Raw genomic sequence first — 144,179 nt, 5'->3', positions numbered from 1 at the left:
ATTTCAACCCACATTCTTCTCTCCCTTCTCTGAAGTTCTTTGGTAATTACAATCCGTACCTCACAATGTACCATCTGATTATATACTGTCTTGCTGACAGTGATGATGGTTTCACACATGCTAGCCGTATCTCCCTAACTGAACTGTAGGATTCCAGAAGAAGAGATCATGTCTTATAGTTTCCTTGTATTGTATTTTCTGCAGTACATTGGATTACTTACTCTAAATTAGAATTTAATGTGAGAAGAAATAGAATTCAAGGTAAAAACCTGTATTTGAATCCTTTAATATATAATACTTTCTTTTAATAAAGGCATGTTCATTTATCTTTTTTAGAGACAAAACATATCCAAGTTAAAAAAGACACATTTCAACCAAGCCTGGCTAAGCAAGAGTTCAGTTAAACTTTAACTAAAAATTCCTTCAAGTGTTCATTCTTTTAGTATGCATCCGGCAACTCTGCATGTTGAGCATATTTTGTAAGTCAAACTATAAATAGCTATAATAAATGTCATATGTAAATTGACCTATTTTCAAGGTTTCTGAGTACAACAGAGGATTTGAATAATTTTTTGAATGGCTGACAAATACTTTTTCTGCTTCTGCATTTGGATAGCTCCCAAACAACTGAGCAAATTTTCCTAAAACTTCATCTACAATTCTCTGTAAGATTAAAAATGGACACGAGAAAATTTACTTCTTAAAAAGGCAATTAATGAATAAGATCCATAGCAATGAGAATTAATGGCTTGAGCTGGATATGGGGTCCCTACATTCACATAGCTTTATTCCAGTAACACAGTAAAGAATGCATGATGGTAACATAAAAGAATAACCAGTCGAAAATGTATATAGGCCCACAATTCATAATGGTACCTCACTGCTGATGTTTTTCAGCATAAAAATTCATTGTTAGGACACAAGTTGAAGGTATCCTAAAGCAATAATCTATACTTTTTCATAACCTGTAAAGTAGCTTAATGAAAGAAGGTCAAATCTTAAAAAGGTTTCTACACCATTAAAACAACTGGACTTCTTCATAACATTGCTTTATTCCCCGTATCATGTAACGATTAAGTACTGAACAGGGATAAGAAGATACTGGCCAAGAAGGAAACTGGCCTGAAGAAATTAATGGATCAAAAGATACAAACCAGTGAACTCAGAGAGAGAAAAATGCAGAGAGATTTCCTCTCAGGCTCTGTCTACCACCAAAACACACACACATACACACACACACAGGCAAAAAAAAGCAAAGTCCAAGATGGGAAATGACAAAGCAGCAGTTGTCTCAGCTGACTAGGACATCGGTTTAGGTTCCTTTTGCCTCAGGAGAAAAAAAAACAAAAACAGCTAGAAACATGAGGTCAAGTCCCATGTGTCCTGTGCTAATCTTCATAGTTAATTCTCTTTTCTTAAAACACCCATTTTTGTGGGAGGAACAGTTGAATTGGGTAAAAGGTTTGACCTGCCATGTTATATTGAATCTATGAATTGTCTCGGCCAGAATCTAAAATAAAATCCTAAATTCTAAATGAAATTATACTAACACGAAGTCAACTACTCCAAGATCTTCAGCTATCCATGCACTCAGCTCTTGGACAAGCCTAACTCACCCGTCCAGGCCGAGGTAAACACACAAAGCAAGCAGGACATGGGAAATCAACTTGCTCCCTGCTCTGGGTTTACCTATGACAGGTTGTGCTTACAGCCTCCCATTGAGGAAGGCTTTTTAGCCGTGAAAATTGCCAACTGAAGTCTGCCTACCAAGGGCTCCCTCACCAAACCTCTCCTTGGGGATCTCTGGGACTTAATTCCATCAAAGAGCTCAGTCTTCTCCATCTACTCACCATTTTATTTGTTAAATGCCCAGACTTCTAACTCAAGAGAGGAAGTCTAATTAGTAGAGAGAGCAGAGGGACCTTGTACAAGTCAGTCTGCGGGCTGGGGACCTCAAAGCGCATGATGGGGAGAAGAGCTTCAGTCCCACTTGTGCCCTTCACAGGAAAAGGACAATTAAGTGCTCTGGGTCCAAGGGGAAAAGAGGCCTAATGTACACATTCTCTTTTGAAAGCATTCTCCTTTGAAAACCGAATCCCGGAAGTGTCATCCCAGAAGCCAGCAGAAATTACGTCTCCTGGTTCTTTCAAGTCATAGAGACACTGAGGGCATTTGCTTAGCACTACTGTAGAGGCATTTAGAGGGACAGGAGCAGAGTTTCTTACCCTAAGAAACCTAAATAGCCCAACAGATGCAAACTGTTTTTTAAGCTTAACACTTCTCAGTGAATCCAAGACCCTCAAAGGCACTCGAGGAAAAATTCATCTTCTACAATAAATCATCCCTGGATCAAATCTTATTTTTCTTATCTTATAATTTTTAAAAATTAATCAAATATTGGGAGTTCCCTGGTGACATAGTGGTTAGGATTCGGCGCTTTCACTGCCTTGACCCGGGTTCAATCCCTGGTCGGGGAACTAAGATCCTGCAAGCTGCACGGCACAGCCGAAAAAAAAAAAAAATCAAATGTTGCATTCATGGTATTACAATCCAGATCAGACCCCAGACAGAAGATTTCCCTTCTGACTTTCTGACTACTAGTACAGCACTCCACTTTCATCACTTTGAGATGGGGTGGGCTGGGACGGAGAGTCTTCCCACCTAAAAATCAGTCATTGTTCAGCACATCACCAATAGATTATTCTCAGATTTGATGGATTAAAGTGTGCCTGCTAGGGACTTCCCTGGTGGTCCAGTGGCTAAGACTCCGCACTCCCAAGTGCAGGGGTCCCGGGTTCAATCCCTGGTCAGGGAACTAGATCCCACATGCCACAACTAAGACCCCGTGCAGCCAAATAAATAAATAAAAATTTTTTTTAAAAAAAGTGTTCCCACTAAATAAATAAAAATAAAAGATAAACAAAACCTGAGAATTGGAAAGAACCTTAAAAGTCACTAGTCCAACTCTCTTATTGAGGCCCAGAGAGGGGCCCAGCATCTCATGGTTAGGGCGAGAGCCACCAATACCAGAAATTCAGATTCAGGTCATTGGCAGACCAGAATCTTTTCCATGCACCTACTCCTTACCCCTGTAGGGCTAAAGAATCTCACGACGTGTGATGTACCAATTGGGGGATTCAAATGTTATTCTGTTTTGGCCAATACTGTTTACATATAATTTATGTTCATACTGTCTCTTTCAGCTCTCCTCCATGGGTCACCACTATGCCCAAACCCAGTGCAAAGCCATTGCCCCAGGTCATGGGGAAAGTAATGTCTTTTGTGTCCACCGCTCCATCCCAGGTCTAAGTTTTTTTTTTTTTTAATTTATTTATTTATTTTATTTTATGGCTGTGTTGGGTCTTCGTTTCTGTGCGAGGGCTTCCTCTAGTTGTGGCAAGCGGGGGCCACTCTTCATCGCGGTGCGCAGGCCTCTCACTATCGTGGCCTCTCTTGTTGCAGAGCACAGGCTCCAGATGCGCAGGCTCAGTAGTTGTGGCTCATGGGCCTAGCTGCTCTGCAGCATGTGGGATCTTCCCAGACCAGGGCTCGAACCCGTGTCCCCTGCATTGGCAGGCAGATTCTCAACCACTGCGCCACCAGGGAAGCCCTAAGTTTTTTTTTTAAAGCCACCTAACTGAGTGACTTCCAAGATTCCAACCAAAAATCTGTTTGATCTGATTTAAATCTGCCATTTTTCAATGAGAAAACATGGTTTGGGTCAACCTCCTTTAGCTGCCTGCGCTGGAAAATCTTCCTGCTACTTTCTACACCCACCGCTTCTCTATCACTACACTGTCCAATTCAGCAGCACTAGCCACATGCACTATGTAAATTTAAATTACTCAAAATTAAATAAAATTTAATATTCAGTCACATTAGCTGCATGTCAAGTGTTCACTGCCCACGTGTGAATCATGACTACAATTTTGGACAGCGCAGATACATAACATTTTCAGCATCAAGGAAAAATCTATTGGACAACGCTGCCTTAGAAGATGCAGATATCTTCCCATCTAGACTGTGAATTCCTTAGTCCTCTCAAACACTGAGACTCTGAAAGCCATTGCTTTTTGATTTTTTAAAAAAAAGCCATGCTTTTTGATTTTTAAGCCCCTGCCAAAGGGGGATTCCACTAAACCTGCATTTTATTTGTAGTAGAGGTGTTTACAACCTAGCCCAGACCTTTTTTTTTTCTTTTTTGAAAAACTTTTTGTCTTGGGAACATTTTAGATTCAAATGCAATTCTAAGAAATGATACAGAGGCTTCCCTGGCGGTCCAGTGGTTAAGACGCTGCGTTCGCAATGTAGGGGGGCACAGGTTCAATCCCTGGTCGGGGAACTAAGATCCCGCATGCCACACAGCGTGGCCAAAGGGAAAAAAAAAAGTTGTATTTAAAATAAATAAATATAAGAAATGATACAGAGAGAGCCCGTATCCCACTTTCATTCAGTTTCCCCCAATGGTTGCATATTCTACAACTATAGTACAATATCACAACCAGGAAACTGACATTGATAGAATCCGCTGACTTTATTCAGATTTCACCAGTACTACATGTACTCACTTGTGTTTATGTCTGTGTGCGTGTATTTAGTTACAGGCAATTTTAGATTCAGATTCAATCACAGTCAAGATTCAGAACAATTCCATCACGTGACTTAGTTGCACAATGGTAGCATGTCTGACTCCAGAACAATTTCATCACAAGAATCTCTTATTGCTCCCACTTTACAGTCACCAACTACCTCACTCTCTCCTCTCTCCCTAACTGCTGGCAACAAGTAATCTGTTTTCCATTTGCATAGTTTTGTCATTCAAGAATATAAATAGAATCACACAGTATTTAACATTTTGAGATTGGTTGTTTTTTTGTTTTTTTTAATTTATTTTTGGCTGTGTTGGGTCTTCATTGCTGTGTGTGGGCTTTCTCTAGCTGTGGCACGGGGGCTCGGTAGTTGTGGCGCACGGGCTTAGTTGCTCCGCGGCATGTGGGATCTTCCTGGACCAGGGCTCGAACCCGTGTCTCCTGCATTGGCAGGCAGATTCTTATCCACTGCGCCACCAGGGAAGTCCGAGATTGGTTTTTTTCACTCAGTGTAATTCCCCTGAAGATTCGTTTAAGTTACTGAGTGTATCAATAGTTCATTCCTTTTCGTTGCTGAGTAGTGTTCCATGAGATGGATCTGCCATAGTTTGTTTAGCCATTCACCCAGTTAAGGACATTTGACTTGTTTCCAGGTTTTGGTTATTACAAATAAAGCTGCTATGAATATTTGTGTATAGGTTTGTGTGTGAACGTAAGTTTTCCTTTCTCTGGGATAAGCGCTCAAGAGTGTAGCTGCTGGGTCGTATGGTAAGTGCGCGTGTTAGTTTTGTAAGAAACTGCATTATGCTTTTCCTGAGCAGCTGTCCATTGTCCTTCCCCATCTGCAATGTATGAGTAACACAGTCTCTCTGCCTCCTCACCTGCCCTGGCTGTGGTCACTCCCTTTCATTTTGCCCTTCTAATAGGTGCACAGTAATATCTCTTTGTGGATTTCATTTGCATTTCCTAACGGCTGACAACGCTAAGCACATTCCTCACGTGCTTATCTGCCGTGTATATAGGCTCTTCAGCGACATGTCTGTTCATGTCTCTTGCCCATTTCTATTGGGCTGTGTGTTTTTTTACTGTTGACTTTTGAGGGTCTTTATACACCCTAGATACTATACTAGTCTTCTGTGAGATACGTGATTTGCAGATATTTTCTCGCAGCCTGTAGCTTTTCATCCTCATCATGGGGTCTTTCACAAAGTCTTTAATTCTTATGAGGTCAGTTTATCAATTTTTCCTTTTATGGATCATGCTTTTGGTGTCAAATCTATGAAATCCTCACCCAGTCTTAGATCCCAAAGAGTTTCTTCTATGTTTTTTTAACTGAAAGTTTTATAATTTAACATTTTACATGTAAGCCCATGATCCATTTTGAGTTAATATTTGTATAAAGTGTGAGGTTGAGTTCAGTTTTTTTTGTCTATGAATGTCCAACTGCTCCACTATCATTTGTTGAAAAAGCTAACTTTCCTCTATTGAATTGCTTTTGCACTTTTGTCAAAAATTAGTTGGGCAGGAAAAGTTCTGAAGATCTGTTGCACAACGTGAATATACTTAATACTACTGAACTGTATGCTTAAAAATGGTTAAGATGGTAAATCTTATTTTATATGCTTTTTACCACAATTAAAAATTAGTTGGGCATGTTTGTGTGGGTCTAATTCTGGATTCTCTATTCTATTGCATTGATCTATGTGTCTATCTTTTTTTTTTTTGGCTGCCCCATGAGGCATGCAGGATCTTAGTTCCCCGACTGGGGAATGAACCCACGCCCCCTGCATTGGGAGCGCAGATTCTTAACCACTGGACCACCAGGGAAGTCCCTATGTGTCTATCTTTTTGCCAACATCGCACTGCCTTGATTACAGTAGATATTTAATATGTGTTAAAATCAGGTAGAGTGATTCCTCCCACTTTATTCTTTTTTAGATTTGTTTAGCTATCCAAGGTCCTATGTAGACATTTTTTATTATCATTTTATCTTTCACAAAAAAATATAAAAGAACATATTTCACACAAGGAAAAACTGAGACACTGATCTCTATTTAGTCATCAAAAATTTACTCATCAAATACACTATCATTTATTGAGCATCTTCTCTATGTTGGCACATTCCAGACAGGATCTCATTTAATCTTCACAAAAACCTATGCAATATGTACTATCCCCATTTCTTTATACAAAGTAACTGAAGATCAGATAGGTTAAGTAATTTTCCCAAGGACACACAGATGATAAGTGGTAGAGGGACTTCCCTGGTGGTGTAGTGGTTAAGAATCTGCCTGTCAATGCAGGGGACAGGGGTTCGAGCCCTGGTCCAGGAAGATCCCACATGCCGCAGAGCAACTAAGCCCGTGCACCACAACTACTGAGCCTGAGTGCCACAACTACTGAAGCCTGTGCGCCTATAGCCCGTGCTCTGCAACAGGAGAAGCCACCGCAATGAGAAGCCCGCGCACCGCAGCGAAGGGTCGCCCCCGCTCGCCGCAACTAGAGAAACCCCGCCTGCAGCAACGAAGACCCAACGCAGCCAAAAGTAAAATAAATGAATAAATAAATTTAAAATAAAATAAGTGGTAGAACCAAGATCTGAACACAGATCTGCTTGATCCCAAAGCCCATGATCCACTGTGCCATTTCATACATCTCTCACAGTGTCTACCATCTGCTTGATAACCTCTGCTTAATCTCAGGGATACAAAGGTGAGCAAAGCATGGCCCTGGTTTTGAGAATCTCTTAGATTATTTCCAGCAGTTTCAGCACTCAGGGTAACAGGCTAAGCACTGGTTCAATCGAGCTACAATGCCTTTTTCCATCTTCCTTTACTGAAATTGCTTTTCTCACTTCAGTCTCTCATTTTCTAACAATGACCAGCCACTTAATCCACCCAAATTTCTCAATCTGAATGATCATAACCATTCTCCCCTACTAAGCCTACCATTAACTCTCAGGTAGTGATAGTCCTATATTACTCTACTCAGCTGGTAGAGGAGAGAGGAGATGGACACAGCTACTCCAGATCAAAGACTTAGGGTAAATGGCTTTGGTCGTCAATAGAAGTCCTCTTTACTGTTTGGCACAGGCCAGCTGATAGCTGGAATACTGCTTGTAGTAACGTCCATTTAGTGTCTGCACAGAGGCTACTTTGCAGGCACTATAGCTCCTTATGAGTTCCAACTGTCAACACACAGGCAATGATCCAGCACGCTAATGCAACACTATTTAAAACAATATTTGCATCTTATTAGTATCTGCTTTTAAGGTATCAATCAGGAGAGGGAAGGGCAATACGGAATTGATTATCTTTCCCACTGCAAACACACGACTTCATTAGCACTACCGTAGGGTTCTTGTGTGAGCAGTGGAATTTCTTAGTTTCCTAGAAGGTGAAGAAGTTCAAAATGGTTTTCACTGTCTATCAAAAAATAACTATTGGTTTTTACAATGGGGTCTCATGCATATGATAATCTCTTAGCAGAAATTAATCCTTAGGGGCAGGTCACATTAAAGAACTCTATAGGGCCTATGTTCAAATATCATGCAAGACAACAGGCTCACAGAGATGAAAAGGGACTGACCTCTGACCTTAAGGATCTCACAACAGCAGTTAACTATAACACATTCTAAACTTAAACACTTAACACAGAGCTCCACTGGAGCCTGAAGGAATAAAAATTTTGCTCAATCAAAAGAGGTCAGGAAAAGCTTTACAGAAAATTTGAGATTCAAGTTAGTTTTAAAAGGTTTAAAACCATAGACACAAGTCAAGAAAAGGACCATCTTGGAAATTTTTTTTTAAAGCATTTTCTTCAATGAGAAGTTTGACTTCAGAATTCTTCTCCAATATGAATGACTGTCAGGTCCTTATCTGTAAAGCGGGGCTGACATCGTCTCCCTTCAAATAGACACTGTGAAAAATTACTGTGACACTCCTGATAGAATGGAAATCATTTCCAAAGCAGGAGTGCAACATATGTGTCCACGCTCCCCGCATCACACCCACTCCTGGAGGCTTAACTTCCAGCCCAGTATCAGAACACAGATTTGCAGCAGACAACTACCCTCCTCTGACAACTGCCATGTCATCAAGGGGACCCACCAACCAAACAGCTCGATCCCCTGAAAAGGAAACATTTCAAGTGGTGAGCCTGCGTGACAGCCAGACCCCAACAGATGCATCACAAAGACAGAGATATACAACATTCAACTAAATGCAAATGCCAGCTCATCAGCATGTTAGTGGAGGGGAGAGAGACCACAGGTGAAAGTGAGAGTTGTCAAAAAAATTAAAGGACTCTCTGCTGTCCAGACAATGTGGTCCTGTTTCACCGTTGACCAAGTCACTCATTTTTCACCCAAAAACCTGAAGCAGTACTAGAGAGTTTAAGCCCTTATCACATCAGGATATGCATATTTAAATGATATGGCGTCCAGGAGAATTAAAGCGTACTCCCAGCAAACTCCAGGCTGGCTCAATTCTCATCAAAAGTTCACGTGAGGAAAACCCTATTTGTGGAAGACGGCCCCAAAGACAAGCTGCCCTCAGCTTGCTCAGTCAATGAGGCTGTCAAAGAGCTGCCTAGGCAACACTGAAGGAGGCTAAAAGAAACAGTCCTATGAAGTCCTTCTTACCTGTACGGCAGGTATGTCATGGAGCATGTTAATCAGCCAACATATAAAACTCACCTTTTCTGTGGAAACTCCAGAGAAATTTTTCTTCGATCTTGGTACTACACAGGTTCTGTATCTCCTGGAAAGAAGGTAAATTTTTATTTTATGGGCACTGTGACTATCATTACTCATCTTATTTATATTTTTGCTTTGGCTACCAGGAAGCACACATACAATTAAAATGCACACATACAACTGACATGCCCCTGTAGTCATTACATAGGCCCTAAGGCAAGTATCTGGTGTTATATTTTTTCCCTCATGTTTCCTTCACCCTGATTTTATTGTTTATTTTTTACCTTCTTATTTCTGTAGGATATAAAAAATAAAATCCCAGACAGGAAAATAAATGTTGATATATATCTGTCTATAATTTATGCAGGTTTGTAAATGGCATCACCATCGGCTGTGGAGCAGGAAAACAAGTGCCCTGCAGGAGAGAGTCTACAATGGTACCAACGAGTCTAGTGCCAGGATCCACATCCTCTGGTCACTCACTGAATGTGAGTTTTGTCAAATGTCTTAAAGATGTTTCCTCAGAATGGTCTTAAAGACGAGGCATGGAGGGAAGAATTGATGGATATAGTTTTAAGGCTGTTCCACTTCTTTAAAAGGAGAATTGTTAAAGGTATAATTAAATTTGATCCAATGTTTATAGGTCTCTAATCTTATTTCAGAAATAAATGCAGAATCATAAAATGATGATTCTTTTTATTAACCCATATTTTTGTGAAATATAGCAAACATAGCTATAACTTAGTCACTATCTTAACATGGATTCCCCTGAAAGCGGAGCTTGGAAGAAAGACTCATGTGAGTCCTTTACTGAGATTCAGGATTCCAAGGAAAAGGTATGAGTGACAGTGTCCGCAAAGCAGGCCAGGAAGAAGAGTCATTACAAACATACATCAACGAGCTGGTCTCCACTATTGACAATTGGCTTTTCGGTCCTACAGGACTGTCTGACATGTCATATGAAATATGTTTTAGAACTGTGAGTAGAGAGAAAAAATATTTATCTACCAGCTCCCAATGCCCATTGATCAAAGTTCACCCCATCAGTGTTAATACCCAACATTTCCAAATTGCACATGTGCAGATGCTCAGTGGGTTTCCATGGCACCCCCTGCTGCAACATCAACAGAGAATCCCCAGGGTGGGACACTAGAGATGGTAGTAATAGGCCAGAGGCATCTGCAGGAAGCAGGTCAGATCCCTTGTAGAACTGATCAATGCACACAGTGTCATATTCCTAGGAACTTATTCAAAACAAACAAACAAACTATACATTCCTTTTCCCCCCTGATCTGTCTATAATCTGTTTAAAGATCGAGAGACAAAAAGAAAAAAAGCAGTCTGTGCACAAAGCATTAGTCAGATTAAAAATCAAAGACTAAAGCTGACATTAGCACTAGACAACAGCTGGACCAGAAGGATCCCATTGTGTGATGTGAGTATTAAATTAAATTAAGGAATAACATCACTGCAGGTATGACAAGGAATCAGGTGCCCAAGAATCTTCTATCTGAAAGAGCCCATTGTGAGGGACCCAGCCCACTGCCAATTTAAACACTGTGACCTCAATACTCTCTATCTTTCAAAAGAATGCCAAGTTAAAGGAAGCAGACAGCAGCTGTTTGAATGGAAAACTCAGGCTCAGACATCCAAAAAGTATTCAGAAACTTTGGCAGTCTAAGATTATCAGAACATAAGATTAGAATCTTTTGCTATTGCCATTAGAATTTGCAGCAAAGACATGTAACTCCAGCAACAAAAGGGAGTTGCAAGAATAAGGCAGGAGCTGTGACTAAGGCTCAGGGTCTTTTTACACCTTGAATAAGTGAGTGACAGTTAAACATTTCTTCTTAGAGGGAAATATAATTTTAAATACATTATAAAAAGACAAAATACAAAATTAAAGTAGTGAAAATAAATAGTCTTAATGTAATGAGAAATTATCACAATATTTCTATAAAGGCTCTATTCCTTTAAATGTAAATTTTATATGAATCATTTATAATTATTTATTAAATTTTTATAGGGAAAACATAAGTGAGTAAGCTTTATGAGGTTCTAGCTCTGTCTTACATTAGGGAATCATCTTAGCAACATTTCTCGAAGTGGATTGCATGGATATTAAAAGGGCTTCTGTGAAAAGAGAGTTTCCTGGTAAGATGTGCTTGAGAAACTCTGGGTTAAACAAGGTAAACCAGTCCCTTTTCTGTAGACATTTCACTTTCCCGAATCAAGATGGTGACATAGGTCCTTCCCTACTTCAGTCTCCATCACCAGAAGACCAACTTGCAATTCTCCATAGACAAGACGCCATTATGAAAATCCCATAACCTGGGGGTGAGGCTGGAGCACAGAGACCAAGAAGGATCTCGCTACTAGGGGAAGAGGAGTGCCTTCCCTTTGAACGCATCGACCATCCCCCAGGCCAGCACAGGGCCCCACTGAGAGGGCCCCCCTGGGCCTACAGCCTCTCCAGTGGAAAAAGAGACCCCAAGGTGGACACCCAGGGCCCCTGCATTGCAGGATGCTTCCCAGAAGGTCCACTCGGGTCTCACCTCGTGGGGCTCACTGGGGGAATGTGCAGAGCTTGACCACTGGGGATCAGGTAGAGATGGAGAAGGGGGTGGGGCTTACAGCAACCAGCCTCCAGGTCGTGGGGGACTAAGATCTTCCCTGCAGGAGACCCCAAGCAGAGATACCAGCCAGTGGTCTGCCTCTCTGCTGAGCCGAGCGAGTGGCCCTATCTGGCCAGGAAGCTTGGTTGTCAGCTCGGCCTGATTTGGATATCCAGCCAACAGGCCGTACTGGTGTGGACCCCATTCTACGGCCCTGCTTGGGCAGGGAAGAAAATTCACAGCCCTCCCGCAACTGCTAAGCATAGCCCCCAATCCCACCCCTCCAAGAAGCATGGCCACTGATGCCTGGAAGCCACGGAGAACAACTTACAACCCGTCCAGGCAGAGAGCCAAGCAGGCAGCCCTGCACAACTACTGAGCACATAGCTCAGGCCCCCCATAACCAGGGAGGCTGAACAGTGGTCCTGAGCAGCCTCAGAGCCCGGCCCACAAGCTCACGCCGGCGGAGCTGAGCCTACAGCCCTGCCCAACTGTTGAACACCGTCCTGGTCCTGCCCAGGCAGGGAGCCACGCCAGTGACTGTGCCCAATCATGCAGCGTAACCTGCAGCCCCAGCTGACCAGGGAGCTCTGAACAGTGACCCCACCCAACTGCGAAGCACAGTCTCCAGCCCTACCCAGCTGCAGGATAGAGCTGGAAGCACCACCCCACTAGGGAGGCCAGCCAGCAACTTCACCTAAGAGCACAGCACAGCCAACGGCCTACCCAATTGCAAAGCCCAGCCAGTGGCCCAGCCCGACTTCCGGGTATAGGCTGTGACCCCACGTGAAGGCAGACTCCCTGAGGCCCCCCCCCCGACCAGGAGAAATGGTGGAGCACAGCCCACAGTCTGCCCCAGTGTGCAGTCCAGTCAGTGGCACTGCCCTGATAGTGAACACAGCCTGCGATTCTGCCTGATCAGAGGTGACTGCAGAGCCCAGGTAATGGCCCCACCTGAATGCAAAACAGCCAGCAGCCCCACCCAACCAGGGAGCCCACCCAAGGGCCCCCGCTTGGCCAGGCAGCTTAGCCAGAGCTGAGCCCAGCCAGCAGCACCCTCCTCACTAAACCTCAGAGCGTGGGCAGTGGCCTCGCCCAACTAAAGAGCCTGATAGCAAGCCCACCTGCCAACAGGTGCTACCAGCCGGCCTATCAAGTACCCCAAGCTGAGCTCAATGAAAATGGAAATACAGCATACCAAAACTTATGAGATGCAGTAAAAGCCGTTCTAAGAGGAACGTTTATAGCTATAAACACATAGATCAAGGAAAAAGAACAATCCAAATAAACAACCTAACACTACACCTCAAGGAACCAGAAAAAGAAGAACAGACTAAGCCCAAAGTTAGCATAAGAAATTACATAACAAAGATCAGAACAGAAATAAATAAAAAAGAGAATAAGAAAGATTAACAAAACTAAGAGTTGGTTCTTTGAAGAATAATCAAATTGACAAAGCTTTAGCTGGACTAAGCAAGAAAAAAATGAAAGGACACAAATAAATACAAATACAAATGAAAAAGGAGGTATTGCAACAGATACTACAGAAATAAAAAGAATTATAAGAGACTACTATGAACAATTACACACCAACAAACTGGACAGCCTAGAGGAAATGGGCATATTCCATTTGTTCACGTACGGTATGCATCCATGTAGAAACACATAATCTGTGAAGACTGAGTCATGAAGAAACAGAACATCTAAACAGACCAATAACAAGTAAGGAGACTGAATCAGTAATCAAAGCCTCTCAACAAAGAAAAGCATGTCTATTATAGGTGCTGGGGGTACAGCAGCGAACAATTTGGTGAAGTTCAATACACTTAGCAGCTTAAAACAACACACATCTATTTTTCTGTGGGTCAGGAATCCAAGCATAGCTTCCTGGGTCCTCTGCTAAGTTTGGGGTTAATTTGTAATGCAGAAATAAATAATAGTCACGTGGTGTGAAAATCGGAGTTGGAGCTGACCAGTGGTTCTGCGGCACCAAAAGATGAGCTCTTTACTGGAATGCCATAGTTTTCTGTCCTTGTCCCTATCTGTCCAAAGGGAAGATGAAAGAAGAGGGACAGAGATAAAGGCAACTTATACTCATCAAGGGCTTACTATCTGCCAGGTACTGTAATAAGTACATAAATTATCTTGTTTATTCTCCAAAACTCTTTGAGACGAGAATTTTCATTCTTCTTTTATAGAAGAGAAAGTTATGATCATATATGGTTCTTAGGAGGATTAAATAACAAAGTGTGTATCAAGCACCTGGCATAGTACCTGACAAAGAGTAGGGGGTAAATAAGTGTTTTTCAGCATCCCTTCTTTCCCCTTACAGAGAAACATAATCAGGCTGAGAAACAAAGACATCAGAGGCTTGCATACTACATCTGCAATTATTACAGTACTACTAGAAAAAAGAGCTGAAAGGATAAGTGAGTCAAGATTCGAAATTAATCCTGACAGTCAAGAGTACTGGGCCAAAACTACCAATATGAAATGAAACAGGGTTAATGTAAAGACCTACATTTAGGTTTGAAAATTTAATCTTCTTGATTAATTTAAGTGTAGGAGAAAACTTGACTAGACAGCAACTCATATAAAACAGAGCTAGGGTTAACCACAAGCTTAATATGAGCCAAAAGTGCTGCATGGATCCTAGAAAAATAATTACCTTGCTCTTGGTCTTCATTAATTCAAGAACAGTATATCAGTAGTGATGAAAGAAGAGAGGAATCCTAGTGCACTCTGCACTGGCCAAAGCACAGCTGGAGAATCAGGCTGAGGTCTAGCTCCATGTTTTAAGAGGAAATTGACAAACTAGAGTTCATCCAGATCTGAGTGACCAGGATGGGGAGGCATCTGCACTATGCCACCCAAGACATGACTGAAGGAATGGAGGTATCTTCTAAACACTGATTCAGCCCATCCCCACTTCTCACTCTACAACCAATGTCTACTCCACTAGCGAACTCATGGTGTTGTCCTGCGGCCCATCACACCCAATGATGCAGCAGAGTGGGCTCTGAGTATCAGAGAACTGAGGTGCTAATATCAGCTCCCCCACTAACTATGGTACAACCTTGAACAAGCTCCTTAACCTTCTCTGGGCCTCAGTTCCTTGACCTATAAAATGAGGAGGTTGGGACTAAGATCTCTACAGATTATTTGGGCTGAAAACTGAAATGATTCTGTGCCCAATCATGGCCCAGTCCCACAGATTAGATTACTGATAGCATAGTCACATGGTTAGCCTCTGAATCCTTATTACAACACAGCCTGCAACTTCTATATCAGCTAAATCAGTGTTACCAAAGGATTTAACATGGGGCATTAATTTTGTGATATGCTCACTTAATAATGGGTCCTGAAATCAAAGTTGGGGAATGCTGCCTATTCTACTCTCCTTTTAGAGACTCACAATACCACTATATTTAGGACCCCGAAAAGTCCCACAACCAAGAAACTAGTATAACTTTGCTCAGATTAACATCTTGAAGTTTACCCTAAACGCTTGTGCTAAGTATCTGTCAACAGCTCCACTTTGTCGAGCAGTGACTTGGATTAATGATAATTAGTTATTTTACACCCCACTGAGCCTTCCTTTCTTCTTTATGAACCTCAAAGCATCATCAGAAAAGAATAGTAGCCATCAGATGGCCATATACTTGCATTATGCATGTTTGCAAAGAAAGTAAGATGTTCCAAATCATCTCATCCATCACCCACCATTCTGAAGACAGAGGGGCACCTAACCACTTATAATTTCAACCACGTGCACACACTAGAGTCAGGCCTCAGAATTCAGTGCTATCTGACATACAGATATTCTCAAGTTATGGGTTATTCTCAGGTTATAGGTCTCTAAAATCAGTCATTTAACATCTGTATCATGAGAGGAGAAACAACAGATTTTTTGAAATACTATTTCCGAAAGTAATTCCTTACTTTAAAAAAATTAACCAACGGGACTTCCCTGGCAGTCCAGTGGTTAGGACTCTGCGCTTCCACTGCAGGGGGCACAGGTTCAATCCCTGGTTGGGGAACTAAGATCCCGCACGGTGCGCAGCGCAGCCAAAAAAAAAAAAAAAAAAAAAAAAAAAAAACTAGCCAAAACCTCAGTTATCAATGTAAGTAGTAGTATTTAAAACGAAAAACAGGTCTTCTGCCCATTTTTGGATTGGGTTGTTTGTTTTTTTGATATGGAGCTACATGAGCTGCTTGTAAATTTTGGAGATTAATCCTCTGTCAGTTGCTTCACTTGCAAATATTTTCTCCCATTCTGAGGGTTGTCTTTTCATCTTGTTTATGTTTTCCTCTGCTGTGCAAAAGCTTTTAAGTTTCATTATGTCCCATTTGTTTACTTTTGCTTTTATTTCCATTTCTCTAGGAGGTGGGTCAAAAAGGACCTTGCTGTGATTTATGTCATAGAGTGTTCTGCCTACGTTTTCCTCTAAGAGTTTGATAGTGTCTGGCCTTACATTTAGGTCTTTAATCCATTTTGAGTGTATTTTTGTGTATGGTGTTAGGGAGTGTTCTAATTTCATTCTTTTACATGTAGCTGTCCAGTTTTCCCAGCACCACTTATTGAAGAGGCTGTCTTTTCCCCATTGTATATTCTCACCTAGAGACTGTCATACAGAGTGAAGTAAGTCAGAAGGAGAAAAACAAATACCGTATGCTAACACATATATATGGAATCTAAAAAAAAAAAAAAAAAGGTTCTGAAGAACCTAGGGGCAGGACAGGAATAAAGACGCAGACATAGAGAATGGATTTGAGGACACGGGGAGGGGGAAGGGTAAACTGAGACGAAGTGAGAGAGTGGCATGGACATATATACACTACCAAACGTAAAATAGATAGCTAGTGGGAAGCAGCCACATAGCACAGGGAGATCAGCTCGGTGCTTTGTGACCACCTAGAGGGGTGGGATAGGGAGGGTGGGAGGGAGACACAAGAGGGAGAAGATATGGGGATATATGGATAGCTGATTCACTTTGTTATAAAGCAGAACCTAACACACCATTGTAAAGCAATTATACTCCAATAAAGATGTAAAAAAATAAATAAATAAATAAAACCAAAAACAGGGCTTCCCTGGTGGCACAGTGGTTAAGAATCCACCTGCCAATGCAGGGAACACGGGTTCAAGCCCTGGTCCGCGAACATCCCACATGCTGCGGAGCAACTAAGCCCGTGCGCCACAACTACTGAGCCTGCGCTCTAGAGCCTGCAAGCCACAACTACTGAGCCCGAGTGTCACAACTACTGAGCCCGCACGCCTAGAGCCCGTGCTCTGCAACAAGAGAAGCCACCGCAATGAGAAGCCCACGCACCACAACGAAGAGTAGCCCCCGCTCGGCACAACCAGAGAAAGCCTGAGCGCAGCAACGAAGACCCAACACAGCCAAAAATAAATAAATTTATTCTTTTAAAAAGCCAAAAACAAAAATGATAGATACAAATGAAATAAGGTACAAAAAAAGTCTTTTAAATCAGCAATTCATATTAGCACTGCTCTGTTGTCCATTTTAGCAAGAAATTCATTGTAAGGGCAAACTCTATTATATCCTACAGCAATAATCTACACTGTCTTTATAACCTTTAAAACAGCTTAATGAAGGCAAAGTTAAGTCTTAAAGGTTTCATTACAGTTAAAGGAGTGGCCCATTCACCAGGCTCTTTCATAATGTTAATGTCGTCTCCCTAGCACATAAAATTTAATTACTGAGAGACATAATAGATTGCCTGGGGATCCACCTTGGATGGAAAATTGATTGGACCTCCATGTCTTTTCTCCTGTTGTCCCCACTCCATCCATCTAAATCCTGTTTATCTTTCAATTCAAGCTCTAGCTCTAAATCTCTCTCTTGCTTGAAATATTCCTCAGTCTTTCAATGATTGTTTTATGTTTGAAATCCTAGTGCTCCAGAGTGAGCCCAGAAGCATAAATCAAACCAGTATGAATGAGGGGACATAGGGAAGCCAGCACAAAGGGAGACTTGTATGTTACAGACTGTGGAGGAAAGTTGGATAGACGGGTAAAGTTGGGAGGGTAGAATTAATGAGCTCTACAACAAGCCAAGTAATTTGGCTTAGTATATCTGATGCAGTAGTTCCCTTATACCAAATATTCACTTATTCAGTCATTATTACTTAAATCACTAGGTTCAACTCTTCACTTCTTACCAGACCTATTACCTTGGGCAAGTCACAGAATCTTTCTGAGCCTCTATAGTTAGGATTAGGTTTGATGGGAGACTTCAGGGGGAATAAAATAAATAGCAGTACCCAAACAGGATAGAAGTTTATTTCTCTCTAGGGTAGGAGTTCTGAGATCCACAGTCCGAGGCTGGTATGAAGGTCTGGCTGAGCAAAGTCCTCAGGGACCTAACTCCTTCCGTTCCAGAGTGTGGCCTCATCATCATGGCCCTAAGCAGTACCCACATTCTAGGCAGCAGGATGGAAGAAGGGAGAATAGAAGGAGTAAATGATGTTCACCACCTGTCTCTTAGGGGAGTTTTCCATAAGCTGCCACCTCACCTGCCACTCTAAATCCCACTGGACAGAATTTAGTGATATGGCCACACTTAACTGCAAGGAGAGGGGTTAATGTCATCTTTAAAGTGAGCATTCATATACTCAGTCAAAAATATCTGTTATCAAAGAACAGGGAAAAAATATGAGGAGACAACTAGCTGTTTCAACCACACTATAGTTTACCTTAAATACACGGAATGTATTTGGGAGGAGGGTCAGAATTAAATGAGAACATATAGACAAAGCACTTTACACAATGCTCATGAATGAGAGTCCCAATCCTCCTTCTCCTCTATATGCACAAAAATCAGCTTATCCACATGTATCTGCTGACCACCTTGCATCTTCAGACCAGATACAATCATTAACCTTTCCAAGTAGAAAAATTAATATGCTGCAATTTCTCCCTATGTTGAGATCAGCAACCTAACACAAAAATATTGCCAACTACATTTCACAACCTTGCACAACTGTTTACACTGCACATTGTGAAGGTGCCCGTTAGAACAATGGGACAGTAGCAGTGAGGTCCTAGGCTTACACTCTCCTCTAGGATGTAAGCACTACAAGGGTGGTGACCTTGTCTTACACAGCCACACTGAAGCCCTGGAAAAGTGGCCGGTACATGGTTGAGATCAATCAGTTTTTGTTGAAGGAATTGATATTGGAATTGTCAAATATACACTACAAAATATATAATATTTAAAAGAGAGCAGGAGGGAGTGAGCAGGATACATTATTATTGCAAAACACATTGCAATGGATAGACAAATAAATCGGGATATACTCACAGAACGAAACACTACAAAGCAGCAAAAATAAAGAACTGTTTATATATGGATAAATCTCTCAAACATTTTTCAGTATGGATAAATCTCTCAAATAAAAAAGCAAGTCACAGGAGAATATGTACAGTATGATTCCATTTATATAAAGCTTAAAAACAAGCAAAATATATATATAAATAACATATTGTTTAAGAAGTAATAATAATAAGTCAGTTATTATATAGTGCTTACTCTGTGCCAGGCATTAATCTGAGCATTTTACATTACCTCATATAATCCTTATAACTCTGTGAGGTAGGTACTCTCATTATTCTCAATTCACAGATGAGGGAACTGAAGCACAGAGGTTAAGTGACTTTCCCACAGTCACACAGTTAATGTAATATGTGTAATAAAACTAGAGGTGCTTCAAGGGTTCTGAAAACATTCTCTTTATGTGTATGACAGGTACATATGTGTTTATTTCATTACTATTCTTTAAACTAAACAAATGTGTTATATATTCTCTTTTATGTATGATATATTTCATAATAAAAATTATTAACAAAGGGACTTCCCTGGCGGTCCAGTGGTTCAGACTCCGAGCTTCAAATGCAGGGGGTACGGGTTCGATCCCTGGTGGGGCAACTAAGATCCCGCAAGCCACGTGGCATGGCCAAAATCAATAAATAAAGACTTCCATTTTAAAAAAATTAATAACAAAGAAACACATTGGTATGAGTAAAGAGTAAGAAGTGAAAGGGAGCTCACCTCATCAAAAGGGAGTTTATCAGAAAGACAGAAATTTTTTTTAAAAAAGGTGGGGTAAGCCCTAACAAAAAGGAAAGAAATTCTTTGAATTTACAGAAATATTGCTATATATATTAAAGAAGAATCCCATTTTGACTGTCCAGTTCAATCTCGTACTAAAGCCTTATCATTGTAAAAGGACCAGCAATAGAAGTCTATAATTAAATGAGAAAGAGAAAACTGGAAAGAGATACACCAAAATGTTTGCTCATGCTGAGAAGGCAGGGCTGTGCATGATTTCCCCCCTTACTTTTGAAGATCATAGACAGACTCTGGAGTTGGACAGACATGAGCTTGATCGGGGTATCTGTAATGCACTGGGTGTGAGATGTTAGAAGAGTTATTTAAATCTCTCTGAACCTTCATTTCCTCCCATGTAAAATGAGGATAATAATACCTTGGAAGTGTATTGTGAGATTTTAATGAAATGTGTGAGTGTGTGTGTGTGTGTGTGCGTAAAAAGTAGCATGGCACTTAGCTTGTAATAAGCGAAGAAAAGCTGGTATTGTTATTTGTAGGGACCTTTGCCTCCCTTTATCTGCCTGCCCCCCACTTCTGAGCATAACTCACAGAAGAAGAGCCACGTGAGGACGCAGCCAGAAGACAGCCATCTGCAAGCCCGGAAGAGAGCCCTCACCAGAAACCAACCCTGCCAGCACCTGGATCTTGGACTTCCAGCCTCCAGAGCCGTGAGAGAATACATGTCCATGGTTGAAGCCACCCAGTCTACGGCATTTTGTTATGGCAGCCAGAGAAGACTAGTACAGGTAGGTTGGAAACAACAGAGAGTGTGTTAATGGCTATCCTAATTGCAGTGTCCCACATCTGAGATGAGAGGTTGGCATCTTTTTCCTGAGTGCTTCCAATTCTCCCAAACTTCGAAAATGTAGGAACAGTGACCAACTCAAGTCATGCTGGGAGACTCTGGGTGAAAACTGGGAGAACTGGCTAATAAAAGCAGGCAAAATGTCTTCCACTGGCAATTGGTGGAAAAGCAAAGTTAATTTATTGGCTATTCCCAGGGTGGAATTTTTCCCAGGTTTTCCGTGTGTAAATCTGGAGACAAACCCTCTTTGTCAGCAAGTTTAGATGGGGGTCCAAATTTGAGGTTTAACTGTTTGTCTGTATTTCTTTTAGTCTATTACACATCGGGGTCCCTAACTGAATTAAAGTTCAGCTACTTTAGGTAATTAGAGTACCTGTTTTTCTCTTAGCCAGAAAGGTCAGAGAGAAGGAGAGGAGATATGCCATGTCCCTGATCTCATCTCCTTTCCTATAAAACCATCCTCTTCCCTTCCATCTCATTGGTTTGACAAACAGCTGCATTCAATTTAATCCTGAGCTGCTCTGCCACAGGTTCTCTTCGGAAAAAGATCCTCTGGGGAGTTTCCACACATTAAGAGAGTAGCCAACAAGATGGCAGGAGGTGAGTTTTCCCCACTCATCGGACTTATATCAACCTAGAGGCAAGACCAATAATCAAACAGCAATATCTGTTGAGTGCGTATCATGGGCCAGGCACCGTGCTAAGAATTTTATACACATCAATCTCTATTGTCTTAGTGAAAGTCCTCCCCAGCCCTGATAGCAAATCTCCCTTCCTGTCTTGTCCCCTCCGTTTCCAGGTAGGTGATTCTCAAATGGCCCTGAAATGAGCAAGAGATAGGTGCAATAATATAAATGCCCCTTTCACTTGGTGGAGGTGGGGTGGGGGGGAATACATTCCTGGAATTTGGAATATTGACTCCCTCAGAGCTCCCGAGGGTGTTGTGGCATCACCTAAGTGAAGATGGGACCCCAGAATCATCCACTGGCAATTACAGATTGTTCCTTTCAAATCCTCTGAAGTCAAACGGACCTTTCTCCAACTCGACCAATTTCTATTCATCTTCGTTCATTCAACTGTCAACCAATCATTCCAAGGTTGCAATCATTTTTATGGTGTTATTCTTAATGTCAAAGGATATCCACCAATTCCTAACTGTGTACTAAATTTTACCCCCTGCTTCGGCAATGATGTTTCCAGACACCACGGAACCCAAACTTTAATATCCGCCATGATGTTTTCATTTGGTTCATGGCAGGCCAGCACCATCACTAAAAAACTTTTGACAACTGTTATGGGTCAAGTTGATTCACCAGGATACAAACTAATTGGCAGAAAGAGAGACCACAGTAAACAACACACACTGCAAAATACAGTCAACTCAGGATAGAGTGATAGAGCAGTCACTAGCTGAAAATATCTGCAGCATGGTACATTAATGCCAGGTTTATATAGAAAAGCCAATGCATACAAAGAAAGTAGCATCAGAAGGGTTAGCTCTCATTGGCAGAGAGCATACTATGTTGGGGGCAAAATTTGCAGCAGGCAGCTATTATTTCAAACAGGTCTACAGGGAAAAATCTAGACTAGAAATGGTTGCTTTCTGACTAACAAGAGAATACACACAGTATATCTAGTAGAAAGTCAATTAACATAAAGCTGGTGAATTCATTTATGAGAGTGGTGAGTAATTAACGTAGGACTGGCGCATTCATATATAGCTTAAGTAAGCAAATTCAATATTCTATACAATTTATGGCTTAAGTAAACAACTACAGTTTCCTACAACAAACACATTTTTCAACACTTTTGGTTATCACCAACTTTCCAGTTAAAACATTACTTTCCCAGGAAGTAAAATTATAAGAATACCATTAAAAAATAGAATGACTTAGAAAGCCTATTGCTTCTTCTCCTTGTATGCCCACAAACATAAGAAAGGAAGTGCACCATGATGACAAGAAATAAAGCAGAGAAAGCTGTTATTTATTTTATTTTATTTTTTGGCTGCAAGGCACGTGGGATCTTAGTTCCCCAACGAGGGATCAAACCCGTGCCCCCAGCAGTGGAAGCGGAGTCTTAACCACTGGACTGCCAGGGAATTCCCCAGAAAGTTTTAAATTTAAACAGGACTTTTGCCCCACCAGGCTAGTACCTAACGGGGGCCTTTGTTCACTGTACTCTGTGGTTAACAAAATGTAAGGTGCGCTAACCTTCTCTAGTTTACCTCGCTGAGACACAATAGAGCAACCTGCACTTAAATTTTCAAAGGACTTCCCTCAACAAGACATACGCTATCCAGCCTTCCATAAAGGAGAATTGTTACCCATAATTTCTTCTAATTTTACGTAAGGTGGATTCAAAGTTGTAGTGGGTTTTTTGTTTGTTTCTTTCTTTTAAAGCCTATACTGTTACTTCCGTGGTTCGATAACACTCAGAAAATGGAATTTTTTATACAGAAAACATACATGATGTACTGTTTTCTGTAATTGATTGTTTTACATAAACACACACATCTATTTTAGAAAAGTGTTCCAGAGGGAAATAGCGCTATAACAAATTAGCACTGCAGGAAGCAACATTAAACTGTTATCCATATATTACTTTTCTAATAAAAAAAAGGGCACCCAGTAAATGCAAAAATAACTTTTTTCTAGAACCTAAGGCCATTTTCTACATCACTAGAGACTCACTGAAAATGTTTTTAATAACATTCAGAGTTAGCATCTCTTCAACCACTGCTTATTATGTCTGCTTGCTCACCTTAGTTTTTTTTTTTTTTTTTTAGGAATTCCTTTATTTTTATTATTTATTTATTTATTTATTTATTTATTTATTTATTTATTTATTTTTGGCTGTGTTGGGTCTTCGTTTCTGTGCAAGGGCTTTCTTTAGTTGCGGCGAGCGGGGGCCACTCTTCATCGCGGTGCGCGGGCCTCTCTCTATCGTGGCCTCTCTTGTTGCGGAGCACAGGCTCTACATGCGCAGGCTCAGTAGTTGTGGCTCACGGGCCTAGTTGCTCCGCGGCATGTGGGATCTTCCCAGACCAGGGCTCGAACCCGTGTCCCCTGCATTGGCAGGCAGATTCTCAACCACTGCGCCACCAGGGAAGCCCTCACCTTAGTTTTAACGCTTTGCTCTCCTGTGGTTGGTTGATGCCCTACAGCCGGGGAAAAGCCACCTTTTGTGAGGTGAAACGGCAGGTCTTCTCTTATCTACTCCCTCCTGAGGATACCAGGGTAAAGGGTTGGGTTGAGGGGCCGAGGACCAGAGGGAAACATGGTGCCCGTGAGCCTCCACAATCCCAATCACCCAAGATGCTCTAGAAAGATGGTCCCAGGTACCTGAGAATGCTGGACCCGGAACAAGACCAGTTGGGCTGCTAAACCAAAGGATGGAAACAGGTGGTTCAGCGAAAGCCTCAGAGTGAGATTTCCCCAGCTGCTATTGCCACACACTCCAGTCTCCTCAGCCAAAACTGCACTTCCAGCTCCTTCATGGGGCGTGCAATGGAGTGTCCAGCCTCCACGAACATGGGGCATGAGCAGGACTGGCGTGTGCCACTTTGGGCTGAGGTCGTTAAAGCTAGTGTGCCTTCTTCGCCCTTTCCTCCCCCTTCTGCTGGCTTGAGGGAGCCCAGCACGGGGACCTTGGGAGCTATGTGTTAGAGCTGGTGAAGCATCCATGAAGGAGCCCATGTCTCCTCATTGCTGCCTGGAGAAAAGCCCCCGTGGACCAGGAACACCTGTTTGGGACCACAGTGAGGGAGAAATGAGCTCTACTGTGTTGAAGTCATTGTACATTTTGGAGTTTGTAATAGCAGCTCACATTATCCTAGTATCTAAGCTGACATGCAAAACCTGCTCCAACATTTTGGCAAAGGATCCTTTCAGGTCCATAACATCTCCCTTATCTTTCAGACACTCCATTGTCTGAAACCATATTTCTACTCAGTGCTCCCACATAATAAGTCCCAATTCATCCTCAGGTTCTTTTTTTTCCCAGCAATGTTAACTTTTTTCAGCTATGTTACAATTATTGACAAATAACTGTAATATACTTAAAGTGCACAGCATAATGACTTGATATACATAGACACTGTGAAAGGGCTCCCACCATAGAGTTAATCAACACATCTATCACCTCACAAATTTATTTTATTTTATTTTTTTGGTGAGAACACTTAAGTTCTACTCTCTTAGCAAATTTCAATTATACAATATAGTGTTATCAACTATAGCCACCATGTAATACATCAGATGCTCAGACCTTATTCATCTTATAACTCAAAATTTGTACCCTTTCACCACTCTCTCCCTATTTCTCCCACCATCCAGCCCCCGGCAATGACCATTCTACTCTGTTTCTGTGAGTTTGACTTTTTTTTTTTTTAGATTCTACATATAAGTGATACCATGCAGTATTTGCCTTTTTCTGGCTTATTTCACTTGACATGATGTCCTCCAGGTTCATCCATGTTGTCGCAAATGGCAGGATTTCATTCTTTTTTATGGCTGAATAATATTCCATGTATCTTTATCACATCTTTTTTATCCATTCACCTGTCTATCTTAGACAGACACTAAAGTTGTTTCCATACCTGGAAGGCTATTATGAATAATACTGCAATGAACATGGGAGTACAGATATCTCTTCAAGATAATAATTTTGTTTCCTTTGAACATATACCCAGAAGTCTGATTTCTGGGTCATCTGTCAGTTCTATTTTTAATCTTTTGAGGAACCTCCATACTGTTTTCTACAGTGGCTTACCAGTTTACATTCACCCCAACAATGTACAAGGGTTTCCTTTTCTCTACATCGTCACTAGTACCTGTTATTTCTTGTCTTTTTTATAATAGACATCCTAACAGGTGTGAGGTAATGTTTCACTGTGATTTTGATTCGAATTTCCCTGACGATTAGTGATGTTGAACTATCACAGCAACTATCACAATGTGTTGTTAATTTGCTGACATGAATCCCACCTCCTTCCCATTCGATTATAAGATCCTTGGGGGCAGGCACCATTGATTCCTGTCTGCATCTCTAACATTTAGAGCAACGGCTCAGGTCTCAGACTTGGGGATCAGATAGGATGGTATCTGATCCTATCACGAGCTGTGTAACCTTGGAAAGCTTTTGTTACTTCCCCTCTCTAAGCTGACTTGGTTGATGCGAGGATTATTGAGAAACAGTATTCTCCATAATTATTGAGATAATCATAATTACTATTATTAATGCAAGTACTGCATTTAATTCAGTGCCTGGCTCAATCAATCACAGTTAAATAAATGGTTCAAAGTTCATAAAGGCTGATTTTTCACCCTCTTCTTGCCTGTATTACTGCCTTTGCCAGGAAACTGTTCCGAGAAATGATACGTTCAGCTACTTATTCTAAAACTCTCTTTTCCTGCTTTCAGATTCCCGACACAGACCTTCCAAGTTCTTCTAGGGCTTCGAGTAAATGGATCTTCTATTACAGAATTTCTCTGGCTTCTCCGTCCCCACCGCACCCTCTCTGACGACACTGGTTTGTCCATGTCCTCCGTGGCAGAGACTGGATCACTGCCGCACCCACTGGCACCAGCATGATGCCACTTATCACTCTGCCCCTTGCATTTATGTCGCTTACGCCCACGTCTCATTCCTCCTCTGGTCAAAAATAGGAGAATCACAGTCCATTGTAGAGAATATTAAAAGCGCAGAAATCAAACTAGGAAATTTCAAAGTGAAATTTCAATTATCTTGAGAAAGAACAACTGCAGCGTGGACTTTTGAAGGATTACTCAAGCCTCCATAGAAAAAAAAAGAACAACCCACACCCAAAATAGAAAATACATGAAAACCTGTAAGATTCTGTTCTACCCATGTCTATAGTCCAGAGTTATACACACACACACACACAATAAGTTCCATTTTCAAGAAAGAAAAAAAAACAGATTTTCCTATCAAGAAAATCAAGCTAATAAATGAAGAAAGTAGTGAATTAATGAGAAGATTCGAAAATAAAATTTTTAAATAACCAGGATAACTTCTAAAAAAAGAGAAGTCAAACCACAAAATTAGAAGATGTATAAATTAGCATTTAATAATTCAGCCAAGGAAATAAGGTAAATAATGTTCTAGAAATCTCTAGGTTGTGTATATGCTAAAGTGTCAATTTCATCACAGTAGACAGGGCAGCCAATAATTCAAACCAAAAAGAATCTGCTTTGCATCCCAAAAGACACAGCAGAGCTAGCCCTGTGTCAGCACTCCCTTCCCCCACCTGATCCTGTGACAAGACACCACTGGTATGTGCTTGCAGACTTCAAGCACCCAGAGAACCAAACCCACTGGATCTCAGAGCTAGCAACGTGGGTTCAGATCTCCTCACTCCCACTGCCCCCTAGCCCCAGCCTGGTCAGCTCCTTGAGTGCTACCTAAGCTGACCCTGTGAGTGATACAGCTAATGATTATGGCTAATGGGAGTGTTTATCACCGCATGTGCTGAAAGTCAAGTTCGAATGGGTCTAGTCCGGACTGCTAGGAGTGTAGGGTCTAATTCCTGCCTTAAAAGGCCATACGCTTGTGGTAATGACAAATGTCAACACATGGCAGATGGCAAAAGCGGCTGTGTCAGGTTCTGATCCATTTAACACTTTTATTAGGGATCCAGGAGAGTGTAAATGGCAGGTCAATAGTATCTGCACATGGCAGCGTATGGACAGCAAGCCCTGAGAAGGTGATGCCGCAGACAGTCCCAGGGGCTGAAACAAAGGAAGAAAACCAAGAGTCAACCTGGCCGAGAGAGAGATGGGTTAATAGGCTTAGGAAGGATGGACAAACCACAGGTAATGGACGGGCTGACCGGCCAGCACTGAGGATGGAAACTCTGGGCGTGAGTCGCGTCCACACAGAGCAGAAGCTGGCTCTGTCAGATCACTGCGTGGAGCCCCAGCTCAAAGCCCCACCGGGAAGGAGAGTGTGCGCTCTCATAGTAAAAATAACTGGAATGATGAGTCTTGGTGGACAGGGGAGAGCATGAAGGCAGGAAACTCTGGAGAAGTGGGGGAGGAAAGGTCAAGGCATTCTGCAAAGGTCAAGGGTACATACAGAGCATACACTCCCTCTGCTTCCTTTGTTGCTCACACGCCCTGACTTGGCTTCTCAGTCACAAGGTGAATGAACGAAACTCACACGCTCACTCTCAAGTTGGCACAAGCAATGCATGTGGTTTGGGGGTCCACAAATGTTAAACCAGCATCTAGGGTTAGGCAAGGTTCTCCTCTACCTGGCTCTCAATTTCTCAAGTATAGGGCCTAACCATGAACAGAACCCCTCTAGACGAAGAAATACATCTCTGGGATTAGCCGGAAGTCTCTTTGCCCTTTATCACCAACAACTAAAGGCTGTCTTCTCTGTCCAGGCTGTCTTCTCTGGAGGTGAATGAGGACGATGCCAACAGTTATTGCAAAAACCCCAGAGACAGAAACGGGGTGGGATGGGGTGCGGGTCTTCATGGGAGCCAGGGGCAGAGCAGCTCCCCTCTGACCTGTTTAATCCGAGGGTCTACAGAGTTCATGGATAATTTGCTATTAACAGGTTTGAAACTCTCTGTTGTCATTGGTTTCCTGCCTTTATTCATCCTTCTTTGTCTGCAAGCCCTTCCTCAAGCAATTAACTGCTCACTAGCACCTTCACAGAAAAGGAATGAAACTGAAAAGGGATGGGGGCAAAATGCTGAGTCGCAACTTGACCTGAGACAGAGAAATGGTTCAGTTGATATCTCAGGCATCACCTAAAATAACAATCTTATAGCTCTAACTCTAGAATTGTCCTTAAAATAAAGGTAAGAAATAATGTTTCCTCCTGTTTTCCTTTCATTTTTCTTTCTCTTTTTTCTTAAATGTGTGTGTTATGACCCTTGATACTCAGAATCTTGGGGTACTATCTGTCTTAATGATAATCTATCTTCCAATTTATAGAAAAGAGTACGAACAGGATGAATCTTCTCTTACTGAGACTTTGTCTCTGTTTAAAGTAGTTTTCTACTGGAAACCTGCAGTGTTCCGATTCTTGAGGGCAATGGAAGGGGGTGAAGAGACAAGGGGGACACTTTTCTGAGTCGCCAGAGAGCCTGGGGAAGTGGTTACTTCTGGAAAGACACCCAGGCCCCCGGTATCTAAGTCATCTTCACTCTGTAAATTAGGAAGTGACAGCAGGAACCCTCTAGGGGGAAACAAGAATTTAGCAGACAGGCAAAGACTCCAGTTTTGAATTAAGAAAAAGCCCAGAAGCCTCTCTCAGCCATCAGATTGGCCCAGCCTACGCCAGGAATACTTGAGATGGAGGCTCGTTCATGAAAATCACAGCTGAAGAAAGTCAGGCTTCTCCAAAGGGAAAAACCAGCCTCAGCAAGCAGCAAATACGGATATCGCGATGCGAAATGAGTGGGACAGGCTGTATATGCAGATTTTAGGACCTGGGAACATGAAGATACGTAAGTTTAGCTTTGAAGCACCCCTCGTGGAGATAATAATCCTCCCTGATGAAGCCATAATGGTTTCTGTTTCCAAACCAACCCCTGACTCCTTGAGAGGTCAAAAAGTCATCTCAAAATTAACATGTCCAAAATCAAATTCACATTCACCACCCCCATCTCAACCGAAACCCTATCATTTCAGTTGCTCAGCTGAAAAATCTTGGAGTCTCTCCCTTGACCTGTGTCTGTCTGTCTGTCTGTCTGTCACACACACACACACACACACACACACACACACACACACACCCTATGTCCAACTCACCAGCACCTCCTGCTGGCTGACCTTCCTAGTTCCCTGACATTCCCAACACTTTCACCACCAACTGGTCTCCTTCCACACTCACCCCAGTAAAGTCAATTCACTGCACAGCAGCCAGAATGATCCTTTGAAAACTTAAGTCAGATCATGTTATTTCTCTATCCAAAGACTCTCCAATGGCTTCTCATTTCATTCAGAATAAAACCCAGAGTCTCTCCCAGGGCCTATAAGGGCCTGGCATCCTGGCCCCTCTGCTGCCTCTTCCATCTCGTCGTCCACTGAGCAAACCTTCCCCTTCCCACGGCTCCTGGCTGTTCCTACACCTCCCAGGCATGCACCCTCCCTCACGCCCTCCAGATCTCTGCTTACATGCTGGCTTATTAGAGAAGCCTTCCTTTAACACCCTACATAAAATAGTCATCACCCACCCACACTCCCCATCCCATTTGCCAGACTTTACTTTTTTTCTCCAAAGCATTTCACCACCGAGTGTATCTGACTATGTTTCTTATCTGTCGCTCCCACTACAGAATGTGAGCTTCATCAAGCCAAGTTCTTTGTTTCACTGCCATAAACCCAGGACCCAGAACAATGACGGATGCATCACAGAAACCCAACACGTCCTTGATGAGTGAATAATACCCCCCATTGCTCTATCTATATAGTTTCCTTGCTATTTTCTCAGTGTGATTTGTTTTTGTCCGTTAGAAAGTCCTTCTGAAAAATTTCTACCTTATCCAGGCTGGTCTAATGGAACAAACGATCTGTCTACACGAGGCTTGAGGGCAGAGAAATTATCCCGAGAGGCCAGGCCTGCTGATAGCAGGGGCCACGCCAGGCTGAGGTCCTAGAAGGAATGAATGGAACGGAGGCGGCGGGGCGGGGGAGCAAGTCCAGAGAGAAAAACAGGAGAGGACTTAGAGCAGCTCAGAGCACCAACCTCTCCTCCCTGTGGTTTTCCTCATAAAGTTAAACCCAGAAAGAGCAAGTGACTCGCCCGAGGTCACAGACATATTTACTGGCAGAGCTGCAAATACAAACCAAACCCCTCACTGTGTCCTGGGCTTATTTCCCTCCAAAGGGCATTTGTGAAAGAAAAAAAATTATTTTTAAAAAAGTTGTTAAGCTTATTTTATTTCTGGGTGTTAATTGATGAATCCATTTCAACCCTAACCCTTTTATGGTCAACATGTTTTTCATCAACCTACACAAAGAAAAAGAAGGCAAGCTTCTCTCATTTGCATGTGACATAAACCTGGGGGAAAATAGCTAATACAGTGAATGACAGGACCATGATCAAAAAGATGATGAGCAAAAGCAATGAGCCAAAACTGACAAGATAAAAATTAGCAGGAGTCTCAAAATTTAACTACAAAAACGTAGGAAGGAAATGTGATGTAGCAGCAATGCTTATGAAAACTACGGGGGTGCTTCAGGCCACTGCAGAGGTTTAACCAGAGGAACCCAACGGAACACACAAGCCTGGGCCCCAACCCCGATTCAGGAGATTCAGATGCAACAGGCCCAGTTATCAGTATGCTTTCTAAATGTCACAGGTGATTCAGAAGTACACCCGAATTTGAGGACCACCAGTTAACAGCAAGATGAGGGCCAGTCACAAACGCAGCAGGGTCCCCAGAAACATCAAGGTCGTCTTGGGTTACATTAATATAGATAGAAATATAGACTCTAAAACAAAGGTGATCCTACTTTCTTGTACATAGATAAAACCTTTTTGTTTATTCATTCATTCATTCATAAAATTTTGATGAAGTGCCTCTGAAGAGTCAGGCACCGGGTTTACAATTAAAAGACCTAGTCCTGTGCTCACAGAGCGTACAATCTAATGGCGAAAGGCCATGCCTGCGTACCTGGTGTCGCAGGCTTCGCCAGCCTGTGGGTGCACATGAGGACGATGCTACAAATACTACACTAGATTCTGATGCTCCTCATCTCCATATGTTTGCCTCACAAGAAGCCCAACCTTTCCCTAGGATTCCTCACTGCAGGTATTTCCAACAGTCTCCAGGAAGGTTTATAACTGTCCGCAATTCACTCCCCATTTCTTCTCACTTCTTGGCAGGAGAATAGGGACTTAAACTTAGCCCAAGGAGCCAGACTCTACAACCAATGGCTTCAGTACTAATCGCAAAGGAAATTTCCAGCACAGCCAGTCTTTCATCCTTATGGTGCTGTGCCCTGTCTTTTTTTTTTAATATAAATTTATTTATTTCTTTATTTTTGGCTGCATTGGGTCTTCGTTGCTGCATGCAGGCCTTCTCTAGTTGCAGCGAGAGGGGGCTACTCTTCGTTGCGGTGCGCGGGCTTCTCATTGCGGTGGCTTCTCGTGTTGTGGAGCACAGGCTCTAGGTGCACGGGCTTCAGTAGTTGCAGCACGCGGGCTCCGTAGTTGTGGCTTGCGGGCTCTAGAGCACAGGCTCAGTAGTTGTGGCACATGGGCTCCGTAGTTGTGGCTTGCGGGCTCTAGAGCACAGGCTCAGTAGTTGTGGCACATGGGCTCCGTAGTTGTGGCTTGCGGGCTCTAGAGCGCAGGCTCAGTAGTTGTTGTGCCCTGTCTTTGAAGTGGAGCAGAGCATGCTGCTTCCCTAAGCAGGGGGCCTCCCATCGCAAAGCTGCCTGTGCCTCTAAATGTCACCCCTCTCGTAAGCCACATCCATGTAACCAGAGCCACCAGCTCCGCCCGCCGTAGCCTGGGGAGGTCAGGAAGGGCTCCCTACCAAGTATTATCCACCCCTCCAGGCGTCTGACACTGAGGGTCACTTGCAACTCAACTCTTCTTGTCCTTACAGCGAGTTCCTCCCAAGGGCCCCATTCTCCTCGTATGAGCCGCCTCGGTCTGTTAGACATGTTTTTATACCCTTGGACCAAGGTGGGAGTCAGTGTCACGTACTCTCTCCCAGGGACCTCCCAGGGCCACATGTAAAGACGTGGCTGCAAACAGTCAGCCTCACTTTCCAGAATCAACTCTATCTCCCATCCCCCTCCCAGCCAAAGGCCTGTTCAACTGCAGATACTGAAATCCGTTCTGGGGGCCAAATTTTAAAGGGTGGTGAACAAGCTTGAGTTTTTGTGGGGTTTTTTTCAAAAGAGAATGGACAAGAAAAAATGATAGGGGCTTCTCTGGTGGCACAGTGGTTAAGAATCCGCTTGCCAAGGCAACGGACACGGGTTCGAGCCCTGGACCGGGAAGATCCCACATGCCGCAGAGCAACTAAGCCCGTGCGCCACAACTACTGAGCCTGCGCTCTAGAGCCCGCGAGCCACAACTACTGAAGCCTGTGTGCCTAGAGCCCGTGCTCCGCAACAAGAGAAGCTACCGCAATGAGAAGCCTGTGCACCGCAACGAAGAGTAGCCCCCGCTCACCACCACTAGAGAAAGCCCATGCACAGCAATGAAGACTCAACACAGCCAAAAATAAATAAATTTATTAAAAAAAAAAAAAGAGAGAGAGGGAATTCCCTGGTGGTCCAGTGGTTAGGACTCCACGCTTCCACTGCCGGGGACTGAGTTCAGTCCCTGGTGGGGGAACTAAGATCCTGCATGCCTCGTGGCACGGCCAAAAAAAAAAAAAAATCATTAAAAAAAAAAGAAAGAATTAGATGTGTTCAGCCTGGTTGCTTCTGAATCCGGGATTCTCTGAATAGCAGGAGAAAGCAAGCTTTCGGTGGATAGGTTTGGGTAAAGGTGTGTAGTCTGCATCAGCTGACTGAAGCACAGGCGGACAGCAGGAAACAAAACTGAAAGGGATAGTTAGGCCCCAGAAAGCCTAAGAAAGTCTATTTGGGGTTTGAAAGACCATGAAGGACTCATGGAGACTTGTGTGTGGAATCCAGACCTGCTCAGGGCTGGGCTGTGGTCCTCTGTCAGAGGATGGATTTATAAATGCAGGGCAGAGACTAGAGACAAAGCAATTGGTTAGGACACCATCAAAATGCCCACGGTACCAGACAGGGAGCATCTGAAATAGACAAGGTGTGATGAGAACCCCCAAAATAGGATTTGATGAAAGAGACATTACGAAAGTAGAATTCAGCCACCGAGTGGATGGCAAAAAGGAACCCGGAAGAGGAAGGAGTCAGGACTCTTTCAAGTCCAAGTCTATGGGATCAAGTAACTTAAAAATGAGAAAGAGATTTAGGTTGGGGGAAGGGAGTGGGGAGGGACTGAGGTCTGTAAGTAAAGAATATTTATTCCATTTTGGACATTTTGAGCTTGAGATCCTGGTAGGCACCCAGGTGGAAATGTCTAGAAGATCATGAGAAGGTAGAAATGATGCCTATTGGAGGAGGCTAAAGTTGAGGTAAAAAACACTCAATTAAATAAGCAGGTGATCTTTGTAACCCTGTAAAGAACAACTTCAGGAGAGACTGGGGAATGAAAGGTGGATGGCAAGGCTTAGCAAAGGAAATAGTCAGTTAGAGGAAGTGGAAAAAAACAAGACAAACAATAAGATGGCCTTTTTATGATTATTAAAATTAATACCAATTTTTGTATTTCAAGGACATATAAAGAAGAAAATTTTAATTTCCCATACTCCCACCCCAGAGATAAACACTATGAACATCCTGACATTTTATTCTATGCATATTTTAGGGAGGTTTGTATTTTTTTATTTGGAATCATACCTTAATGAAGGTTTATTCCTGATGGTTTCATTCAAATTCTATCTGGAGTATTTCCCTGTGTAATTAAGTAGTTTTCAAATGCTGTGTTTAATTTTTTGAGTAATAGTCCACCTTTTGCCTAAACCAAAATGTATGTCAACAGCTAGGATAGTCAGGGATGTTTCAAATCTCTTCCTGTTATACATAAAGATCCATCTTTCTTGATGTTGGAAAGAAAGATAAAGACAGGAAGTTTGCTCCAGGGTATGGCAGGTTGGGGGGAAGAGTGATTTTGAAGGATTTTGTTTTTAATGCAAAAGAAAACTGAATTTGTTTGAAGACAAAGCCAAGAGAAATTGAGACAGAACACTGAAAGAGGAAGGCTCTGGAAAAAGCATGAGCTTAGGGGGAAGGTGATGTTTTTAAGCCCCAGCCTACAGACAACAGCCCCAGGAAGACCGTACACGATCAGGGTCAACTACTACGTGGCAACGCTTCTGTCCAGCCTCGCTGCCCTCCCCTTTGGGGGACTTGATTTCCTGCTCAGGAAACCAGGTGGCACTGGGGGAGTCATCCTCACACAGCTGCCCTCGGGGCTAAAGAGAGCACTTCCTCTGAGCCCCTCGGAGAAAAAGGCTACCTAGATTCAGGACAAAATATTGTTCTAATTATTTCGATCAGAGCAAAATAATTATGGGCCACGTTTCTTCCTTGCTTCCTGTAGGATGATCAATCCAGGCTCCAGGGGCTCAAAGCTATTTCCCTTTCCCTCATTTTCCATCCCTCCCAGGAGCCCATGTGTCTATTCCTTCCTTGCCTCTCGGCCTTCCTCTGGTCCCCTCCTGGTCCAGTCCCCATCCCAACCCAAAGGAACAAGTAAGATCTCCGGATGCCACGGTCCAGGTTCAGCTCCCATGCACTTGATCAATCCTTCCAGTTTGCTCTTGCGGCCCAGATCGCCCCACAGAGGTTTTGTTTGAGCGTCCTCATATGCTCCACTGCAAACTCTCGATATCTTTGTGCTTGAAAGCACCCAAATAGTGCATTGCCAGAAGAAAAGGAAAAGACACAAGCCTCCAAGGGGTGAACATCCCTTTGCATTTCTGATCGACTGAGACTATCATGACAGGGAGTAAATGAAGCACCATTTATTAGGCTACGTGCATTGGTGCCACGGCCAGTTTCCCTGAGACGATGCTAGGGAAACAGGAATGGGAAGAAGCAGAGCTATTCGGTAGCCACGAGCGCCCTCTAGTGTTCAATCAGAGGCCTTAACTCCCCCACGACCTGACAAGAGGAATAAAACAACATGTGGATACACAATGGATATTCTCTCACAGTATCTTAATTTTTCATTGCATTACTGTTACCGAGCTAGGTCACACAAAGAAATGCTGTCTCTGAATAATTAACAAATTATTCAAAGTGAGTAAAAAAATTTTTAAAGGTACCTTGGGTCATTTAATCCACTAGCCATTAGCTGCAGTTACCATGTTTAAACACTGAGCAGAGGTGTCATTCTACATTAGTGAGCTAACCCCAGAAAACGTTTTCACGGTGACATCCAGTACTGTCAAAATTGTAGAAAAACGGATAAACTCATACTTTGCTGGCGTCATTATATATTGGAAAAGCAACATGACACTATGTTTAAGTATCATGAAATATAATACCTTTTGATCCTGATTCCAGGAAATAATGCAACGGAATTTTTTAAATTATATAGACAGGAACGTGGACCACAACTTCATGTGCAACAGCTTTTCACTATTATATTACTCATACACTTAAAATAATGACTTTCAAACCTTTGTATGTGGTTTGATGTGAAATGAAAAGAGCAGATTATAAATTGCATTACGGTATAATTACAAATAGTAAAATGTGTATATTGTACGGATATGTACTAATACCAGCTTGGAATATAAAATAATGAGAACAGTTGTGTTAAAGGATTGATAGTCTTTTGTTTTTTGTTTTGTTTTTAATTTCATTTTAACTGCTTATTAACAGATATTTAGCTTAGGATAAAATTTTTAAGTCTACAGGACCCTTCCCCAGTCAGGACTAAGCTGTTAAATAACTCTCAGCTTGTAGCTTGGGGCCAAACGATCATTTCAAGGCTTTTCCTTCTAAAGGTCAAGGACCCTATTAATTGGAGAGAAAACACACAGTAAAAGAAAAGAGTATATGTATAGCTGATTCAGTATATGTATAGCTGATTCACTTTGTTATAAAGCAGAAACTAACACACCATTGTAAAGCAATTATACTCCAGTAAAGATGTTAAAAAAAAAAAAAAGAAAAGAATTACTAAAAGCAAAACAGCCTATCAATAAAATCACATTATATGAATTGCGTGGCTGTCAGGGATGATTGTAATGCTGGTCATTATTGAATGTCTAGGTGAGTGTAATGTTGATACAAATAAATTGGAATAGAATCTTAAGAAAATTACTAGAACACAAAATTATATATTCATACCTATTCATGACAGTTTAGTCACTGGTATATGTACATACAGATCAGAGACAAATTTGAACTGCTTCATGTTAATGAAATTGTTAATGTTTACTCTTATTTTACTCTAAAGTTCCTGTGGTTCAGAATTTTTGACAGCTAACCCTAGAGATGAAGAACACTGGGGTCAAGCACACTTGTGCTTAGATCTGCTCCCGGCTCAGAAGACCCCATGGTCCCAGCAATTTCTCGAGAGACCCAGAGTATTTTCAAAAGCAGGGAAGCAACAGCCAAAACAAGGTGATAGTCTGAAAGGCAGCTTTACAATGGCCTCTGGGAGAGCATCAGTAACATCCAGTTCAGGATTTGGGACAAAGGTAAAAATTCCAGGCAGGGTTTTGGTCTCTCCCTGAAGGTTTGATTTAAGCCCCTGGAGTGGTCATAGGACAGACTGGAAATCACAAGTCATGCTCATGCCCATACAACCTAAACTAACAAGATACCATCCAAATAGCTCTAGATTCATGATGTGGGGATAGAGACCCAGCCCAGGGAATGTTTCAGAAACAGCCACACTATCCAAAGGCAGAACAAATAAATGTAAGGTATGTCCTCAAAGCAGTCCAGACTATGGTTCAGGGACAAATAAATCAATTTGGCAAATAACATTAATGTCCTCATAGATGTTTTCCTGGCTGAAATATGTATGCAAATCAATTTAACAGTAGAAAGGTAAGGGGGGAAATGGAGCTTATTCACAATCAAAGTGAATAAAAAGCCTTCACAAAGATGAACACATTATAATTAGAAATAAACCCCTGGGGAAATCGGACTAGTTCAGCATGTAAGAATATGCATTCCACTTGCCAGTGAAAAGATCACAGTCGTGGCAAATGTAATACATGACTATCACTGCCAAGTGCGTTGACTATCTGAGCGGGAGTTCCCTTTAGCTTCATGGTGTAAAATTCCATGAGGGTTATACCCAGGGGAAAATAGGGCTTTTTTTTCTTTTGCTGAAATAAATTCCACTCTTCTACTTCAGAACCAATGTTCAGAGTTCTAGGCTGCTTCTCTTTCCTTCCAGTTCCAGACTCCTCTCCTCTTTCCTTCTTGTGACATCCAAACCTATAAAAGTAGGGAATCCCAGATGAGAGTGTTTGGGACGGACTCCAGTCTTATGCAAGGGCCTGGATCTTTTCAAAGCTGTTTCCATTGCCCTTAAATACACCACTGAAAGCTCACTTTAAATGGCTTACCTGGAAAGCTGACAGCAATGGGTGAGGGTGAGGGACTCAGTGCCAAGTGGGTGGCCCCAAGCCAGAGGGGAAGTTTAGAAGGGGATCTTTTATGTAGGAAGAGAAAAAGGCCTCAAGGTAGCCAGCAGAAATAAACTGGGTTAAATTACTAAATGTAGAAGAAACTGAGCAGAACAGCCAGACCATGTAGCAAGAGACAGGAGGTGGGGAAAAGGAAAAGGTAAAAAGCAGAACTATGGAATGCTTTGCATCTGTGACTTCAAAAGTCAGAGGAATATCCAACCACGGCTGAACCGCATTTGCCCACTGCTAATGGACCTGGTGCCCATCCCCCTTCTTTTGGCAGTGGCTTTCTGGTCAGAATAAAACACATTCCAAAGAAGAAAACAGTAATGTAAGTCTAGGCTCTGTGCAGACTACTTGGCTCCATCCTGGATGGAGAGGGAGTTGTTCCGGAGAGGAGTCTGGAAGAGTTTGTGCTTTGGGCGAAGAATGAACAGAAGACTCTGATTTGTGTACTCAAGGGAGAAGTTGGACTTCTGAAGGCTACTGACTTGTTGCTCCTCCCACTGGTCAACCAGGGAATAAATTGTGTAATTACACATCCGTAACCCCTCCTAGTTCTACACATGAGCATCAGCCTGGAAGGCACCATTGTCTGGGAAATGGTGAACAATCATTCTCCCAGGGTCCTGGGTAATTGGTCTGGGTTAGAAGCAATCTATACAGGTTGCTGTTAGATTGTACTCTATTTGTTAGAAGTTAGCTTGGAGCAATCAACAAAGAAATAAACAATCAAAAAATGTTAACAGGTAAATAATCCAAATTTCAAAGTTTGCTCCACTGTGACAGGAACCCAGGTTCCTTCTATCTTGTTGCTCTACCACGTGGAGCCTTGACCTGGTGGTCCAAGATGACAGCACCTTCCTTCCAGGCAGCAAGATGAACAAAGGTTCTCAAAACCTGCTGAACAATATTTCCACTTGCATCCCCTGGGCTACAATTTAGTCACAACCTCATACCCAGCTGTGAAGGAAGTTGGGAAATGCAATGTTTATTCCAGACAGCTATATGCTGAACTAAAAACTGGGAGTTCTGTTACCACAGAAGATGGGGAGAACAAATATTGGGAGAAAATTAGCAGTCGGTGCCTTCCTCTCCTTGACCTTACCATTATCCAGATGGAATGGGGAAGGGAGAACAGGGAATAAACGTATAGCAGCACGTGTACTGATTTTAGAAACATGAGTGCCCAGACAGTGAGAGGTTTGGTCCAATGTCTATTTTATTTTTAATGGCTAATGTAGATCAAGAACTGACCTTTTAGAAGAAAGATGTCTCTTGCCTGGTCACTGCCATAGCAGCTGGAGAGGAGTTAGAGGAACTTAAACAACAAGAGGACAGCAGGAGGGTGCTGGGAACCTAAGAAGATAGGTCTTGGGCTTCCAGGAGAAGGAGAGGAACAGAGATGGAGGAGAAAAGGTACCCAGATGTCAAAAGCAACCATCATCTCCATGTATGCACCACCCTTCTCCGAGTGTCTTGGGTTGCTGATACCCAGTTAATTTTAAACTTCACTTCAGGCATCCTTACCTCCCAGAAGCCAGGCCTCATCTTTGAGAAACACCAACAAGGATATCACTCTGAAAACAGAAGAGCAAGCCCAGCTTGACGGAGGCTGCCATGGCAGGAGTCTGAGGGAGTGGCCCTGTGGCATCAAACAGCCATGGACCACACACAATCTCTTGTTCCTGTTTCTACCAGTAATGTGTTGTCATCTTCCAAGAAGTCTCCTGGATTCGCTAACCTACTTTTTCCTATTTATATAAGTAGAAACAATATTTCTGCCCTCTGGCCATCTCTTAGATTCACAGGAAGGGTAAAACAGACAGTACAGAACTTGAAGCGCCTTGGAGATAAGATAATTTATTATATAGTTATAATCATATATAATAGATAATCTATAATAATGGCTATAATTATATAATATAAAGATGTACATCTATATTAATTATATCATATACCACATATTATATAAATATGTGTCTATTATTAATGTCACATAACATATAATATATAGTATGTTAATTATATTATATAATCACATAATATATATATATTATTATAACTACATAATATCACATAATTTATTGTATGATTATATACTATAATTACATGATATACTTTATTACTATATAACTATAATATATAGTATATTATATATACTATATTATGTATTATATTATTTCTACTTAAAAATAGGAAAGTTTAGGGCTTCCCTGGTGGCGCAGTGGTTGAGAATCTGCCTGCTAATGCAGGGGACATGGGTTCGAGCCCTGGTCTGGGAAGATCCCACATGCCAAGGAGCAACTGGGCCCGTGAGCCACAACTACTGAGCCTGCGCATCTGGAGCTTGTGCTCCGCAACAAGAGAGGCCGCGATAGTGAGAGGCCCGCGCACCGCGATGAAGAGTGGCCCCTACTCGCCGCAACTAGAGAAAGCCCTCGCACAGAAACGAAGACCCAACACAGCCAAAAATATAAATAAATAAGTATTTTTTTAAAAAGGAAAGTTTAGAAAATACATATTATTATTTATAATACATATTTATATATAATATAAAATAGTCTCACAATTTACATGGTTTCCACTAACCAGAGGTTTGAGAGAAAACCTGGAAGAGAAAACGGGCGGGAGCCCGGCGCCGACCTCCGCCCGCCCCCGCCGGACGCAGGGCGGCGCCTTCTCAGCCTCCATCACGGCCCAGGCGCTCCGGCTGCAAGGCGGCCTCTCCTTAGCTCACGCTGGGCCACCCAGGAACCCCCTCACGCACATTCTTTCCGAAATAAGTCCTAAACCACTGACCTAAGTTGCCCTGCAAACGTTTATGGCCCCGACGGTGCGTTCTGTGGAAGAGACCCGCCCCGGAAGAAGCCACGGGGGCAGGCTCCGCTCCGGCGGAAGGGCCTCTGCCCGTTGCCCCAGCGGCCAGCCGGCGCGTCTCCCCATCTGGTTCCCCTCACCCGGTCTCTGGGTCCGCGATGGTGCTGAGCGACCCAGTCCCCGCAGCCAGCTCTCATCCCGCCACGGCCATGGGCCCCCGAAGACCCCCTTCCCGCTGCCTCCCCCCCTCGCCCCCGCCGGCAAAGGCCGCTGCGCCCACCCTGCGCCTGCCGCCGACCCCTTCCATCACTGGCCCCGAGTTCTCTTACCTGGTCCAGCTGGGCTCGCCTCCGTCGCGGAGAAGTTCACCCAGCTTTCGTGCAGAGCGGAAAAAGCCACGCCGTCACGTGACGTTCTTAAAGCGAGACTGCGGCCCGCAGCCGCTCAGCTCATTTCCCCACAAGGACTGAGGGTCCTCGCGCCTCCGCACTTTCCTGCCTCCCTCACCTCGAGACCTCCTCGGGGTCTCCAGCTCGCCTTTCACCAGAGCACCTCACGGTAAGAGCCAAGGCCGTTGCACACTGGTCACCGTGCCAGGGACTTGGTGGAGGAGGTCATGCAGAGGACGTGACTGCCGGTTGACCTGTGAGCCCGAGCGCAATGGGAGGCTCCTCACGCCCTCGCCTGTCCAGAACTTCTGAGATTCTGCCGGGGGATGCCGAGATCTACTCGTCTTGCAGCAGCCCAAGGCAAACCTGTGTGTAAGTTCCCTTGCTTATTGAACCCGCCACCTAGCAATCTGCCTCGTTCTTGGTCTCTCCTTGCCCTCCGTATTCAGTTCCGGTTTCAGATTCCACCCCGGAAGCTCCTGAGGCTTTGAGCCAACAGGACCACAAGGCCCTGTAGTCACCATTTCCACCCCTGCCCTCCTCCACCCTCACATACTCCCCAAACTTGGTCCTAACAGACCCTGCCTCTGGTGCCAGAACACCTGAGACCCACACTTCCAGAGAGAGGAAGAATCCGTACACCAGATGCTTTCCGAAAAGGGAGGGGAAACCTGCAGATGCATCTGGTACCATCAAGCCTGACCTCTCCTTCCCTCCCCACATCCTCCTTCCTAGGACCAGCAGCTACTCCTCAAAATCCCCAAGTGCACCAAACCTTTGGATTACAAATTACAGATCCTTACTTAAACCTCATAGGTGGATAGCACAAGTACATCCCAAACACTACAGAAGAAGTTGGTGGTGTGTTTCTCTCCGAAAGCTTACAATCCAGTTAGAGAAGCAAGAGTGGCCCACATAAAATAGAGCTGGAATAAATAGCATAAGGTCATATAACTGTTACGAATTGCATGTAAATCAATGTATCTTTAGCACCCATCAGACCACCTGAAAAACTTACTAAAAACAGATTAAAACTTTTATTTATAAAAAAATAAAATAAAAAAACAAATACAAACCATCACGCACACAAAAAAAATTTTATAGTAGGTCCGGGGTAGGCTTGTGATCTTTCTAAGAAAACCCCTGGGTGATTTTGATGCTTGAGGGCCAAGGATACAGCACAGAGATATGGCACAATAAGCATCATACGTTAGTTAGCAGTTCTGTTGCAACAACCAAATAACAACTAAAACTATTAAAACTATGTTTTCTCTACCACCCAGTTCCGTTACTGTACCAGTCACCACTCTTAGCAAAACCAATTACTCTATTTCAAAAAGGAGAATCAAAGACTGCAGGAGAAATGCTGCTCTGTCTGGAAAATCTCAAACTCATTCCTTGACTTACAAAGCACATGAAAAGAAACAAAAAGCCCATTTTGTACCTCTGAGCATCAGGCAAAAAAATATATTCACCTTTTCTTTGGAGGAATTACTAACTTTTGTTGCTGTGGGTTGACTTAGGTATCTGGGGCAACTGCTTTAGCTGGTACTATAAAACGCGAATATTTTGAATTTATTCAGGCCTTAGAACCTGAGGGCATCCGTAGCCACCCCACCTCCACCAAGTCTTCCTGTGACTTCAACACTTTATCAGCAGGATCTAGCTCAGCATCACTAGGGGGAAAAACGTTCTAATAAAAGAAAACCATAATTTGGTTCCATCTGTATTTCCAGCTCAAACAAGTTCTTAATAAATGTTCTTTACTATAGGAATGACAAAATTTTACTCTAAGTTGCCCAAATTATTTTTCTCTAACTGAAAGACATCTGAAAAGGGAAGAAAAAATGAGTTCAGATTAATTTTTTAGGGAGGGTCGGATTAATTTTTTGGTTGACCCAGAGGTAGAGGAGACTTCTGGCTTCGTGTGGTCTTGATCAATCTGCTCAGCCCTCAGGGCCATCACCCTTAGAGCCAGAAACGAGGCCACCCACGCTACCCCATACCCACCCAGCAGACTCTCCTGCGAGCTCTTACCAATGCCAACTGCTAGGATAGAACCCTGCAATTCAAAGATGGAAGACATTGTGGTCATCCATCGTTTCACCTTTTACCAACCTCTTTATTTTACAAGTAAAGAAACAGACGCCCAGAGATTCAAGGTCACAGAGCTAAAGCCACCTCTCCTGGAAGTGGGAAGGGCTCTCATGCCCCCTGCAGCCCAAACTCGGTGGCTCCAACTTTCTTTCTTTTGGAAAGAGGGTTACAGAGATGGGAGTGGGTTTCTCTTGCCACTTAGCCTTGTGTGTTTTGAAATCATCCATTAATCCACTTGAGCCTTGTGATGACAATATATTTAACCTTGCCAGGGGCCCAGTGAAACTTGCTTACTAGTGGGGATGGGGCTAAATGACTTGCAGTGAGTGAAATGACTCCCCTGGGAGACAGGACGCCAGGAAGGAAACGTGCACTCATGGGGCCACCATCTCCCTACACAGAGCCCAGAGCCAAAGGAAACAGGGAAAACACCCGCCCAAGCAAGGGATCAGGTTAAGCTTTGGTTGCAGGCTTCCTCTCTCCGGGTGTTAGGAGCCTGCAAGAAAGAAGGGGGCTGGGGAGAGCTCCATCTACACCCCAAAGGACTAGCAGGGCTGGGTTCGCCTAAGCGCACAGACGAGTCTCAGCGTCCAGTGTAGCCTAGAGCCGGTCTGGGGGTCTGGGCGGTCGAGGGCTGGCAGGGCCAGGAAGGGAGGCTGGGCTGGCCTCCGGGTTCCAGTGCCAGCGGGGTGGGCAGGCGAGGAAGGGGGAGGCTCTTTCCGGCTGACTCACCTCCCCCCCTGCAGCTGCTCTCCCTCCCCACCCTGCCCTCCTCCACTCCCACCCTTTTCCTGGTCTGGGTTCAAACCTTAGCAACTAGCTCCGGCAGCTAACAACACCTGCTTACTCAAAAACCTGGCACGCCGTCAAGGGACCGGCACAGAATCTACTGTTTTGACACCGCACCTTCCCGCGATGCCAAGATGCTGGAGAGAAAGAACACGGCCCAGTGGACTGGCCCCCGGCCACGTGGCCGCCTCGGACGCTCACATTTGCATTGGCTGCCTCGGCCCCCCTCCCCTCGGGCCCCGTCAGTGGGGCGCACAGAAACAGGTGGCAAGCGCGGCCTCTGGCGGATGCGCTGAGCGCCCACGGCAGATGCAGCGTCACTCTCCTTGCAGGTTTCTTGGCATATTCCGGCCCTTCCTGAGCCAGCGGCTCACAGGAGCTTGCTTCCTGGAGCGAGATCCAGCCCCTGCAGCATAACCGTCCAGGATCTGGCTCACCCCACAGGAACTGGGCGCTGCGTTTTCTAGGTCATGCAAACCTCTGCCTACACCTCATTGCCTGCAGCTCCTGACGGGTCCCAGAGACAACCGGGTACAGGAGAGACCCAGATCATGGAGGCCTCGAGGAGGAAAATCATCATCCCTGGGCAGGGCAACGGCAATAGCAAAAGGAGAGTTCTGGGACCCTCTGGAATACAGGTCTCCAAATCGAACCGCTTACTGTCCCACCCTGGACCAGCCAAATGATGCCCGATTTTCACAGAGCTCTCCCCACACTCACAACGGTTTGGATAAAAAAAAAAAAAAAAAAAAGATTTTTTTTTTCTCTATTGAAATGGCTATTGAGTTCTAGCTTTTAAATTTCAAATCTTCAAATCACTGGAAATTTCTGTGCATGAAATCAAGTACCTGACCTCAAGGCACCTACGTTCTCATAAGAAAATTCAGGTGGGCAGCTATAGGTAGTATATGTGTAGCTGGTTCACACAGCTCCATGACGCAAGAGGCATAAAAAAATGCCTATTTATTTTTTAGTTAAATTAAATCTAATAAGACCCTCCTTTCCAAAAGTGATGAGAAGTCTAGTGTCTGTCATTTCAGAAGGTTCTTTCCCCTCCCATGAGCATAAGAAACCATGGAGCTTATATGATTTAGAAAAAAAGAGGATCCTGCCCACACCGCAGGATGATATATACTGCCTTGCTCCTCGTCCAGGCTGTATGCCAGGTGTGTTCAGTGACAGGCAGTTTTAATCCCTCCTTTATGCCAAGTTCAACCATGAGGGAGAGTCCGTCCTCACACAGCCCGGCAGCCGCTGCCTTTGTAGGTCTTTCCACCTCTGAGATGTTGAATTCAAGTGAGCTCAGCTCTTCCCTGTTTAGGAAACTCACAAGCCTCTTTCCAGCCCTGTGGGACGTAGCCACAGCCTCCCCATCCTTCCAGGCCTCAGCTCAAACAACTCGTCCTGGCACTCTATCCCGCAGCCCCGTCGTAGCTTCTTCATAGCACAGATCAGTATCAGAAACCATTTCATTTATGGACGTTTTTTCCGTAACCACTTTGTTACGGTTTTCTGGTTTTCTTCAGAAGAACATAAATTCCATGACAGCCGAATTTTTGCCAATCCTATTTGCCGATATATATCCAATGCCTAGAAAAGTGCCTGGCACACGCCAGTGATAAATATCTGTTGAATGAATAACTGAGTATGCCAGGTCTCCAATCTCCTCCTTTCCTTATACTATCCACCGTTCTTCTGCCAACAGACCCGAACCCCTAATGGACCTACGTCTTCAAAAACAGCATAACTCAGGGGTGGAAAATGAGAAAGTGTTTTTCATGCTTTCAAGCTGAGTCCACAGCAGAAGAAAACTCAAGTTAATTTTGCAATTGCTTATCACACACATATATATATACAGATATATCTTTCATGTCAGGATTATTTTAAGGGAATAGTTGATTAGGGTCTGAGCTGGACCACATCACAAAACTGATCTGATTTTCAGAATGGTGGTTTGGACTTAGTTTAAGGTTAGTTTTGCTTCTGTTTGCTACCCAACTACCCAATGAGCAGTGAAGTGAATATGCACGAAAATAAACTACTGTTGAGTAGAATACTCCTGTTGCCTCCTAATTCCTCACAGGGAGCCCCCCAGAGCTGAGTGGTTTCATCAGGTCAAGTAGAGTAAGGAATCCACCAAGATGGAAGAGCCCAGAATCTCAGTTTGTTGACTTTCATAGGAACTTCCTAAGCCATATGGGAAATTCCTGCCGCACAGAGGGATATATGTCTGTCCTCTGTTTCTAAGAGCACCAGTGGGCCAGCTTCAGGTGTGGAGGACTAGGCTTGGTCACAACCCACCATAGAAATTATGGTAGAAAATAGCTTGGTATGGTCAAAATAATAATAATAATAAATTATTGGATTATTATTTGAGTTGATGTATGGTTTAAGCAAGGAGAGTATGGAAGACAGGAAGAAGAAGATGCCTTCAAACCTATGAAGTGGTTTTGTTTAAAGACTTGGAGAAGAGTAGAAATTGTGCAGAGGGGAATAACCCACAAAAGCAAGCCTGGCTCAAAAGGGGTTTACATTGAGAGAATAGAGCCACCTGGTGGAGAATATTGAAAACAACCAAGAATAATAAGAATCAGTGAAAATCTGCTAGTGAAATCAAATCCCAGAGGTGGTGACTATAAGAGACCATTTATTTTCATATGTGATGAAATTGACACCCAGAAAATTTAAGTGATTTGCCTAAGCTGAAAGAAATCAAGTAATGGCATTATTAAATGGGTCACACTTGGATATGATTTAAATCCAATATGAACCAAAAAGTGGAGATACTGTTTTGTTTTTTTTTTAATAAATTTATTTATTTTATTTATTTATTTTTGGCTGCATTGGGTCCTCCTTGCTGCGTGCGGGCTTTCTCTAGTTACAGCGAGCGAGAGCTACTCTTTGTTGCGGTGCGTGGGCTTCTCATTGCAGTGGCGTCTCTTGTTGTGGAGCATGGGCTCTAGGTGCATGAGCTTCAGTAGTTGCAGCACGTGGGCTCAGGAGTTGCGGCACGCAGGCTCTAGGGCGCAGGCTTAGTAGTTGTGGCACACAGGCTTTGTTGCTCCGTGGCATGTGGGATCTTCCCGGACCAGGGCTCGAACCCGTGTCCCCTGCGTTGGCAGGTGGATTCTTAACCACTGCGCCACCAGGGAAGCCCGAGACACTGGTTTTGAAGAACCTCGGTTATTGGGGGGGGGGGGTTTGTAATCCACCCTAATACTTTTCAACTTTTGCCTCTCCCTTAACCCAGGAATCTATAAAAGATCAATCATGATCTCTTAGTCAGTCTTGATTCTTTACCTGGTTGATCTCCAAGATCACACGCCGGATTCACGGCTATTTGTCACAACTTCACTGCCCAGCCTGAAGGACTCCCAACAGGGAGGAAAGAAGAGGCAGCAGCTCCCCTGCTGGAATGAAGATTGCCTTCTCCACACCACCTCTTATCATTTGTGGCAATAATAAGATTCCAAATAAACTTCTCTCGATGATTAGATGACACCATCCTACCTCAACTGCAGAAGAATTATGAAAATGTACCTTGTTCGGATTTACAGAGCTGCCTTTGGGCCTGAAACTTGCAGAATGGATCCACTGGAGACATGCTTTTGTACACATGTGAGCACAGGCTTGTTTTAACACAAGTAGAGCATGGAAGCTACTATGCAGACAGGAATAAAACACCATTACTGGGCTTCCCTGGTGGCACAGTGGTTGAGAATCTGCCTGCCAATACAGGGGACACGGGTTCGAGCCCTGGTCTGGGAAGATCCCACATGCCGCGGAGCAGCTGGGCCCGTGAGCCACAACTACTGAGCCTGCGCGTCTGGAGCCTGTGCTCCACAACGAGAGAGGCTGCGATAGTGAGAGGCCCGCGCACCGCGATGAAGAGTGGCCCCCGCTTGCCACAACTAGGGAGGGCCCTCACACAGAAACGAAGACCCAACACAGCCATAAATAAATAAATAAAATAAATTTAAAAAAAAAAAAAAAGTACAGTGTTATTTAAAAAAAAAAAAAAAACACCATTACTTATTTCAGTAGAGATAGTCTCTGAGGCCCTATCTCAAAGATAAATACAAGTAACCAAAAGAAAAAGGAAAACTATAACACTCAGAATTTTTAGCTACAACCTGTGAAATCCACTCAGGCTACTTAAGCAGAAAAGGAACTTGCTGAAGTATATTAGACAGCCAAGAGAATTCCTGGGAGGGGTAGAAGGCCAGGCACTGAAACTTCGCGGGCAGGAACAACACCCGACCACATTGCAGAGACTTCTGGTGAACCACCCTTGCCGCACGGCTCATTCCTATGGCTCTCAAGGCTGAACGTTCAAAAGCTCACTATCACTTTCCCAAGAAACCAGCCATCTCTCACCACGCTAGTCAAAAGAGCAACTCCACCATGTAGCAGAACTCCTATGCACTCAGCAAACCCATGACTAGATTATATTTCCGTTGCTGTTAGGTATGATATGTGCCTGAGTTCTGGCCAATAGTATGTAGGAAGAAAAGAAGCATACCACTTCTGGGAAGAGCCTGTTAAAACCTCCTACAAATGGTTCTCTCTTGCTTCTTCAACTGCCGGAGTTTCTGAGAGCCCACGTGGAAGTCTGCTGCACCAGGAACTCCGATATCAGACTTTGTTATGAGTGAGAAGCAAGTGTATATTGTGTTTCAGTCCTGAGGAAGAGATTTATCTGATACAGCAGCTACTGTTACCCTAAGGATACCACTCACATTGCTCACTTCTAAATTGTCTTCTATGGGAAAAATCTAGGTTAAACACTGCACCCTCACTGCAAGAAAGCCTGGGGATGCAGGTTTTCTGACATCATTCTTGTGAAAGCAGGATTCTGCATGTGGACAGATATCAAGATGTAGAGAAAATACTTAGAGCAGTGATAAATGAAGCATGATCCCTACAGAAAGGAACAAATGGTTCACAGAAAATGAAACCTCAATGGCCAGTAAATATGTGAAAGGATTGTCAATTTTACTACTAATCATGGAAATACAGATTTATACCAAAAATAGAGTATTTCATAGCCAATAGATTGCAAAATGTTCTAAATTTTTCACAGATTGGGTACTGATGTGGAGAAATGGCCCTTTCTCATCACCTTGGTCAAAATGTAAATTATTACAACCATTATGGAGAGCAAAGCTGGACATTATATAATAATGTTGAAGTTGTACATGACAACACAACCCAGCAAGTCTGCTTCTAGACATATATCTTAGCAATGGAGTGCCTCACACCAACAGATAAATGTTGCAGCCCAGAAGTGAGAAGTAATGCTTTTATTCACATACCGTTAGCCAGAACTAGTCAGATGCAAGGGAAAAGGGAGAGTATTCCTCCCAAGTGTCCAGAAGGGGGAAGAAAACTGGAGATCACTTAGCACTAGAAATCTCTGCCACACTTTTTCAAAGAATGTCAATGTTGAAGCCTTTCTTGCATGAATCAGCAACAAAGGCCTGACTGCAAGAGCTTCTCACAAAGCATAGACTTGTTGTCACTGAAGGATTGCAAGAACTTTTGATTGAAACAGAACGCATAGTGGGATTGCATAGAGGAATGGTTAGCCCTCGAGACTCTGAAACAGAACCCATAGTGGGGTTCCATAGAGGAATGGTTAGCCCTCGAGACTCTGAAACAGAACCCGTAGGGGGGTTCCATAGAGGAATGGTTAGCCCTCGAGACTATGAAACAGAACCCGTAGTTGACCACTCTTCCTGCCTCCTGCTCCTGCTGGAACAGAAGACTCTCCACCCAGTAAGGGTGTGTGTGGAGAGTCCAGGAGCAGAGGGAGCAGGTGGTCTCTCTGAAACTTAACAGAGAAACCCAAGAAACGGAGGGGAGTGTATTCATGGATAGCATTATAGAATCACAGAATGTGCATATTCATGGATAGCATTGTAGAATCACATATTCACAGATAATATTATAGAATCACAGATCTAACCCCTAGAGTTAGAAGGGGCTTTAATTTCACACCTCCATTTAACAAATGAGACCCAAGGTTGCCGAGGTCACTGATGGAAACAATCACTCTTTTGTTCGTTTTTGCTCTTCCATTGCAGCTCTTTCTCCACAGAATTCAGTCATGAGACTATGAGGCTGGCGGGGGGCGGGAGCAAACCAAAGAACAGACTTCAAATTGTGCTCAGAATCCCTTCTTCTCTGTCACTTCGCCCATTGTTTTTGAAGGAAGCACGTACACATGACTTTTTCATCCCTAAGGATGAGTTCTTTGCCGAGAAGTATGTCTGCCCTCACAAAATGAACTCTCAATGGTCTCATTCACTGTCCTCCACCGTGTGCACATCTGTTTGACTTTCATAGTGGATAAAAGTTGGACTTTCAGGCTAAGACCTTTATGACGTGAGAAAAATCCAACTAGCCACCAGTGAACCAACTATTCACCTCTAACTGTACCCTAATGGGAAACAAGTCTCACCTTTCAGCCAAAGTCATGTGTTCCTTGGGTGAAATTCTCTGGAATGCACTGGTTGGTAAAAATATTTACCAATTTAACTTACCCTGGCCCCATCCTTGAGTGGCCCAGCTTGGCAGTGGCCTTGAAGGCAACAGCCCACATTCCCAGTACAGGTACCTAGTACTGGAGGGGGAAGAGCAGCTTTATTCTTAAAGATTGTGGTTGTTTGTTTTGACCTGTCTGGTAGTTCCCTGAAAGACTAGCTCCAAGGGCTTGCCTTTATTTCAAGAAATTCACAACTTTCCCAGGGCTGAGACTGCTACCTGGAGCGGGGAGAGGGGGTGAGGGGCTCATTTGTTAAAAACATTTAAAAGAAAATATATTAGCTGATGTCACCTGGGGCAAGGAATAAACACTGGAATAAACAATAGACAAACTGAAAAGCTTAGGAGGAATGGCTGGGGTATGAAATGCTTTGTAGAATAAGGGCTTTGAAAAGCTCCCACATATTCCTAGGAACCTAGGAGGCTACACACATGTCCAGGGCTGGACATGCATTCGGAAAAGACCTGAGAAAGCTGATCTCTCACTTCTGGCTGGTGTTCAGGCTCTGCACAAGCAGGAAATGAAGGATAAAGCAGGGCTGTAAATGCCCTGGCAGAGCGCTGAAGACATTACCCAACATACCCAGACCATCTCCAAAGAATAGGAGATTTTTGTTATGGTTCCAGGCGTGAAAGACATCTCTGTAGAATCACTGGTTGATCATTAAACTAACAGAGCAGAGATTTCATTGGCTACAATGACGAAGAATATAGACTTTATAAAATTAGTCCATAAAAGTCACTAAACAAGCAATAACTCCAACAAGCAGTAACAAAATACCCTAGGTAGTGGGGGAGAATCAGATTAGCAGAGTTTTCATGTTCTACTATCCAAAATGTTCAGTTTTCAATTAAAACTTACAAGGTGTGAAAAGAAAGAAGAAAGCCAATAAACAGGAAATAAGGAAATTAATAGAAATTTCCCCTGAGGAAGCCCAGGTTTTGGACTTACTAGACAAAAACATTATATTAACTATTTTAAATATGCTCAAGCAGGCAAAAGAAATTATATACAAAGAAATAAAGGAAACAGAATTATATCTCACCAGATAGAGAATATCAGTAAACACCTAAAAATTATAGAAAGGAACCAAATAGATATTCTGGAGTTAAAAATAAAGTACAATAATGAAATTTAAAATTCAGTATTATCAGTCATTAAGGAACTGCAACTCAAAACCACAATGAGATGCCACTTCACACCCACTAGGATGGCTGTAATTTTTTGAAACTGGGGAATTCCCTGGCGGTCCAGTGGTTAGGACTCTGCACTCTCACTGTTGAGAGCCTGGGTTCAGTCCATGGTCGCGGAACTAAGATCCCACAAGCCACGCAGTGCAGAATACAATAGGATAGAATAAAATAAAATAAAATAATTGGAACCCTTATACACTGTCAGTGGAAATGTAAAATGGTGCAGCCACTGTGGAAAACAGTTTGGTGGCTCTTCAGAAAGTTAAACACAGAGTTACCATACAACCCAGCAATTCTACTCCTAGGTATTACCTAAGAGAACTGAAAAATGTATGTTGAAATAAAAACTGTACACAAGTGTTTAGAGCAGCACTATTCATAATAGCCAAAAGTTTCCACCAAAAGGTGGAAACAACTCAAATATCATTAACTAAAGAATGAATAAACAAAACGTAGCATATCCATATAATGGAATATTATTCTGCCATTAAAAGGCATGAAGTGCTGATCCGTGCTACATGATGAGCTTTGAAAACTAATGAAAGGAGCCAGACACAAAAGGCCACATACTGACATTTATATGAAATGTCCAGAATAGGGAAATCCACAGAGGCAGAAAGCCGAGTGGATGCAGGAAGCTGGTGGGAAGGGAACACTAATGGGCATGGAGTGTTTTTGGAGGGATGAAGATGGTCAGAGTTAGATGGTGGTGATGGTCACAAAGCCTTGCATTGTACTAAAAGCCACTGAATAGTACACATTCAAATGGTGAATTTATGTTACATGAATTTTATCTCAATTTTTTTTGGTGTTTTTTTTAAATTTTTATTTATTTATTTATTTATTATTTATGGCTGTGTTGGGTCTTCGTTTCTCTGCGAGGGCTTTCTCTAGTTGTGGCAAGTGGGGGCCACTCCTCATCGCGGTGTGCGGGCCTCTCACTATCGCGGCCTCTCTTGTTGCGGAGCACAGGCTCCAGACGCGCAGGCTCAGTAGTTGTGGCTCATGGGCCCAGCCGCTCTGTGGCATGTGGGATCTTCCCAGACCAGGGCTCGAACCCGTGTTCCCTGCATTAGCAGGCAGATTCTCAACCACTGCGCCACCAGGGAAGCCCTTATCTCAATTTTTTAAATGTGTGTGTGTGCATGTGCACACACATAGCATAGGATTAAGTTATTCAAACCATGGTTAGTCCATAGGCTGTATCTGACACCCAGCTCCACCAGCTAAGTGAATGAAAGCAAAACACTTAACCTCTCTAAGTCTCAGTTTACTGGGTAAAAAATGGGAATAATAATCATGCCTTGCTCATAGTGTTGTTATGAGGATTAAATGAGCTAATGAAAGTAAAGAACATACCATGGGACTAGAACATAGTAAGCACTCAGTAAATAGTGCAAAACATAACTGAATGCACAGAAAATAGATACCTATGCAGAGAGAGAGAGAGAGAGAGAAAGAGAGAAGAAAGAAACAGACTCCTACTGCGAAGAATGTGCTAATCAGCCCACAGGAACTTTCTTGTCTTGAAACTTTACTGGTAGGAATTTTGTAATTTATCATTCTCTTTTAGATTTGCCTAGAATGACTCAGTCCCCTAAAGGCAAAGTACTTGATAAAATGACAAACTGAAGTCACTGAATTAAAATGTCAAGATCCTGTTCATACGCACACACACGCGCACACACACACACCCCGCCCTGAGAGCCTGTCTGACATAGCATATTAGTTCCTCTCTAAAACAGCATCAGCAATGACTGAGGAAAGCTATTCATGCAAGGGAAAGCAAATGTTGTGAATTTCCACTTTGTGCAATGCATTCACCAAAATTACAGCTCCACATAACTTGCAGCCTCTTTGCCCATACAAATCTTTCCAAGGCCAGCTCAAATCTCACCTCGACTGAGCCTTTCTAATCACCCCAGCAGAAGATACTTCGTCTTCCATTGAGCTTCTCAGAAAAAGGAAGGAAGGAAGGAAAAAAGGAAGGGAGGGAAAGAGGGACGGAAGGAGGGAGGGAGGAAAGATAAAGAAAAAGCACTAATTCAAAAATCCCAATCTCCTACGATAACCTTTGCTTTCACATCACTTTCTCAAGTTCCTCCAATCCCAAGACAAGAGTTCTTTGACCTCATCAATGTCCCCAACACACCGGCACTTCCAAACATTTTATCCAGCGTGTCCTTCCTCATCCAGCTTCAATTCCCGGATCTAACACTGCATTTGCAAATACCTGCAACTCCTTTATCTCCTGTTTCCAAATCAAAAGCCTAACTATGCATGGATTCAATACCACCTAACTCCTCTGTGCCTCAACCTGAAACACTAGTTATTGCTGGAGAAAAACCCCAACTAGGCAGAATGGTAAAAGGTCAAATCATAGTGACCAACCTCAAACTTACACTCAACCATGCTGCAAATCTTCCTTTCTCTGCTGAGGACCTCTCCCATTTTTCATGATTTCATACCCCTCCCCTCCACTAAAATTCCGACTTCCTCCTTCCCTTATACCCTCAGCTGATACTCATTCTTCACACTTCATGAAGAGTACAGAGCCCTCCAAGCCAAGTCCCTTGTATTTCAGCCACCAAACCTCCATTTGCAACTACTATCTTCTTTCTCTTCCTGTTATGCAGAGGAAGTGCCTTTCCCTTCATGAAACTCATTTTTCTCCATATCTGCTCTGGACTGAATTATCTCTCCACTCAGGGTCTGACTGTCAACCCAAGGTGTTAATAAACCAGGTCTGAGTGATCATGGGGCAACTGACTCTGGTTTTTCCTTTTGTTTATCTTTATTATGGAAGTTATCACTGATTACTTATATACTTTTTTAACAGAAGAATCTAAGAGAAAGGTATGATCCATTGTCTTCTAAAAGTTCTGACAGTCTTGGAGATATGGTAATACCTCCCCCACCCCGACCACTGTCATTTGAGTCAACATTCAGCCCCCATTCCCTTTGGGGGCAGGAATAGATACTAAATTCCACCAGCCACGAAACTAGATGGGCCCAAGTCTTGAGGAGATCATATTAAGTGCTACTGAATATAGTAACTACATCTTGACAGGCTGTATAGAGGCTCAAGCCTCTTGCATAGCAGATTTAATTGTCACTAATTTTATAATTTACCTTAATCATAAAAACTGAGTCAGAGAGGTTACCTAATCGCCAGTCTCTGAAAGAGGAGTGAATTCAAAAGGCGTCTGACAGCATTTGAGGGGCTTAGGTGTGGGAGGGTTTACCTCCCGGGAGCCACTTTTCTTGTCAGTGAATCACACAGTCAAATTATAGGAGCAAGTGACAAGAATTCGGCTAGATTCCAGCTCCCGGTGTCAGAAGGTTATTCATCAACCCTACAGCAGGAGCTGTCTGTTTGGCGAGGATGTTGCTTCTAATTAGTACTGCTCCCCGTGGGCCACCCGGCAGGACCTTTATTTTCTCCACAGTTATTAATCAGCTCTCCGGTGTTAACAAGAAGATCAGATCTAGAAGTATGTAAATTCACTCTCAATTCTTTGTCCAAATCACTCAGCAGGCCACCTAACCAGCTCGCTAATGAGGTGCTGGCCAACTAACTAGCAAGCTGGCCGACTCCTATTCCTAATGATTACTTCCAAAATGGGATTTTTTACATTTCAAATACATAGGCCAATCCAACACACTGAAATATATAACTTTTCGGCAACTTTCTGATAAAACTTTATCTAAACCAGGCCAAGTTAAAATTGAGTCACTAGATTACAATAAAATTGAAGAAATGCCCAGAATTGAAGAATTCAAATGGGCACAAAGTCAACACCTGGGGACTTTACTGTCTGTCCCCAGAGATGGAGGCTTCATCTGTATTCTGTTATCAAAATTTCATCCTTCTGATGTTTCTTCCTCTCATAACTTCAAAATAGAATTTATACTCTGAAGCAAGTATTAGATCGAACCTTATGAAACTGCCAATTTTTGATGTTTTTTGACTTACGATCATGGCAATTTCATACAGTTCAACCTAATGCACAGGCCTTTGGAGAGTTTTTGAAGGGGACTGAGTTTTTCAGGCATAAAAATAAATAATCATAGGAACAAAGTAGAGAGCCCAGAAATAAACCCATGCATATATGGTCAGTTAATCTACAACAAAGGAAGCAAGAATATACAATGAGGAAAAGACCATCTCTTCAATAAGTAGTAATGGGAAAACTGGACAACTACATGTAAAAGAATGAAATTAGCACATTTTCTCACACCATATATTGATACAAAGGAAACTCAAAATAAATTAAAGACCTAAATGTAAGACCTGGGAAACCATAAAACTCCTAGAAGAAAACATAGGCAGTAGTCTCCTTGACATCGGTCTTAGCAATATTTTTTTGGCTCTGTCTCCTCAGGTAAGGGAAACAAAAACAAAAATAAATAATTGGACCTAATCAAACTTAAAAGCTTTCACACAGCAAAGAAAACCATCAACAATATATCTTATATAATAGTTTGTATGTATAATAGATATTATATACATATAGATTGTATACATATATAATGGATTATAATATTTATTAGGTGGATAGAATGATAGATCTGAAATAGATATAATTTTAAGATCTGATAAACTTGGGTAGTAGATACAAGAATATTTGATATACTTTTCTCCAAAGTTTTCTCATATTTGATAGTTTTGTAATATATTTTTAAATTAATAACTATTCACAAGAAAATGTAAAACTGATCACTGAGGATGAATTCACTGTTTCGGTCTCTGCCGACATCTGACACAGGAGAGAGAACTAGGCGTCCAGATGTTCCCCACCTGTTCTCCTCACAAAATTCCTATCATAAGTGATGTCACTAGTAAGAAAACAACCTAGCACCTGGGATGGGGAGGAAATCAGACTAAGATGTACCTAAGGAAGATGGATATAATATACATTAGGGCAGAGATTCTCAATACTGTTTCCTCTACACCATATCTGAGGAAGAGAAGTCACATTTGAGAAACACTTCCAAAAGAGTAACCCAGATATTTTTAAATAGCTAAGATTAGCTGTGGGTTATGATCAGCATCATAATCTGTTGATTTGTCAGCTATAAGTCCATGTGTTTCTCTTCCTCATATCAGAGGGAACAAAACCTTGACCTAAGGTTTGAAAGAAATAAGGCACTGACTTTAGGCCTCTGACCTCCTAACCAGACTAGACCAGAGAACCAGTCCTATACCTGACCTGGGGCGTGGTTTGTGAGGGCTGGTGACGCCTTCTGGACAGCCCCTGCAGCTTCCTGACTGCTTCCTCTCTCTTTCCCTCCCACAGCTGCTCTGAGAGCCAGTCATCACCCCAAAGGGAGGCCTGGGAGTGGGGCATATTAGGGACGCTGAGAAAAGACTGAGGGATTGAAAGAGGATGCCACTCCCAGTGCTGGAGCCAGTGGTTGACAATGGTGGTTGGAAGTGAGGTAGGGAGAGGTGCAGCCAGGAGAACTGGTGCTTCCATCTTTCCTCTCCCTCTCACTACCTCCTGTGCTATTCTTCCAACACTAGTCATCTACACTCCCCCAGAGCCTACCCTCTAATAGTGTGAAAAGAAAAGAAAGAAGAGGAGTGAGGGAAACAGAATGGAAGGCAGTAGAGACAGGAGAGGAGGTCCCATGACTGGACTGTTTCCCAGGGGCCGTACAGTGAGCTGGGTCGGTGTAGGTAGGGGATTATCAGATGGACCAAAACTAGTAGAGGATAGGGAATATACAGGGCAATTTTTTCAAAACACTAATGAAAGCTACTTTTAAAAAAGGAGATTAGATAAGCAACAAGGATTTACTGTATAGCCCAGGGAACTATATTAAATATCTTGTAATAACCTACAGTGGGAAATAATCTGAAAAAGAACAATATATCTGTATATGTATATATATAACTGAATCAGTTTGCTGTACACCTGAAACTAACACAACATTATAAATCAACTATACTTCAATTTTTAAAAATGGAGATTGGGAGGGATTCCCTGGTGGTCCAGTGTTAGGACACTCCCTGCTTCCACTGCAGGGGGCACGGGCTCTATCCCTGGTCGGGGAACTAGGATCCTACATGCCCCTTGATGTGGCCAAAAAAAAAAAAAAAATGGAGATTGGAATTCATACTTTATATGATGCTCATATACTTTTTTCTTTTTTTTAACATCTTTATTGGAGTATAATTGCTTTACAATGTTGTGTTAGTGTCTGCTGTATAACAAAGTGAATCAGCTATAGTATACGTATATCCCCATATCCTCTCCCTCTTGAGCCTCCCTCCCACCCCTCTAGGTCATCACAAAGCATCAAGTTGATCTCCCTGTGCTATGCAACAGCTTCCCATTAGCTATCTATTTTACATTTGGTAGTGTATATATGTCAGTGCTACTCTCTCACTTTGTCCCAGCTTCCCCTTCCCCCAACCCCATGTCCTCAAGTCTGTTCTTTACGTCTGCATATTTATTCCTGCCCTGCCACTAGGCTCATCAGTACCATTTTTTTAGATTCCATCTATATGTGTCATATGCTCACATATTTTTAAGTGAAGGCAAAAGAGGAGTCTTATTTTTAAAAAGCTTGTCTTATTGGAACTCAAAATTTTAGTTAATAGGTGTTTCTGCTGTTCTTGAACAGGCGGTCAGTAATTTGAGGAAATCTGGCCGTTTAAGATCCTAATACTATGGGACTTCCCTGGCAGTCCAGTGGTTAAGACTCCATGCTTCCAATGCAGGGGGAGCAGGTTCGATCCCTGGTCGGGGAACTAATATCCCACATGCTGCATGGTGCGGACAAGAAAAAAAAAAAGATCCTAATACTTGTTCCAGTGGGCCCTTGTCTTAATTCGATCCCACACATACCCCATATTCTGTCTGCCTAAAAAATTTTTAAAACAATGTTTTCTGTGACTTCTTTGAAATCAAGGTAACCATCAAACCTCTCCATTCCTTCACTATTTTTCCCTCCTATGTCCAAGCTTACAGGGTGAAGCAGGAGAGGAAAGCAAGGAGACAAAACAATTTCAAGTTTCACATTATTAGGAATGGAGGCTGACAAGTCCCAAGATCTACAGGGTGGGTTGGCAAGCTGGACACCCATGAGAACCAATGGTATGGTTCCAATCCAAAGACTGGCAGGCTCAAGACCCAGGAAGAGCTGATGTTTTGGTTCAAAGGCAGTCAGGGAGAAGAAATTCTCTCTTATTTGGGGGAAGGTCAGCCCTCTTGTTCTAGTCAGACCTTCAACTGATTATGTGAGGCCCACCTGCACTAGGGAGAGCAATCTGCTTTACTGAGCCTACTGATTTAAATGTTAATCTCACCCCAAAACACCCTCACAGAATAATGTTTGTCCAAATATCTGGGTACCCATGGCCCAGCTGAGACATAAATCTAACCATCACAGCACTTAAAGATGGAAGCCAGCCAAGAGTGTGTCTTTGTCTATTTCCCACCAGTGCTGCATTTGCCCTACAGAAAATGACAGTAGATCCTTTCATTTCCATGAAATCCATTAACTAACAAATCGTTAATCACTTTACAAATATCAAGTTAAGCAATACTGAACTAATACTAAGAATGTCTATGTAATGAAGAGTCTGACTCCATTTTTGATGTCTGACTGCTGACAGCTTTTAAGTCTCACCCCTCCCTCTCCCCCTTGTGTCCCTGGCCCTGCATAGGCGCTCTCACCCCAGCTTCACACCCTAGTCATGATTAAAACTCATTTCAAACCTGCTTGAGAGGCCGGCCCTATTCTCCCAAGACACCTCAATTATGTCAGTAATAAACATTTTTATACCCTCTTGTGTATGTGAGACAACATCAGTCTTGACAACCAATCCACACTTTGGGTGGACATCCATATGCCTCTGCAGGGACCATAACAGCATGTATTTAAAATAATTGATTATGTGTTTGCCACTATATGTGAATCCAGCTGTCAAGATACTACAATAAATAATGTTATCAATCTTTATTGTCATGATGCTTTTGGAGCTCCCAAGTTCAAAAGAATTCATTCTCCCAGTAAGATTTCCTACTTGCAAAGACTTTCCTGATTAATATGGTTTCGAATAACCGTAGGAAGTAATTTCTCTAATTCATGCCACTGTCCCTCTCTTGCTAGCCAGAGCGTATATAGCGGGCTATTGTATGAGAACAAAACTGGTATATGATCAATTGCTTATTCTTTCATCCAGTATGTGCTCATTGAATGCCTGCTATAAGATAGACACTGTTCTGAGCAATGCAAATATAGTATAGAACAATATAGACAAAATCCCTGCCCTTGTGGGACTTCTACTCTAGTGAGAAGAGGTAGAAAAAATAATAATAAAGTATATGATAAGTTAGAAGATAAGTGCTATGGGGAAAACATGCAAGAGAGTAAGGAAGATGCAAAGTCCTGGGGCAGAAATGGGGAGTTGGAAATTATTTAAAATTTTAAAACAGAGTAGTTTGGTTTTGTTACTGTTGATTAGTAAACATATTTGGTTTTCCATTTCCAGGCCCATGTTAGGATTGTAGTTCCCTACCATATTAAAGTTAGGCATGGCCATGTGACCTGGTTAGGCCAACGAAGAGCAGAAATGACACGTCATTTCTGGACAGAAGCTTTAAGAATAGTGCGTGATTCTCCACATGCCCTTCCCTCTGCTGCAGCCACAGCAGAAGAACACGCTGAAAGGAAGCTCCTATGCACCAGAATCCCCAAGTAACTCTGATGAACAGAAGCCCCTACTCATTTGATTTAACGCAGTGGGACTAGGGGATTATTTGTTACTGGTCTCTCCTAATGGTTGCAAGTACTCAGAGTAGACCTCACTGAGTGACAGATGATGGTGACTTGAACCTGAGTGGCGACAGTGAAAAAGATGAGATGTCATCAGAATCTGGGTTTGTTTTTATGTATAGAAAAGAGTTAAGTCCTATGTGACAGAAAATGGGGGACCAGTGACACTGGTTCTAATAGTACATCAGAAACATCTCATGTGAAAAACAACTGTAATATAAGCAACCCTCATCTTCCAGTAGCAGTCTGGGGGAAGATTATCTATCTAGTAGGTCTACAACAGCATCAACAAACCGCAAAATATTCAAAGTAGAGACTTCACTGCCCACTAACTTTGTATAGTGGAGCGTTACTGCCCTCTAGTGATGAAAGAAAAAAAGGTTTAGAAAAAGCTAGGCAGTGGCCACCAATGCTGCTAAGAAACATACATTTTGAAATTTTGGGTTCTTCTTGTGCCATGACAGGTTACCTCATAAGAATTTTTGATTAGGAGATACCATGAGCAATTCATTTTTTTTTCTTAACATCCTTATTGGAGTATAATTGCTTTACATTGTTGTGTTAGTTGCTGCTATGTAACAAAGTGAATCAACTACCATATACATATATCACCATATCCCCTCCCTCTTGCGTCTCCCTCCCTCCCACCCTCCCTATCCCACCCCTCTAGGTGGTCACAAAGCACCGAGCTGATCTCCCTGTGCTGTGCAGCTGCTTCCCACTAGCTATCTGTTTTACATTTGGTAGTGTATATACGTCGATGCCACTCTCTCACTTCGTCTCAGCTTACCCTTCCCCTTCCCTGCGTCCTCAAGTCCATTCTCTACATCTGCATCTTTATTCCTGTCCTGCCCCTAGGTTCTTCAGAACCTTTTTTTTTTTTTAGATTCCATATATATGTGTTAGCATACAGTATTTGTTTTTCTCCTTCTGACTTACTTAACTCTGTATGACAGTCTCTAAGTCCATCCACCTCACTACAAATAACTCAATCTCATTTCTTTTTATGGCTGAGCAATATTCCATTGTATATATGTGCCACATCTTCTTTATCCATTCATCTGTCAGTGGACACTTAGGTTGCTTCTGTGTCATGGCTATTGTAAATAGAGTTGAAATGAACATTGTGGTACGTGACCCTTTTTGAATTATGGTTTTCTCTGGGTATACTCCCAGTAGTGGGATTGCTGCGTCCTATGACACTTCTATTTTTAGTTTTTTAAGGAAACTCCATACTGTTCTCCAGAGTGGCTGTATCAATTTACATTCCCACCAACAGTGCAAGAGGGTTCCCTTTTCTCCACACCCTCTCCAGCATTTACTGTTTGTAGATTTTTTGATGGCCATTCTGACTGGTGTGAGGTGATACCTCATTGTAGTTTTGATTTGCATTTCTCTAATGATTCGTGATGTTGAGCATCCTTTCATGTGTTTGTTGGCAATCTGTATATCTTCTTGGGAGAAATGTCTGTTTAGGTCTTCTGCCCATTTTTGGATTGGGTTGTTTGTTTTTTTGATATTGAGCTGCATGAGCTGCTTGTACATTTTGGAGATTAATCCTTTGTCAGTTGCTTCATTTGCAAATATTTTCTCCCATTCTGAGGGCTGTCTTTTTGTCTTCTTTATGGTTTCCTTTGCTGTGCAAAAGCTTTTAAGTTTCATTAGGTTGCATTTGTTTATTTTTGTTTTTATTTCCATTACTCTAGAAGGTGGGTCAAAAAAGATCTTGCTGCGATTTATGTCATAGAGTGTTCTGCCTATGTTTTCCTCTAAGAGTTTTAGAGCGTCTGGCCTGACATTTAGGTCTTTAATCCATTTTGAGTTTATTTTTGTGTATGGTGTTAGGAAGTATTCTATTTTTATTGTTTTACATGTAGGTGTCTAGTTTTCCCAGCACCACTTATTGAAGAGGCTGTCTTTTCTCCATTGTATATTCTTGCCTCCTTTATCAAAGATAAGGTGACCATACGTGCATGGGTTTATCTCTGGGCTTCTATCCTGTTCCATTGATCTATATTTCTGTTTTTGTGCCAGTACCATACTGTCTTGATTACTGTAGCTTTGCAGTATAGTCTGAAGTCAGGGAGCCTGATTCTTCCAGCTCCGTTTTTCTTTCTCAAGATTGCTTTGGCTATTCGGGGTCTTTTGTGTTTCCATACAAATTGTGAAATTTTTTGTTCTAGTTCTGTGAAAAATGCCAGTGGTAGTTTGATAGGGATTGCATTGAATCTGTAGATTGCTTTGGATAGTATATTCATTTTCACAATGTTGATTCTTCCAATCCAAGAACATGGTATATCTCTCTGTCTCTTTGTATCATCTTCAATTTTTTTCATCATAAGACACTAAAACTATAAGACATAGTTTTCTGCCACACAGGTCTTTCGTCTCCTTAGGTAGGTTTATTCCTAGGTATTTTATTCTTTTTGTTGCAATGGTAAATGGGAGTGTTTCCTTAATATCTCTTTCAGATGTTTTGTCATTAGTGTATAGGAATGCAAGAGATTTCTGTGCATTAATTTTGTACCCTGCTACTTTACCAAATTCATTGATTAGCTCCAGCAGTTTTCTGGTAGCATCTTTAGGATTCTCTATGTATAGTGTCGTGTCATCTGCAAACAGTGTCAGTTTTACTTCTTTTCCGATTTGGATCCCTTTTATTTCTTTTTCTTCTCTGATTGCTGTGGCTAACAATTCCAAAACTATGCTGAATAATAGTGGTGAGAGTGGGCAACCTTGTCTTGTTCCTGATCTTAGTGAAAATGGCTTCAGTTTTTCACCATTGAGAATGATATTGGCTGTGGGTTTGTCATATATGGCCTTTATTATGTTGAGGTAGGTTCCCTCTATGCCCACTTTCTGGAGAGTTTTTATCATAAGTGGGTGTTGATTTTTGTCAAAAGCTTTTTCTGCATCTATTGAGATGATCATATGGTTTTTCTCCTTCAGTTTGTTAATATGGTGTATCACATTGATTGATTTGCATATATTGAAGAATCCTTGCATTCCTGGGATAAACCCCACTTGATCATGGTGTGTGATCCTTTTAATGTGCTGCTGGATTCTGTTAGCTAGTATTCTGTTGAGGATTTTTTCATCTATGTTCATCAGTGATATTGGCCTGTAGTTTTCTTTCTTTGTGACATCTTTGGTTTTGGTATCAGGGTGATGGTGGCCTTGTAGAATGAGTTTGGAAGTGTTCCTCCCTCTGCTATATTTTTGAAGAGTTTGAGAAGGATAGGTGTTAGCTCTTCTCCAAATGTTTGATAGAATTCGCCTGTGAATCCATCTGGTCCTGGGCTTTTGTTTGTTGGAAGATTTTTAATCAGTTTCAATCACAGTGCTTGTGATTGGTCTATTTATATTTTCTATTCCTTCCTGGTTCAGTCTTGGAAGGTTGTGCTTTTCTAAGAATTTGTCCGTTTCTTCCAGGTTGTCCATTTTATTGGCATATAGTTGCTTGTGGTAATCTCTCATGATCCTCTGTATTTCTGCAGTGTCAGTTGTTACTTCTCCTTTTTCATTTCTAGTTCTGTTGATTTGAGTTTTCTCCCTTTTTTTCTTGATGAGTCTGGCTAATGGTTTATCAATTTTGTTTATCTTCTCAAAGAACCAGCTTTTAGTTTTATTGATCTTTGCTATCATTTCCTTCATTTCTTTTTCATTTATTTCTGATCTGATCTTTATGATTTCTTTCCTTCTGCTAACTCTGGGGTTTTTTTGTTCTTCTTTCTCTAATTGCTTTAGGTGTAAGGTTAGGTTGTTTATTTGAGATGTTTCTTGTTTCTTCAGGTAGGATTGTGTTGCTATAAACTTCCCTCTTAGAACTGCTTTTGAGGCATCCCATAGGTTTTGGGTCATTGTGTTTTCATTGTCATTTGTTTCTAGGTATTTTTTGATTTCCTCTGTGATTTCTTCAGTGATCGCTTGGTTATTTAGTAGTGTATTGTTTAGCCTCCATGTGTTTGTATTTTTTACAGATTTTTTTCCTGTAATGATATCTAGTCTCATAGCATTGTGGTCGGAAAAGATTCCTGATACAATTTCAATTTTCTTAAATTTACCAAGGCTTGATTTGTGACCCAAGGTATGATCTATCCTGGAGAATGTTCCATGAGCACTTGAGAAGAAAGTGTATTCTGTTGTTCTGGGATGGGATGTCCTATAAATATCAATTAAGTCCATCTTGTTTAATGTATCATTTAAAGCTTGTGTTTCCTTACTTATTTTCATTTTGGATGATCTGTCCATTGGTGAAAGTGGGGTGTTAAAGTCCCCTACTATGATTGTGTTGCTGTCGATTTCCCCTTTTATGGCTGTTAGCATTTGCCTTATGTATTGAGGTGCTCCTATGTTGGGTGCATAAATATTTACAATTGTTATATCTTCTTCTTGGATTGATCCCTTGATCATTATGTAGTGTCCTTCTTTGTCTCTGGTAATAGTCTTTATTTTAAAGTCTATTTCATCTGATATGAGAATTGTCACTCCAGCTTTCTTTTGATTTCCATTTGCATTGAATATCTTTTTCCATCCCCTCACTTTCAGTCTGTATGTGTCCCTAGGTCTGAAGTGGGTCTCTTGTAGACAACATATATACAGGTCTTGTTTTGTATCCTTTCAGCCAGTCTATGTCCTTTGGTGGGAGCATTTAACCCATTTACATGTAAGGTAATTATCGATATGTATGTTCCTATTACCATTTTCTTAATTGTTTTGGGTTTGTTATTGTAGGTCTTTTCCTTCTCTTGTGTTTCCTGCCTAGAGAAGTTCCTTTAGCATTTGTTGTAGAGCTGGTTTGGTGGTGCTGAATCCTCTTAGCTTTTGCTTGTCTGTAAAGGTTTTAATTTCTCCATCAAATCTGAATGAGATCCTTGCTGGGTAATCTTGGTTGTAGGTTTTTCCCTTTCATCACTTTAAATATGTCCTGCCAATCCCTTCTGGCTTGCAGAGTTCCTGCTGAAAGATCAGCTGTTAACCTTATGGGGATTCCCTTGTATGTTATTTGTTGTTTTTCCCTTGCTGCTTTTAATATTTTTTCTTTGTATTTAATTTTTGATAGTTTGATTAATATGTGTTGGTGTGCTTCTCCTTGGATTTATCCTGTATGGGACTCTCTGTGCTTCCTGGACTTGATTGACTATTTCCTTTCCCACATTAGGGAAGTTTTAACTATAATCTCTTCAAATATTTTCTCAGTCCCTTTCTTTTTCTCTTCTTCTTCTGGGACCCCTATAATTTGAATGTTGGTGTGTTTAATGTTGTCCCAGAGGTCTCTGAGACTGTCCTCAATTCTTTTCATTCTTTTTTCTTTATTCTGCTCTGTGGTAGTTATTGCCACTATTTTATCTTTCAGGTCACTTATCTGTTCTTCTGCCTCAGTTATTCTGCTATTGATTCCTTCTGGAGAATTTTTAATTTCATTTATTGTGTTGTTGATCGTTTGTTTGCCCTTTAGTTCTTCTAGGTCCTTGTTAAACGTTTCTTGTGTTTTCTCCATTCTGTTTCCAAGATTTTGGATCATCTTTACTATCATTACTCTGAATTCTTTTTCAGGTAGACTGCCTATTTCCTCTTCATTTGTTTGGTCTGGTGGGTTTTTACCTTGTTCCTTCATCTGCTGCATATGTCTCTGTCTTCCCATTTTGCTTCACTTACTGTGTTTGGGGTCTCCTTTTCGCTGGCTGCAGGTTTGTAGTTCCCGTTGTTTTTGGTGTCTGCCCCCAGTGGGCAAGGTTGGTTCAGTGGGTTGTGTAGGCTTTCTGGTGGAGGGGACTGGTGCCTGTGTTCTGGTGGGTGAGGCTGGATTTTGTCTTTCTGGTGGGCAGGACCACGTCCAGTGGTGTGTTCTGGGGTGTCTGTGAACTCATTATCATTTTAGGTGGCCTCTCTGCTAATGGGTGGGGTTGTGTTCCTGTCTTGCCAGTTGTTTGGCATGGGGTGTCCAGCACTGTAGCTTGCTGCTCATTGAGTGGAGCTGGGTCTTAGCATTGAGATGGAGGTCTCTGGAGAGCTCTCGCCGATTGATATTACATGGGGCCAGGAGGTCTCTGGTGGTCCAATGCCCTGAACTCGGCTCTCACACCTCAGAGGCTCAGGCCTGACACCCAGCCAGAGCACCAAGACCCTGTCAGCCACAGGGCATAGATAACTGTGCTAAAAATCTGACTGGTATCTTGGATATTTCTTTGCTGGGCAATTTATCCCATTCTGTGTAGGTGTAACTAAGCTACAGGCCTCTAGTTTCAAAAATGCAGGCACTTAACAGGATCTGAAGGTGGAGTTTTCAGCCCTCTGATGTCAAAAGGTCACCAAGCCAGATACTTGCACATGCCACCATGAGCAATTCTATGTCAGGGAAAATACAAGCTGGCACTGCTCTCCAAAATTACCCATAATTTTCAAGAAAGCAAGAATCCTGAAACCCATTGGTTAAGGTACAATGACTACTGTAGCTATAAGAATCAGTAGTATCTACACAGATATAGAGAACAAAATAGTGGTTACTAGTGGAGAGAGGGGAGAGTGGAGGGGTAATATAGGGGTAGGGAATTAAGAGGTACAAACTATTAGGTACAAGATAAGCTACAAGGATATACTGTACAACACAGGGAATAAAACCAATATTTTATAATACCTATAAGTGGAGTATAACCTTTAAAGATTGTGACTCACTATATTGTACACCTGTAACATTATTATACAGCAACTGTACTTCAATAAAAGAATTAGTAGTATATGTAGTGATAATAACAACACAAATCTGTTCTTGTCTTTCCTAGCAAAATAATGAAGTTTAATGAGTATAACTTGGAATTCCTGAATTTAGGCTTTTGGTGTGACCAGTAGCTAAGGCAAGACTATCACAGGAAATTACTGTTTAGGGAGAGAGAACTTCTGCATGAACCCTCTTTCCTTTGGGAAAAAAAAGGTAAAAAAGTCACACGAATTTGTGTCAAGGCTGGTAGAAAGAAAGAATAAAACCGTTTGTTTGTTTTTATTTTTTCTGTCATTTTAATGTAAGATTGACACAGACTGCTACAACATCTGAGATTCCACAGAGAACTACATGCTTCTGTTATTAGAAAACCTTTGCTGAGGCATTTGAACTTTACTTCTTAAAAAAATGAATATGGAGGCTTCAAGCATTTTTGTCAGCACACTGCCATTCACAACAACCTTCTAGATACTTAGTTTCTACCTTTTCCTAAAAAGGTAGTTCTCACTTACCAGAACCGCACACACCACGGACAGGTTCAAAGCTCCTGAGCTCAGAAGTGATCAAAACACACAGGGAAGTATAATTAGTAGTCCAAAGTTTGGTTTAAATGTTTGAAGAACAGCAAACACCCAATAACACATACCAAATAGATTATTATCGCTTCTACGATGTAATGAATCAACAACTAAAACCACCTAAGACTGAAAGTTTCTGTACTCAGTGTCTATTGGTATAAAGCCTTCATTCTTAATGCTTCTTATGGCATCACAGGTGTTAGAAATCACACAATACATTCTCAGCATTCTACAGTAGTCATCACTTTCAAAAACTATAATATACATCTGCGTGTTACACAAACATACGATTCTCTACATAAGCATTTTGTCCTATGTCAACTCTTAGCCTCAAATAACAGAATACAAAAAGCTATACAGGACAAAACACCACAGAACTTTTGCATATTCCCTTTCCCCAGTTGTTAGCAAGGGGCACGTTTTATAAGAGAAAGTGATGAAAAATCAGAAGTTTTGCATCCAATGTTTGACCCCAACTTTTTACTTTCTTATCGTCTTCTGGTACCACCGTATCCTAGAATGAGAAGAATAAATTTTATATTAGTTTTTTAAAATGCATTAGAATTGCTTATAAAATTACAACAGTAATACACGTTTATTGTTAGCAAATGGTACGAGACTCGAGGGAAGAAGGAGAGAATGAGCTTGCGGACCAGGGCTGCAGGACTCAGTGCATCAACTCCCCACAACAGCCCTTCCAGCCATCCAATCAGCATCAAGTCTGCTAAACACACACACGCTTGCTGGGAATAACTTTTAGTCAGGAAACCAAAGATGTGTTCTGTGCTGGGGCCAGCATGGTACAGGCAAGACCCAAAGTCTGAGCCAAACAGCAGAGAGGCCAGTGGAGCCTAAGCCAGGCCCTGCTACCTCTCACGACTCCAGCGGTAAATAGAAGTAACATGGGAGAGGGTCACGGACTTTTGATGGTAAATGTTACTTAGGCATCCCCAGCTCCCCCAAGACGCAAACATGCTAACAGACAGGTTACAAGACCACAAGTGTTCCCATCTGGAAACTCAGTTTTTCTCAGATCTTCCTGTAGGTTATTTGGTAATGTCTTATGATTTTCTTCACGTAAGTCCCATACATTTCTAGTTGATATATACTGTTTCTTACAATTCTTGTTTCCACCGAGAATGAGTTTTCTTTTGTCACATTATGTCCTACGTAGTTACATTTTTATATATCTTGTCAATCATTACCACCTCTTTTTCTCCCCCAAAGCAACCACTATCTTAACATCTATCACCACAGATTAGTTTTGCTTGTTTTTAAACATGTATATTGATAAAACATGAATGTTGCAATCATATTGTACATATTCTTGTGTGTCTGGCTTCTTTCTTTACATCTGATAAATTTATCCACATTATCGCATACAACTATTCACTTATTCTCACTGTTGCACAGTATTCCACTGTATGAATGTAACTCAATTTATTCATCCATTTTACTGCTGGAAGATACATGGATTTCTTCCAGTTGAAGGCTATTATGAATAAGGATGCTACAAACATGCTGGTACTTATCTTTAAGTGTAAAAGTGTACGCACTTCTGTTACTACGTATTTGTGAAACTGCTGGATCTTGAGTATGCTTATGTTCAATTTTAGTAGGTAATGCCTAACAGCTTTTCAAAGTGATCATATCAATTCATTCACACCAGCACTATGAGAATTCCACTCTGACATTTTTAAACATATTTAAATATATTTTCTGTCAATTTCAAGAATTATTCATTGTTCTATAACTTCTTCCCTCTGCTGAAGAAGACAAATCCAACCCGCAGCAATCTATCACCGCCTCATTATCCACTACCTCCAATTCTCTGCTAATTAGCTAGATATTTAACTCCACATGATTTGTTTTTTTATATTATATCTCTGCTTCTTTACAAAATTTCCTCTTAGCCATTGCAATAAACATATTCTTGACAATGATTTAAAGAATGGCTCAATACATTTTTATTGAGTTTTACCAAATTGAAAAGTTCAACCTTCTACCTAGAAAATTCCCATTTTAGAGCTTAAAGGACCCCTAGAGGTTAACCAGAATTAAACATATATGGAAACCAACGTCCAGGGAGGTTTAAGTTAAAACCTTGGTTAGTGACAGACATGAGTCTAAACCAAATTTCTGTTTGAGTTTTAAAGAACAGAAGTGGGAGGAAAGAATGGATCTGAATTATATTTTAATCTCAGTGAATTGTGCAACTAATATTTCTGGTGGGTATACCACATAAAACCATGACTGCTAAATGTATAGTTAATCATCTAAGTTCCAAATTGTTTCTGTACTTTACTGAATAGGAACTTCTTGATTTTTTGCTCTCACCTGATGCTGTTCTGGTTCTTGGCTCTGAGCTTGAACACGCTGAATAGCTTCCTGGGTCTCCACGAAGTGGTGAGTAGGCACGACTATTCCACGTGCTGGAGTATGAGGGAGGGTAGGATGGGTAGTACCACGAGTCAGAAAAGGGTGTTGCTGCTCTATAAAGACAAAAGTGTATCAGGCATTTTTCTTGTGACTATGATTTTTAAATACCCTCCTATTCCTAAACCATCAGAAAACAATTTTTATCAAGTGTTTTTTCCTCAGTGTTCTGTTATATTAGGATTAACATAAAATAAACACTGTTTCATATTTCTGCCATTCTTATGGTCATTGCTGTGAGGAAAGAAAATGACAGGGAATAAAGGTTCTTTCTTTCTGAATTCGCATTCAAATACAATCTAAACTTAAACCACTATTTAAACTGAAGACATTCCAAAATCTGGTCGCAAGCTCTTTCCACCCTTGCTTCTATCATTCTCCAACCAAACCAGAATGCCAACTGTGCCCCAAATGTTGTGTTCTTTCCTGCCTTCTCAGATGTCGAGTCAACAGTCTTTCTTCTAACTCATATCTATAAGCATGACATGTGAAAGAAAACAACACATATAATATTGATCAAAGCACAGATGGCATTCCTTCCCCATCCCCAGAGAATCTGATTTGATAGGGTAATGTTACCATAATTTATTCTCCTTAACAAAACAAATCCAGTCAAATTGTAAGCAAAACAAAGAAGCCTCTAAAGAAAGGCTGAATTAAAGAGCAGGTGAGATAAATGCAAAGCCTACCTATTGCTGCCAAACAAATATCCTAATATTCCTCCAGTTCCCAAGCCAGTCCAGAACCCTGGTCCTGAATTTTCATGTCCTTGTTGTCCAGTGAAAGCACTGCCAAAACCAGAAGTTGCACCATGCGGTCCTAAAAATAAAAATGATTATGCATCCTCTCTTAAACCATAGCCTACAGAACTAAAGATAATATGACATTTCAATTGTTTCATCTGTATGCTTTAATAATAATACTCAGGGGACTTCCCTGGTGGCACAGTGGTTAAGAATCCGCCTGCCAATGCAGGGGACCCAGGTTCCAGCCCTGGTCCAGGAAGATCCCATATGCCACAGAGCAACGAAGCCTGTGCACCGCAACTACTGAGCCTGTGCTCTAGAGCCTGCAAGCCACAACTACTGAGCCCGTGAGCCACAACTACTGAGCCCACGAGCAACAGCTACTGAGCCTGCATGCTGCAACTACTGAAGCCCGCACGCCTAGAGCCTGTGCTCCGCAACAAGAGAAGCCACCACAATGAAAAGCCCGCGCACCGCTGCGAAGAGTAGCCCCCGCTCCCTGCAACTAGAGAAAGCCCGCACACAGCAACAAAGACCCAACGCAGCCAAAAATAAATAAATAAAATAAATTTATTTTTAAAAAGAATAAAAATAAAAAATAATAATAATACTTCAACTTATAAACAAGTTGTATTCAGAAAGTGTATTTATAAAATACTGGTTTATAACTAAGGAGCACCTGCCTTTCCCACACACAAGGAAAAGGAGGGATATGTTTTTAGGGCAGGGGAGGGTGGTTTCTTCCCGTAAGGTCACATCTGCCCTGCTCCAGATCAGCTACTAGAAGATGACCCCACGTGTCAGAGCTACTTCCTTTCTACTGTGTGGACATGTCTAGAAGCTCCAGGTTGAGAGCTGTACCTGAGTGTCTAATGGAGGAATCCAAGTGGAGGATATTTGTTAGTTGGGAAGTCGGGTCTTAAAAGGGACCAAAAAAAAAAAAAAATCTTCTGCTCAGAGGAAGTTTTTCTTAAACTGCTGTATCATATACATAAAGGGAACTGTGCTAATCCCACATGTACAGCATAATAAATCTGTATGTAGGTACCCATGCATGTAATCACTACCCACATCAGTAAAACCTTTCTAGCACCCAGAGACTCCCTCACGACAGCTCCCAATAGATACCCACCCATGTCAGAGAGAAGCCAACTCTGACTTTTCTCACCACACTTTGGTTTTACCCATTCTTGAACTTTTTATAAATAGAATCACACGGAGGTACTCTTCTGGCGTATCATTATGTCCATGAGAGTCGACCTCCACCACTGCTTATATCAGTTTTGTTTTTGTTTTTTCTAAATTTATGTATAGTAGTCCAATGTGTGAAAAAAAAACAATTTGTCTCATTCTAATGTTTACGGACATTCTATTTCCAGTTTTTGGCTGCTGTGAATACAGCTGCTGTGAACATTTCTTGTGCAGATCTTTTTGTACACACGTGCGTGCATTTCTCTTAGGTATGCATCTAGGAATGAAATTGCTGGGTCACTGGATGGCATATGTCTAGTTTCAGTAGATACTGACAGTTTTCCAAAGTGTTTTATCCTTTTAACTCCTTCCAGCAAGTTCCAGTTAACTACATCCTTGCCATTACTTGGTACTCTGTCTTTTTAATGTTAGCCATTAAGATGATTAAATGGTGGTTAATTAAGAACTCAGGTTTTAATCTGCATTCTCCTGACGACTAATGATGCTGAGCACCTTTTCAAATTTTTATTGGACATCTGGATATCTTCTTTTACTATAAAATGGCTGCTCAAATCCTCTGTCCAGTTTTTAAATTAGGTTGTCTGTCTTTTCTCAGATTTGTGGGAGTTCTTTATGTACTGTAGATACACGTGCTTTGTTGAAAATATGTTTTACAAATACCTTCTCCCAGTCTGTGGCTTGCCTTTTCACTCTCTTAATGTTGTCTTTGATGACTAGACATTCTTAATTTAAATAAAGTCTAATTTATCCCTGTTTTCTTTTTGGCTGGTATTTTTTGCATTCTAAGAAAGTTTTGCCTACCCTGACAAATATTTTCCTATGTTTTCTTCTGGAAACCTAACTGTTTTGCTTTTATGTTGAGCTCTGTAATACTTGGTGAATAGAATTTTGTGTGTGGTGTGAGACAGGGTTCAAGGTAAATGCTTATTACCACATCTGATCAAGTTTGACTGAGATGATTTGCAATTTAATCATGCATCCTTAAAATAGTAATCACAGTTAACCTTATAGAGAAACAGAACAGAAGAGGTAAAAGAAGTCGAAAGTAAAAAAAAATACGACAAATCTGCTTTGGTTTCCCAATGCAACCATTTTCTATATCAGAAACCAGCACAGGATTCACTACCTGACTTCTACCCTACTTACTGCCATTGCCTAGGAAAACATACCTGTGAACTCAGACTTAAAGCCTGCAGGAGAGGGTCCTGCAGAGTTGGTGAATCTCTGATAACGATGGGAATGTGGAGGATACTCAGAATATGGTGGAGGAGAATCATGACCATCACTAAGGAAGAATTTATAAACTCCAAAGGCAAGAGCAAGTAGCACCACGATGGTAAGCACTCCACTGATGCTACCAGATTCTCGGGAGTACAACTTATTATAATAATCAGAGAAAGAGTTAAAGCCATGGCTTTTTCCAGACTCTCTCAATTTCTTCAGGCCAAGTTCCGTGTAATCTAAGTGATACTCCAAGCCACAGGAACCTCTCAGTACATACTGGTCTTCAGAGGATTCATAGCCTTCACAGCTCACCACAGTTTTTCCAAATTTGTACGCGGTATCTAAATCGGTCTTACATTCCCACTGTGAAGAAAAGTAGAAACAGGTTATTAGAACCAAAAGATATTTTTTTTCATTTAATATACATTATTTGCGCTAAATAGCTGTCATAAAACAGCAAAATGAAGCAAGGGAATGATAATCAAAATTCAGGACGAGTATTTCTGTGTTGGGGGAGGGCAAACCAGGGGCTTCCAAGGTACTGGTGACATGACTGCTCTACTTAAGCTAGGTGGTGGGCACATGAGTGCCCATTTTACTACTGTTCTTTATTCCTCACATATAGATGCCAAGAATTCTTCTGCACATGTTAAGCATTCCCTAATTTATTAATTTTAAGCAAGTTTTTTAAATGTCAACTTTTTAACTACTGTTGAAGATGCTTTCTTTAAAAACAGGGGTTTTTTCCAACATTAAGGCTCAAATATCAGCATATTTTGTTGCTGTTGTTGTTCTACACTATTCCATTTTTTAAATAATGAATATCTGGTAGCTTTTGATATAACCTTCTGAGAAAAACTTCCTACACAAATTCTATAAAAACCACGGACTACCTTTCCCAAGGTCCAATCCAATAAGTAATTTTCTTAAGTTTTTTTAAAAAGACATTTAGAAAAACTGCAAAAAGAATCTACGCTAGCCTCAAAATTTTCCAGCTTAAAAAAAAAAGCCCAGGTCTAGTTTGAATTCTATAACTATTTTGAGCTGAGTAGGTAATATGCTTCTCTAACAACATTAAAAAAGATGTAAGCCAAGATAGATCTGATTGGTTCCATTGCTTTTCTCTTTTTTGGACAAATTATCTTCCTCTTTCAAACTTCAGGTACACTGTATCAGCTTTATTCAGATATAATTCACATACTAGACATTCACCCATTTCAATGGTTTTTAGTATATTCACAGAGCTGTGCAACCATCATCACAATCAATTTCAGAATATTTTCATCGCCCCCAAAAGAAATCTCATCTCCCTTAGCAGTCACTCCCTGTTTCCCCCCAAGTCTCCTAGCTCTAAGCAACCACCAATCTGTCTGCAAGGATTCCCCTACTCTGGACATTTCATGTAAACGGAATCATACAATACGTGGTCCTACGTGACTGGCTTCTTTCACTTGGCAGAACGTTTTCAAGGTTCACACACGTTGTAGCATAAATCAGCACTTCATTCCTTTTTATGGCTAAATAATATTCCATCGTATAGATATACCACATTTTGTTTCTTCATTCATCAATGATGGACGCTTGGGTTGTTTCTACTTTTTGCCTTTTATGAATAACGCTGTTACAACGTTTAGTATGTTTCTGTGCAGACACACATTTTCAAGTCTCTTGGGTACACACCTACGAGTGGAATGACTAGGCATTCAGTAACTCTATGTTTAAACCTTTGAGAAACTGCCCGTTTTCCAAGGTGGCTGCGCCATTTCACATCCCTAACGGCAGTGTATGAGGGTCTCTCCACATCCTCACCAACACCTGCTACGCCGCCTTTCTGACTACAGGCATCCTGTTGGCTAGGAACTGGTATCTTCCTGTGGTTTTGACTTGTATTCCCCTGATGCTGCACACTTTTTCAGCTAATGATGCTGAACATTTTTTCACATGTTTATTGGCCAACTGCATATCTTCTTTGGAGAAATGTCTAGTCAGATGCCTTACCCACTGTTAAATTTGGTTATATCTCTTCTTACTGAGTTGTAACAGTTCTTCATATACCCTGGACACAAGTCCCCAATCAGATATATGACTGCAAAAGCTTTCTCCTATTGTGTGTGTCCTTTTCGGTTTCTTGATGGTGTCTGTTGAAGCCCAGAAGTTTTTAATTTGGATAATATACAATTTTTCTATTTTGTTGTTGTTGTTCTACACTATTCCATTTTTTAAATAATTTTATTTGGAGGAAGATTTATAAGCTTGTTGATTTAGGTAAATAAAACAAACTCAATCTCTATCGGTATTTCATGTTAATTGTCATTTCCTTAATAGCATATACTAAAAGTGGCTTCTAATTATTATATTTATACTCCTGGAATTAGAAGAACCTCTCTCCTGCTACTAAACATAAGTCAATGTATGACGTCCTCTATACTTCCTTGCTCATGCCATTCATTCCCTTCTCTATCTCTTCAGCTCTAAAAATGTTATCCTTCCTTACTAACACAGTACATATAATACTTTCTTCTTTAAGTCTTTCCAATCCCTCCAACTGGACGTGACTTTACAATACTTTGTTGGCACCTAGATGTAATGTGAGTGCTTGTCTTATCTTTTCTCCTAGGAAGAGAGTTTCTTGAGGGTTGTGACTCCATCATTCATTTTTGTATAATACTGTTTAATATATGTTTAATGAATGACTTTGCCGTTAGTATCTTTTTTCCATCAAGACTGAAAAGTAATATAAAATTAAAAGTAATTTCAGCTTTAACCTGAAGATTCTGTGATTCGGTTAGCAAGACTAGGAAAAAATGTTGTGAAATACATATCACCAAGCAAATATGAACTCTCTCCCGGAACTGCATACACTAGGCACAAAGGTTGTATCAAACAAGAATCTCACTCTGATGGAAGGGAAAACTGTCAAAGCAAGTTTCTGGCCGAATGACCAACCATCTTAAATGCTTTCTCAAAGCAGGCAGAATACAAAGTAGAAATCTATAAGTATTGATTTAAACTGAATTCACTTAAAATCTATTCCATTTCTAAAGGGTAATAAATTTTGGAACTTCAAGGAGGTGGTCTATCCTAAGTACAAAATGCCAAAGACCTGAAGACAATAAAGCCCACTGAAATGCTTTCATTCATAAGTAACCACCCTCAGTTCTAAAACAACTTTAAAATCAGGCATTTGAAGCACAATAGGGACACATGAACCCCACCCCCACTTACAATCCACAATTCCTTATCATCTTAACTTTATTTTTTAAGGATAGGTTGGTATTCTTTGAGGAATGACAGAGAAATGACAACCAAAAGAAATCCCCTACCCCCCACCCCCAAGTATATGAAAAGTTTTGAAAATTTACTAATGTCTTATAAGAAAGTTTTGGTATAAAGATTACAATGAATATTTCCAGGCTTTAAAATCAGTTCATTTCTTTCAGAGGATGTTTCTTCCAGAGACCGAATCATTGATTTATATTTATATATTTTAGGTAACCTGAGATTTTCTATATGTACTTCCCCAAAATACTGAATAATGTCTCAATAAACACTTCACTGAAAAGGATTCCATTTAGACTGCCATCAACATAAAGAGTATTACCTGTACATCATAACCATCCCAGCCTTTGTTCTGACACTGTATGACTTTGGGGGTATAAGAATCACATCCAGCTGTGCCTCCAACACATTTCAACTGTGGGATCGGATCCAACCTACGGGAAGTAGTATAGCGGTCATAGTGGAGGGTAAGAGCTTTTATATCCCGCAACAATATTCTGTCTGAAACAGTAAGAACACAGATAAACAGATGGTAAATATCTTGTCATATAGAAAGATTCACTCTAGTAAAACTCTTGTCATCGAAAATACTTTCAAAAGTAAGGGTCTTTCTTGCCTTTTGAGGATGACTAAGGAAGAGAAGATGGAACAGTTTCCCAAATCCCAAAGCCATCGCAACAACCTTCAGGCCCTTTGCACAAAAGTCAGAAAGTCACTCCTTTAAGGTCTCCCTTCATTTCAGGATTGATGTCCCCTAAACTGCTTCTATATCGTAAGTTCTACATAATTTTTGCAAAATCAGAACCAAAAGTTCATTTACCTGAAACGTTGTACTACTGTATGACAATCGACAATAATATCAATGGTTAATTAAAATAGCAAAACATATACATGAATGTTCCTGAAGCACATTTAATGACTTAAATGTCTGTCAACAGATGAACGGTTTAATAAAATTTTGGCCTATTCACAAAGTGGAATATTCTATAGCAGTTAAAATGAGTGAACTAGAATTCATGTATCAGAATAGAAATAGTAAAAACATTTTAAGCAAAATGCAAGTTGTAGAATGTTTAGTAGGATAGCTTTACATAAACCTCGAAAACTGGCAAAACAGCACTACGTATTGTTAAGGTCTATACGTGTATATACCAGTGGTATGAAAACATGCATAGGAATGACTAAACACCAAGTTCGGAGCACCTCTGAGGTGAGAGGGAGAGCAGAGACTTTCGCTCTCTATCCCTAATGTTTTATTACTTTGCAGGGGGGAGGTTTGCTTGCAAATATAGTACAATGTAAAGATTCAATAAAACTGGGTGGTGAGTACATGGGTTTTCATTGTGTACTTCTGTGGGTTTAAATATTTTAAATATTTCACAATTTTAAAAATTAAAAAGTTAAACTATTTCACAAATTAAAAATCATATTGACAAAGCATATTTAAAAAGAAGTCAAAACAAGGAAATTACTGCCGGCATTGATGTATCAATACATAAATGAATTTTGAAGTGTTATTGGGAAATGAATAGTCTTCCTACTTATCGTTCTCAGATTATGATGGAAGATACTGTGGATTGGTTCACTCAACATCCATTTTGCCCTCAAACTAGTATGACTTCTTGCAAAGCTAAAAGACTCCTAAAACCTCTTGCAGCTACAAATCCCAAACGTGATTTCGGTTCTGTCAACCGGAGGGACTTAAGCGAGATCTGGAGACCAGAGCTTAGACTCAGACTGTGCTCAGGCTAGCAGGCAGTCATGGGGGCTCGGGGTTTTCCTGACACTGGCCAGTGCTCCGTAATTAGCGTCGTGGATGCTGAGAGGCTTGATGTGAGCCATCCAGTGTCCACTGCTGCAGATGTAGCAGACATGACTTTCCACCATTTTGTTAGCACCCAATTCCCTATATTCAACCTGTCAAATTAGCAAAATTTGCTGCCTCTCAAATTCCACTGAAAGTACAATAAATGAATTGTTTTGCTGATGTGAACAAACAAGGTCAGGCAAAACAGAAAAGGAGATGGTAACAGAATTTTGGAAGATGAAAGCAGATGGACCAATAGTTAGGTGACTAGTCCTAAATGTAAGTCAAGTGCCAGACCAGCAGGTGGGAAAACTGAGAACCAACCTGACACACATAATGGAATCCCTAAAAGCAACAGGAAATGGCAGCTCTTGAATTGGAGCTGACTAAAGCAAGCACTACAAGGTGAAAGCTGCTTGAGAAGAAGCTACATCCCTAGATGGTCTCCCCAGCTCTTTTCATTCATATATATATATATATATATATATATATATATACACACACATACATATATACACATACATATATACATACACATATACATACATATTTCACAATTTTTTTAAATGTAAAAGTAACACTTTTTCCTTTTAAAAAGAGAAATCCATTCTTCCTCCAATTTCACATTTCTGTGATAACCAAAATTAGCAGCCTGGTCATTACCTTTTTCTTGCTCACACAAACAGATACATATACAAGAGTTGTTTTGATTTTTGTTAGTGTATTTTTATAAAATCGAATCATACAGTGCATATTACTCTTCACATGCTTTTGCACTTAATCAGACATCAAGGATATTCCCTCATGTCAGCAAATACAGATCTTATTTATATTTATTTACCAAAAAAAAGAGCTTAATAAATTTGACTAAGCTGAGACTTACTGGTCACCCTTCTCTCACCAAAATACAATAAAACTAGAAATATAATAATATAAAGTAATATAATAACATATAAAATAGTAAAAAGACAGCTGAAAACCAATAACAAAGAAAGGAAAATTGGGTGACAGCAATCAAAACATATCTGTAATTAAATCTATAATAATGTAAACAGTAACACAGGATTAGGAAAATTGATCATGTGCACAATGTATAAAAATTAATCCCTGATGGTTAAACACTTACCATAAAACAAACAACAAATTAAAAATACTAGAAGAAAGCACAAAAAGAAAGAATATGTTTATGGTCCTGGGATGGGAAAGATCTTAAGACACCAAAAGCAAGACTGACCAGCAAGATAGTGACTATATGTGGCAAATCATGTTCAACCTATGAAAACCCAGGAATCCATAATAATCCTCAAAGGGAAAGCCAAAAACTCACTTGTCTATACTTAAAGTGGCTACCAATTGCCTCCTTAGTTTGAAAACTAGCAATTAACGATTTTAAATTAAATGTTTATCCTGAATTTCCAGCCAGAACCATAATCTGAAATAGCCTCAGTTGATAAGGAAAATCTCAACTTTACTGAAGAATATCAATCAATAAATGCAGAAGAAGTGACAGAATTAGAAAAATCGTCATCTTCCAACCCCTAAAGAAACAGATTCAGAAAAGGATTAATTAGTTTTAAAATCATTAAGTGAATGGATATTGGTATGGTGCCAAGTAACATTACACGGAGTGCTTTCTAGTCATAAAAGGGGAAAAGTGTAACTTCACGGGGGAGAAATAAGCCACTGTAATCCACTAGTCAAACTTAGCACTGCTAATGGTATAAAAATCGATATTACACCATCTCCTATGATGTAATCCCCAGAAGTATTTAATATGAACCTAATCAATCCTTTGGACCTAGCATTCAGTTTACTAGAAATACAGGGAAGAAAAAAGAAAGCTAAAACAATGTCATGAGAAAACAGAATCCAGAATGTACGATATTCTAAAGGACAACTGGCCCAATCCCTTCAGCAAAGCAGTAGCATGAAAAAAAGAGACCATTCTACATTTTCAAAAGACTTAAGGGATAATTCAGTCAGATGCAATGCCTGGTCCTGGACTGGGCCCTGGTTTGAACAAACTAGTTCAGACATTTTAGGGACAACTGTGATATCTGGCTATGGAATGAGTAATTAGTTGATATTAAGAAATTAGGGTCAATTTTGTTAGATGTAATGTTATTTTTACTAGGTGGGGAAAAGTTCATTAAAAAAGGCTTATATTGAAGGATTTAGTTATGGCCTATCATGATGCCTGTAACTTACATTAAAATATATCAACATTTTAAAAAAGAGAGAGTTGAAAGAAAACAGAGAATATAAGATTAATGACTTTCCATCAAAACTTAAAACATTTTCCCCAGAATTCCTCCAGTAGACTGACGAGAATGACTTAGTGTCAAGGGATTCTAATAAAATGAGTATTTGGCTTTTCCAGTATCTATGTGGAGGAACACAAGGAGAAGAAAGTAGAGAACAGCTTCTGAGTAATCATCCAACAATGTCTGTCACGCTTGGTACAAAGAGTAGTAGAAATAAACATTTTATTTAGAGTTGTTGGACCTACAAAATCCAAGAGAACTTCCCAAAAGACAACCCTGCTATATTAAGAGAATTTGACAAAACGGCTGGATATTTTATCAATTACCCAAAGGCAAAAGCTTTTTCTGTAATTGTAATGTCCGATTACAAAAGAAAATGTAAAGTCTATCTCAAATTAGTGACAAACTACATACATCCATAAAATATCTAGAAATAAACTTAGGGTCAATATGTGATGATCTATATAAGAAATATATATATATAACAGAACCTAAATAAATTTAATGCACTTCCAACCAGAAGCCCAACTGAGCTTTTTTGTTTTTTGCTTTTTTTTTTTTTTTTTTTTTTTTTGGCTCCGTTGGGTCTTCGTTGCTGTGCGTGAGCTTTCTCTAGTTGCGGGGAGCGGGGGCTGCTCTTCGTTGCGGTGCGCGGGCTCCTCATTGCGGTGGCTTCTCTTGTTGCAGAGCATGGGCTCTAGGCGCATGGGCTTCAGTAGTTGTGGCATGTGGGCTCAGTAGTTGTGGCTCACGGGCTCTAGAGCACAGGCTCAGTAGTTGTGGCGCACGGGCTTAGTTGCTCCACGGCATGCGGGATCTTCCCGGACCAGGGCTCGAACCCGTGTCCCCTGCATTCGTGGGCGGATTCTTAACCACTGTGCCACCAGGGAAGTCCCTACTGGGTTTTTTTGGAACTAGAAAGAAATTATGTTAAAGGCTTATGGAAAAATTAATGTCTATAAACAGCCAAAAAAATTTCTGAAAAAGAATACATTGCTTAAATAAGCAAAAAGGATATATTGTACAGCACAAGGAAATAGAGCCATTATTTTGTAATAACTTTAAATGGAGTATAATCTATAAAAATATTAAATTGCTATGTTGTAAACATGACACTAATATTGCAAGTCAACAATACATCAATTTAAAAAAAAGAATGCATTGTTTTACCAAATAATAAAGCTTACTATAAAATTAAAATAATCAAAATAGTATGGAATAGTAACAGAAACAGACAAGTGAACTGTGAAACAAAAGAAAGTCTAGAAATAAATCCAGATATATGTGGAAATTCAATACAAGATAAAGTGGGTTTTTGTTTTCTAGGTGTTTTTTTTTTTATCAAGCATCACCATATTTTATTTATAAAACGAAGCACAATAGCATCCTTTACCGTTGACAAAACTCAATATTCTGCACAACTCTTTCTGCCCTGCTTAGCCTGTGTGAGGAAAGACAAATGATGCATCTCAAACCCACAAGTAATTTAAAAAGTAGAGTAAACTGGGTCTGAGTTACAACGAGTTGCAGTAGCCTCAAGTGGGATCTCAGTAATACTGTACAGAACAGTGATTCTGAGAGACTACTCCTTAAATGAAAGGAAACTCTTCTCCAACCAGCAAAAGCGGGCTTTTCAATTTAGTGGAAAAAGGATGTCTTCTTTAATAAATGGTTTTGTCATAACTGACTACACAGCTAGAATAAAATCCACCTAAAGCTATATAAAAATTTAATTCCACATGATCCAAATATCTAAATTTCCAAGAACTATACTAAAATAAAATATGCTATATTAAACTCAACCTACCTCCTAATAAATAAAAAATTATAACAATGAAAATGTTCAATGGTTTAAAAAATCAGAATATTATTAAACTAAATAATGGGAATAATAACAACTTGAATTTGTTGTAGCAGGGCTGAGATAATGCAAAGAACACTGAACTAAATTCCCACCACCAACTTGCTGTATGACTTCAGCCAAGTCAATTTATCTGTATAGAAATTACCTGTAAAGTTAAAACGATATCAACCTTAAAACTGGTTGTGAAGTTTAGATATGATTTACTAAAATTATGTGGCAGAGTACTTGACACATAATAGGTGATCAAGTATGATAAATATTACTGAGAATGTTTAAGGAGCCATATACCTATGTGTTATCATTACCATGCCTCTACAGCATCTTTCTTCCCTAGAGATCCTAAAGGTTGCTATGTGTTGTGTCACCCAGAATACATATGTTGAAGCCTTAATCCCCAGTGTGATGGCATTTGGAGGCAGGGCCTTTGGGAGGTGATTAGTTTTAGATGAGCTTCTGAGGATGGAGCCCCAGTGAAGGGATTAGTGCCCGTGTAGGAAGAGGAAGAGACCAGGGCCCCCATCCACCCACTCACCCCACCTACCCCCACCCTGCCCCACCCCTGCTCTTGTTATGTGAGAACATAACAAGAAGACAGTCATCTGCAGAGCAGGAAGAGGGCCCTCTCCAGACACCAAACATGCTCGCACCTTGATCTTAAGACTTCCCAGCCTCAGAATGCGAGGAATAAATGCTGCTTACCACTCAGTCTGTGGTATTTTGTGATAGCAGCTCGAACTAAGACAAGGTCTAAGAACAAAATGCTCACAACCTTACTCCACTAGTACATCAGTCAAGGGTGACACAGACTTCCCTGAAGTCCAGACTCACAAATCGAAATCCACTTGCAGGTCTCAAACTTAAGATGAACAAAACCAAACTCCCCCAAGCCTGATTCTCCCACAATCCCACATCTCAGGAAACGGTAATTCCATCCTTCTAGTCACTCAGACCCAAAACCTTGGAGTTATCTTTGTCTTCTCTCCTCCTCTAACCCCTGTATCTAATCCCTCAGAGTATCATGTCAGCTCCACCTTCAGAACAGCTGAGAAGCCCACCACTCTCACCAACTGCACTGCTTCCCCCCACCGCCGCCAACCATCACCACTCTCGACACTTACTGCACAAGCAGTCCCTTCACTGGCCTCCCAGCTTCCCCCCACCCACTCTCGCTCCCACAGTCTGTTTTCCACAGAGCAGACAGAATGTGCCTTTAAAATACAGATCATATTAAAAAAAATACAGAATAGAATAGAATAGGATAGAATACAGGTCATAGCAGACCCGTCCCTTCAGGGTTCTCATCAAATGTCACCTTAACAGTGACTTCTTCCCTGACTAATGTATATTTTGAAAATCCCTGCTTCTGCCTGCACACCCTGCCCTCCTTTCCCTGTTTTATCAATGTCCAAACCACTATTCACAATATGACATGCTATTTACCTGATTTGTTTATTTTCTATTTCTCCTCAATAGGTGTAAACTCCAGGGCGAAACACTGTTTCGTTCACTGCAATATTCCCAACACCCAGAAGAGTGACAAATACAAAGTAGCTCAATAAAGAATTGTGAAAATTTTTAGGTATCTCTTTAGAACTGGCACAATTTTTTTTTTTTTCTGGACAAATTTTTGCTTTATGTTAGCTAAAGACAAAGTGAGTACAACCAAAGTCAAACAAAAGACAAATGAGGGACTGACTACTGCTTGATAAAACTACTTGATAAAAACTAACTCAATAAAATGCCTTCATAAAATAGTTCCTCAAAAGAAATTTAAGGCCATGTAGTTTGATTGTGTTTACTCTGCAAAATATTTTGGTGCCTTTTGTTCCAGAACAATAGTTTTATAGAGTAGGTACGCAAAGAGCTACCAGGAAAATGTTCATCATTAATTTAAATTTGGCTCTGTTTTTTTATTCCCCTGACTCTTCATCTGTAAACCTACTTTTTTTATTCAAGAATTGATTGAGGGTTCAACTAATGTTTTAATCCAGTTTTTAAATTGTAATTCTGATCAAAGTCTCCTCTCTATATAAAACTTTCTAGAAATACATAAGGAAAATGTACAGACATTTAAATCCAACTTGGCTTTTTATTAATTAGTAATAAAACATCCACATCAAAGGAGTACGCAAAATCAAGTACTTACAAATAGCACCTTCTCTCTCATTTTAGCATTTAAGAATAAAAATAAGAAGCAACAGAAATAAATCTGTTGCTTAAGTTCAAAAACACAGGCATTTCCTATCACCAAATCACGACTGCAATATGGGTACACCTTACATGCTTTAACATCTTTACTCCCCAAAACAAAAATGATGTTTTCATTGTTTGAAAGTCATTTTTTACATCACTCCAACTTAACAGCATGCATCATTTATTAAATGGAAAACTGTATGTATGTATGTATACATATATATACACACACATATGTATTAATTACATGGAATATTCTCGATCCCATAAAAATTCGTTAGACAATTCTAATAACATAGTGATATAAAAGAACTTTTTTTCCTAGAAATCACTTATCGTGTACCATCACAAAAAAAATTTTTTTTTAATTCAACAGGAAAAGCCGGTGTAACGCAATGTACGTCACTGTAATGGTCAGAATAAGCAGCGTGAGCTGTGCTCACATAAATAGTACAGTCTATGATTCTGCTAACCTACCTCCAAGGTTTGCAGCCCTGTCCACTGTGACTCAAGGACTGCCGGTGCCATGGTAACTGCCAGGTACAGCAACAGGCAGCCATGACAACAGTCAGCGACGATGACATCAGACAGTTTTGACAACAAAGCAAGATGCGCAGGTGAGGGTCGAGCTTTCCGGCCAGACCCAGGGAATGAGGGCTGTAGCCCGAGAAAGAAGGTGGGCAAATTCTGGGAGTCCAAGCAAGGGAGAAGGGAACGTTAACAACACTAGAGTAGTCCCGCCCCGCCCACTCCCCAACAGTCCACACTCGTCCAGGAGGACGTCTGCGAAGAGCAAAGAGGTCAGGCAAGGGCACAGATGAACAGCGAAGAGGATGGAAATGAGGAATTAGGGTAGAAGGGCTCAAGGGGCGGCGAACAGAAATGGTGGAGCCTCTTAGCGCTGCCTGAAGGCAGCAGGAAGGGGGGAGTGAAGGCAGCACTCACCAGGGTCGTGCCAGCCCCGGGCAGAGCCCGCGATCAGCAGAAGCAAAAGGAGGCTGAACAGAGCGCAGCGTCCAGCCGCTTCCGGCCCGCCGGCCGCCACCATGGCGCTCGGTGAAGATGGAGCGCGGCTTCCGGGAGCTCGCGGGCCGGAACCCTGGCTGCGGAAGGCCGCGCACCGCTAAGCACCGACGCCGGCAGCTTCCGCCGCGGAGAAAGGAAGGTCTAACGCAGGGCCCCTGCCGCAGTGAAGGTCCGTGCGCGAGTCTGACGTTACTACAGCGGCAGCGCGTGGGGGAACTGGAGTGGTCGCTGCTGTCCCCGCCCCTGGAGCCCAGCGCGGCTGCGGGCGGAGTCGAGGGCGGGGTGCCTCCGTTGAGGGCGGAGCCAAGGGCGGGACGCAGAGGCTGTGGGCGGGGCCTAGGGCCGCCCTCCTGACGGTTCAGCGCGAAGACTGAAACCATCACAACGCAAAATCTAAGTGTAGTCACGTTATTTACAAAACCTTAATAACCTTCCCGAGGGACGCTACTGTGCCTTACTCAACTTCACGTCTTCAGCAACTAGCACAGCGTCTGGCGCATGATTTGTGTTCCATTAGCTTGCTAAATACAGAGTGGATTTGAGAGAGGCAGCACGGAGACGCTCAGAACCTTTACATATTTCCTTCCACGTGGAGACAGTGGGAATTTACAAGATATCCGGAGGAGAAACTACCACCTAAATAACCAACCAGGGAAAACAGTTAAGAGTGCATAGGCATTATCTTTGAGGTCTGACAGTGCTCAATTTCTCTCCTTAATTCATTCATTCAACAAATATAGGTTGAACGCCTAGTATGTGTCTGGCGCTGTTTTCAGCTTGGAGTATGCAGACAAGGTCCCTGTACTCATGGAGCTTACACTGATGAGAACTAAGACAAACAAAATTAAATAATAAATTAATAAACAAAGATAATAGTGATAAGTGCATTGATGAAAATAAAACAGGGTGATACAGTAGAGACTAGGAGCCAACTTCAGGGAGGGCCTTGCTGAGGAAGTGATTTTGAAGCTTTGAGACCTGAATGATGAGAAAATACAAAGATCGGGGGAGAGCCTTCACCGCCTGGGGAACAGTGGATGCAAAAGCCCTAAGTTTCTGTTTTGAGGAACATCATTCACTAATTTGATTAACACCTTTATCTATTTAGCACCTAACAGTACCTAACAGTACCTGCCAGGCACTGTTCTAGGCACTGGGGATACAGCAATGAATAAAACAAAACTTAGGGGTTGGGGGAGGCAAACAAAGCCAGGGCAACTGAAGCAAAGTAAGTTTGGGGAAGAGTGGAACAAGAGGAGGCATAACAGTGGTGGCTTGGAGTGGGACCAAGTGGAACCGGAATAAAGATAATAGAGAATTCTGGTCTCTACATGTTAGGTTTCAGGTGACTTTTAGGAATCCAGGTAGACATGTCAAATAGACACTTGGATATACAAGTCCGAATTTTAAAGCCAAGGTAAACCTGGTAGTTATGCTATCAAAAAGAAGACAGTGTTTAATGCCACAGGAAGAGATACAATTCATAGGGAGAGAATTTAGATATAGCAAAGATGGAGGCCCAGGACCAAATTAAGAGAACACTAACATTTGAACCTTGAGCAGAAGTTCCTAGAAAGAGTCTGAAAAGAAATCTCTGGTGAGGTATAAGAAACAAACAGGAGAACAGTGGTATGGTAGTTGAGAGAAAGAATGGTCACCAGTGTCCACTGTTGTTGAAAGTTTGGATCAAAAAGTGACCTTTGGATTTTGAAATGCAGAGGTCACTAATTACCTTAAAAAGAGAATTTCTGTTATTTGAGATCCCATCAATTGCCATGTACAGTTCTAGACAGTGGTGAACAAATATAAAATGTTGTACAAATTTACACTCTAGTGGGAGAGACAGCCAACAAATAATATAGTTCAGATAAATAATAAGTGCCTTCAACGAAGATGCAACACAGCCAAAAATAAATTAATTTTAAAAAAGAAAGGAAATTAGGGGACTAGCACTTCCCTCAGCCACCAGGGCTTGTGCCCCAAAAGGCTTCCTAAATGTGATCTTCACCTTCCCCACCCCTGTAAACACTATCCCTTCCCCATGATGGCTTTTCCCTTTTCTCTCCTAGTTACACACCTGTTCATCCTGCTGTTGTCCCTCCCTCGGGGAAATCTCACCTGACTGATCTAAATCAAAGACTGTCACAGGACTGTCTACCCACTTTCTTTGCAATTATCATTGTTGCAATGATACGCTTTTTCGTGTCTGTCTCTCTCACTAAACAGCAAGTTCCCTGAGGACAGAAACCGTACCTAGTTTTGCTCACCTCAGTGTTCCCCACACATAATCAATAAATGTTCAATTTGTAGGATTACTTAACTAAATGTATTTGTACCTCTGCTTACTTTTTTCCTAGCACTGTTACTACAAAAAAAAAAAAAAAAATCTCACAGACTCCCAAGAGCTCGGATTTGTATTAAATCCACCTGTTACTGGGTCCCGCCGCTCCTCCCTCTGGAGGTGGGTCTCACCAGACCCTAGTTCTGTGTCGGAAAGCGAGAAGCCTAGTGCAGACCACCCAACTGGCCTTACTGCTCCTTTATTACAAGATAGGGAGGAGAAAGAAATGGGTGCGCTTTGAAGGACGCAAAAGGATCCCCCAAAGGCATCACACCAGGCCTCCCAAAGGACCGCGTCGACTCGCGCTCCCTTCCCGAAGGATGCGGAGGTTGCGGGATGCCCGTTGGGGGCTGCGGGATGGAGCTTCCCCGACACTGCAGGGAACACGGGAGCTGGAGTCTCCACGGCCCGGGAACCGGGGCGGACGCGGGAAGCCTCGCAGAGCGGCGATGCCACGGGAGCAGAGCCGGGGAGGAAGGGGTCAGCCCGAAGGCCCCCAGCCCGGCGCGTCCCCCGCGCCCCAGCGCGAGCGCGAGCCGCCGGCGGAAGTGCTGCATCGCGCACTTCCGGGTGTTGTCTGGCCGCCGCCGCGCGTCTCCGGTCTCCCGGCCGCCGCCGCCGCCGTCGCCTCGGGTCTCGGAGGCAGGAGCGACGTCACCGCCATGGCCGGCATCAAAGGTGGGCTTGGGGCTCTGGGCGGCCGGAGGGCTGCGCGGCCGCCCCCAGAGAGGGAGAGGGGGCCCACGCAGGCCCCGCACGCCGCCTCCCGGGGCCGGGCGCGCGCCGCGGGGCCGCTGCGCTGGCGGCAGAACCCTGACCCCCGACCCCGACCCCCGGCCTGCGCCCTCGGAGCCGAGGTGGGCGCGGCGGCCTCGGGGAAAGGACGGCGGGGTCGGCGGCTTGTGCGCCAACCCCCACTTTCTGCTGAGCTCGGCAGCCTCGCTCCCACTCGTCGCGCCCCGTACGGAGAATGAAGTGGACCGCGGGGTGTTCGGAGTCCCGCAGCCGTTCGGGCCATCACACATGTTTTGCAGGAGTTTGCCTCCGAGAGCGAGGCGGGCAGAGGGTGGTTTTGAGGGGATCGCTAGAGATGCCAGTTACGGAAAATCAGTGTCATTTCCCATTTAAAGGCACAAGTGCGGTCTTCGGGCGCTGAGCCCAACCGAGTCCTCCAGGAACGCCCTGGAAGGCCTTAGGGATGGTTCTTTCCCAAACCTCGGCGGTCACATCCACGGTCAGGACCCGTACTCAGAGCTTTACGCTCCTAAAACGGATGCATTTTGATTTGCGGTGTTGGGCTGATAGGGTAGACCCTGTGAGCGACCCCAAAGGGCTCCTTCTCCCTGCCCTCTTCACAGTTGCATGTGGAGGCTTTTTCACATTTCAAAGTTTTTATTTAGTTGGGTTTTTTTTTTTTAAGGTAAAAGAGTTTTTCATTAAAACTCAGTGGCAAATACTCGTTTATTAGTCAGTTTCCTTTAGAAATAAGGAATGTCTCATGCTTTCCAACTGTTTGGTATTTTTGTTAGCGTGGTTAGAAGCAAATACCATTAACGTTTTCAACTTAATTCTTGACAACGAATTACGTTGATTTCCTGACCTGAGGCTTTGTGGAAGGGGCAGGCAAGCAGGAAGTGAAAAACTTCAATAACAGTGTTTTTTCTGTGTTTTTTGTTTGCTTTAAGGACAGCTTTTGCTGAGCTGCTTCCCCAGAGTCACATTTTTACTGTTTCTTGTTTGTTTGTAACATCTGAAGACATTTCATTTCCTATAGAAAACTTTGTCAATTGACCAGCTGAGATACTTTCCAGTCTCCTTTTGAACTCTAACAGACCTTTTAAAATCCCTGTGTGAAAGGCAGTTATGGTAGAATGCTGTGTTTTTTAGGATGTTGCCAGTTTCTCAGTTCTTTGCCAGTTTCTCAGTTCTTCCCCATTTCTTTACTGTCAATAAATGCAGGAGTCTCTCTCTCAAGAAAATTGTGTTTGTGGACTTAGGTGAATATTAATCAGCAGAAAGTGTCTCGGATGGGATTGTACTTACACTTTTGGTTTCAGTAAGATTTTCTGATTGTTATGATTGCTTATCAGGATGTTTTCTTCCTGTTGGCCTATCTTTATGTTAGGCAGGAGTGTTGCTATGATTTAATCCACGACTTATTTCTTAAGCCATTTGCCTATTACTTTGTTATATATTGGATTTTTCTGGTAACTCCCAGGTTAGGGAACTGGTCCCTTCTCCTACTGTAGTCTCTTCGTAATCACGAACTAGCACCCAGTCTTTTGAGAGTTTAGATAAATTGGGCTGTTCCATCCCCAGCCTGGAGGCTTTGGGAGTAGAAACCAGACTCATCTAAGTTTTGCCTTCGGGATGTCAAATCACTCAATTACAGCAGAAAATTTTGCCTCCTTGATGTGTCATCTAAGACAACCATTTATACACAAATGATGAGTTTTGTATATAAATCAGCCTAATTGCTTATTTCATAAGAGGAGAAACTTTACAACTTTTGAGAACACTTTTGAGCAGTTTATTTAACCCCATTGGCATTTATCTTATCCATTGTGACTGGGAGGTGAGATGTCACATAAAATTATTTTTTGATACCTGAATCTTATTTCAGTTCCTTGGGGGTTTTTTTTGTTTTTTTTTTTTTTTAAGAAATCATCTTCATTAACTTTTTAAGAGTGTACTCAAAGAATTTAGACTCTTTTTTGAGGATAAGGACATAAGTAGGGACTTCCCTGGTGGCACAGTGGTTAAGAATCTGCCTGCCAATGCAAGGGACGCGTGTTCGAGCCCTGGTCTGGGAAGATCCCACATGCCGCGGAGCAACTAAGCCCGTGCGCCACAACTACTGAGCCTGTGCTCTAGAGCCCGCGAGCCACAACTACTGAGTCCACGTGCCACAACTGCTGAAGCCCGCACGCCTAGAGCCTGTGCTCCGCAACAAGAGAAGCCACCGCAGTGAGAAGCCTGCACACTGCAATGAAGAGCAGCCCCCGCTCGCCGCAACTAGAGAAAGCCTGCACAGCAACGAAGACCCAACGCAGCAAAAAATAAATAAAATTTAAAAAAAAAAAGGAACATAAGTAATTTTTCTCTGTCATAGAACAGAGTGAACTTCAGCAACCAAGTCCTAAGGCTACTTATCTCTTGGCCAAGATTATCTATCGCAAATCTGGTTTGCTCTTTGAGATTTTTATGCCTGATTTAACCTTTTTTTGTTTTTCAGTCTCTTCCCCCCAACCAGAGGGCAGTTCTTGCTTGTATGCAGCTCTCCCTCCTATTTCTCATCTCTTTAAATATAGGAAGCAAAATAAGCTTACAAAATTTTGTCTTCACAAGATACAGATAACAGTAATCCAGGAAAGGAAAGTTACTTTTCACTTAACTTTGTTCTGGCTACCTGAGTCGCCTATTGAAATATATATGTATAAGTGAGCATAGATGATCCTTTAAAATTAAAAGGTTTTATTCCACTGGAATTCACACACAGTTGTCACAAAAAATGAATAAATAACTTCTGAATAAGAGCCTAAGTGTCTGCTTATAAAGAATGTTAGCTTTAGTGTATGGGCTTTGTGGTATCTATGTTGTCTCTCTGTTTCCTTCCGGAGTCTAAGCTGCATGCTGCATAAATGGCTTTTGAATAAATAAGGTGTTATTACAGTGATGAACTTAGCTGTTCGGCAGTTACATTTCAAAAAGCAGAGATGGTGTTTTACTTCTTCAGCATGTCTTATAACAAGTATCTTTAGTGTTCAGAGAATTATTTGCGTTTTAGATCTAGTCCAACCCTTATTTTATAGAAGAAAGAACTGACACTTAGATGACTTATTTAGTCGGCTGGTAAGTGGCTGGTAGGAGCTGGGACCCAGTGCCTCCTGACTCTCCGTTACGGCTGTTTCTGCTCTGCTGCATTGGGCTCTCTTCTCTTTTTTCATCTCCCTCTCTCTCTCTTTTCCCTTTGCTTCCTTTTGTTCGTTCTACACATATTTATTATTGAGTGTTAAGAGCTGAGGCCTGAACATCAGAAACAGAAGAACTCTTTCCCTGCTCTTGTGGCGTGAACAGCTTACAAGGGAAGACAAATACAAATCAATGTAACATTGCAGCTGTGATAAATGAGCACAGGGGAGGCATCCAGAGCAGAGAGGACCTCTGCACGTGCACATCCCTCAGCCTGGAATGTTCCCCCCAGATAGCCATGAGATTGATTCACTTCTTCATTTCATATAGATCTCTGCTTAGATGTGTCTCCTCATCAGAGACGCCTTCCCGGCTGATGCATCTAGAAAAGCACTCCCACCCCCTTACTTGATTTTTTTTTCCATAACATTTGACATTTATTTGCTTACTTTTTTAAAAAAATCGCTTTATTCTCCCACCAGAATGTAAGCATGAGAGCAAGAGCTTCGATTTCTTTTCATTGCACTGTCTCCAGTGTCAAGAACAGTGTGTGACACACAGTAGGCACTCAGTAGATATTTGTGGAATAAGTGAATAAATAAACATAATGGGAATCGGTCTAGTCACGGGCTTTGCAAAAACTTCACTGAGGAAGAGATAACTGGGCTGTGACCTGAAGGAAAAGTAGGAGTTCACTTGGCAGAAAGAGGCAAGGACTGGGACAAGAATTCAAGCTCCATGAGTGTGACATGGCCTTGCCTGTTCATTAACATGTCCCCAGCACCTGTTAGGTATTTGGTTCTATGTAGACATGTCTTGAATGAAATAAGTGAATGAAAAAGCGTCTGAGGTAGAAGGGATAGCATGTGCAAAGGCCCTGTGGGTGAGGGAGCTGGCTGATTTCCAGGAGAGGAAAGGGGGCCGGTACAGCTGCAGTGCAGAGACCAAGGGGTGCTAGCCTGTGGTGATGTGTGTCCAAGCAAGGAAGTGGCGTCAGCTTATGAGGGCCTGTCTTGAACTGAACAAAACAAATGGTAAACTTGGTATTTTCCTCACTGCTTACATGGCATTCCCTTGTAAACATGAAGTTCCTCTTTTGCTGCAGATTAAAGTGCAAATGTGTCTTTTTCTTTGTGCAACTGAAAATCTAATGGCATTAAGGACTAAGTAAATGTGTTCACGGTTGACATGACCTACATCACTGATCTGAATGAAAACGAAATCTGCCCGGCTCCCATGTCAGTGGGTGTCCTTGATTATGACCATCTTAATTCAGAGAAGTATATCAGTAGTTCTTAGCAGGATTTAACCCCTTAAGTGTTAATTTTGGTATATGTTGGATTTTGTCTTTGTAATTTGTAGACCTTCGACAGCTCTTTTGAATTTTAATGTTTCTGTTAAGGTTAGTAGACTGCATCATTTAAAAAAAAAAAAAGTAAGTTATTCTCTTAGCCACTGTAGTTGCAGAAATATAGGTTATATAGAATTCAAAATAAATTGATCATTTGTTTCTTTGCTTAATTCTAAGCCATTGATTAACTATGTATATTCAAGGAAGTTGTTTCTACTTACTTATCTATGTGAAAACACTTTATAAAACATAATGCTTTGTATAAGTGTGTGTGTGTGACTTCAGAAACTATATTTCAGCTATAGAATGCATCTGTTGCTTGTGATAATGTCTTAAAACAGTGATACCACAGAAGGATTGTACCTGTTATCCTGCAGATTTTCTAATGTGTAGGAGCTTAGGGAAAGAAACCCAGCTATTGTTTTGCAAACTATTTAAATATCTGTAGCAGAATTAATTGACTGAGTTTACTGACTACAGATATCCTCGGACACTTTTCACCTGTGCCTGTTGGGGGTGTGTGTGCAGGAAGTAGGAACTGCTCAGGAGAGGGTTTCCCACAGATGAGGCTTCTGAAGTCCAGGAAAGTTGACTGCGGAGTTTCTCCACATACCACTTTTCAAAACTGTAATGATCTGAGGAGTGAGTATCATACTAATGCCTGGAGGAGCATTGGTCTCGCAGACTGGGATGCTCATTTGACATGGAACCAGTAATTTGGGAATGTGGTGATGTGCTGGCGATAGGTCAGGCCTTTGAATATCAGTATCACTGTATTTTGCTTTGAAGATGCCACAAAAGACTTATTCTGAAACCAGATAACTTCAGCTTTCGAAGATGATTCACTAATACATTTGCTTTTTTGGTGTGTTTTGTTTGCTTTTTGCCTCTGGGATCACAGGTAATGTTCAGACTGTTAATAGTAATATTAATAAAAATAGTGTTAATTTAATTACTATTTCAATTTGTCTTTTCATTATTTACTTTGCAGCTTTGATTAGCTTGTCCTTCGGAGGAGCAGTTGGGCTGATGTTTTTGATGCTTGGATGCGCCCTTCCCATATACAAGTATGTAAAATTGCTGTCTTCTTGAGTGTTTAAGTGTAAAATTTTTCTACTTTTAAAATTAAAACAATTTTTTTTTACTACAATAGAAGTAATCCTGAGAAATGATCATTTACCAAGGACGAACTTTAAGTCTTCACTTAAAATGTGTTTGAAAAGATTTTAGGACAGCAGCGTGCAAAAAAGACTTTGGCTGTCCTTGACTACTGCTAAGTCTTTAATGGCAGGATAGCAACACAGTAGCCCAGCACTACTGCTTAATTTTGAGAACCAACTGATTAAATTAAATACAAGAAAATGTAAAATGTCTTTGGAGCAAAAACAAACAAACAAAAACCTGTAAGCAGAGTCAAGAGCAACTGACAAAAAAAGTCATGTAAACAATTACTTTCCTTAGGACAGAGAGAATTTTTTTAAATTAATAGGATAAATTAGTAAGAAAAATACAGGGCTTCCCTGGTGGTGCAGTGGTTAAGAATCCGCCTGCCAATGCCGGGGACACAGATTCGAGCCCTGGTCCGGGAAGATCCCACATGCCGCGGGGCAACTAAGCCCGTGCACCACAACTACTGATCCTGCGCTCTACAGCCTGCGAGCCACAACTGCTGAACCTGCCTACCACAACTACTGAAGCCTGCACACCTAGAGCCCGTGCTCTGCAACAAGAGAAGGCACCGCAGTGAGAAGCCTGCGCACCTCAACAAAGAGTAGCCCCCGCTCGCCATAACTAGAGAAAGCCCACGCGCAGCAACCCAACACAGCCAAAAATAAGTAAAATAAATAAATTTCTTTTTAAATCAGAAAAAAAAAAATACAGACAATGCAATAGAAAAATGAACTACAGATATAAAAAAAGAACTGTAGATTGCTACTAAGAACATGAAAATACACTCAACCTCACTCAAAATTAAATGAAATCCATTGGCAAAGATAAAAGATATGGCAAACAAGCATTGTCATGTACTCTGGGTGGAAGTTTAAATAGGTGCAAGTCCTCTGGGAGGCCAGCTTGCCTGTAGCTCTCAAAATGTATATATTCTTTGAACTAGCCTTTCCACTTCTTAGAATTACTCATAGAAATCCACTTACAGATGTTTGCAAAGATATGTGTAGATATGAGGGAGAGTATGGATGTTCATGGCAGCCTTGTTTATAATAACAACAACAACAACAACAAACTGGAAGCATCCTAAAGGTCTGTCAAAAGAAAAATGATAAATTATAGTACATCCATCAATGAAAGTACTAGGCAGTCTTAAAAAGAAGAAGAGCTAGATTGCTAATATGTAAAATAAGATATATTGTTAAATTTAAAAGTGCAGTGATTCATTCATATCTTTAAAGTTTATCTATATGGGAATATGGAAGGACCCAGATCAGCAGGAGTGGGGAAGACACAGGCAACCTTGGTTTTTCACTTTTTGTGCTTTTATATTTTTTGCACGTTTTTTCCCTTAAACTTACGTCCATTTGTAATTTTTTTTTCTTGAAATATTTAGGAAAAGATCTTTTAGGAAAAACATACAGATAAATCTTTGCTTATCATGTGTGTCTAAGTACAAGCAATTCTCCATTATGATGTGTATTTTATTTTATGGCAGTTTTAAAAGCCGTCTATTTCTTTTTAACTTTTTATTTTGAAATGACGATGGGCTCTCAAGAAGTTGCGAAAGTAGTATAGAGAAGTCCCTTATACCCTTCACACATCTTCTCCCAGTGTTAATATCTTACACAACTGTTTTATATGATCACAAACAGGAAATGACATTGGCACAATACAATAGCTAGACTGTAGACTAAAAGCCATCTACTTTTATTGTGATAAAGTTGATATTCTGACTGAAAGTCTTCAATATTACTGTCAGGTCATTTTCTGTATTTTGATTTCAGTATTTTGGGAGTTCCTAGTGACCTGTGGAAAGTTTGGGAGTGTTCCAGCTTCGTGCTAAGGCAGGATATTAGAAGTCAAGGGCATGAATCTTGAATTTTAAAAATTACTGTTAATAATTCCATTTTTCAATAATCCCTTTTTATTTATAACCTAAAATGAAAAAAATATTTTTAATTTTGGGCTTTGATTCCAACTGTTAAAATTCATGAAGTGTTTTCTTTTAATTTGAGAAATATTTAATCATTGTATCATAACTTTAGGAATACTGTGACTCTAAATGTCTCTCTTTTCAGTGTTCAGGTTATAGCTTATTTTTAAACTGTGTTATATTTTGTACCTTGCAACATGCTTCGGTCCTTATTTTTAAAAAGAGTGGATTTTGTGTGAGGAAAATGACAAAGATAGCAAAAACTACATTAACTTATTTTTCTTTTTCTAGCCAATACTGGCCTCTCTTTGTTCTGTTTTTTTACATCCTTTCACCTATTCCATACTGCATAGCAAGAAGATTAGTGGATGATACGGATGCTATGAGTAACGCCTGTAAGGAACTGGCCATATTTCTTACAACAGGCATTGTGGTCTCAGCTTTTGGACTCCCTATTGTATTTGCCAGAGCACACCTGGTAAGTGAAAGCATTCTTCTACTAATGGTTTTACATTAGATTGTGTTCAGTTTTTCTCAGGAAAAAAGTTTTTGTTAAATGACATGAAAAAGAGATGAGAGACATAGGAACCTAGAGGATAAGAGATTAAAAAAATCTTTTGTTGTTGTTAACTGGTGGAAATACTGGAGAGCATTGGCAGCGACAGTTGGCTTGCCAGTACTTCACTGTCAGAATTGGGCACATGGACACGGCCAGTGCTGAACAACCACAGGCCTGCCCTGTACGGCTTAAACATGGAAGACCCAGGAGATCTGTGTTCTCTGCAGGGGGGAGAGTACCAAAGAGTAGAAGAGGCCTCCCAGACTCACCAGTCAGATTCGCTCCTCCACCTCTGGGCGGGTGGAGGTGGCAGAGAAGACGGACTGGCCGCCCTTCCACATGGACAGGGCGATGACTCCCCGCCTCTTGAAAAGAATGTGCACAAGTGTGTTTGCATCTCTGATACTTTACATTTAATCTGCTCTCTAGATAAAATTTTTAGGTTCACTAATGAAGAGTTGGAACAAACTTCTTTGTAATCAGAAAATTGTAGAATTCTGTGCTGCCTCCTCATAGCCTGGAAGTTAGGCTTGCTTTTGAATAATTATCATCTTCCATGACTTTCTGTCTCTTTAAAGGAACCAGCAATACATAAGAACGGCATTACATGTTCAGCAGCGTCAAAGTTATTATTACAAGTTGTATTTGTTTTGGATCGTGATGGGCTTCAACTAGAGCCTTGATTCACTTTTCGTTTCCTTGTTGTTTTTCATGTCTGTTAACTGGGCGTTTCTGTCTTCGTCTGTAGATCGAGTGGGGAGCTTGTGCACTTGTCCTCACCGGAAACACTGTCATCTTTGCAACTATCCTGGGCTTTTTCTTGGTCTTTGGCAGCAATGACGACTTCAGCTGGCAGCAGTGGTGAAAGGAATTACTGAACTCTTGTCAGATGGACTTCTTGTCCTTTCTCAGCCGTCCGTGCACACAGGAGCCGGGGCAGTGACGCTGAGCAGCGGAGCAAGCCTCTTGGGGGTGTTCTAGGTGCTCCTTCTCACTTGTCTTGTAAGCGTACTCTTTTCACAGAGACTTGCTGGAGGATTAAAAGGATTTTCTCTTTTGGAAAAGCTTGACTGATTTCACACTTATCTCTAGTATGCTTTTTGTGGTGTCCTGCTGAATTTAAATATTTATGTGTTTTCCCTGTTCAGTTTTTTTTTTAACCAGTATGCAATGTTAAATATTTTTTAAATCTAATAACCATTTGCATTGGTTAGGAACTAGAGTTCTGCTGGCTATTACTGGGCTCAAGTACTTTTTTTTTTCTTAAAATTATTTAACCTCCATTACTACACAAAGTTATAAAGATCAGTTTTTCAATCAGTCAGGATGACATCACTCCCAATTTTATGCAAACATGCAGACTATTAGCATACCTTATAGACTATATACTCAGTGCAAATATAGCTGCATTTATACCTCAGAGGGGCCAAGTATTAATGCCACGCCCTCCATAAGGGTTGCTGGTTTTGCTGGAAAGCAGGTGTTTTGTGAATTGAAAATTATTTTATGGAATTGCTACAAAGGAGTGCTTTTATTCTCAATTGTTAGAAGAACTTATTGTTACAGGTAAGAGTGTAAAAACAGATTTTTGAGATACGGTTTTTATTTATGTTTGTTATAATTAGAGTGAGTTGCATTGTGGGAAGAAACGATGTTGAAATTCCATTTTTTTGAATCCTGTTTCTATTTATAAGTGAAATTTTTAATCTTCTTTCAGTCTTTCATGTTTTACGTGGGTAAAGGGACACACACAGAACTACTACTGATACGGGAAAGTGTATGTTTGCATCCCACATACTAGAAAACCTTTTCCTGCCTCCTTATAACTTATTTTATACATTGTATATATTAAGTAAAATAACTTTTCCAATATGGTTTAATAACACATTAAGTTAGAGGTTTTAACGCACCTGGAGAGTGATTGCTCCGCCATACATTCAGAGTGCCCCAGCCCCGCAAGGCCTTGACGTGATTAACAAGTGACTTGTTAGTTATGCCGTTAATTCATGTATTAACAACTCAAGATTTAGACCACGGTAATTGTAGTTCTTATCCCCTAAGGTTGTATCATATGTAATTTTAAAATATTTAAGGCAAGTTTCCTGTATACCTCTCAACTGTTTTGATTTTTATTTCACCGTCATAGATTTGCTGTTTCCTTTTATAAATGGCCGATTGTGTGAATTAATGCAAAGTAGCCAAATCCAGCTGTATAGCAGCTTCAGACACAAAGCTGATCAAAAAATTCCCAGTAACCAGGCATGATCAAATTGTAGTGGTCATTCCATATCACAATTATCAGTGCTTTTTTTCAGGAGCTAGTTATGAAAATGTTCAAGTTGGTCTAACAGTATTTTGTTGAGGACATTTGTTTATATGTTTATTCAGTATACTTTCATAAAATCTGTTCTGCCTTCAGACGAAATGGAGTAATCTTGACAACTATCTTGTTCTATAAAGTTGATTTCTCCAAAAAATGGGAACAAATTTTGGGTTTGTTCAGCTTTTTACTAAAGATGCCTCAAGGCCACGGGCTTTATCGCCCAACTCAAGTTGTTGCCTTGAGCCGTGAGATGGGAAGCAGAATAAAAATGCGTGCATGCGGCTGTCACATTTGCACACAGGCTGAAAGCAGCTTGCAGTGTTAGGATGTGGCGGGCTTAAAGATGAAGGGGCAGCCACTCGTGGATTAGGCAGCTGGTGATACAGTTGGGAACTCAGTGCCTGTGATCTACTCAATTTCTTTTCTTTTTTTTTTTTTTTTTTTTGCCAAAAGTACATTCTCTGGTCTTCCCCCATCCATTTTCTGTTCTAGAATGTCAGTGCAGTGCACTGCTGCTCTTTCATTTACTTGGCCATAGACTCTTTTTCTGAGAGCTGCATATTTCTTCTGTATACTAATCGCACTGGCAGCATTGTGTCTTTGACCTTGCACACTAGCTTGACGTAGTGCTGGCTCTGATTTCTAGGCTAGTTACTTGAGGTCTGAATTTTCCATAGAATGTGCACTGATCCTGCATTGCCATTCTTCTATGGAAAGAGAACTTTTGATGATGAAACAATAAAGATTTTAAATATCTATTTTAGTTTGTGGGTGTTTTTGAAATGAAAATATACAACACACTTCAGTTGCTGAAGTGTGCGTTATCCATTTTAACAATGGGGTATAAAGCAAGGATGACGTTAGTTATAAGGTTAGTCTTGCAGAAGTTTCACTTCCAAAATAAAAGTGAAACCATAGTAATAAATACTACAGTGAAGCTGTATGATTTTGAGCTGTAGTAAAAGGATTGGTAATCTGGGGGAGTAGAATTTTTACCTGACCTTTTAGAAAAATAGCCATAGAAGGTTTTGTTGACATAAAAAGACTACTGACCGTTAAAAGTCAAGGTTGTTCTTGTTCTTAAATTTTAAGAACTTTTTTTTATGACTGCACGTTTTATTATATATTTATTATTATTCATCATTAGAGCATTTTGCTTTTTGCAGACATTTCAAACAGTTAAAGGTAAAAAAAATTCATCTGTGTGGTACAATGTAAACAGAGAAAAGTACTGTTCTCTTATCAAACATGAATCTTGTCCCAAGTTGTCCTAATTATAATCTCATTGTATACTTTAAAAAAAATTCAAATCATAGGTTCTTAGTGTCTGCTTTAATATGATTTTGGGGGCATTGTGAAAATAATCCAGACTTTTAAAGTAAACTCTAGAATGTTTATATTGAATGTGACTAGATTTATAAGTGTCAGGTAACTTTAAATCACATCAAATGTAACAAGCAGCCATGCAACATTACTATTAAGTGGTATGTACATTTTAGATCTCAGGAGGCTTTTTGATGCATAAATTGGTGGGAATTTCAAATTCATATTTCTTCTGTATAAGCCTGTATTACCTTTTCTGTCAGAAAAGATTAGGGAGCTCTTGTTTTATTGCAGGACTCCTAATTTTCTTGCAGTCCCAGGGAAGAGAACATATCCTGTAAAATAAATATTCCAGACAACTAAAGCTTAACTCAAAAAGAACTATGTTTGTTTTACTTTAACTATTTTGACCTAAGTATTAAATGGATCATATACTTTTATACTTTCTTAGACTATATTAAAACATTTTGATTTTTCCTTGGTAATTTAGGGTTATCATAAATTATTTTTCCCCTATTTTATTTTTATAATTGTTTATTGATAGTTGATATACAATATTTAAGTTTCAGGCGTGCAATATAGTGATTCACAATTTTTAAAGGTTATACATTTATAGTTATTATAAAATATCGGCTGTACTCCCTGTTTGTACACTATATCCTTGTAGCTTTTTTTTTTTAACTTTTTATTTTATATTGGAGTATACTTGATTAACAGTGTTGTGATAGTTTTAGGTGTACAGCAAAGTGATTTTAGTTATACATATACATGTATCTATTCTTTTTCAAGTTCTTTTCCCATTTAGGTTGTTATATAATATTGAGCAGAATTCCCTGTGCTCTTTTCCCCTATTTTAAATGGCCCCTGACCTGTATTTTTCTGGAATTGTGTCTTTGCCAGCTTTTCTTACAACTGAGTGTTCCTAACACTCCTTAACTTCTTTTATTTCTAATCTTCTAGGCAATAATATGTTAGTAAGAATGGAATGTGGTCAGGGGAAAAAAATGAGGTAACCAAGCTGACTGAATCAAGTATATAACATTTCTGTACACAATACAACATCGTTGGAGTTAACTAGGGTGTCTCCCACCTCTTACACAGATGAAATGCTTTGCGACGGAAATGGCTCTTTAAAAAACTGTCATTGTTAACTGTATACAGATAAGGGGGGTGGGAGGAGCACCAGATAGGGAGATGGCACAGTGCCAAGCAGAAGCGTTAGAGTTCAGTTTTCCACGCTTTCATGTAGGAGTTATTCCGAGCTTAAGGTCCTCACAGACCTGAGATCTTACATCTCTGTTCACCGTCTGTTTTCGGTTGCAGAAAGTCTAGAGACAGAAACAGTTTTGCTGTTTATTTTTATTTTTTATTTTTTTAAATTAATTTATTTATTTTTATTTTTGGCTGTGTTGGGTCTCCGTTTCTGTGCGAGGCCTTTCTCTAGTTGTGGCACGCGGGGGCCACTCTTCATCGCGGTGGGCGGGCCTCTCACTATCGCGGCTTCTCTTGTTGCGGAGCACAGGCTCCAGACGTGCAGGCTCAGTAGTTGTGGCTCACGGGCCTAGTTGCTCCGCGGCATGTGGGATCTTCCCAGACCAGGGCTGGAACCCGTGTCCCCTGCATTGGCAAGCAGATTCTCAACCACTGCGCCACCAGGGAAGCCCCTGCTGTTTATTTTTATAGGAAACTTCGTACTGTATATTTTGCTTCCAATTTCTTGAAGATAATTTGAATTCATCCCTGGGTTTAGGACTATAGAACTATATGCTGTAGTCACAGCAATTCAAATATTAACTCTTAATCTTGTAAATTCCAGCTGGAAAGAATAAAACAGAGAAAGTCAAAAAATGTTTCCACAGCTGAGAAATTAAGACCATAAAACATTCCTTTTTCAAGTATAGTTCTGTTTTCTTTTGTGTATTTAGAGGCAGCACTAAAAGGGGAAGTCAGGAATTTTTTATTTCAGGAGCCAGTAGAATGGCTAATACTACGAAAGAGAAACGTTGTTGCAGTTTACAACCATAGGAACCATCAAATAGAATAAAATATTATAGAACAAACATGAGTATTTCCATATGTGTTTTAATAAGAGCATTAAGAGCATTACTACTTTATAACTTAGTTATCCTGATTCATAGTTTGGCGTTTCATATCAGAAATGTCTTTTTCTCTTATCAGATCAGTTATTGTTTAATATTATGTAAATATAGTGTGAAATAAGTGTCAGTGAACTTGTGTAGATTTGTGAACCTCTCCAAAATAGGACAGATGTTTTCCTGAAAGCTAGGTATACTTAACATAGAACATTTGAAAATTGTTTGTAAAAGTGTTCACAATTGAACAATTTCTTAGGATTGGACTAAGATGGATGGATTTTTATTTATTTTCGTCATGCTCCAAAACATAAGTAAGAATCAGCTCTAAAACCTAGTTATGGGTATAGTAGTGAAGAAGAGGGTGTTAGTCTCCTAAGGATTAAGAAAAGCTGGGTTTGGGAATTCCCCGGCTGTCCAGTGGTTAGGACTCCACAGTTTCACTGCCGAGGGCCCAGGTTCAAGTTCAGTCCCTGGTCGGGGAGCTAAGATCCCACAGCCACATGGCGCAGCTAAAACAAAAGAAAAGCTGGGTTTGAGCCATACTCCGTACCTAGAAAAGTCCTTTGTTCCCAGCGGCAATTATACACTACAGGACCGATTCTAGGTACTGTTGGGGAACAGAAAAAGATGGGGACTCATGGTCCCTCTCTGAGTTGTCAATCTAGTGAGCTAAGAGGAGACACAAGAACGGACCAAAGGAAGCTGATTCCTGTACATGGCCAAAGGAGAAGTATGGGGGTTCACAGGAGGAAACGCTTTGGGAAGCAGAAGTGAGGTGGAGGGAGTTTCCTGTTCTGCTCTGGCTGGTCTTCTGCTGGCAGGCAGGGTCATGGACACAAGGGCGTGTCAGAGCAGCGTCCTGGTGGCCGTTCTTCAGCTCCCTGGGGTTCGGGAGGTGGTGAGCGCAGCAGCAGTGGACGTGGGAGCTTCTTGATTCTGACACCCTCATCTCTGGGTCCCAGACGCAACGGAGATGGGAGAGGTGGTGAGACTTAGGGTATATTTCAGAGGAACTGATCAAGCAGATTCGCTGATGAATTGTGTGGGAGGAAGGGAGAAGTCAAGCGTGACGAACAAGCTTTCAGTTGTCCCTGTCAGGGGCGTGGGGGGAAGAAGATGTAATGAGGGAGAGTTGGAAAAAGACAACTGAGGTGGACACCACTTCCAAACTACTGGTTCGTCACATGTATTTGTTCCCTAGAAATATCATCATTCGCCACGTTTAAAACCTTTACCAGACGAGAGAATACTGTTGACACGTTGACCTGTATCTGCTTTATAAACTCCTTGAGGGGCGACGTGGTAGCACACCATCTCGTCCTCGCAGTTGCACTGTGGGCTCTGGAGTCAGACTGCCTGGTCTCCAGGCTCTTCCTTACACGAGATGTGTCACCTCAAGCGAGTCCTTTCTCCTCGCTGGGTCTCATTTCCACATCTATAAAATGGGGATGATAGTGGTACCTACCTCACAGGGTGGTGGTGGGGTTCAGGTGTGGCGTACAGAGAGCTCACAGCGATAGTGCTTGTTCAGTGTTAGCCATTATTACTGTTTCTCTTGCCAGTTCTCCGTACTGCTAAGCAGTTCCCTCTTCTCACACAAGTAGACAAACTCTTTTTAAAAATACATTTTACCAATCCAGTCTCTTCAGAGAATATATTACAGACACGAGTCACCGTCAGCCTCGTAGTATCTCTTGGAAATGCTGTAACCACCTCGTTCCCTGTCTGTTGCAGTACTTCAGGGTAATCAAGAGGGTCTGTTGACTAATAGACACTGCCTGGTGCTGTGACACGTGCTTCCAATGCACTAAGGACACATGATCCTCCCGCCCCCTACTCCTGCCTCAGAACTGAGATGTGGTACACATTTTTTTTTTTAGGACAGAGAAATATCAATATATTGCCAAACTTAAAACAAGAAGGGGAAGTCATGGTGGATCTGAAACTAAGAAATCCTTGAGAAAATGAAAACATCAGGGATCAAATTGAAGAGAGAAGCTGCAGCCTGAAACACCGGTGGCAGGTGCATGAGCAAACACTACCCTAAAAGGTGGGAGCCGTGCCGGGGAGGCCCCGTACCACTGCGAGTGGTGGAACCTGGGGCCAGGATGGGCTTGGGCGACTCACAGGGGGATTACATGGGGTGCTGTAGTGGGAGCAGCCGAGCCAGCAGGTCCACCTGCATCACATACACACCCATCCCCGTCTCACGCCCTCCAGGGCGGGAAAAACCCGTATCCTCCAGTAGCAAGAATGAGAATACCCAAGTCCAGAAGACCAGCCATCACGGTACCCTGCTCGGTGGCACATCTTTTTTGGCAGTGAAAACACTGCCTCTCCCTTTGGGCGGGCTGCACATGCAGGAGCGGCAGGTGGTCTACCCAGGGGATCTCAGTAGCAAAGGGGGCTCCCAGGCAGGAACAACCAAGCAGTTCAGGAGAGCCCAGTGGAAGAAAACAAGTTCACAGAATTTACCACCAAGGAAACAGTTGACAGAAAAAAAGATGCTCCATGCTTACAGTTTTGAGTACTGGAGCTATCCACTGGCCCAGAAGGTCACACCAAGTGCTGTACAAAATCTGGCTGATGAAGTCAAGTCACAGAACATTTTACTTTTTTTGCACCCAGACCCAATTACGATTCCCCAGGACCGAACCTTGGAGAAAACACTACTTTATTTTTCCTCAAGGCTCTTCTTCCTATAACAATAGATTTGATTCAAAGACACTTAGAATAATCTTATTACTGATAAACCTTTTTCCACAATGTGTCCTCTCCCTGTGGCATACTGTCCTGAGACAGTGAACCTAGAACCTGCTATCTGCATGGATGGGAAGAAAGGGAAAAGTATACCGAATACTCTACCTCTCATGTGATGTTTTGCATTCCCACCTGAAACGTTACATGGCCCACCATTAGCATTTATTCATTCCACAGACTTGTGGAACCAGACACCAAGACTACAAAGTAATTGAAAAGGAAGGTGAATAGGAATTTGGGAGTAATGTATACACACTACTACATGTAAAATAAACAACAAGGACCTACTGCCTAGCACTGGGAACTCTACTCAATATTTTGTAATAACCTATATGGGAAAAGAATCTGAAAAAGAATATATATATGTATAACTGAATCACTTTGCTGTACACCTGAAACTAATACAACATTGTAAGTCAACAATACTTCAGGTACATACAGCCAATACTTTAAAAAAAAAAAAAAGCTTTTATCATGGAAAAGTGCAAACACCTGCATCTTCAAGGCGCCATCTGGTACTTTCTAAAGTCTGTTTCATGGGTGTATAAGATGAAAGTTGGGGAAAGATGTCAGTTAAGTTTATGCTTTCTCTTCGCTAAAAAAAAAAGCAAAATACAATACCCCGTGGGAAAGACGCTGTTGTAAGAATTCCACAGCAGCCAGAGAGAGGAGAAGCCCCGGGCCTCCACGGCCAGCATTACGTAGGCAATGATGAGCTGGGTGTGGGCCCAGGTGAGAATTCTGTAGAGCACCCGCATCGGCCAGGATCTGATGAACACGTTGGCAAAGGTGTGAACCAGGTAGTCGGCTTCCACCATCACAGCCCAGCAGAGGAAACCAAACACCTGTCCCGGGTGGAGTCCGTGCCACCAAGCCGAGAAGACGAACGTCTGCAACAAGGGCCAGGTCCTGCCCCGCTGGAAAATGAGGCGTCGGAGCCACCGAGCTGTGCTCTGGTTCCACTTTCTGGTGAACAGGGCTATCCTGTGGGTTGTTTCCAGCGTCCAAACGTCCGCATCAGGGATGTATCCCTCCTCACCGGGGCTCTGACCAAACTCAGATCCAAAGCCCGCTGCGTAGAGGAGGGAGTCATCCAGGAGCCAGTGGGAGTAGTAGGTGAGTTTGAAGAGCCCGGCTGTGGACCACATGACATAGACGCACTGCAGTTGCCTGCAGTCCGTCAGTCCTGCGCCCGCGCTCACCTCCCGCCTCACCACGACCTTCAGACACTCTAGTCCCAGAATCTGCAGACCCCTCCAGGTCAGAGCCCAGAAAGAGTGCCTGGGATACAAACTGCTGGGCCCTTGAACACGAGCCTGAAATCTCTGGAAGGAACACAGGGGGCCTCCTAGGAGAACAGGGAAAAAGAGCAAGTAGCTGAAATAGGGCAGAGCCTTCCACAGACGCTCAGACAAAGAGCTCTTGTTCCTGACGTCTCCTGCTGCTGCTGCTGCCACTTTGCCCTCACGAATGTCCAGAGACAGGGATGTGACCCTCTGGGTCAAGAGCATGAGGGAAGAAAGAGTGACGTAGAACCTGAAAGAAATTTTTTTTTAATGTAAAAACACTCCGCATTTACTTTATCCCCTTCCAGTGCCTCACACAAGACCCAATGGCAGGGACTTCCCTAGTGGTCCAGTGGCTAAGACTCCACGCTCCCAATGCAGGGGGCCCGGGTTTGATCCCTGGTCAGGGAACTAGATCCCGCACGCATGCTGCAACTAAAGATTCCACGTTCCACAACTAAGACCTAGCCCAGCCAAATAAATAAATATTAAAGAAAAAAAAAAAAAAAAGACCCAGTGGCAAATGGGTGGCTCTAAACAATTAAGACCAATCTCATGGCCTGCAGTTCCCCCACAAAGACTCTTGGATTAATCCAGAACCACAGGCTCCTCTGAGCAGGATGGAAAGGTAAATGGAGAAATGAATCAGTAGAGAGGCAAATAAAAGAATGACGAGGAATATTACGGTGAAACGTTGATTATAGTATTTCTAAGAATACCTTATAAAGATTAGGATGGAGGATCAGGGAGAAATTTGTCACAGAAGAAACAAGACCTTAGTTCTGTTTGGTCTTAGTTCTTCCTATAGAGACTATAGGAAGTTGGAGATTTGGACTATGAACCAGTCCCTGACTGCAAGATTCTGAAGGCTTTGGGATTCGGGCTGAGGAAGAGTGAGTCAAGCTAGAGGTTCAGGGTGTATGCTGAGTCATTAGCAATTTGAGGTGTGTTCTTAACCAATCACCTGACCTGTTCCTGCTTCACCATCACACAGTAGAGATCCCGCTGACCATGGAGAAAATTAATGAAAATTACAGTGACACACTCTACAATCAGGAACACTGTCCTGTGGGGAGAAAATGGCTCTGTTTCCCAACCGTTGCTGCTTCTGTGTCTGAAAACTTAAGGACAACTGACCTCCTTACTTGACCTATCAAACAGTAAGCAAAGCAGCCACCAAATGCCACTAACCCCTGTTCAGTCCTCTTCTGTTAAGGGCTGAATGTGTCCTCCCCCACCCCAAATTCATATGTTGGGGTCCTAACCTCCAGTACCTCAGAATGTGTGTATTTGGGGATGGGTCTTTAAGAGGTAATTAAGGTAAAACGAGGTCATGAGGGTGGGCCCTAACCCAAGATGACTGGTTTCCATATAAGAAGAGATAAGGACACAGACACACACAGAGGGAAGACCATGTGAAAGCAGAGCGAGAAGACGGTATCTACAAGCCAAGGAGAGAGGCCTCGGGAGAAGCTGAACCTGCCAACACTTTGACCTTGGACTTCCAGCCTCCAGAGGAAATAAATGTTCGCTGTTGAAGCCACCCTGTCTGCAGTACTTTGTATGAGAGCCAGAGCAAACTAACACATCTTCCCGCTTCAGCTCAGGTTCAGCCTCCCTCCCTCCCGTCCAGCCAGATTCTGTTCAACTTGCTCCTCCAGCCCCTGTCAGGTCCGGGCTTCTTCCTGAAATCCTAAGTCGCCACATCCCAGTCAGTACTCCCCACTCCCTGTGCACCCACCATCTCGCCTCTTCTTCAGAGAAGCAAGCCCTGGAGCCTTTGGTGAAAACAGTCAGAATAAAGAATAGGATTCTGGGTGTGGGAGGGATGGCAGAGTAAGGCAACCAATGGCAGCTAGAATCAGAGAGGTGACCCCCTCGACAGGTCACCACTCCAGTTCACCGAGCGACCATGAAACCAGGCTAATGGTGATCACAGAGAGAGCCAGGAACAACAGGCCTCAGGATGGCAGAGATGCCTGTTTCCCTCTAATCCTGATGATCTCACTGACTCAGGAAAACACGTCCCTAGACTGTAATTAGCGCCCTATTTTTTTTTTCCTGGATTGAGTGACTTCCCTTTTTCTGGGGGATGGAAGAGCTAAATGTCAGTGAAAGTAAAACTCTTGCAGAGCAGGTGTGTGGGAAGGCAGCAAAGGTTTACGGTAGATTTATACCTTTCCTGTCCTACTGAAACAGCGGGGAGGCTGCCGGCTATGTGTCTAAACTACTTACACTGAGGTGTGTGTACTCTGCTTACACACAGGGCACTCACCTGCAGGCCGGCCTCATCTGTGGGCCATGGGATTCCTGGTTCACCCCCTTTCTCGGGCACAATGTGAATTACAGCTAGTGCCAGGCACTGTGCCATGCAGGCAGCACATGGTAGTTATTAGGAGATTCGTCATACAATTACACTTACATTCATTCATTAACTCTAACCTAAGAGGCTTGCAAGATAGGTACTGCTATCCCCCCAACACACACTTACACACACCCTTTATTTCAGAAAAAGACATTGAGGCTGAGAGAGGTTGACTGACTCACTCAAGATCGCACTGCCGAGATGTGGAAGAATTTGGATTCAAACCCAATGCCCAGGTCCTCCCCACCAGCACCCCAGTGCAAGCAAACCCTGGTGGGCTCCGTAGGAACACAGGAACGAGCTGCTTTACCTCGTGGAAGGAGCTTCTTGCAGATAATACTCCGTGTAGTGCAGACCCAGGTGGCACAGCGTCTGCCAGCTCATCTGAAAGAGGAAAGTCAGCCTGTGGACGTCCTGGGGGCCCAGCGAGTGGATCAGGACCACGGTGCACAGAGCGGGGACGAAGACCAGCACAGCGAAGGAGCCCATGGTGGTTACTGCCAGGACTCCTCCTCCCGCCAGGAGGAACAGGTGCCTGGAACACAGAACGCCTTGGAGCAGTGCGACACATGAGTCACTGCCCGTGGCAGCCCATCTGTGGAACCCAGTGGAGGTGGGCGCCCCCTCACCCCTACAGAAGTCACACTGCTGTCCCTCTGAAGTATTCCTCCTGTTCTTCTGAAGGCGAGAAACATGGAGGGTAGAGGCAGAGTCCATTTGTAAACCACTTCTGCAGGCGACAAATCTTGATTTCTGCCTCTGGGACCCTGGGCACCCCTCTTTGATGTCTGCCGGGCCAGTGGGGGGAAACCTGCCCGCAACAATCCCATGGGGGCCGGTCTGGAATGTTTCCCAGTAGGGCCACACCCAGCCCTGCGCTTGCTGCCCGACCAAAGTGATGGGAATCTAGGATCCAGGATCTAGGAGGACTCTAGACATCTCATACAGATGAGTCTCTTCCCCTTTCCACAGAGCTGCACCCCCTGGCCCTCAATGCCTCCCTTTGATAAGTGTTTGAAAACTCAATTACAAAGTCTTTAAGTGTATCGTTTAATAATTTTCGTCATCTGCATACAGAGTTTAGCCTATTCTCCAAATTCATACAAATAAAATCATACAGTATTTGCTTATTTGAGTAAAGCTTCTATCATTAGTATAATATTTCGTTTTTTTAATTTATTGAAGTATAGTTGATTTACAATGTTTCAGGTGTACAGCAAAGTGATTCAGTTATACATATGTATATTCTTTTTCAGATTTTTTTTCTTTTTCTATCATAGGTTATTATAAGATATTGAGTGTAGTTCCCTGTGCTATACAGTAGGTTCTTGTTGTCTGTTTTATATATAGTAGTGTGTATATGTTAATCCCAAACTCCTAATTTATCTCTACCCCCTCCCCAGCTATCCCTTTGGTAACCGTAAGTTTGTTTTCTATGTCTGTGAGTCTATTGTCTATTTCTGTTTTGTAAATAAGTTCATTTGTACCATTTTTTAGATTCTACATATAAGTGATACCATGATATTTGTCTTTATATCTGCCCTTAATCCTCTCTACTGCACTTTAAGTTCTCATGACTTGGTGCTTTTTGTAATGCTGTAAATACCTACATCAGTGAAGTGGTTTGTGGAGCATGCCTCCTTTGGAAGCCAGCGGATGCCCTCTGGATCTGCAGAGGCACCAGAGTTTCCATATTATGAGGACTCGGCTCTTCTTTCCACAGTATATGGAGATTTGTTTGTTTTTTTCCTTTTTACTGGTGCCTAGTTAATAAATCTGAACAAAGAGGCCAGGAAAAAAATCTGAAACAGGGATTGAGTGGTCAGGGACAGGAAAAGTGAATGAATCTCTATGTCACAGGGCGTAGATCATGGCTCCTTGGCCTGTGACGCACACGTCTTTGCAAGAATTTCTTTCTTTCTTGAGGGAGATGGCAGGTGCTTCAGTGTGCGAGGCTCTATTCCACAGGCCCTGGCCGTTCCTGAGCTGCAGCCTATGCTTGGGATGACTCCTCCTCTACCCGCCCAAGCCTTCGCCTCCCTGCCATCGGGAAATAGGGGAGAACTTTTGGGAAGTGCTCTTCCCCAAAGCAACTGCCCTGGGGATTTGTAAACATTATTGTGTCTACACGTGTACAATGCACGATGCATGATTTTTTGGAGTGCTTATTTTATTCTGGGCATTGGGCTAATAATTCCTTTATATGAAATATCTTCATTTAATCCTTAAAACAATCCCATGAGGTAGGCATTATTATTTCCATTTTACAGATGAACTCAGAGAGTTTATTCACATACATAAGGACACTCAGGAAGTGAGGGACCAGGACTCACCAGGGTAACTCCCAAAGCCAGCAATCTTAACCTATGGGAATTAGCCCTTATTTTTGCACTTGTTTTGCGTTATTGTTTGTGATTCTTTCTCAGTAGGAAACTTTTTTTTTTACAACTGCTTCCCTCCTTTCCTAAACAAAGGTAAAGCGCCATCAACCAGTTGTGAAGATGTAATAACCTACCATAGTTTAATCGAACTCAGCCAACCTGGTTGCTAGAAACAGCTAGATTTTACTTACGAATCCCCGATATATAAAAATCCTAGTTTCCAAAATAAGTGAATTATTAAGAGGTAGAACTTTGGCAATGGATTTTCACTTTACAAAAGGATATTCCATAAAACCTTTTTTTAAAAATAGGGGCTGTCTCTAATGTATTGAATTTATTAGGTATAAAAAAATCATTTCAATCAAGTTATCAAATCTCTAGTGACAGTAATTTCGGATCCCAGGTAGAGATAAAACTAATTGAACAAAATTTATTTTGACTTTTTTCATTTCTCTGAGAAATCATACAAAGGCATTAAAAAAGTCACATAGTTGTATATTTAATAAAATTTAATTTTATTGAAAATGATAGAATTCCATGAAATTAAGACTGTTCAAGAACATCTGGGGCATGTGGTTGATTTATAGATGCATCTATTTGGGGAATTCCTATATCACCCCAACATCCATCTCTCCCCCATTTATTTTCATCCTTTTCCCACTTAATGTGACCCTATCAAACTTTGGCTGAGTCAATGCAGACATGATGTCAATTTCCAGTTCCGATTCACTCTATTTAGACATAATCATGATCAAGCAATCAATAATTGGTGGCAGTGATGATAACTTAAAAACAACCAGTGTAATTAGTATTTAATACTCACATCTGCACTCCAACCTGGGCTTTTTGATCTACTATAGTATTCATAGATGTAAGAGCAAAATTAGCCGTCAAACCTACCTGGCATGAGTGGAAAATGAATCCATAATGCAGAGATAATTAAACAGAAGCGCAAAAGGAAAAGCAGCCCCTTGATAAAGTGATACAGGATGGAGGAAGAACAGCTGAAGCCAATCCATCATGAACTGGAACAAAAGATACTGTCCTTTCCAGAATCCTTAACTGATGCTTTCCTGGAAGTCTCAACCAGGTTCTCTTTGATCTTTTTATACCGTTTAGGAAGGCCTGGCTGAGCAAAAGGCAAACAAAAGCACTGGAGATAAGCAGTATAAAAGTTGGCTTTCTGATAAAGGGAACTCACTATAGAAACCAAAACGCATCTGGTGTTAGATTACCTAGTAAGGATATGTATGAAAAGCATTGCTTTCAGGAGTTCTGGTTTTGTTTATATACTGCAGTATTTGCCTTTCCAGTCATCTGACTTTCATATTTTTCTCACTAAGTAAATGGAAAATCTCATTTTCCAATTGTGGACAGTCAACTCACCCGATTGGGGAGGGGGTGCAAGAACACGAACTGTGGGGAAGGGAGGTGGTTTCCCCTCCCAACCATTTCCTCCTTAGGCTCTTTATACTATTTCCTTATGCTATTTCTTTTTTTATTTTTTTTATAGTACCTAGTCACCACCCTTTATATACCTATTTCTCGATTAGTTTATTGCCTGTCTCCCTGGTACAATGTCAGCTCTGCAAGGGAGGAACTTTGTTTTGTTTATTGCTGTACCCCCCTACACATAGAACAGTGCTGGGTGCGTATGATGTACTCAGTAAGTACTTGTTAAAATTTGAAAGGTTTTAAGGAAGCTAAAGTGTGGAGAGGAACATTTAAAGAGAAGCTCTTCTTTAGAGTGTGGACAAGAAATCCAAGAGACACTGCCTACAAGCAAGACAAGAACAAGAGGCCATTTCTTGGCGGGTAGAGGTCCATCTACTGAGCCCAGAGCATTACAGCGCCATCCCAGACCAGCCACTTTTCATCTCTGAAGGCACATGCAAGAGCAAGCAGCCTTAAATAAGGGACGGGAGAGTATAGCCTGATTCAAAAGCATCTTAAGGGCAAGAACCCCCTGTTAGTGGGAGACAGCTCTGCACAGAAGAGAAAACATGAAAGAAAGCCTCCAATTAGCTAGGGAACTCTGAGCAAATCAGTCACCTCTCTGAGACTGAACAACTTCATCTTAAAATTCGATATAATAATGCCAGTTATTCAGCAGAATTCTGTTGTCTTCAAAAGAACTGTTACGAAGATTAGATAACATATGTAAAAGCATGGAGGATAAAGCTGATTGGTTGAATGCAGTTGAAGGTAACACAGTTGAATAATAAAAATGATGAGAATTATTGGGCTACCATTTATTTATTATTTTTTTGGCTGTGTTGGGTCTTCGTTGCTGTACGCGGGCTTTCTCTAGTTGCAGCGAGCGGGGGCTACTCTTCGTTGCCGTGCGCAGGCTTCTCATTGCAGTGGCTTCTCTTGTTGCAGAGCACGTGCTCTAGGTGCGCGGGCTTCAGTAGTTGTGGCTCGCGGGCTCTAGAAGACAGGCTCAGTAGTTGTGGTGCATGGGCTTAGTTGCTCCGCGGCACGTGGGATCATCCCGAACCCGTGTCCCCTGCATTGGCAGGCAGATTCTTAACCACTGCACCAGCAGGGAAGTCCCTGGGCTACCATTTTATGACAGACCTGTGCTAAGCACTTGGACTAGAAGGATAAATAAGATACGGTTCCTGCCCTCAAGTAGCTCTGAATCTACTAGGGAGAAGGAAATGGCAACAAATACTTGCATTAAAGAACTATAGGTGCAGTATATACCACTGGCACACTGTAGTGGACAAATAAAGAAGCAATCATCTGCAGAGATAAGGAATTTTTTAAATGCAGGGGAAGTGGAGAAGGGGGAATGCTTAAATTGGCTCTGGAAGGATGTTTCCAAACAGATGGATAGTTTATTCCAGGCCACAGATGGCACAAAGACCTAGACAAACAGTAGAGCAATTAATGGGAGAAAAGGGCTCCCTAAGCAATGAATAAGCTCACATCATAGTAAACGTATTAAAATGCAACCACAACCTCCATTAAATATACTTGCTAGGTTCAGAAGAACTGAGTTGCACTTAATTTGTTAGGGAAAAAGTTATGCTTTTTGTCACTGAATTAAATATTTATTAATTCTTACTTGTACTTTTTGCATTTTGGAATCAACACATTTTATGTGCAGGTCTCAAACATTTTATAGGTTCCCCGAAAGGCTTATAGGCCCTAGACACTGTAGCTCATATTGATAAAATGGTCCTTTTTACAAGCATGCCATGATGGTTAATTTTCTGTCAACTCAGGCTATGCTGCCCAGCTGTTTGGTCATCACCAGTCTATATACTGCAGCGCAGGTATTTTTAAGATGAGATTAACATTTAAATCAGTAGACTTTTAGTAAAACACATTACCATCCAAAATGTGAGGGGTGGACTTCCCTGGTGGCGCAGTGGTTAAGAATCCGCCTGTCAATGCAAGGGACACAGGTTCGAGCCCTGGTCCAGGAAGATCCCACGTGCCAAGGAGCAACTAAGCCTATGCGCCATAACTACTGAGCCTGCGCTCTAGAGCCCACGAGCCACAACTACTGGAGCCCGTGAGCCACAACTACTGAGCCCACGTGCTGCCACTACTGAAGCCCGCACACCTAGGGCCCGTGCTCTGCAACAAGAGAAGCCACCGCAATGAGAAGCCCGCGCACCGCAACAAAGAGTAGCCCCCGCTCGCCGCAACTAGAGAAAGCCTGCGCGCAACAACGAAGACCCAACACAGCCAAAAATAAATAAATAAAATAAACAAAGTGTGGGTGGGCCTCATCCAATCAGCTGAAGGCCTTAAGAGCAAAGACTGAGGTTTCCCCCCGCAGAAAGCAATTCTGCCTCATAGAAACCCTGCCTGAATTTCCCACTTGTAGATGTATTTGAGACTGCAAGATCAACTTCTTCCAGCCAGGGGGTCCACTTCTACATAACCACGTGAGCCAGTTCCTTAAAATAAATGTGTGTCTCCCACGGCTTCTGTTTCTCTGGAGAACCCTAGCACCCATGCCATGGAGGTCTTTTTTTTTTTTTTTAACATCTTTATTGGAGTATAATTGCTTTACAATGGTGTGTTAGTTTCTGCTTTATAACAAAGTGAATCAGTTATACATATACATATGTTCCCATATCTCTTCCGTCTTGCGTCTCCCTCCCTCCCACCCCTCCAGGTGGTCACAAAGCACAAAGCTGATCGCCCTGTGCCATGCGGCTGCTTCCCACTAGCTAGCTATTTTACATTTGGTAGTGTATATATGTCCATGCCACTCTCTCACTTCGTCCCAGCTTACCCTTCCCCCTCCCCACGTCCTCAAGTCCATTCTCTACGTCTGTGTCCTTATTCCTGTCCTGCCCCTAAGTTCTTCAGAACCTTTTTTTTTTAATTCCATATATATGTGTTAGCATATGGTATTTGTTTTTCTTTCTGACTTACTTCACTCTGTATGACAGACTCTAGGTCCATCCACCTCACTACAAATAACTCAATTTCGTTTCTTTTTATGGCTGAGTAATATTCCATGGTATATATGTGCCACATCTTCTTTATCCATTCATCTGTTGATGGACACTTAGGTTGCTTCCGTGTCCTGGCTATTGTAAATAGAGTTGAAATGAACATTGTGGTACATGACTCTTTTTGAATTATGGTTTTCTCTGGGTATATGCCCAGTAGTGGGATTGCTGCATTGTATGACACTTCCATTTTTAGTTTTTTAAGGAACCGCCATACTGTTCTGTATAGTGGCTGTATCAATTAACATTCCCACCAACAGTGCAAGAGGGTTCCCTTTTCTCCACACCCTCTCCAGCATTTATTGTTTGTAGATTTCTTGATGATGGCCATTCTGACTGGGCCATGGAAGTCTTTCAAATTAATTTAGACAGACATTGCTTAAAAACGAATAGGTGTTTACATGCTTGGAGACAACAGGATGTTCTAAATTCATCCATATATTTATTCAACAATTTTTTTTTGAGTATCAACTATGTGTCGGGTACTGTGGTCAGTGAGTAAAGAGCAGGGACAAACGCATATGGCCTTACTTTCATGGAACTTAGTCTTTGGGGGAGGTAGTAAAATAAAGAAGTACGGCTGGTGATGGATGCTATCCTTATACCTTGGAGATAACCAACAGTATAGCAAGAGTGACCTATTTTTTTAAAATTTTTATTTTATATTGGACTATAGTTGGTTTACAATGTTTTGCTAGTTTCAGGTGTACAGCAAAGTGATTCAGTTATACATATACATATAAGAGTGACCTATTTCTGACTCAGTGGTCAGAGAGGGCTTCTCTGAGAATGAAGGTCAGTTTCTTGTATCAACTGAGCTGGGCTACAGTTCTCAGTTATTCAATCAAACGCCAGTCTAGGTGATGTAGTGAAAGTATTTTGTAGATGTGATTAAATGCCGTAACCAGCTGATTTTAAGGAATGGAGATTATCCTAGATAATCTGGGTGGGCTTGATTCAATCAGTTAAAAGGCCTTAGGGGCAGAGCTGGAGCTTCCTGAAGAAATTCCACCTGTAGACAGGGCTTCACTCCATGTGTCGGAGTTCCAGCCTGCCCTGAAGATTTCTCACCTGCCTAGCCAGCCCCACAATCACGCTGACCAATTCCCTGCAATAAATCTCTTAATATATTATCTCCTAGTGGTTCTGTTTCTGTGGTCGAACCCTGGCTGATACGCCCAGTATATGACATCTACCTGAGACTAGAGTCAGAATGGGGGGGTGGGGGCCGAGGGCAGGTGGAAGCTGTTTGGGTCTGAGATTCAGCCTGGCTTCCTGGAGAATGAAAGTGTGATAGAGAAAGAGGAAGAGAACATGAAATTAAAGAAGAGAGAACTGGGCAGGGGCTGGATTTTAAAAGGAATGGGAAGTAAAATAACTGAATCTGGTTTTTAAAGGATGATTTTAGCTACAGGAGAGGGGCTTGGATGGGGGTGTGATTTCAGAGGTCAAGGGTGGAAGGCGCAGACTACAGGGGGCGATTAGAGAGGTGGCAGAGTAAATGATGCAAAGTGTAAGAATGAGATGTAGGAGCAGCAGAACTTGCCGGTGAATTATGTATGGAGAGGTGAGGACTGCCAAGGATGACTGTTGAGCTTCTTGCTTGAGCAACTGGGTGAATGGCAGACTCCTTTACTGAGACAGAGATCAAATGACCAACTTGGATCCTCTGGAGAGAGGGCAAGGGCGTAAATCAAAAGCTCTGTTCTGGACATTTTAGGTTTCATAAGACCTTGAGGCACCCAAGTGGACACGTCAAGTAGGCAATCGAATAATCAGCTCAGCAAGGAGGACAGAATTAGAGATATTAACCTGAGACCGACAGCAGGTAGAGGGTACTTAATTTATGGGAATAACGAGCTCACACTGAAAGGGAAAAGGGCCCAGGGTTTAGCAGTAGGATGCTTAAGGAAAGGAGACTGAGAATGAACAGTGGGGTATAATGAGGTCACAATGACGTGCGTTGGATCAAACTAAACGGCTGTTTTAAATCCGAGTCCATCGATCCCCGGATTGCGCTAAAACCAGATGGTGGCCACGCACCGCCCCCTGGCACAAGCCCGCTTACACCTGCGAAGTGGAACCTTAAACCAGAGCCGGCCCCGCCCCGCCCCCGCGAGCAGCCCCCAGGCTCCGCCCCTTCCCGATCCTGCCAGGCCCTGCAATCGCTCGTAGAGATCGTCGCTTTGCCCAGGCGGTTGTGTAGATCCAACTGGAGGTCAGGCCCAAACCATGGCGGAAAAGACTCAAAAAAGGTGGGTCGCTGTCTGAGAAAAGCCTGTTCTGTCCTCTCCGCAGGGGTGGAACCTGTTCTTGGTCGCCTGTGGTGGGGACTTAGATGGTGTCTTATCCCGGGCGCCCGGCTTAGACGGTTCCTAAGGTCCAGACCGGGGCCTCCGCGGAGGGAGGGGGCGACGGAGTAGCGGTCCGTGAAGGTATACGGAATGGGGCGGGGAAGCTTCTGGTTCTCGGTCCCTCCGCGACCTCCCCGGCTCTCCTCCGCCACGCGCCTGCGCGGAAGCGGTCTCGGGCGGGGCTGCGAGGGGAGGAGGGTGTTGCCCCCCGCCCCGGACACGGAGGAACCGTCACCTTTCTTTCCGCTGGCCTCGGGGCCCCTGTAGCTGCCCTGTGTCCCCGACACACATGGGAGTGCCGGCCGCTCCCCAGTCCCTTCCTGCCTGTCGTGGGCGCTGTGTGTTTGTGTAGACGGACTCCAGGGGGGCCGCCCCTGGACCAAAACTAGCTGCTTTGTAGACGCGTGGGGACAGGCCCTCGGGCTGCTTCTCCAGTGGTCTTACTGGCTGGGCACTCTGGGTGGAAAGGAGCGGCTGGGATAGGGACACGCTTAAGTTAAACTGTTTCCCACAGCAGCAGTGTCGAGCACCCTCTGGTGACTGAAAAAGAAAACCGACAAACCTTGTTTTGGGTGCCATAGATTAACATTTAGGTTTTTCTTCTCTTTAGGCAGGTAACTGTAATCTTTTTCATAAGATAAAGAGGAAAGATCTGCTAGGAATATTATGCACAGTGTATAGTAGTGTGCAGTGGAGATGAAGGTGGTGTTGATTGTTGTTTTAATAGGTAGGTCTTTGGCTAAGCCTTCTCCCAGCTGCCTGTTTTCCCCGTCCGCCCCATCACTCCCAGGTACAGTGAGGTCTACGTGGAGATGTTCGGACCACGTTTTAATTGATCTAGCGGTGAGTTTAATTATTCCTGCCTCACAAAGTGTGCTGATTGTAACACACACTACCTGGAGCCTCTTTCTTCTGCATAAAACTGAAGACAGGGCATTTTTGAGTCTCACCTGTTCTCGCTTGCCCAGGATAAGTTAAACGTTAGATAATACTTTTTTCATTAAAAAATCATAGCGAGAGGGAGGCTGAGGGAATGGAAAACTGGGATGGGAAATCATGTCTAAAATGAGATGTTTTATAGAGGTTAGTTTATTTGTCCAGGGCTTAATAAAATTGCTTTTTTAAACACACAAACCAACTTGAAAAAACATTTGCAAATGTTGATACATTCAAGGGCAGCATCATTCAGCTGTCACAGAAAGAATATCCAAAACGACAGGATGTTTCCAGGAAACTTTCAGCTAACAGAAAAGAGATGACTGGCGTTAGAATAATGATGTCCGGGAAATGAACTTTGCTTCAAGACATTTAAAGTCTCTGGGCTTCAGTTTCCTCATCTAGAAAATGAGAGATTTGGACCGTTTTCTGTTTTCTACTTCATGTCACTGAAGTTTTTTCTTTCTTCTATTCAGTAGAAAGGTTTTATATTTTCTGTGATTTCAGCAGACAATCGACACGTAGTAACCCAGATGGATCATTTTAAAATTTTATTAACTTGTTCCTTGTAGAAAGTCAGTGCCTGTCAAAATGATGGGAGCAGACACAGCTGTGTCTAATCTCAACAACATTTCTTGAAGATAGACCCAGGGATTATTAGTTTTTGGTTTGATATTCTTTTTACTTAGAGCTTTAAAAATACTTTGTGGTAGGAAGGTTTGTTCACCGAAATTTATAAAAGAAAAATTCTTGCACGTCTTTTTTTAGTTTTTCACATCAGTAAGGAAGTGGTGATTTTTAAAAATATTTATTTTTGGTGTTACTTTTCATTTATATTAGGGAATATTTGGGAGGATTCTGGAATATGAATGATGGAGAAACATATTAAAGAGTTTGTACCCTGCTGACTCTTCAGAGCTGTATTTCTGGTCTAGAACTCTCTCATGGCTCCAGATCTGGATATACTGGGTCTTTCTCCATGGGTACCTCAAGCTGAGTTCGTCTAAAATTTAACCAAATAATTTCATTTTTCATTTTCTTTCTTTTCTATGTACTGATGTTTTTCATATCTTCCCACAGGTATGTCAAATGCCTCGTAAAATTTTTTTCCAAATGCTCATCACATAATCTTTCTGTTTTTTTTCTTTTTTCCTAGAAATCTTCCCTTTGAAGTCCTCTGTGAACTTTGCTCTCTAAGACTGATGCACAGCTGTTATCCTGATGTTTCCCTCTGTCCTTGCATGCTGGAGCCTCTGTTTCTAGAATCTGTCTTGTCTGTTGGTTTACTTTTATTTAGCTAAGTACATCCTTCATTAGCTTCCTAACAAAGAGTGCATAGGAGATTTTTTTTTAGTCCTTGCAAGTCTAAAAATGTCTTTATTTTCCTTCCATAGTTGTTTGCTAGTTTGGCTGGATAAACAGCTCTAGGTTAAACGTAGTTTTCACTCAGATTTCTGTAGCGATTGTTTGCTGGTCTTGTAGTATCCAGTATTGCTCTTAAGAAATCTGATGCCATTCTGATTATTTCTTCCCCTCCGTGTGTGACTATTGCACCCCCCACCCCTGGAAACTTTTGAGGATCTTCTCTATAGTGTTCAAAAATTTTATGATAATGGTACTTGGCATGGGTGTTTTGCATTCACTGAGTCCTTCCGGAGTGGAGGTTGATAGCCTTATGTCCTGGGGAATTTTCTTGTATTATTCTTTCATAGTTTATTCTCCACCAATATCTCTATTTTCTCCTTTCAAGATTACTTTTATTGGGATTACTTTTATACTTCATGTATTGGTCCTCTAACCATCCTGCCTTTTCTCTTTTTTTTTTTACATTTTGTTCTACTTTCTGGGTGAGCTCTTTTTTTAACCTCCATCCTTCTAGTGAATTTTAAATATTAGTCATGTGTTTTATTTCTAGGACCTCTTTCTTAGACTCTGTTCCTTTTTCATAGGCTTCTGTCTTGATTTATGCAGTAGGGTCTCACTTCTCTCAATTGTAAGGGTTGTGTGTTTTTAATGTTTTCTTCTACTATCTGAATTAACTGTGTTTCCTCAAACTATTTTTTTTTCCTGGTTGTTTTGGTTTTTTCCTTCTTAGTTGGAGGCTTTCCAGATGTATCTGATAATGGCCTTGTGCCCATTCTGTCCGTCGTTAAGCATGAGAACAGCACAGCTGGGAGCTCCAGGTATATGCATTAGGGCTTGTCCTCTCATGTGTTTCAGGTAGAGCAGGTCAGGCCGGAAGCTGAGCTCTTCATTGAAGAACTCAGGATGTCTGGTAGTTTCTGTAGAAAAGAATCATCTTCTTATCTTCTTGCTGCCTGAAATTGTGTATGAGGCCAGGAAGGCACATGGGGAAGGGGTGCTGGTGGTCTCACCGTTGCTGTGCCCGTCACTGTCACCTGGCTTTGGCCTGATACCTTAAGTGCAGCGCCTCATGGAGGGGCCGGTCATCACCCGGCTGTGCCCCTGAGGATGGGGACCGGGGGCAGACATCTGACTGCTTGGTTGCCTCACGTTTTCTCCCCTTCCCTAGTACCTAGTGCCTCCAGGCTAAGCCTCGCAGTGACTTTTCCTGCTGCTTACAGTCTTCTGAAGGTCTTGACATCTTTCATCTGCTGTTATCTCCTCTCCCTTGCTCTTTGGGAATAGTACTTCTTTTATTCCTTTACTGTTGTTTTAGTGGTATTTTGAAAGGAGAGATAAGTTGTCCATGTAGACCAGGGGTGGGCAAACTTTTTCTGTAAAAAGCTAGTATTACCTTGTTTTTATTGTTAAGGAGTACATAGTGTTCCAATAAGCTGGTGGCAATATTTTATTTCATTACCTCTCCCTTTTTATGGCTATCAAGGTTATTAGCAATGTTTCACTGTTCTGAATAATATTATAATGACCAATTTGTGCATCTATTTTCCTCCTATTGAATTCTTTTTTTTTTTTTCCTCCTATTGAATTCTTGATGATAGAACTACAGAAATAGATTTCCTAGATCACACATTATGAATATTTGTATGATTCCTGGTGCATATTGGTACAGTAATTTCAAAGAGGTGTCCTGATAGTGCCACCAGAAATGTCCTAGTGTCTCAGTTAAATTACAGCTGCATCATCATTGGATAGCTGTCATTAAAGGGAACACAAAACACCATCACCCTGAACAAACTAATACAAGATAAGAAATGGACCAGAATATAACCATATTGAATATTCCAAGTATTCACGTTTATCTCATAACACAGCCTTTCATTTCTTCCCTCCATTGACTTGTGTCATTTCTGCTAGTACGATATCAAGCATCCTGGGTGTAATATGACACAGAACAGTTATGAACAGTGGTCTAGAAATATTCTAACCCATGCCATTGTGAGTATGATGTAATCAGGTTATATTTGTGATAGCAGTTTATTGGAGACTGAAAGTAATAAGAAGTAATGCTAATGAAAAATAATAGGGCTTCCCTGGTGGCGCAGTGGTTGAGAATCTGCCTGCCAATGCAGGGGACACGGGTTCGAGCCCTGGTCTGGGAAGATCCCACATGCCGCGGAGCAACTAGGCCCGTGAGCCACAATTGCTGAGCCTGCGCGTCTGGAGCCTGTGCTCCGCAACAAGAGAGGCCACGATAGTGAGAGGCCCGCGCACCACGATGAAGAGTGGCCCCCACTTGCCGCAACTAGAGAAAGCCCTCGCACAGAAACGAAGACCCAACACAGCCATAAATAAATAAATAAATAAATAAGTAAAATTGCAAAAAAAAAAGAAAAATAATAATTTTTTCCTTGGTTAAAGAGGATTGTTGCTGAAGCAGTGGGAGAAATGATTTGAAGAACAGAAAAACTGGTCTTAAAGGGAAAGTAAGGAGTCTAAAGTTCATTAAATGATACTTACAAGTTACATGAAAGTATTTTTAGATAAAATAAAGGGAGAGACACTTTTAGGGATTATGATTTGAGGGGGACTTTTTCAGGAAAGTGGATAAAGTTTCACCCTGATTATGGAAACATATCCAGGACCTCTTTAGTACCTGGCCTTAAGAAAATTTGATCAATTATTGATTGATTGATTGGATAGGTAATGCATTTGTGTGATTCAAAATGCAAGCAATTTAAAAAATGATATATAATGAAAAAAATCTTCCATCTACCGTTGTGTCCCTGCTATCTAGCTCCTCTCTCTGAAGGCAGTGAGTATTGATTGTTTCTTACCTGTTCTTCCAGAGATAGTTTGGAAATATTCAAGAAAATACAAATATTAAGCAGTTACACACTAGTACTGCTGTACAGGTTGCACCAGTTGTAAATGATGCTCAAAAGTCATTTCAGAAAAGCTGAATGTGCTAAACACTTAAGTATTTTATTAGAATGGTAAGGTTGTCTTGTTTAAGTTCATGTTGCATATAATGAAAATTTTCAGTCATCAAGGAGGACAAATTTTAAAAACATATGAATCTGTTTCACAGTAAAACATTTGAAAAAATAAAACTTTGCAATAATATTTTTTAAAATCAAAGAAGTATCCAAAAAAGACATGAAAAACAAATAGAAAGTACCATTAAATTTGTTTATAGTATCCACTGTATGTTAAAAATAAGCAAGTAGGGGCTTCCCTGGTGGCGCAGTGGTTAAGAACCCGCCTGCCAATGCAGGGGACACGGGTTTGAGCCCCAGTCTGGGAAGATCCTACATGCCACAGAGCAACTAAGCCCGTGCACCACAACTACTGAGCCTGCGCTCTAGAGCCCACAAGCCACAACTACTGAGCCCGAGTGCCACAACTACTGAAGCCCGCGCGCCTAGAGAGAGCCCGTGCTCCGCAACAAGAGAATCCACTGCTATGAGAAGCCCGCGCACCGCAGTGAAGAGTAGCCCCCGCTCACGGCAACTAGAGAAAGCCCGTGCTCAGCAACGAAGACCCAATGCAGCCAAAGATAAATAAATAAATTAATTAAAAATAAATAAGTATTTTCATACATGAATATTTATAGAACTTAATGATATTGATATGAGTGAATCATTGCACTCTAGATTTCTGGTCCTTGCTGGTGGTGATATAAATATTTATTTAAATATAAATACGATGTTTACTGAAATGAGAAAACAACTTTCTGGAAAATTTATAAATCAAGGCTGTAACATGCAAATCAAGAAAACTTCAACTGTTTTATATACCAGGTTTTAGTAATTTACTTGAAATGCAAAGTTCATGTCTTAGAAGAAACTTTGATAGGTCTTGTTTATCTTGTAGCGCTAGAACATGGCAAGGATGTCTGATTTCATCACTCTTCTATTTAATATCATACTGGAAGTCTTAGGGCAATAAGGGAAGAAAAAGAAATAATATGAATACAAATTGGAAAAGAAGAAATAAAACTGTCCCTATCCACAGATAACAAAATTGTTTACATGAAACTGGTTTACATGGAAAATCCCAGAGAATCTATAAAACTACTTGAACTAAGTGGGTTTAGCAAGGTTGCAAGATACAAGGTCAATATACAAAATTATTGTAATCCTGTAAACTTGCAATGAACAACTAGAAATCAAAATTTTGAAAAATCCACACAGACATAAAGTAAAAATATCTAAAATAGTATTGTTATTTCATAGAAACAGAGCAGATTTAACACCATGAATAATATCATTACTACTAAGAAAAATTATTAATGACTACAAGTTACTTAATGATTATCAGTTTAATGGGGAAGTCATTTGGTACAGTTCTTCATGTCAGCTCATGGCTCAGCTAGGGCAGCATTTAGCTAGATTCAGCTGTGTCCAACAAAAGATCACAGCAGAATATCAAAAACATTAATAAATTATTTGGAAATTATTAATTTTTTGAATAATTTGCACTACAATTTATATCACTTGATCAGTTTTATCATATACATAGAGAATAAATAGGAATATTTGTAAATTTTAAATTTCTACATTGATTTATATATTAATATTACATTGCTACACTGTTAAATATTTTGAATGAACATTCTTTTTCCTCTTTTTAACCAAAATACTGGCATGTTACTATCCATCTTCTGGCTTTGATTTTGTTGACTTAACAATGTAGCTTGGAGATCATTCCAACTCTTTACATACAGGATTATTCATTCTTTATTATGCTGTATATTAGTTCATAGTATACCATAATTTATTAACCAGTTCCCTACTAATGAATATCTAGATTGTTTTGAGCTTTTTGCTATTTAGAAACAATGTTGGTGTTAAAAGAGTCCAAAGCCTCTTCTCCTCTCAAGCATTTTTAGAACGCATGATAAATAATTTTAGCTCAGTGGATGGTGTGCCACCTGAGAAGTTTATAATATATTAAATCTTACAGTTTACTTTTCATTTTTCCTTCAGTTTGTTTTAACGTTTTTCTCATTGCAGTGTCAGGATAGCTTCTATAACACTATTTTTAAACTGTACACATGATGAATGTTACCTTTTTTTTCCTACAGTGTGAAGATTGCACCTGGAGCAGTTGTGTGCGTAGAGAGTGAAATCAGGGGTGATGTAACTATAGGTAAGAAAATAGCCTATTAGTGTTGTTTCTCAAGAATTGGTGTGATTTATTTCAGTGCTTTACAATTCATTAGGTATTATTTTCTATGTTTGACTGATGTCCTAATTTTATTGAGAATCAGTGTATTTCTCTAAGTGTTTAATATTTCTAAAAGAATTTAGTGTGATGGAGTCTGTATTTAAACTCATGTCTGATAAACTAACAAGGCAATATAATAAAGTCATTTATTTATCTGAGAGACAGCTATTGTGTACCTACTATGTGCCAGGCACTGTGCTAGCACTAGGGACCCAGCAGTGAACACAGCAGACACAGGTACTGCCTTCACAGAGCTTACATTCTATTAAGAGTATAAACCACGGAGTCTGACAGACTTGGGGTAGCATCTTCGCTCTTAACCTGCTGAGTTACCTCTGGCATGTCACTTAACCTGTCTCATTTTCCCCATCTGTGTAATTGTGTGTATCAGAATTAGGTTCAACTGCTTGTAGTGGGGGCTTACACACTCAAAGCTTTACTCCCTTATTATGTAAAAAGCCCAGGGGTAGGCAATTCAGGGCCTGTCAGTTGATTGTCTGGGAGCTGCAGCCTTGCAGGCCAGGATGTGATGGCTAGAGCACGGAGAGTGATCTTGGATAAGAAAGGGGAGGAGCAGAGACAAAGGGTGTGCCTCCCAGTGCATCAGCTCCCCTTAAATAGTCTTCCTGAAAGTTCCACACAGTCTTTTGCCTTGGTCTTGGTCTCATGGACACACTTAGCTACAGAGAAGGCTGGGAGATGTAGTCTGAACTGGACGCATTGCTGCCCCCTTATTGGGTTCTGTTACAAGGCAAAAGGGAAGAATGGATATTCGGTGGTAGTTAGCAGCTTTTGTGACAGGCAAAATACTAGTGCCTCCCTGAGAGGTTTTTGTTTTTTTTTTACCTCATAGGTTTTTGAAGGATTAAATAAAAGAATATTTGTGAAAGTCATTGCCCAATACCTAACAGATAGTAAGCACTCAATAAACGTTGGCTAATCACACTGTAAAATCAGTGTAGCCTTGTTAGAGGTGAAGTCCAACATTTAAATCAACTGAACAATCTAACACGAGGCAGCTTGCTTATACGAACATGATTTAATTCCCCCAAATGCACATTTTAGCACATCCTAGTTCTTTTACATGTGTTTTCACTGGACATGGTGCCCTGGTAGCTTTATTAACATGAGCCCATCCTTACTAGCCACTGTGTGTTGCTGGAGTAGAGCTTTCAGGGAACTAAGTACACTTTCAGAGAGAAGATATGCCTTGTTCCCTTATACTAACAATATCTGTAAAAGAAAAAAAAATTTTTTTAATTTTAGTAAGTCGAAGCCTCCAGCCACTTCAGGCATCATGTCTTATAAAACCATGTCTTAAGACTGTGCCTGTATTGGGGACTTCCCTGGTGGCCCAGTGGTTAAGACTCTGCACTCCCAATGCAGGGGGCCTGGGTTCGATCCCTGGTCAGGGAATTAGATCCCACATGCATGCCACAACTAAGGAGCCAGCAAGCCGCAACTAAGGAGCCCGCCTGCTGCAACTAAGACCCGGCATAACCAAATAAATAAATAAATAAAGGAAATACAGCATTAAATTACTAAAAAAAAAAAAGATCGTGCCACTATTATGGAACATCATTAGGAATTTGCCAGGTTGGATTTATTTAATTATAATATTTTAAATTGACAGAATTTCAAAGTTTAGATGGTGGCTTTTTCTTTCCAGTGCTATATTAACTCTTTGTTAACACTTAAACCACTTGCAAATTTTTTATGAGGAGAAATTATTATAGTCACATGTTTATCAAAATGTTCCTAGGGAAGTCCCTCCTCTGCATTTTTATTCTAGTATTTTTATGGTTTTCTTCATGATTCGAGGAATAACATCTAATAGTATCCCACAAGGTATTCTATAATTAGAAGGAAAATAAGAATAATTACTTTCCCTCTCATTTCTACTTCTTCCTCACTTTAAACAATAAGTGTTCAGTATCTACTGTGTAGTAGATATATAGATGGTATGAATGTCTCTACAGGCATCAATGTACACACAGGTATACATATATGTTTGTGTGTGCGTGTGTTTCAGATTTGAAATAACAGGTCCTGTCCTTGCAAAGCATCCCTAGAATAGCAGTAAAGGCTTTATCCTGTGAAACGGAGAGCTGGACCACTACATAGGACTGGGGCCTGGGGGTTTCAGGAATCAGCGCTCGCTTTTCTGTTCTCCCTCTGTCTTTCATTTCTTTGTGCTTCTCCTCTTTGTTTATCCCTTTCATCCTCCTGCCTTCTGTAAATGTTGAAATTATGTAAAGAACTACAGTATTTAAATCTACTTTCCATGTAAGCTGATTACCATCTGATCATGCACAACTTTGATGGTTAAAATATAAAATGATTGTTCAACACAGATTTTCAGTGACGGATTGTAGCATAAGAAATGGTAATTTTTTAAAAACTAGTGATTTGAAGTTTATCATAGAATGGATCTAAGTTAATATTTGTTGGGTTTATTTTTGACCCAGTTTTTTAGAACAAGAAAATTTGCTTACGTTACAGAAACATCTCAATTTTTAAAATTGAGGAAAGGGGCTTCCCTGGCAGTCCAGTGGTTGGGAGTTTGCCTTCCAGAGCTGGGGACACGGGTTCGATCCCTGGTCGGGGAACTAGGATCCCACAGGCCTCGGGGCAATTAGGCCCACGCGCCGCAGCTCTTGAGCCCGTGCCCAAACTAGAGAGAAGCCCATGTTCCGCAGCTAAGACCTGATGCAGCCCAAAAATATAAATAAATAAATATTTTGAAAGAAAATTAAGGAAAAGATTCAGAAGTGATATAGTTACCCAGTGTTCTATGTTACACAATTCTTATCTCATTTTCATTGTGCCTGTTTCTTATCTCTAATTTTATATATAAATATCGAAATTTTCCAGTATTGGTATTTAGTCATTTCTGTCATGTTATATTTGGTATAAAATTAACTCTTATCTTTTGATACTATTAATTCATTTTTCTGATGTAATACATCAGATTAAAAAAGCTCCTGGGAGATATAAAGTTAAATCAAAGCTGAGAGTAGAGATAAGTTATCTGATTTAATCTCACTCTCCCTACCATGTTTTTTTAAAATTATTTTTAGTGTTGTGGTTTTTGTTTTTTTTGGGGGGGGGGGGTGTGGAATTTTCTTCTTAGGGAAACTTTTATTTTCTTATTTATTTTTAATAATTTTTATTGGAGTATAGTTGATTTACAATGTTGTGTTAGTTTCTGCTGTACAGCGAAGTGAATCAGTTATACATATACATCTATCCACTCTTTTTTAGATTCTTTTCCCATATAGGTCATTACAGAGTGCTGAGTAGAGCTCCCTGTGCTATACAGTAGGTCCTTATTAGTTGTCTATTTTATATATAGTGGTATGTATATGTCAGTTCTGATCTCCCAGCTTATCCCTCCCCCTCCCTTTTCCCCCTGGTAACTGTAAGTTTGTTTTCTACATCTGTGATTCTATTTCTGTTTTGTAAGTAAGTTCATTTGTACCATTTTTTTAGATTCCACATATAAGCAATATATGATATTTGTCTTTGTCTGAATTACTTCACTTAGTATGATCATCTCTAGGTCCTTCCATGTTGCTGCAAATGGCATTATTTTATTCTTTCTCATGGCTGAGTAATATTCCATTGTATATATATATACACCACATCTTCTTTATCCATTCCTCTGTCAATGGACTATTTTTCAACATATGACTGTTTTTGTTTTTGCTTAATTTATCAGAATAGCTAATGTAAGTCTTCTGTTACAGTATGAGATTTGAGCACTTAATAAGCTCTGTTTTCTGGCTTAAGTGGCAGTAAATTTAAGTGTAGTTTAATTAATAGATTTTTCAGGATGTTTTACATAACTTTTCATTCCCTCATCAGTTTTACTCTTACCAAATTATTCCATTCTGAAATATTTGAGGAGGAAAGTAATTTTTTTTTTAGTAATTTTTTTTAAAATTAATTTATTTAATTAATTTTGCCTGCATTGGGTCTTCGTTGCTGCACGTGGGCTTTCTCTAGTTGCGGTGAGTGGAGGCCACTCTTTTTTTTTTTTTTTTTTTTTTATTTATTTATTTTGGCTGTGTTGGGTCTTCGTTTCTGTGCGAGGGCTTCCTCTAGTTGTGGCAAGCGGGGGCCACTCTTCATCGCGGTGCACGGGTCTCTCAATATCGCAGCCTCTCTTGTTGCGGAGCACAGGCTCCAGACGCGCAGGCTCAGTAGTTGTGGCTCACGGGCCCAGTTGCTCCGCGGCATGTGGAATCTTCCCAGACCAGGGCTCGAACCCGCGTCCCCTGCATTATCAGGCAGATTCTCAACCACTGTGCCACCAGGAAAGCCCGAGGAAAGTAATTTTTTCCTTTGCTATGTTTCAGTTAGTAGAACATTAAACCTGATCTTCTGTTTTCCTAGAAAATCAGGTATTTGGTTTATCAAAGAAACTAGTCCGAAGCTTTGAAGTATTGTCCTTAACCAGAAACCCTATGGCTGTGGCTCTGCAGGAGCCTGACCCTTTCATTAGAGGCAGCTAGGAAACAGACCTTGGGAAAAATAACAGCACTCTCGTTAATTATAATTTGGGTAAATAAGGTTTCATAGTATGAAGCCTGTTTTTAATTAGATTGCCTTGATTCATGGGCCATGCGTTATTTCCTGAAAATTTTGTTTTGAAAGCTGAAAGACATTTCAGAAAGGTAGCTCTGAGCACAGTCCTGTAGTCCTATTATAGGGTGAAGGCAGACTCCTGGGGTTAGGACAGGGCTTGGTGGGACATCGTAATGTGAAGGCAGAACCGAGTACAGTGGCAAAGCTTTGTGATGGAAGCACTTTGTCCCACTTATTCTGTTGTTCTTTCCATTAGAGTTTTTAATATAAACTTCCCTTTTATTGTGGAAATCTTTTTTTTTTTAATTGAGGTAACATTGGTTTATAACATTATGTAAGTTTCATATGTACATTATATGGAAATCTTTTTCAATAAAGCAGAACAGTGGCTGTGACTTGAGAAATTCATCAAATATAAAGCAGTTCTTAAAGGTACTTCAGCTTACAGGTCAAAGGAATTGTTTTCATTTTCAAAAGAGACCTTGTGGCTTTTGGAGCTATTTATTGACATATGAAAATGTCCACAGAGATTGCTTTCTGTGGCAAAGATAGACAGGAAAAATGCCCTTTACTAAATGAGGGGAATGGAAATTTGATGCAAGGAATGTCTTTCTGGCTGGGTTGCGTCAAGCCCGGCCAACCATTTAGAAAAATAATTCATCAGCCAGTGAGGCAGCTCCAACTCTAGACACACTTATCCAAACAAGGAGATAAGCCAAATAGGGTTTCAGCACATTTGGTAAGAAAATATACAAACTGCCCTGCCAGAAAGAGCGCCAAGAAAGTTCACAGCAGCCTTTTAAAAAAAAAACTTTCCATGGTGATAGATTTTTATTGTTAAAGCATTTTAACCTCAAGACCCTTCAGCTTGGTTTGAATTCAGACCCATTCTAGGTAAAAATGCCTCTTGCGTGCAGAAAAGTACGGAGCAGACTGTGCTCACATTCCAGTGTCTTGGACTAGTGCTCAGGTTGCGGGCTGTCTGGTGCCGACCTCCAGCGCTGCGCAGAGACAAAGCCTCACTCACCTAAGTCAGAAAGTTCCTTTAAGGAGTTCACCAAACTTAAGTCTTAGCAGTCACGTATCCTGCGGTTCATATACACATACTAACCTCTCTAGTCTCTGCCCAAAAAAGACCTACAAGAAGTTAAGGGAAGCTATTCAGTTTATTGTCACCCATGACCTTGCTGTTAACATCACAACTTGAGGTAGATAGTTTCACCTTTCAAGTCATTTCAGCCCTGAACTCCAAGGCTTGTAGTTTGGCAGTGCGGCCACCAGGTGGAGGTGTTGTCCTAAACACAGGTCTCACAGCAGCTGCTCACAGGTCTCATATAATGCTTTATATCCCAGGGCAAGGCCGTTAGATTTATAACCAGTTTTCCAGTTACTTATTAACAAACTTATTAATAATGATAAAAACAATAACAATAATAAACACCTGGCTAAAATAGCCCCAGCATTATTTTTAAATGTTGTGTAAGAAGACATGGGATTTGGGATTATTTAATTTTTAAAAATTTGTGCTCATCTCTTTGGGTTTCTTTTGTATAATTAACATGTATTATATTATTTTTGAGAGGGAAAGATGAAAATACCAATTGTTTTCAAAGCTGTACTTTAGAGGAACTTTTAAAGAAGCACAGGTCCCAGTGGTACTTTTGTCTTATTAGCCCTTTCTCAGGTAGTTTCTTGCAAGGCTGCTTGTCGTCAAAAGCTGCAGCCTGAGTACCAGCAGAGTATCTAGTGCCTCTGGCTCCTTATCTAGCTGTGGCAAAGGATCTGCTTTCTGTCACAGTCATGACGATCTCTTCCTCCTGTCAGATTTTTAATGCTAGCAATGGAAAATTATTAATTTTATTAATTATTAATCTTTTTCACTGTCTTACAGTATGGTCAAGAATTTTCCTCCCTGGTTAAAAAGAGGTTTTACCCCAGTACCTGAGTATCAGGGAAGTAAAGCACTCCCTTTTCTTCTGTTTCTCAGACCAGAAGGAGTTATTTTATTTCTTAGCTCTTAGTGTCAGGTAGTGATGAACTTCCCATTTTGAAGAACTGTGATCTCCTTTTCAAACATTATTTTATATAATCCACACTTCAGCCCAGTGAGGTAGGTTATCATACTCATCTTTTTATAGATGAGAAAACTGAGGCATTTGAGAGATTAAGCACATAGCCTTTAAGTGATAAAGGCCAGAGCCTGGACTTTCTAGACAAGGGGTGGGGTGCTAGCTGGGGCTTTCATTATAAAGAACCTAAAATAGAAAGATCGTGTCCCTTTATCATAGAATATTTTGACGTAAAATGTAAATCTGGTATTGTGCAAACTACAGATTTAAATTGGTTCACATGGCTGCAAGACCTGTAAGAAATTTCTCATTTCAAAGGAATCCAGTGTTTGTTTCAGCAATGTTTTAGCACCTCTCCCCAAAAGTGGTAAGTTCTAAATGCCCCTTATTAAGGGATTGGTTAAATAAATTATGGTATATTCATATGATGTGAAATAATATTCAGCCATTAAAAAGAATAACCAGCTAGATGTACTTATATGGAAAAATCACCATGACTTATTAGGTGAAAAAGCAAATTGCAGAATAAGTACTATTCCTTGTTTTTTTGAAAAAGTATGTATTTGTAATTCGTATCTTTTCTCCTTTATTTTTTAACTTTCTAATGAAGTATATTTTATATGCAGTGATATTTACAGATTTTAAATATATTGTAGTACTTAAGTCTGGAATAATATACTGCAAATTTTTAAGAATAGTTACCTCTAGGGAATGGGATTAGCAAGAGGAGAGAGGATCTTTCACTTTTGGCTTTGATTGAGGTTTTTCTAATGAGTATGTATTCCTTTCATAAATGTGTGTGTGTGTGTGTGTGTGTGTGTGTGTGTGTGTGTGTTTAACAAAGGAAAAAGGCACACGTGGTCACAGTCATGGTTGCCTTGAGAAGCTTCCCAGGGCTCTCAGTGATCCCATCTTCTATTCTGAAATCTCCTATCCTGAACAGGAGAATTTGCCAGGGAAATTGTACTTTAGCAGCTGAGAATTTGGGGAGCCAGAGGTGACAGAAATAACAAAGCCACTCTCTGTGCATCCTTTGACTTGGGCCCCACCCTCTTTATCAATCCCCAGCTCTTCATTGTTAGCGGAAAAAATAAGCTGCACCGAGATTCCTTCCAATTCTCTGGGCACCTGGAATGCCTCTTTATTTAATACATTTTTGAGCAAGCATGTTAAGTATTCCCAATTTTTAAGATAAACAGATCAAAAGGGTAAGTATAGCACACATTCCTTTTTGTTTCCCTGTAACATACAGCCCTGCCTGTCACAAGCAGATAATGATTACTGAATAAATTAACAAGTTATTAATGTACTTTATTAAAACAATAGAATACTGAATTTCATGGACAGTGCCATCTATCTGACTCCCCTCCTACTCTCTGTCAGCACTTCTGCCCACCCTCTCTTACTTTCAGAGTCAGTTCCTTCCTGTCTGCGTGTTTACAGATAAAAATGGCCTTGGTATGGGTGGGGGGGCAGGTGTTGGAGGGAGAGGCTGCCGTGAGAGATTCTGTTTTCTCATTGGTGGTTTCATTATCACCCAAATGCTAGGCCTTTGGGTAAATGAAGCAGGGGGAGGGGATGTTACCGGGTTTAGGCAGTGCAGTGCCTCCTCCACCCCGACCCCGACAATGGGCTTGATGAGAGCCCTTCCTGCCCCTCGACTTGAGGTTGGAGTCACTGCCTCAGGTCTCCCTTTATCAGAGTCGCACGACTCCAGTAACCATGCTTGGCTCCTTCCTCTGCCTGCCGTTGCCCCTTTCAACTGGTTAAAATCACATCCTAGACCAGTAGGGATGGTGACGGAGTAACAAAGCTAAGGTTAGTCTCCATGTTTTCTAGCTCTCATCTCGCCCATATTTCCTCTTAATCCCTTAATAATGGGACTAATTCTGGGCTTCCCTGGTGGCGCAGTGGTTAAGAATCTGCCTGCCAACGAAGGGGACATGGGTTCGAGCCCTGGTCCGGGAAGATCCCACATGCCGCGGAGCAACTAAGCCCTTGCACCACAACTACTGAGCCTGCGCTCTAGAGCCTGTGAGCCACAATTACTGAAGCCCACGTGCCACAACTACTGAAGCCCACCCACCTAGAGCTGTGCTCCGCAACAAGAGAAGCCACCGCAATGAGAAGCCCGCGCACCGCAACAGAGTAGCCCCCGCTCGCTGCAACTAGAGAAAGCCCGCGCACAGCAACGAAGACCCAGCGCAGCCAAAAATAAATTAATTAATTAAAATAAATAAATTAATTAGCTAATTAATTTTTTTAAAAAGGACTAATTCTGTAATGCACTAGCATAAGAAAGCACCAACATTGTAAGCAAAGAGAGCCTTACCTTTATGAGGGAAAGGAAGGAAGGGAATTAATTTTTACTGCTGGCTACGTGTCAGAATACTATGTGTACAAACATTATTTCATCTAATTCTTAAAACAGCCCTGCAAGACTGGTATTATCACCACCTCCATTTCACTGCTGAGATAACAGAGGCTTCAGAACAGAGGGTGAGCGAGGGCTGTCCAGCTCCAAAGCGTGTGCTGTCTCCACTCACCTCGGCTTGAGATTTGGCACGAACGGCAGTGATAACATTTGTAACGTGCCTAGTCTGGTGCCTGGCACCTACTTTAGGAAACGTTCCTCCCAACAGCCTCCTTGGAAGCGCAGCCTTCGAAAGTAATGTCTTTTCACCATACTTTTAACAGGACCCAGGACAGTGATCCACCCTAAAGCACGAATCATTGCGGAAGCCGGGCCCATAGTGATCGGCGAGGGTAACCTAATAGAAGAACAGGCGCTCATCATAAATGCGTGAGTGAGACTCTCACAGATGCTCTGAATCAGGTGCCACAGACAGTGTTTCCGTTCATTTCAGCCCCATCTCTAGGGACCTTTTACAGCTGACATCTGGAAAGCCCACTATTTGAGAACTAGGGAAACACTAAGCATCTTTTTCTTTTTTTTTAATTAATTAATTAATTTATTCATTTTTAACATCTTTATTGGAGTATAATTGCTTTACAATGGTGTGTTCGTTTCTGCTTTATAACAAAGTGAATCAGCTATACATATACATATATCCCCATATCTCCTTCCTCTTGCGTCTCCCTCCCACCCTCCCTATCCCACCCCTCTAGGTGGTCACAAAGCACCGAGCTGAGCTCCCTGTGTTATGCAGCTGCTTCCCATTAGCTATCTATTTTACATTTGGTAGTGTATATATGTCAATGCTACTCTCTCACTTCATCCCAGCTTACCCTTCCCCCTCCCCGTGTCCTCAAGTCCATTCTCTACGTCTGCGTCTTTATTCCTGTCTTGCCCCTAGGTTCTTCAGAACCTTTTTTTTTTTTAGATTCCATATATATGTGTTAGCACACGGTATTTGTTTTTCTCTTTCTGACTTACTTCACTCTGTATGACAGACTCTAGGTCCATTCACCTCACTACAAATAACTCAATTTTGTTTCTCTTTATGGCTGAGTAATATTCCATTGTATATATGTGCCACATCTTCTTTATCCATTCATCTTAAGCATCTTTTTCAACACAAGTAACTAGTAAATGAGGAAACCAAAGACCAGAGGGGTAAAGAGACTTGTCCAAGGTGAGATAGCTCGTAGGTGGATGACCAGAATCTCCGAGTCTCGGTCTGATAATCTTCCCCTTACGTATGACAGCCTCTTCTGTTCCTTAAGCAAACATTTCCTGAGGACGCCCCGACTGGCCCAGTGCTGTGCTCACTGCCTCAAATAGTCTTTTGTTTGGATGTCTTGGTTCTGGCTGCAATGTTATTACTCATACCTAGACATGTGAACTTAAATCTGATATATATTTTCATATGCTTTGGGGGGTAACACTCAGAATTATATTTGAAAAATTGGGGGTCCTAGAGGCAATTTTTAAACTTTATAAAATATTAGAACATGTACATGATCTTAGTGAACTAGACTATAATACCTATGAAATTTTTATAAGCATTTGTAAAGCTTTCTAGGTAAAATTTTGGCAGGAAATTCAAGCTTATACCTAATTTATAGCAACAGTGTATGGAATTTTTAATAAAGACCTTGGGAAAATACTTAACTGTGATAAAGAGATTGATTTCTCTTAATGCTTACTTAGAATTTGGGAGTTTCTTACTATATTAAGCAGTTTCTTTTTAAAATATATTTTGGCACCTTTAGTGTAAGTCAATTAACAACAGTTAGATCCTGCAGTAACTCAGCTGTCAGAGATAAAGCACTGTTTTTAAATGGCTTTTTCCTCTTAGACCACAAACATTTTATGTTCTAAATGTTTCAGCTATCCACCTAACAGCATAAAATGATTATTTTATGTGAATATCTGTTTACATTTCACAATCTCAAATGATTATTAAGAAAGGAAATTTTTCAAGTTAGGCATGATTTTGATTCCATTTCAACAAGCCGAACGTCCTAGCCAGCATCTTTTCTACCTTGTCCTGGGAAAGGCACACTGGGCTTTGAGTTTAAAAAATAAACAAAGAAAGGCTGACCTTCTGTACACACCTATGACTTCTTTACATTTCAGTAGTTCTTTTTCAACTCAGAATAAAGTCTTCTGCAGCATAGAGGATAAATAATTCACTTGGATTAAGAAATTACTTATATCGTTACATATATTAAGCTTGATGGAGGTAAAATTGAGAGAAAGAACCCAAATTCTAAAACAGCAGAATTGCTTATTGCATTGTTGACTTGTTGATAATTTGTCTCTTCTTCTTATAGTCACCCTGAAAATATCACTCCTGATGCCGAAGATCCAGAGCCCAAACCTATGATCATTGGCACCAATAATGTGTTTGAAGTTGGCTGTTGTATCCTTTGCCATAATTTAAGCTAAATCATTTCCAGCTGTCTTTTGGTACCTAAATCTCCTCTGTAGAAATTGTTGTAATTTATCTATCAAATACTTACATTATATATATATAATTATTTTTAACACATAATATAATTGTATATAATATATGTTATATATTATGTAATTTATATTATGTGTATATATAAATATATATAAACTGTGTTTTTAGGACTAGGCCATCCAGCTCTTTGAAAAGACTTATTTACAGTATATCAAAAAAATATCCCCTCTGTTCCATTGAATAACCCGAGTAAAAGAAGTATGCTGTTTTCAGGTGTGCATGCATGCACACACAAACTCACACTCACCTTTAGGAACCATCTTGCTCTTGTTGCTACATCTTGTTGGCAGGTACAGTGACTGAGTGGCCGTAGACATGAAACAGAGTAATCTTGGCTTCAATCCTGGTTTAAGAACCACACTTGGTCCATTTGATTCCTATATAGTTTTAGGTTGACAGTATGTTGTTGTCTGATACAAGGAAATGGTGGATGGAGATGAAAATATTTCATTCTTTGCATTTTTCCCCCCACGTGTCACCAGTGCCTTTGCTGATTTCATACTCTAAAAAGATAGTAAAATCTTTTCAAGATGTCAGCGAAACATTATTTTATAATAGAAACTACTTGAAGGAGAAAATCTAAAGGTTTAACAATAGCAAAATATTTAAGTAAATTAAGCTGCAAGCATAAAATGGACCACTAGAACCATCAAGCAGTCATTTACAATTATGTTTTTAAAGATTTTTGATGGTATGGGATAAGGCTTGCAAATGGAAGTGAACCGAATAAAGCGAGCTACAGACGTTTATATGGTTTGATTTTGTACAGTTTGATTTCCAGTTATATAAAGGGAATTATATATATTTACATAAAGATATATCAAGCCATTAACAGTGCTACCCTTAAGTGATTGGGTGTTAGTTTTCATTTTCTTAATTGTGAAAATATGTTACTCATAATTAGTTTTCATTTTCTTAAAACAACTGTGAAAATATGTTACTCATAAAATCGGGGTATAAGGTGCTCATTTCTTTAAAAATATAGAAGACATTTATTTATACTTGAGATATTTCTATATAAAGATTAAAACTTTACTTGCAGACTGCCCTGGGCAAGGAGTTCTGGCCAGGCCAGCCTGCGTGGCCAGTCCCATGCCTCTGTCTCTGCCCCAGTGCAGGATAAGGACAGAGTGAATTAGTAGGGAAGAAAGATGAACATATTCACAATGTCTGCTTAACTCTGGCTTACAGATTCCCAAGCCATGAAAATAGGAGATAATAATGTTATTGAATCAAAAGGTAAGTTATGTTTGGAACTTTATTGTGAAAACTGATTACCTCCTTTCTCTTTGTGGTGTTCCAGAAAACAGCCTAAGTACAGACCACGGCAAAGTGGTGTGCTTGGAAGGAAGGCATGGTTGGAAGTGGGCTAACACAGCTGTGAGACAAATTCTTTGCCTTTAAGGAACCTAATCTAGTAATGTGTTTCATACATTAAATTAAAATTCTAGCTATGTACATTTAAATCAGGATTGAGTTAAACCATAAACTTCAGGTGAAAGATTTGAAAAAGATTTCTCCAAAAAACTAGTGTCTGACTTCCCTGGTGGCTCAATGGTTAAGAATCCGCCTGCCAGAGCAGGGGACACAGGTTCGAGCCCTGGTCCGGGAAGATCCCACATGCTGCTGAGCAACTAAGCCCGCGAGCCACAGCTACTGAGCCCACATGCCACAACTACTAAAGCATGCACGCCTAGAGCCCATGCTCCACAACAAGAGAAGCCACCACAATGAGAAACCCATGCACCACAGCAAAGAGTAGCCCCTGCTCGCCACAACTAGAGAAAGCCCGCGCGCAGCAACGAAAACCCAATGCAGCCAAAAATAAATAAATAAATAAATAATTGTTAAAAGCCAAAAAAAACTTCCTTCCTTCCTTTAAAAAAAAAAAAAAAAACAAAACTAGAGTCAGTGGTAATTTAGTTGATTAACGTTATTGTAGAATTAAAGAAAAAAAATTAGTTTCTCTAGCAGTTTGCTTTCTTGAATTTCAGGACTGCTTTCCCCTAGCCCATCAGAAACAAATGTAAGCTACTTTATCATAGGCGGGGCTAGGTGGGGGCCATGTAAGTCACCATCACTGCTGGGATGCAGCTCCAAGAGCTTGTCCAGAAAGAACCGGAGTGATAAGACTTTTTTAGAATAGTGCCTTTCCTTTCTTGGTCTTGATTGGCATGAAAGAAAATGCTTTCTTTTTTAAAAAAAAATAAAATTAGGCTTTTTGTTAATCTGCTTAATGGTTTTTATTTAATTTGGATTACCAATTATGATGATGATGATTCCCACTGTCATTTTCTATTTATTGTATACTTACTATGTGTCAAACCTGTGCTTGACACTTTACATTTACTATCTCATTTATTCCTTACAGCAAACTATGAAGTGGAATGGTCTCTATTTTATAGATGAACTTGCTCAGAGAATTTACAGTTACTTGCCCAAGATTGCACAGATAGCAGCAGAGCTCTGTTTTGAATGCACTTGATACTAGTCTGGTGCCTGCCTCTGCGCTGTACAAACTCTGGACTAAAGTGATTTCTTAATATTTTTTTAAGGGCAGTTTGTATTTTTAGACTTGCATCATCTTAGGAAAAAAAATAGTGTTCTAGTCATTGAGTGTCTTACATGGTAGTTCTCTCTGTGTCTTTCCTACAGCGTATGTAGGCAGAAACGTAATATTGACAAGTGGTTGCATCATCGGGGCCTGTTGCAACCTGAACACGTTTGAAGTCATCCCTGAGAACACAGTGATTTATGGCACAGACTGCCTTCGTCGGGTGCAGACTGAGCGACCACAGGTACTAGAACCTCTCTTTTAAAAAGAGTCTTTTCTAGGGCTGCTAATTTTCCCAAAATACCACATAATTGTTTTAATGGGGCAGCAAGTCAGCTGTTTAAAAAGCAAATAATTAAAACATGAGAGAAACATTCCTAAAACTATAATTTCTTTGTAATTACTGAGTCCTTAATATCAGAAATATGTCCAAAGATGACAATGACACATTGATTATGGGAAAAGAAAATCCAGGGATGTTATTCCTAGTCTTATGTATTTTCACTGGAGGTGCATCACCAAGCCTTACAGACTACATGGATTTGCTCCTAAAAATACCAACCTTGGAGGGTAAGGAATGAACCTACCAAATTTATACTGAATAGCCAACTTGGGTTCATCTATTAGTTTACTAACATAGATGCCTTGAAAATAAACACAGCTTGTGAATATGCAGGTATATTTAGATATTTTCCTGTCTTATGAGAAATCGTCCCCTCCTAATAACCAAGAATAATGGGAAGTATGTATTTGGAGTTTCACATTAGAGCAGGAGATAAGTAAGATAGGGCATCTGGGACTTCCTTAGGACAGAAGACATTCTGATTGAAGTTTGGAGCCTCACTGTTCGGCACACTCAGTATATTACCCAGCCTCCTTCCCTTTCCCCAAAGAAAGTATTTTTCAAGACATTTAGCACTTTTGGTTCTTAGCCATATTTTATCAGAAATTAAAATTCCAGTTCTTTCTGGGTTATTGTAATTCTGTAATGTTTGGCTTTTATTATTATTACTATTATTATAAGCAAGTATTACCTCTGTAGACCAAAAAGGAAATAAGAACAAATCCAGTATTTTTTCACTATCTTTCTGCATAACAGCAAAACGATTGACAAGGGAGAAATGAAGCTGGAGTTGGGTTAAGGGAGATTAGAATTAAATGAGCAAGAATATCTGAATTTTAATACATAATGGTATGTATGCAACACTGTTTTCCATTATCTTGCTGATCGTAAGGATCATGTAGAGGTCCTTATTACAAAGGATTCACCCAGACTTTTGGAAACAAAGTTCTTAGGGCAAGGGCCTAAAAGTCCGTAATTTTCACAAGTACTCCAAGTGAGATTTACAGTGAGGGAAGTTTGAGCAAAGCTGGTATATGAAGAGTGAAGATCAGGTGAGTATCACAGCTGTGTGCTCTGTAGGTCGTGTAGAAAGCAGTGTACTCGGGGTATTTTACTTGTGTTGTCTACTATAATTGGAACTTTTTCAATTCTTAGAGGCCAAGGTGAAATCTATGAAAGCAAGGTTGAAAACTGATTAACATATATTTTTATATGTAAAACTTTTTGGCTTTTTCTTATTACCAAACTTAATGTATGTTCATTGTAAATTGAAAAAACAGAAGCAAAAATAAGTCAGTGAATGGGATCTACTTCAGGGGGCACAGGTTCGATCCCTGGATCCCTGGTCATGGAACTAAGATCCTGCATGCTGCACAACAGGACCAAAAAAAAAAAAAGTCAGTGAAAATCACCTGTAATCCCATGACATAGTGATAATCATTTCTACCTGATACTCTTTGCTTTCTGCGGGTCAGTTCTTAATTCTCTTATCTTTTTAGCCCCAGACACTACAGCTGGATTTCCTGATGAAAATCTTGCCAAACTACCATCACCTAAAGAAGACTATGAAAGGAAGCTCAACTCCAGTTAAGAACTAAGAACAATATATGACATCAAGATAACGTTTGTCTTTGACCACTGTCTTTTGAAAGAGCCACAGTGTTTATGCACTCTTAGCAGTCTGCAGAGTAATATGTGTTGACTTTATCTTGTAAAATTGAGTTAGAGAGGAAAGAAATGGGTTTTCATTGTAACTGTCCTCTATAATTTATATAAAATGTATTATTTTCTGATGTCCTTGTCCCATTTCTGATAATTTACAGATTTCTTATTTTGTGTTGTTTTGTTATGTAAAATGTTGGCCATGAATTTTAGTTATATAAAAGACTACCCATGAGAAGAAAGAACATATTGTTATGTATTTATATTCTAGCATTTACTAAACTAAATAAAAATGTTGATGACAGGACTTTCAGTGAATATACTTTAATCAGTTTTTCTACTTGCATCAACTTTCCCAAAATAGCTCTTTTTTTTTTTTTTTTTTAATTTATTTATTTATTTATTTTTGGCTGTGTTGGGTCTTCGTTTCTGTGCAAGGACTTTCTCTAGCTGTGGCAAGCGGGGGCCCCTCTTCATCACGGTGCGCGGGCCTCCCACTATCGCAGCCTCTCCCGTTGCGGAGCACAGGCTCCAGACGCGCAGGCTCAGTAATTGTGGCTCACGGGCCCAGCCGCTCCGCGGCATGTAGGATCTTCCCAGACCAGGGCTCGAACCCGTGTCCCATGCATTGGCAGGTGGACTCTTAACCACTGCGCCACCAGGGAAGGCCCCAAAATAGCTCTTTTAATTTTTATTGTGTACTAGCTATATATTAAAGCTAATGTGGATTTGTAGCTGTTTAAAATTTCAGGTGAAATTTCAGCAGCTATTGAATTAATTTAGACTTCATTTTGTTTCCAAGAAAAAGATTTTTTTTCTTTTTCAGTAAAACAAAAGTAATCAGGGAAAGATGTATTCAGTAGAATACAAAATCAAAAAGAATGGTGTCTGATGAAAAGGACAAGTAAAATGACCATTGAGTGGTATTCTTAGGTTTCTGAGAACAATGAACTAGAAGAGATTTTGATATATTTATAAATGTATGAAATTATTTTGGCATATTACTAATCACTAATTATCGACCTTGTCATAATTCTATTTACCTAATTACATAATGGGCAAATTATTGAGGATTTTATTGTAATTCCAAGTTTTTTTAATAATTCAAGTGCATACATTTAATGGGACATACTTTTTAACTTTTGAATCAATAGATGTTGATTAATACTAAGACATTAAATGCTAAAATATTTTCTCTTGAAACTTTCTTTTTCATTGAAGTATAGTTGATTTACAATGTTATGTTAGTTTCAGGTATACAGCAAAGTGATTCAGTTATACGTATATATGTATTCTTTTTCAGATTCTTTTCCATTATAAGTTATTACAAGATTAATTTTTAATTGTGGAGAGTAAAAAACTATTTTTGAATTTCTGAAACTGACTGGTACAAATTAGCCTTTGTTCCAGTTGTGAACGACTTGATTTTGGTAAGAATATTCATGACTCAAGTTAGAAAACTGTACTACTACATATAGTGGTTTGAAAAAGGAGACCATCACATAAATGTCCTGTTTTTGATAACTGCTCTTTATTCATTTTTCAACCCCTGGTGATCAACTTACGATTTTGTTGATCATGAAAATTTCTAGATAAAAGATCAGAAGTCTGGGCTTCCCTGGTGGCGCAGTGGTTGAGAATCTGCCTGCCAATGCAGGGGACACGGGTTCGAGCCCTGGTCTGGGAAGATCCCACATGCCGTGGAGCGACTAGGCCCGTGAGCCACAATTGCTGAGCCTGCGCGTCTGGAGCCTGTGCTCCCCAACAAGAGAGGCCGCGATAGTGAGAGGCCCGTGCACCGCGATGAAGAGTGGACCCCACTTGCCACAACTAGAGGAAGCCCTCGCACAGAAACG

The 144,179-nt window shown here is 41.3% G+C and overlaps 4 protein-coding genes and 1 long non-coding RNA gene across 8 annotated transcripts; 3 read left to right on the top strand and 2 right to left on the bottom strand.

The window, feature by feature from the left end:
• Positions 1-67,626: 67,626 nt before the first annotated feature.
• SARAF (store-operated calcium entry associated regulatory factor) lies at positions 67,627-86,264 on the bottom strand. Its single transcript, XM_082444677.1, has 6 exons — positions 85,926-86,264; positions 77,175-77,353; positions 73,519-73,936; positions 71,081-71,210; positions 70,293-70,447; positions 67,627-68,469 (listed from the first exon to the last, which is right to left on the bottom strand). Exons 1-6 carry the CDS (start codon positions 86,026-86,028, stop codon positions 68,444-68,446), a joined length of 1,011 nt encoding a protein of 336 aa, XP_082300803.1. The 5' UTR covers positions 86,029-86,264; the 3' UTR covers positions 67,627-68,443.
• A 2,388-nt stretch (positions 86,265-88,652) lies between these two features.
• On the top strand, positions 88,653-98,336 carry LEPROTL1 (leptin receptor overlapping transcript like 1). Its single transcript, XM_082444698.1, has 4 exons — positions 88,653-89,025; positions 94,602-94,677; positions 97,005-97,191; positions 98,021-98,336. Exons 1-4 carry the CDS (start codon positions 88,668-88,670, stop codon positions 98,135-98,137), a joined length of 738 nt encoding a protein of 245 aa, XP_082300824.1. The 5' UTR covers positions 88,653-88,667; the 3' UTR covers positions 98,138-98,336.
• A 1,675-nt stretch (positions 98,337-100,011) lies between these two features.
• On the bottom strand, positions 100,012-113,020 carry MBOAT4 (membrane bound ghrelin O-acyltransferase MBOAT4). The gene is made up of 3 exons (XM_082444724.1): positions 112,707-113,020; positions 109,736-109,960; positions 100,012-107,310 (listed from the first exon to the last, which is right to left on the bottom strand). The coding sequence occupies exons 1-3, from the start codon at positions 112,826-112,828 to the stop codon at positions 106,344-106,346; spliced, it is 1,314 nt and encodes a 437-aa protein (XP_082300850.1). The 5' UTR covers positions 112,829-113,020; the 3' UTR covers positions 100,012-106,343.
• A 1,043-nt stretch (positions 113,021-114,063) lies between these two features.
• Positions 114,064-143,703, top strand: LOC309651761. The gene is made up of 2 exons (XR_014258372.1): positions 114,064-117,674; positions 142,688-143,703. It is a non-coding gene; the product is annotated as an uncharacterized lncRNA (long non-coding RNA).
• DCTN6 (dynactin subunit 6) lies at positions 118,418-142,630 on the top strand. Of its 4 annotated transcripts, XM_082444708.1 has the most exons (8): positions 118,456-118,542; positions 120,734-120,850; positions 126,029-126,093; positions 135,528-135,633; positions 137,571-137,659; positions 138,956-139,003; positions 140,420-140,562; positions 142,161-142,630. In XM_082444708.1, exons 1-8 carry the CDS (start codon positions 118,520-118,522, stop codon positions 142,257-142,259), a joined length of 690 nt encoding a protein of 229 aa, XP_082300834.1. In that variant the 5' UTR covers positions 118,456-118,519; the 3' UTR covers positions 142,260-142,630. The 4 variants fall into 4 exon arrangements, with proteins under 4 accessions (XP_082300835.1, XP_082300834.1, XP_082300837.1 ...); XM_082444709.1 differs by lacking the exon at positions 120,734-120,850 and having other exon boundaries at positions 118,418-118,542; XM_082444710.1 differs by lacking the exons at positions 118,456-118,542; positions 120,734-120,850 and adding an exon at positions 135,262-135,416 and having other exon boundaries at positions 126,030-126,093.
• Positions 143,704-144,179: the final 476 nt, after the last annotated feature.

Source organism: Balaenoptera physalus, assembly GCF_965194825.1.
Source record: "Balaenoptera physalus genome assembly, chromosome: 21".
In the NCBI taxonomy this organism is placed as follows: Eukaryota; Metazoa; Chordata; class Mammalia; order Artiodactyla; family Balaenopteridae; genus Balaenoptera; species Balaenoptera physalus.
This window is presented reverse-complemented; position numbering and strand designations above follow the sequence as displayed.

Coding starts and splice junctions, on each gene's coding strand:
- LEPROTL1 (XM_082444698.1), top strand. CDS start 88,668: ATGCGGAGGTTGCGGGATGCCCGTTGGGGGCTGCGGGATGGAGCTTCC. Junction 89,026..94,601: donor CGCCATGGCCGGCATCAAAG/GTGGGCTTGGGG, acceptor TTTACTTTGCAG/CTTTGATTAGCTTGTCCTTC. Junction 97,192..98,020: donor TATTTGCCAGAGCACACCTG/GTAAGTGAAAGC, acceptor CTTCGTCTGTAG/ATCGAGTGGGGAGCTTGTGC.
- DCTN6 (XM_082444708.1), top strand. CDS start 118,520: ATGGCGGAAAAGACTCAAAAAAG. Junction 126,094..135,527: donor CAGGGGTGATGTAACTATAG/GTAAGAAAATAG, acceptor TACTTTTAACAG/GACCCAGGACAGTGATCCAC. Junction 137,660..138,955: donor TGTGTTTGAAGTTGGCTGTT/GTATCCTTTGCC, acceptor TCTGGCTTACAG/ATTCCCAAGCCATGAAAATA.
- SARAF (XM_082444677.1), bottom strand. CDS start 86,028: ATGGTGGCGGCCGGCGGGCCGGAAGCGGCTGGACGCTGCGCTCTGTTC. Junction 73,937..77,174: donor GGGATGGTTATGATGTACAG/GTAATACTCTTT, acceptor TTTTCTTCACAG/TGGGAATGTAAGACCGATTT. Junction 68,470..70,292: donor AAGAACCAGAACAGCATCAG/GTGAGAGCAAAA, acceptor TTCTCATTCTAG/GATACGGTGGTACCAGAAGA.
- MBOAT4 (XM_082444724.1), bottom strand. CDS start 112,828: ATGATGGATTGGCTTCAGCTGTTCTTCCTCCATCCTGTATCACTTTAT. Junction 109,961..112,706: donor TCATTTTCCACTCATGCCAG/GTAGGTTTGACG, acceptor TCTGTGTTCCAG/GCACCTGTTCCTCCTGGCGG. Junction 107,311..109,735: donor CAAGAAGCTCCTTCCACGAG/GTAAAGCAGCTC, acceptor AATTTCTTTCAG/GTTCTACGTCACTCTTTCTT.